The 104,072-nt window shown below is 42.3% G+C and overlaps 2 protein-coding genes across 6 annotated transcripts; both read right to left on the reverse strand.

Moving 5' to 3' along the window:
* Positions 1-5,166: 5,166 nt before the first annotated feature.
* On the reverse strand, positions 5,167-78,431 carry KDM3B (lysine demethylase 3B). Of its 5 annotated transcripts, XM_089526628.1 has the most exons (25): positions 78,134-78,426; positions 63,040-63,207; positions 62,591-62,704; positions 60,746-60,851; positions 49,649-49,773; positions 47,718-47,786; positions 47,059-47,224; positions 46,646-46,851; positions 42,400-43,645; positions 34,698-34,899; positions 30,878-31,092; positions 29,701-29,853; positions 27,464-27,571; positions 25,554-25,681; positions 24,523-24,805; positions 23,255-23,511; positions 16,449-16,715; positions 15,616-15,787; positions 14,022-14,112; positions 13,767-13,897; positions 10,929-11,048; positions 10,112-10,251; positions 9,008-9,184; positions 7,855-7,989; positions 5,167-6,420 (listed from the first exon to the last, which is right to left on the reverse strand). In XM_089526628.1, exons 1-25 carry the CDS (start codon positions 78,314-78,316, stop codon positions 6,340-6,342), a joined length of 5,043 nt encoding a protein of 1,680 aa, XP_089382754.1. In that variant the 5' UTR covers positions 78,317-78,426; the 3' UTR covers positions 5,167-6,339. The 5 variants fall into 5 exon arrangements, with proteins under 5 accessions (XP_089382754.1, XP_089382743.1, XP_089382748.1 ...); XM_089526617.1 differs by having other exon boundaries at positions 24,523-24,802; positions 46,646-47,224; positions 78,134-78,427; XM_089526622.1 differs by having other exon boundaries at positions 24,613-24,805; positions 46,646-47,224; positions 78,134-78,427.
* Positions 78,432-81,001: 2,570 nt separating this feature from the next.
* On the reverse strand, positions 81,002-101,804 carry LOC149321669 (C-terminal-binding protein 2-like). Its single transcript, XM_089526644.1, has 9 exons — positions 101,409-101,804; positions 95,136-95,290; positions 92,992-93,136; positions 90,669-90,875; positions 89,137-89,351; positions 88,335-88,465; positions 88,079-88,206; positions 87,037-87,151; positions 81,002-85,872 (listed from the first exon to the last, which is right to left on the reverse strand). The coding sequence occupies exons 1-9, from the start codon at positions 101,455-101,457 to the stop codon at positions 85,704-85,706; spliced, it is 1,314 nt and encodes a 437-aa protein (XP_089382770.1). The 5' UTR covers positions 101,458-101,804; the 3' UTR covers positions 81,002-85,703.
* Positions 101,805-104,072: the final 2,268 nt, after the last annotated feature.

A 104,072-nucleotide genomic window follows, 5' to 3' on the forward strand; every position in this document is an offset into this window, starting at 1 on the left:
AAGGAAAAGGCACTAGGGACCATACAGCAAACATATGCTGGATAATGGAACGTACTGAAGAGTTTCAAAAGAAGATCAGAGTCTGTTTTATAGACTATACCAAAGAATTTGATCGTATAAATCATGAAAAACTATGGGCTGCTCTTAAAGAAATGGATGTGCCACAAATTTGGTAGTCCTGAGGTGTAACCTGCACTCAAGACAAGAGGCTACTGTTAGGGCAGAATATGGAGAAACGAACTGCATTCCAATTGGACTGGGGCAGGGGAGGCAAGGCTGAATTCTATCACCCTTTCAAGTTATATGCCAAAAACATATGAATAGAGGAGGGAGGCATGAAAATTCAAGGCAGGAACATCAACAATCTAGGTTATGCAGAAGGTACCATAATATTAGCAGAAAATATCAAGAGATGAAGAAAATTTATTGAAGGTCAAGGCATAAAGTGCAAAGGCCGGTTTACAACTGAACATCAAGAAAACAAAAATAATGACCACAGATGATCTACATAACTTTAAAGTAGATGTGGAAGAGATTTAAATAGCTCAAGATTTTCCACACTTGGGCTCAGTCATCAATCTGACTGGAGACTGCAGTCAAGAAATCAGAAGATGACTAGGACTTGGAAGGGCAGCTATGAAGGACCTAGACAAGATCCTGAATACACATATATCAAACACCAAAGTTAGGATTGTTCATGCCATTGCATTTCCCACTTCTATGTCTGGTTGTGAAAGCAGGACAGTGAAGAAAGCTGATAGGGGAAAAAAAAAAATCACATTTGAGATGGGGTTGGTGCTGGAGAAGAGTCCTTAGATTAACCGTGGACTTGTAAAAAGACCAATGAATGAGTCCCAGAGCAGATCAGGGCCAAACTCTCCATGGAAGCAAAGATAACTAAACTGAGGTTGTCATGTTTTAGCCACATCATCAGAAGAAAGGACTCACTAGAAAAGATAATAATGTTTGGAAATGCAGAAGGCAGTAGAATGAAGGAAGCCACAGCCATGTGTCTGCAGGAGCTGAACAAGATGAGTAGGATCTCAGGGTCGCCATGGGTCAAAGTTGACTCGAAGGCAATTAACAAAGTGAAAGTGGAGTCAATACTTCAGTTCAAAGTTGCCATTTATTTACTAACTTACCAAGGTGTTATTGAAGGAGGTTAATAAAAATGTCTGATTGACTATGGCAAAGATTCATCAGAAAATATACACACCAAATTGATTTGCTGATGCCTCTGTGCCCAGTGGCCTGATGTTCCCTGTGCACTGCCCAAAGTTGCTTGCAAAACTTGTGGTAGTTCATGGTGTCATCCCCACTGACCTCCTCCCATAACCATACAGAATCCTTAGTAAAGTTTTTGTATAAATGTTACTTGTAAATCATAAGTGCCATATCCACTGAATATAATGACAATAGTTATGACATAAAACAACTAGCAAAATTAAAAGTATACCTTTAAATTACACTATCATACAAAGTGCCTAAACGTTTTTACATGTACATAGTTTCAGGTGGCTAAAGTTAAAATTTAGTAAGGGGTGATGTTTTTAAAGAAAATTTTAAAAGAATAATTTTAAAAATTAAAATATTAATATTAAAATGTTTTTTTAAAAAACTTGAGGCTTCTCCTTTCTTCTCCCACTAAGCCTTGCCCCTCTCACATTATCTCCAGCATTTGAAAGGGACACAGGTGAACACCACAGCCCATTTCTACCAAAAGACAGATGTTTGAGGAGCAGTGGTTGACCCCCCAAGGGTTCACCTAGTGTGCCCCCCCCGCACCCTGTAGTGATGCCCCTATGACCAGGCAGTAGCCACTGTGATCCACAGGGGTCTGCTCCTCTGTTGATTGGGAAGCAGCTGACCGTCTTTCCACAAGTGATCTCTAGCGCAAGAGGGAACTGAGACTAGGGTCTTGCTTGTTGCCCTAGAGATCACTCAGGGAAGGGGGTAGAAATGGCAATCAGCTGCTCCCAGAGCAGCAGAGGGTGAAGGGAATAGATCCCTGTAGATTGCAGCACCTATCCGATTAAGTCTGGATGGAGGATGGGATCAGGCCAAGATTCACTGCACAGCACAATATTTAAAAGTTATTATAATTAAGCCTACTAGCCAGCTATAATACTCAGAAACAACACAGAAATGCTTTTTGAATTTGATACCTTAAATTGGTCTCTTTAAAATACATCCCTGCTCTGGCTCAGAATTTATAGTGCAAAGAGCCTATTGTGTAATAGAAACACACAGAATGGTCAAACAAAGCTAAGAAACAAACACCCTACGAGGGATTTTTTTTTAAAAAAAGTTCCTCATCTCTCAATGTCTGATGCATTATACACCAAAGCATGTAATTTATGGAAACAACACATTAATAAAACATTCCCTGAACATACTGTTTGCATATCTGCAGCATTCAGAAGAAATGGAAACCAAATTTTGAGAGCATCCCAAACCCAATCTTTTCCGTGTTGTACCAGGGAGGAGGAAGGTGGAGAAGAAAATAATACATAGTGACACAAAAACGCTCATTTGCAAGCACACTTTTGTTTATCCCACTTTGAGAGAAGAAACGTGAAACAAATGGACAAGATTATAGGGCACAAAACTGAATGAATTATCAAAATCCACAGATCAGAGTATATGATCTTGTTCTAAGAACAGCCTCCCTTACACACAGAAGGAAAGTAAACAAACTGAAGATCACAGAATCATAGAGTTGGAAGAGACACCAGGGGCCATGCAGTCCAATCCCAAAAGCAACGTTACATCTGTACAACAAAAGGTGTAGAATTACCAAACCCTAACCCTTGTTGAGTTTCAATTACAATGTAATTTGATTATACCTTTGCTATTGAGGATGGTTGTTACAATTAAGCCATTGTTTGTGACCAGTTACTTCCACACTCTAGTTGTACACAGCTTATTGCTGTGCACACAGACATCTGGATTGGGATAATAATGGTGTTTGAATATGAAGACTGGTGTACTTGTATGGATTGGTTGGTTTGTTGTATTGCCTCAACCAACCCAGAACCTTGAAGCAATGTGCGACGTGTAAAAACATTTAAAACTTTTAATTGTGGTTTTACATCTATTTTTAAAGAGGAGTCTTCATAAATCTTTTACTTGTTTTTAGTCATGTATTTAAGAATATTCCTCTTTAAAAAATAGTTCCAAAACCACAATTAAATGGGATTAATTGGATAAACAAAATCCAATGTATGTTTAACCAGGTCCCCGTTTTCAAGAATTTACTCAGATAAGTGTGCAGAGGATTACATCTTAAGTGGTTTATTTTTTATTTGATTTATATTTCACCTTTCTCCCAAATCTAGGTTGCAAGGCAACTCACAAGACTAAATTAGAGATACAGAAAAAATCCACAGATTATAAAATAAAAAGACAAATTAAACAAATCAATATACAATTGAAGAAAAAGCAATTCAAATGCACATCAATGACAATACAGTATCCACTTATAAAAAGCTCCTTGCTCAGCAACCAATTACCAAAAGTCTGCCTGAATCAAAATGTTTGCTTGCCATACTTTTAAAAACTGAAAGTATTTCTCCTTTCCCACTTTTAAAATATAATTTAAGTGTAGTTTAAGAAGTGTGTGTGTGTGTCACCAGAATAACAGGCTAAAGCTGCAGTATCCTTTAGAAGTGTGCATTGTTGTCCTAGCACCAGACTGAAGCAGCTGCAGAAACATGCTGCTTTTAAGCACAAGCAAGCCCATGATGATTATGGCCTCTTATTTAACAATAATTGTATCAGTTATAGATTGGCTATTTAAAAAATTAACTTAAAATTTCTGGAACCAGCCTATTTTTGCGAAAAGGGTTTTCCTATAAAATTATTTTGAAATATTAAATATAAAAGCTATAATACTCAAGTACTTTACAGTTATTTGCAAGGAAATGGCATTAATAAAAGAGTCATGAATATTCAGTATAAGTGAAAAATGCTGCTAATATTTATTAGTGTTTATTTTTTTTAATTCTGAAAATGTTGCATATTGGGGAATTGCTACTGTGAAACAAAAATGTTTGTAAAATACAAAGCAACTGCTTCTGGAGAAAATTAAGCAGCAGAAAATATCATTAAGGTCAACAGAAAAAGGAATTCCACAAGACCCACCAAACTTATTACAGTAACATCTGGCAGATGAGACCTGATGAAATTACGGGAGATGTTGACCTCATACCAACCTAATTTCACCATTATGGAAGCACAAGCAAGTGGCTCTAGGTGCTCAACCTGGAAACAGTAGATGAGCCACTAGTAGGGTTGTTCTCAGTCTCAAATTCAAGCATTTAAAAACTTTATAAAAGATTAATCTGTCTACTACAATGAACATTTGAGTCAATTTTGACTAACCCTTTCCCCTATATTTAATGACTATGTTAATATTAAAGTGCTGAACTCTTAGGGGTGCTTAGTCTTTAAGAGATATATTACTATCTAAATAGTCTGAAGTAGTCTCCCAGAGTGAAAGCACTACAGTGTGTAACCAGAAAAGAGCACCACATTTGATGCACAAGACAAGGAGGCGTGTGAAAGTTACTAGTTTCCTGAGAGTGAGGGACTGCTGACTGCTTATAGTTGCTAAGTGACTGGAGGATATTTTGCTGGCTTTTGAATGTAAAGCTAAAGTAATTTTGAAGGAGCATTGCACTTCAGGTAAAGTGCGTAAATAAAACACACGTATAAATGATGAAGTGGAATAAATGGATGGGAGAAAAACTATTGTTTCATCCCAAATTCTTCCAGACCAACAACTATGGCCTTTCTCCTGTTTTACAGCAGCTCTTACAGGCTTCATATTGAGAATTTTGAGGTGAAGTTATCTCAAAGTGCTTCATGGGTCAAGATTGATTTGGTTATATCAGAAGGCATAGGAGTAAATACAAGAAGTTTGACCATATTTGCCTGATAGCTTGCCGATTTGGTCACTCTGTTATGCCTCCTTCTTACAAAGAACTTTTGACTAAAACACAGTGAAGTGCAATAGTGCACCAAAACTTGTAGTTGTGTGAAAATAGAAATGTATGGGAATATTGCTCGCAGGGTTAGTGGGAAGAGTAAAGAATTTCAGATGCATGTGTGTGTGCACTTCTCCTCCTCCTTTAGACCCACCACAGATACAGTGTAGATTAAAGAAGATTCTACAGTAAATGAATTTTATTTTTTAAAAAATGAAATAACCGTGAACATATTAACAGGCCTGCAGGTGGCACTACAGTACAGCTGGATAGAAGGTAGATATAGTCCCAATGAACAGTCAAACAATGGAAACCATCAGTTCAATGGTGACAATTTTCAATACAACTCTATCAAGCAGGAACATTTTATTGAAAAGATTTCTGGACAAAGCCGATATTGAAAATTAGGTCTGAGAAGTAGTAGTCCCAATCTAAAACTGACAAACAGTGAACTATTGCCTTATTTAGCTATTTAGGGAGAGATGTACAACATCTCCAAAACATAAAAGTTCTTTTCCCCACCTTTATTTCTATCTTTGTGAAAACTGGTGTTGAAAATCAATTTCTTTTGAGTTCTTTTCTGGCCAATTGTGCTATTCTGAATTTATTTCCAAGAATTGTTTCCTAAAATATTTTATCGAAAGGAAGACTAAACACAATGTGCCTTTCCTTGTAATCCAGGAACAGTTGTGGTATTTCAAATTCTAAAAATATCTACTTTCATGAAATACTGTTTCACTACAAACCTAGTTTCTCACTAAATACACAATTTAAAAATCCTGGAGCCATTTGGGAAAAACAGTGGTTTCTTTCTTTCTTTCTGTGTTTCTACAGTGTACAAAGAACTGTTATGGGGAGCATGAAGAACAATTTCTCTTTTTTCCTTGGCCTGCGTCAGACTTGGGAGGACTAGCATCTGTGTTTTGGTAGCTGGGCTCCTGGTGGTCACACACATTCAGAGCTAGCTATTTAAGTCTGCAATAGAATGTCCATCTTCACATCATCCTTTCTAACTTCTTGGAAAGACTAACTAGGCATGAAAAAGGTTCACACTTTCTATTTCATAATATGCAGGAAAACCACATGGTTTTCCATACAATATCGATTTGCAAAAGGCCACAGGAAAGGGACAAAGCACCTCTCATTAGTCAGGAATCCTGTGTTATAGTGACCTTTCTTTAGACATTCAGTACTGAGGCAGCACAGAAGACAGTGGCTGGAGAGTGTAATGAATGCCATGGCATCTCTTAGTGAGAGGCCTCTGGCTCCTGCAGAAGCAGGCATGTGCACTCCCTTTCTATACTGTGAGCAAAAAACATGACTCCATAGAAGGGCTTGGAACCACCAATTCCTAAGACCTAGCCAGTTTGGATTCATGAGCTTTTAGTGTGCCAACAGCATCTTTGACTGCATGGTAGATGATGTTCTTCACCTGTAAGCAAAAGAAAAACACTGAAAATTAAAATCTTGAGCAGCAGTCTCCATCTGTTCTCTGTTACATTAATATATAAGCCAGAAATTCCTTAAATATTAACTCACCCTACCTATGTCTGAAGAGAAATTACATGGGAGGGTACCCAAACCGTAAGACATCTTCAAAGTTTATATACAGATCATTACATTTTTTCCCCACTGGGTCGCCTGCATGGATGAAATGGCCCAGCTTCTTCTGACCTGGCATGATCTAGTTTAGAGGTTGCATGCCAAAACGGCCATGGCTGGATCGGGCCTAATCCCATCAAACAGAAGCAGATCTGGAGGATCCGGTCTGATCTCACAGTAAAGAGCCTTTACCTGGAGATAAAATACTCCTGGATTTGTGCTGATTTTCTAAGAAACTCAGCAACAAAACTGGCCTATTCAGATAGCACCCCCACACACACACACATACTCCTTATCTTGCCAGCATGCAAATCATCAGAGAAGCCTCCTAGTCATCCTGTGCAAACCATCTGAGAAGCCTCCCCCCATCACCCCATCTGATGAAGAAATGGGGCACCTGCAGGGGCTTCTCAGATGGTTTGTATGCTGGCAAAGTAAGGCACAGCCCTGGGTCAATGTGGAGACAGGTCTGTGAACTGACCCAGGCACTAACCCAGGTGAGCACTGAGGGCAGAATAGCAAGGGCTCAGCCCTGACTGCCCAGGCCACTAACAACATTATAGTCTAATGGAACATTTCTAGTAAAATCTGCAAACACTAGCATCTTCTCTATAAGAGGGACCCTACACAATTGGATCACTTCAATTCCTGTGTACATACTGGTTTATGATATGTTTGAACCAAAGTTAGGGATATTCAATCTCATGGCATTCCAAAGGGTCCCCTCACAATGAGGAGGAGGAGGGTGGCAGGAATGGTGCCATGTATGAGTAAGAATTCTGCTTATGCATCTCAATCCACTGTATACCAGGTGTATACAACTGCACTGGGTTGAAGGACCAAGTTTCTTCCCTTGGGGACATTTTAAAAAGTAAAAACAAAACCCTGCAATTTGCCAGAAGTCCCCCTCTGCTTTTAAAAACAGATTTTTAACGTGTTGAACAGTACAAGACGGCACTGCAACCTAAAAGGGGTCAGGTGGGAGCTTCCAGAATTTTGGGGGTGAGGAGGGGACACAGACTTCATAATCTGGAGGATTCTCAGGGTACAAAAACAGCCTGGATACCACATGAGCCCCAAAACCACACTTTGTCCATTTCTAGTGTGCACTAGTTGTAAATGCCAATTAATTCACAGAACCAGAAGCAACTTGCCTTTACTATTAGATTATCCTTTAGCTAGTTGTAGTTATAAACATCTGAAGTATTATTGTTTCTTTCTCTAAACTAGATTTGCCTCAGAGACTGTCCCACAAGAGGTTTACCTGCAGCTTATCCTCATGGTTTGTGTGAGTGTTAGATAGGTGCCTGAATTCCTGGGTTAGACGGAAGCAGTGTTTAACATGTTCAGGAGATACAAAGTCTTCTGCTACTTTGATGCAGCTATACAAGTTATGAACCTGTAAAAATAAGCAGAGAATATTCCCAAGTAAGTTTTTCAACTTGCCTTCTGCCATGCAATTAAAATAATTCACATTATGAGTCAAACACCAGTTTCGTCACCAATACGGATTATGCTGGATTGAAATGTTGCAATTATTTCCTCCAGGGTCACTGAAGTTTTCATAAGTGATGAGGTTACAGTTAATTTGTTTACAGGAAGGTCAAGATGACAGACAAAACCAAGAGTAAGAAAATCTTGACAACAAAATAAATGGATAAAAATAACTGTGTTGGACTCAAACTTAAGTTAGATAATTTGAAGATAGGAAGAACAAAATGTCAGAGTTTTAATGTACTGCACACAAAACACAAGTCATGTCTTAAACACATTTAAAAAGAAATATTTAGAAGTATCCAACTGTTCATGGCCTTCTGTAATAATGAAGTCCATATTTTCACTGGTTCAAAAATGAGGGGGGCAATGCAGAGGTATGCCTGCTTATGCAGCCCATATTCTCCCTTCTGTGTGTTCAGCAATTAAACTATGTAACCTCTCACTGACAAGTGTTTTCAAATCAGGAAACGCTGGTTACCAGGTTCAAATCAAATCAAGACCTTAAACAACATCAAACTGTGATATATAATGCTGGCTTGTTCTCAAAACTGCTAATGAAGATTACAAGGTATGGGTGAAACTGGAAACTATGGTTAATTGAAAATTTCCAGTATGTTTAAAAAGGATAAGAAAAAGAGCCATGTCTGTAGGCAAAGATCTTGTTTATTTCTGCTTATTACCTGGAGAAAAACAAGTTAATCAGAAATTTAGGCATATTAGTTGGGGATTTTGAGCCCAAGAAGTACTGTTCTATAATTTGTTTTAGCATTTTAACTTGTAAATCAAATATGGAGGAATCATTCCCCAAACATTAAAATGGGATTCAAGATGGCTTTGTACTCTTTTTGACACACTATATACAAGACATATTCCATACAATGTTCTTACTCTGCTCTTTAGGGCTCTTGCTACACACTTACCTGGTGAGGGGCCCCTGCAGGAATAAATACAGCATCTCCCAGGAACTGCACTATTGCCCAGCCTTGAACTCCATACTCTTCATATAGACGCTTACGTAGGGTCTGGTCCAAGTACCAGCTTTGATCATGAATTGGATCATGATCTGGAGGATTTTCTTGACCTTGTTCTTCACCAACCTAATGCAAAGACAGAAATTTATTCTGACTCTATTCAGTAGACAATTCCCATCCCAAATTATTGGATTATGAGAATTTTACCTTAGATTAGGGTTTTGTGGCAACAGCAGATATGGGAGAAAATCCAAATATTAGATGATAGCAGTACTAAAATATTATGATCAGAACTCCAAAAATACCCTATACTGAACAAAAATTCTGGGGATATTTATGTCACCTCTTTCAGTAAGATTCTGAGACTAGTCCAATGAAAATAATAATAATAATAATAATAATAATAATAATAATAAAATTTCTTATATCCTGCCTTTCTCCCAATACAATTTGAAAAATACAGCATTAAAATTAAAATTTAAAAAACAATTTTAAAAGTTAAAACAGTTATGAGTTAAAATAGAATATGTTCAAAATACAAACCTTAAAATTTAATTAGCACAACATTCCCAGCCCTTAGCAGTTTTCAAAGGCCTGCCACCACAAGAATGTCTTTACCTGCTGCCAGAAGAACAGCAGGGATGGAGCCATCCTGTCCTCTCTAGGAAGGGAGTTCCAAAGCTTGGGAGCAACCACTGAGAAGGTCCTTTCTCTTGTTCCCACCAAACACAACTGAGAGGGTGGTGGGACAGAGATAAGGGCCTCTCTGGATGATCTCAATACTATGGAGGCTCGTACAGGGAGATGCAGTCCTTCAAATAGCCTGGACCCAAGCCGTATAAGGTTTTATGGGTCAAAACCAGCACTCTGAATTATGCCCGGAAACAGACTGGCAGCCAATGGAGCTGTTGCAACAAGGGAGTTGTACGCTCCCTGTAGCCAGCTCCAGTTAAAAAATTACTGTGATATTTGTTTTTTAAAATTATAAGCAAATATAAGATACCTTGCAAAATCATAAAGAGCTCCCACTGCTGAAAGACCATACCACTATACCTTCCGGAGAAGCTCTCTGATCTTCTCAGCATCCTTAGCAGCATAGATGTGCCACAATGCCCCTGGCTTTTCTTTTGCTTCGTGGATCCGCTGTTTTGTAACATCATCAGCATCTCCCTCATCAATGGTTTTTAGCACTTCTGAAATACACATAAGTTGCATAGTGTTTTTGTTTGTTTTTTCGTATAATGTGCAAAAAGCAATAAAGTGTGGCCTAGGTCATCCAAGCAATTTAAATAATATTCTGGAGAAAGCAATAATGGGATGCATTCCACTTGCTGACACAGCACACTATCTACTGCACATACAGCTCATATGTACAAAGCAGTGGTTTTGTGAGTAAGTGTCAAAGAGCTTAGATTCAGTGATGTCATTCCATTTATGGAATTGCTTCTGACAGCGGAATCCCCCCTGCCTCTCTGTTCTCAAAAATCTGACTAAACAGAGGATGCTGTAAGGGGAAAGAGACAAAAATAAGCTTTACTTGCAGGATTCCTTTAGAAAGACACTAGATTTGCTCCACTGCCTGTGACATGTTTATTACAATTGTCTATCTCCAAAACATTATTTCAATTCAAGATGATACAGCTTTCCCAGTTGTAAATTTAGTTGTGACTAGATATTTCAACTTGCATCTTGGCCATTACTTTTCTGATTATTTTTACTTTGATTATTTTTGATGTTACTTCAAGTGTACAGTTATAAAGAATAAATCTAAAGAAAAATGACAAAGATCCAGGTCTAATCTAAAGTATCATTCACATTTACGGGGAGACTCAAGTTATTTTCTGAAAAGGCATCTTAGAGAAAAGCTTACCATCATCATGAGCACCTTCCCCAATGGGAATTCCAACATACACCATAACGTTAACAGCATCTGATACGTCCAAGTGCAAATTGGTGGTACCAACTCTTCTGTCTTCTGCAGTTATAAGTCCTACAAGGAAGCAGCAAAGAGACCACTACTTAGTTTGAATCAAAGAGACCACTACTTTGTTTGAATGATTATTCATGTCCCCTCCACAGGCATGTAAGGGCACTTTCTATCATGCTGTTACATTCAATAATCTATCACATCAAGCATAAACATGTCAAAATAATGCAGGCAAGATGAAGTTGTAAGATCTCCCCAATGATTTTATTAAAAAAAAAAAACAGCAAGGAAAGCAGATTCATTTTAAAAAATCAAATTAAGCAAAATGTTCCAATAAAATACTTTCCTGATGATAGTTTTCTCAAAATTCTGAAAGAGGAAATGCTTATTTTTAGAAAGCTGACTCACTTTATCCATATGTTCCTAATTTTAAAATAAGGAAGGGGACAGGTATAATGTACAACTTTCAGATCCCTTTGTAGCTACAACAAAGCAAATCATGTAGTTTCCATCTTCAAAGTAATTAAAGCAATCTAATGTGTTTGTATATTTCTTTACTATTGCACCTGAAGCAGTGTACAACCTGGCAAAAAGGAATATTACATATTATTTCTGAGGCATCACATTAAAAATTACTGAGGATTCAATCTTTAAAAAGAAACCCTGGAGTTTGATGCACTACAGTTAGTATAGTGCTGGCTTTTCATGCCTTCACTTTTTTTCTTAACACTAAAACAATGGAAAGAAAATGAATACTACTATGTTGTCATAACTTAAAATATTTACATGTATTTCAATAAAACTAATTTCTCAGAAAACCTTTGAATTATTTTTGAATAAATCATTTAAGCCTCTTTAAATGCATTTTCTGGACTTATTTTTTGATCAAAGTATTTTAGTTCAACTATTCTGACTACTGAAAAAGCCTGAAAAACATTTATGCAGATGTTAATTCAATTAATATGGCATATGTTAAAGTTTTGTGTATGAAATTAAGCCAAGCATGTTAACTATGAGCCTAACAGTTTTAGAATGTCAAGAAGTTTTCAGATTCAAAGGTTTCTGGAGAATACAGTGATGCAATTCCCATAGAGCTGAGAGTTTTATACCCAAAGTTATGCGGGCTGTATATCACAAAGCTTTAAAAAGAAATAACAAACACTGTAATTTGTCCCCTGAAGCATGCACAACTCCAACACAGCTGTACCAGAGCTTGTGTCCTATGTTCCTTAGAGATCATCCTTGCTGATAAGCAAGCTACACCATTCTACAGATGGCGTGGAACTCCATCCGTGGAGGACAGCACCAACAGCTGCTGGAAATAGGATAGCCAATTTGAATTAAACTTCAAATTGTTAGCTATCGTTCTGTCCGTAATTTTCTCCACACATTCTTGTGAGAGACTGAACCACTGCTGTTGAATCTGATGAAAATGAGAATCAGCGCTGGGCACTATGGACCTATTTGTGATACTGCTTTGCAATCTGATAAACAAACTCAATGCCTGTATACAGATTCTTTTGAGCTTTAATAACAAGACAGAATCTTGTAGCACACAAAGTCCAGGTAGCAAAGCAGAACTATCAAGAAACCGCTGTCAAGCAATGCTCCTCACTCCCTCCCATTCTACTCATGTCATCCAGAAGGATTTGATGATCATTTATATCAGAAGTCACTGAGAAAGCCAGAACAACAGGCAGTTACATTCCCACTACTCCTTCTCCCAATGGACAGCTAACTAGGGCAATCAACACAATCTCTGTATGAAGCTCTACTCAAAACCCTAATTGGTACAGGAATAGAGAAATCCTGGGGCAATTCCACGGCAGCCTGCTCAATCATGTTACACCTAAAAGGTACAACTGAAGTCAATCCACAAATTTCAGAATCATCAGGTCCAAAGAATTTCCTCAAGAATGAACAAGCAGGAAGCAGCCCTTCCTCTACAGTAGTCAGAAATATATTTAAGACAGGTCAAACTGAATTCCTGGCCAGAATGGAGAAAAGGCTAAGGCAATAAGCAAGCAGGCAAGTAATCAAACAAACAAAAACCAAACAAAATCAATGCACTTCCTTTGGAAACACAGGCTGACCATTTACCATTCACAGATCTCTATTCTACAGTGGAGTACAAGTTAGAGCAATAGTGAGTGATTTTATTCACACAAGATACAGTGAATTTCAGGAGAGCCTTTTCTGTTGGAAAGAGGAATTAAAACAGCCTTTCCTGCTACCAGAACACTAGTGGCTTACACTGATGCAATTTAATATGAAGCAAACTAATGCACAAATTCCTCTGATTTTCAATTTGAATTACATGGGATTTGACATATTTCTTTTATGTGATTTACACAATGTATGTTTTCAGTCATTAATGAATTATACATTTATTTCTACAAGGAAATTCCATTAGAAGCAGCATATACCTGAAACAGGCAGGCCAAATAAGGCGGCTTCTGGATGCTTTAGGGGTGTGACGTTTACACGAGGCATGCCCCCAAAGTGGTCAGAAGCTGCACTGAGGCAGCAAGAGCTGGCCCAAAAAAGAGCAGTGAAAATCCGCTCCTGTCAGCAGCCTGTTTGGGACCACGGCAGTGACCCGTTTCAGGAGCAGGCAGTCTGGCTGTCATGGTCCTGGCCTAACTGGGGCTGGATCGGCCTCTGGCCAATCAGCTTCACCCCCTCAGATAACAATTGACTCCAATATAGCTTCTCACTCTACATAAGTTTGTGTCCGAGGAATTAAGAGCAGGAATAAGACATGATCCCTAGCCTACATACCATATGCATTGTACATTTTGGGACCCAAATCAGGTCGCACAAAGTAGCTTGGTAACCTAGATGCCAGATTCAGTCTCCCATCTCTCTTAGTATACTCTGGGAGAGGAAGGTTCTCCATTAGATCCTCAAACCTAAAATAAATAAATGAATGAATATTATTATTTTGGGCATTAGGAGAAAAGATAAAAGCAACTGTAAGAACACTTAAAAAAAACAAAAACCCAGGCCAAGTGCCACAAAGAATTTTCTTCCTACCTTGTAGGCATCATGTCTCTAAAATCTTCTCCTGGAGGCCAGTCTTTTAATTTTAATACCATAGGCTGTCCATCATCTGCTCTAAGACGCTCTGTAGAAAAATAAATAACATCATTTAGCTTATATATTGCTCTTTCACAATTTTGCCTCTCCTCCAAAATTTAGGTGGTCCCATCTCTCCACTGGGGAAAGAAGCATAAAACCCTAAATCTGTAATAGAGAGGCAGTGAGACATAAAAACTAGAAAAATCTGGCTAAGTGTGGGCCAACAGAACTAATTTACAGGTCTGTTGAGAATACAGTATACAATCATTTGTATACTGCACAGATGAGAAAGTTGTGGTCATGAATTTGAAGAAATCTTTAAAAATGACTATCTATATTTATTTAGAGGAATAATAAAATAAAATAATAATAAATAAAATATTTATTTATATCCCGCCTTTCCGCAGATCAAGGCGGCTTACAGTATAAAATGCAACAGTACAATAAAACCAACAACCTTCTTATCGTTCAGTTTTAGTATAACAGTGTCCAACTATGGATAAATTTATGTAGGAACTTACCAATGAAAGGGTAGCCAAATTAGGACTCAACAGTTCTAAGGAATTCAACTATTACTACTGTTTTGCTCAACTAAGTATTTGCTGTCTCAGCAACTAAAATGTGAAGTAGGGAGTTAATGGAAAGCAGTGAGGAAGGCCAAGGATGGCTCCCACTAGATATATAACATCCTGAAAAATGGGGGAGGGGGGGAGAGATTCTTCAATTTTCTGCAAAGGCCTTTTTGCCTGGAAAAACTGCAAAAATTTTCTTTTAGAACAATAAAATGTTTTAGGAAAGATGTTAATATAGGTGCTCTCCCAAAATTATCTCTGAAGGCAATGTAAAAGGAAGACTTTCATTTAAGACTTGCACAGGTTCATATATTTATAATTTCTGATCTTGGTTTCCCTTTCTTAGTTTTTATGAAATTAGTGTTTTATGTCTGCTTGACATTACGGAAGACTAGAAGAGACAAAATAGTTTTCTTTGTTTTACTAATGCTGATGGTTTCTTTTTCTTGTTTCACAAAACTGTAAAACCAAAGAGTTCAGGTGTTTTGTTTCTTCTTTTGTAATAAAAAATAAAACTTTAAACAGGTAAATTCCATTTATAATTATTGTCTGAATAAACTGTGTTTTTTACATTCCAAACACTATAATTTTATTCCAAACCAAATTGGATATATTTTATTTTGTTTTAAGAGTAATAAAATGACTGTCAATCTGTAAAAATCTGTAATATAGCATTTTCCCCAAACATTTGTCTTCCTGCTGCTAGATAAAACCAGTTTTTCCCCATGGCTTCAAAACTTGGAAAATTCTACATCTCTGGATCTCATTGCAAGACTTTTAAAAAGTACTCAAGATCTATGACCAATAAGTTATTTGTAAATGCATGATATCATGATTTATTTTTTGGCATCACAATTAAATACAATTTGTTTTAAAGGCACAGCCATACCGATGAGATCAGTAACTTTTCACAAGTAATATTAACAGAATGCATAGATGTGCATTTGAAAGACATGATGCACTTAGACTCCACTTACTAGAAATGACTTCAAAACCATCCCAGAAGTCACGCACTTTAACATCTGAGATTATGGCACAGTTCCTACAGTTGACCAAATCTACATCCTGATCTCCAAATTCCTGGCTAAACGCTTCTGGTTTCCAGAGTTCAGGCTTCAGCTTCTTATGAACACCCGAAACTAGAACAGGCTGTGGAAAGATTAATGAGGAATTATTCCAATATAAATTGTCAGAAGTCATAACAGAAGAGAGCAGGATTGCAGTGTGCTTCCTTTCACTCCTTATATAATTCAATAATGCAATATAACATACGTTACACTACACAGAAAAACATTCAACTTCTGTATTAAGAGCAGCTGCTTTTCCAGCCCGTACAAATTATGCATACAAAACTGTACATACACTTTTTAAATGGAATTTACACTGTTACTTTTAGTAATGGGAAAAGTATGGAGATTTCCTGGTTTTGAGTAACGCCGCTTAACTTGACTTCTGAGAATTCACCAGCACAGCATATGGCCTTTGCCCAACTGTAAGACCTAGAAATGTACTGTTTCAAATTAATGGTATGCTTGAGATCTCAGGATACTAAATGCAACTCCCCCAACGTGAAGTTTTGTCCTTATATTAAATGCAGACTAGTACTCTATATCTTCCATTAAGTTAGTAATAAAACTTCATCTGAGACTGGAAAAATGTTTTTTGGACTCAGTTGTACACAAAAAGGAACTTTTCAGAGTTCTGGTCTTTACCAATATCATAGACCATACACAACACTTAAGTTTGCTTTAGAATCAACATGATCACTGTCACAAATAAAGAAGATTAAAAGGTGGTATTTTTGATTTACCTGGCCCTGTTTCCAACATTCCCTGAAGATCTTCCAGTTGTTTTTGTTGCTGGGGTCATGTAGACATAGAAGTCTTCCATCACAGAGCCAAGAATGGGAAGTGTGTGGATCGAGCACATTCAATCCCATTACCATTTCTTTCACTTCTCTATGTGTGTCAGCCAAATTGCTTGCTCTCTTGGCTGCATCAGATGTCTTCTTATTTTCCACAACAGAGGCAATAATATGATCAAGGAAGTTGGGCAAACTGGCTTTGCTCTTGGTCCCCTAGAAGATATCAATCCACAGAGCAATCTAAGTCTTGTGATAAATTAGGAGAATATTATTTCTTTACCAGATTCTGACCTTCCAATCAACTAGACGCTTGGAAGAAAAATTAACATATCAAGGAGTTTAAGAACACACACAAAATGGAAAGAAAGGGGAACACCAAACCCTTAAAAAAAGCTCAATGTATATTCCCCATTGCCATGTATGGATGTGAGAGCTGGACAGTTAAGAAAGCAGATAAGAAAAAAAAAATCAATTCATTTGAAATGTGGTGCTGGAAAAGAGTGCTGAGGATACTATGGACATCCAAAAAGACAAACAAATCAGCCCTAGAACAGATCAAGCCAGAAATCTCTCTGGAAGCCAAGACAATTAAGTTAAGGCTATTGTATTTTAGCCACATCATGAGAAGGCATGACTCATTGGAAAAGACAATAATGCTAGGAAAGGTGAAGGGATATAGAAAGAGAGGAAGACTGTATGATAGATGGGTGGACTCTATTAAGGAGGTTACATGTATGAATTTACAGGAACTAAGCAGAAGCAGTGGAGGATAGGGAATCTTGGAGATGTCTCATCCACTGGGTCATCATGAGTCGGGATTGACTAGAGTGTGGTTAACAACAACAACAAAAATGCTCTGCTACTACAGACAACATTCACACAGCTGTTAAATACAGTAACATACATACACACATTTTGAAAAAAATGCTCAGACCTTATTAGTCTGAGATGTAATATACAACTTAGGATGCTGTATGCCATAGTCATGAAACTATGTTACTCCCTTAAAGGTGATTATAGAACAGTTTATTCCCAGATTTATGGAACAGATCTATGTGGTGGAAGAAAGAGTTCTTTTGATTCCACTTTTCCCTCTAACCCTCAGACATCTCACATGCTATTCCAGAGGATCCCTTTCTATCAGCATTTAGGAAGGCAGAATTAGAGCAAACTGCCTTCCCTCTCCAGAAGGGGCACCTGACATGGATAGTCTGAATCCGACACAATGACAGCAAAAAGCAACAACAGAAGACATTTATTTCTCTCTTGCTGTTTTCTTTCATGGCACTCTCCCCCCTGCATTTATTTTACTGTATATCAACAAATCTCTCTATTTATTTGGCACAACTTCTATCCTCATCACCTCTTTCAATCAAATGACATGATCACCCCCCTCCATTTCCTTATTAATTACCAGGACCAATTCCAAAAGGCTACTCTAGATTAAAGGAGACTACTAGAGGTGGGAGTTTTTAATTTCATTTGTGCCAAAATGAACTTTAATAAGTACAAAAACTAGTATTGTTAGTTCCCAATACCAACTTAAATCAGAGTGTTGGTATGCAGTCAAAACAAAAATTGTATTCTAATAATATTTAAAAACCTTTCTTATCTGGGCTGGATGTCAAGAGAAGGTATTCAGGTTTGGACTCAGGCAGGTCTTCAAGGAAGAACTGGGATTATTTATGTTGGCAACAGTGGGCAGATGCTGAGCTGAAGATAGGGAGAGCTACTTTCTTTCTATTAGATGGCTGGACTTCCAAATCCCTGTCAGACACAAATGTCTACATTTTCAGCATGCTCCTTCACTTTACAGCCAGCTCCACTCTAGAAGGGATAGTGAAAACTTATTCCTCCATCTCTTTTGCAGCTGAAGTACAATGCAGAAAACCATTTTCAGGCAACTGTAGTACCCAATGTTTTTCCTCATTCAACTTTCCAGACGGAAAGATCAGTAGGAGAGTATACTTCTTTTCAAAGATATACAAAGCATTTTCCTAATAACAGCAATGAACACTCTCAGTCCTATCTGGCATTCTCTGGGTGGGGTGAAGGGGTCCTGGATGCTGAAAATCTTCTGGATTCCATACTACCCTAGGCAGCCTTCTGTAGGCTGCTGCTTTCTAGGGGAGAGCACCCACCATCCCTAGTAGTTGCCCAATAATTCTAGGGGGCATCAGGTTGGGAAAGGCTGCTCTCTCACATAGGATGGTTCTGGAACCCAAGTAAGAAATACCCTCTGCATCTGAAGGAAGAAGAGAACAACCTGGAATCCTTATAATAATGAAGCAATTGATCGCCACTTTGTTAACATGCCCATAGTAATACAGGAACTAGCTATTCTTACCTGCAGAAAAGGAATTATATTTCCCAGCAGACAATGGATCACTAATAGACACCCTGAGACCTTGCCATTCAACACAGACCAACACACAGATTAACATGTAAATCACTTTCTTCCAACCAAAGGTCACACAGTGTATATGGACAGGTTACTCAGCTATAATAGTATTTCTTCGAGTGGTCATCTGTGAATACATACAAATGGGTTGTACTGTGCCTGCACAATGCTGCTCAGAAACTTCTGGAATCACTGGGCAAAGTTAACTTTGCAATTTTTTGGTGGTAGGTCCACCCATCCCATATAAGTCCCCTGCCTTCCCGCTCTTTCCCCAGTTCCAAAATTTTATGCCACGTAAACGACATAGGAGTGAGTCAATGTTGAGCAGGACACTGAAGGGAGGATAGGAAGGATTTGTATGTATTCACAGATGACCACTCAAAGAAATACCATTACAGGTGAGTAACCTGTCCTTCTTCGTTGTCTCTACGAATCATATAAATGGGTTAGACTGACAAACTTAGGTCAGTGTGGAGGGAGTGACACCAAAGTTAGGTTCAAGTAAAGTCATGTTTATCGAAACAACACAATAAAGACCTCTGAACCAAAAGCTGTGTTTGTTGCATTTAATATCTCAATAAATAGTACTTTAAAGCCACCAACAACAATTGGATTACATTTTCAAAAACACATTCAAGTCATAAGGCACATGTGTAAACCATGTCAGTTTTGTGTAAACCATGCCAGTTCTGGCAATTAAAACATACACTGCCAACAGTTTGTAAACAAGCACAAAGGCATTGGTCAAGGTGTCATTGTCAAGGCCTGAAGTGTGGGCTCCCCAACCTTCCATGGATACGTCTGTGATCAAAGTGACCTGAGGCTGAGGAGGCGAAAAAAGCATGCTGACGCAAAAGTTCTGGGAGTTGAGCCACCGGCTGAGTGAGCAGAAACTGGCCTCTAAACCGTGATCCACTTGGATGGGGGAGGTGTCTGTCATTGTATCAAAGACTGACAGAAACCACAACTGGAGGGGTTGAAGCCTCGCCCACGGGGTCACAAACGTGGAAGCCATGTGTTCCAGGGCTACTTGAACATCACTGGCCCTCACCCATCTGTGAGCGAGGCAAGTCCAGACAGCGGCGCAGAGAGCTTGGAAGCAGTCCGGAGGCAGAGAGGTGACGTAGCCTTTGGACTACGCCTGACTGGGGTAAGATGTGACTTTTCTAAGTTCAGGACGAGCCTGAGGGATGAGAGGAGTAATAGCGTGAAGTCGACATCTCTTTGTAATTCATCCTTGGAGGGGGCAGCGAGGAGCCAGTCATCTAGGTACGGAAAGACTCTGGACCCTCGTTGATAAAGATAAGCTACCACTGGAGCCATGCACTTGGTGAAAACCCATGGAGCCGTGGAGAGGCTGAAGGGAAGGACGATGGCAAAGGACAGGAACCTCCGATGACTCTCTCGAATCGCCACATGGAAGTACGCATCCTTCAAGTCGACCGTCGCGAACCACAGGCCCTGGTACAATAAGGGCAGAATAAAGGCGAGAGTTACCATGCGAAATCGACGGTAGACCAAATAGGCATTTAAAAGCCGCAGGTCTCAGATGGGTCTAAGACTGTCATCGGTCTTGGGAACCGTAAAGTATCTAGAGAAGAAACCTCTGGGGGCTTGTGAAGGGTCCACAGGTGAAATTGCGCCCTTTGCTAAAAGAGTGCGTACTTCATTGAGAAGGGTGTCTGAGGGGGGAGTGGAAACAACAGTTCCAGTTGGAGGGAGCTCTTCGAACCCGAGGGCATAACTGCTACAGATGATGTCAAAGACCCAAGAGTCGGAAGTCACAGTGGCCCAGGTGTTAGAGAAGGCCCTTGAAATGTTGAGGGAAAAGGACCTGGTGGCGTCAACGGAGCACATACCATGCTTCTTAGTGGCCGCCTTCATGCGGTACCTGAAATTGAGGCGCCTGGTCATCGAATGGAATATCTTCAATGGTGGCCTTCGTGTTCAGTTTCAGATCTAAAGAACGAAGCCACAAGTGTCTCCTCAAAGCAATGGTAGCCACCTTAGATTTAGCTGCACAGTCAGTGGAGTGTCGGGCTGAGGTTATTAACCAGCCCCCAATAGAGTGTGCCTCGTCTGTGACCTCCGCAAGTAGAGCCTGCCTGTCATCCAGGACATTAGGAATAATAGGGGAGATCTTTTCCATCAGATGCTGCAGGTACGCCCCCATGCAGGCATTGTAGTTGGCCACTTTGAGTCCTAACACAGAAGAGGCATAGGCCTTTTTTGCAAGGCCATCGGCCTTCTTAGCCTCTTGGTCAGTAGACAACATGGATATCTTTGGTGTAAAGGACTGCTGGGACTCTTCGACAATTGCAGAGTTCTGTTTAGGGTGAGCGAACAGCCAAGAGGATTGGAGTGATCCTATACAAGGATTCAATCTTCCGGGTCGTAGGCATCACAGATGCAGGTGTGTTCCAGGAGCGTTTGGCTATTCTTTCCAACGATGGTAACAGAGGTATCGAAGTTGGCGTCGGAACCTTTCTGTGGAGTTGTCTCTCGACTGGGTCGGCGGCTTCATCATCCATGTGGGTGACCTGCAGCTCAAGAGTGCTGCCCATCTTTATGACATGTTCCACGAAGGAACAGACATCGGTGGAAGACAAGGCATCTGGTTGGAAAAGCTCCTGGGGGGAGTGCTGGACACTCTCATCCAGGAGCCTGATTCAGTGTAAGAAGCACGAGACTCCCCATGTTGGGACATTTCACGGTTCGACTCTTAAGACGCTGTTAGCAACCACTACTTGAGAAGTTGAGGGTAGTCTGGTTAGAGACAACTGCGGCAGGATGCGACATTGGTACCGAGGATGCAGAGGGTATCGAGGCTGCTGGTGCCACAGAGGATTTCTGGCCAAAGCGATGACGGATGGTCTCATGACCTACAGACATATAGTACCTGTCTGTCTTGCTATCATAAAGTAGTCGGATTCTTCCTATTGAAGAAAATGGGGGGGGGGGGGAGGGGTTGGTGAACCTCTGCCTGGTGAAGTTGAACCTGAGGAACAGGGGTGGGAAACGGCCGACTCCGAGACGAGTCTCTGTAGGGCGACAGGATAGGTAAGACAGAAGTGTCGCCATAGTCATCAGAGACCTGGTGAAAGGCCAGAGTAGCAGGGAGAGAGGAGACCGAAGCTGAGGCCAGCGTCCGACAAGCATGGAGAGAGCTGTGTTGTTTGGGTTCGGCCGGTACCGATGAGACCTGCCTGGGTACCGAAGAAGTGGCTTGGTCTTTGGAAACTGACCGGGCACCTTCAGGAGTCATGGTTCTCGACTTCTTGGAATGGGAAAAGTCATGAGGAGAGCCTTCTCCTGCATCCAGACGTCTTTTTGGAGGAGGATTTAGAGCTTGATTCCCTTTGGGAGCTCAAATCCTTGCCATGGGCCAAATCCTTCTTGGAGCTTGGGTCCTTGTGCTTAGTCTTGCCCTTTTTCGAGGACTTGGTCAGAATAAGAATGGTCAAGCAAGCTGAGGTAGAAAATTTCCAGAGAACAACAAGTGGATTCCAGTAGCGAAGTTCCTAAAGCAGCCAATGTGGCAGAAAGAAGGAACTGGGGAAAGAGCGGGAAGGCAGAGACTTTGCCAGTGATTCCAGAAGTTTCCGAGCAGCACTGCGCAGGCGCAGTACAACCCATTTGTATGATTTGCAGAGACCACGAAGAAGAAATATATTTCACTCATTTCCATGCCAGCATTCTCTGAAGATGCCAGCCACAGATGCTGGTGAAACATCAGAGAAAACTTTTCTAGAACACGGCCACATAGCCCAATAAATCCACAAAAAAACTAGGAATTATGCTTCTTTTTCTTATCCTAGAAATTATACACAGATGATGGAGAAAGTTTTTCTTATTTTAGCATTTAATCTATTGGAACTAAAGATACTAAACTGGGCTTATATTGAAAATTACATGTACTAAGCTTGTACAAGATTCCTCTACCAGATTATTCTCTCCTCTTACAGCACTCTTCTAAGAATACAGGCCACAATGATTTTAAGATCAACCTGACTTTCTGGAGAGGAATACAAGACAAGTAATGATAAATATAAGGCATGACCTCTCTATGCTGTTCCTAATGTATGTCAGTATGGAATAGATTTTATTAAACCAGACAGAAAGATGTGAAGTTTATAGGCACTAAGTTTAAATACAAAAACCAAGTCATGTAATGTGATGTGAATATTTCAAAGTGTCTAACTATGATGTCTAATTAACACAAAATCCTAGCTTTTGCTACCAAAAATACACTGATAATGCCATTTCATTTATTTCACTTGATCCAGCCGTTTTTTTTCAAAAGAGAAATATTCAAGTATCTATTCAAATAAAAGAAAAAAATATTACTTACAGTGGAAGCTCCGGAAAAGACAGGAGGAAAAGGGATTCCTGTTTCAAGTGAGGCCTGGGGCAGCTTTCCTGGGCCAGAGTTAAGCAAATCACGAAGACTGGAACCTTCTGTCTTGTTGCTTGTAGCAATTGGCCCCAACAAAAGACTATTAAAAAGCTTTGGGGTTAAAGGGGATGCCTTAGCACTGGAGTTGAATGACTCCACTCCAAACGGTGACTGGGATTCTTTATTGAGCACTGACCTTAGAGAACCTGCTTCTGTAAAACAGGACAAAAACAAAAGGATTTGGGGAAAATGCTAATGGAAATACTTTTTAAAACTGAAATTATAACAATATCCCTCATGACTATAAAATATTTAACAAAATCATTGCTGCAAAATTTAGAAGTGGTCCAATGGGCACAATACACTCTTGTAATCAGAAAAATCAATCAAATATGGGGGCGGAGCAAAGCAATCTATATGTCAAAAAGCTAGTGTTATATGTAGCTTTCAAAAACATAGTACTGTATTAGTTCAAACTAGTTAGAACATAAATTTGGTTAGGATAATTTGAAAACTGCAAAATAGAAAAGGTACAAATTTCAGCAATGAACTTTAGTTAAAGGCAAGTTGAACCATCCAGGAGTTCCTCCTAAGCTGATTTTTAGGAATGTATTTCACTTGAGTGAAAAGTTTTCTGAATCAGTCCCAGTACTCTGCACCTTTCCAACTGGGTTGAGTTTCCCACCGTTGACTTAGTGCCTGGATTCTTCCCACTAACTGAGTGGGAAAAACTCAAGTGGGGCAAAAGTTTTGGATTGGCTCTCAATCTCATCCCAAAAGTCCACCGCAAGGATAATATGTCCTTCCTGGATGGGGAGGGAAAATGGGAGGAACACAGAGAGACAGAGATGGGTAAGGGTAGACTCAAGTACTTTTGGCCATGGCCCTGTAGAGTTGGCTTCAGTCCTTTCCACTGTTGGCATTTTGTCCTTCACAGGTCACTGTCAATGAGATGAGACCCTCAACATAAAAACCCCTCTGCCTAACCTTGTATTAGTTTAGCTGCTTTTTAGCCTGCATCATCACCTATAGTGACCCTGTTAGTTCTCCTAGGTCTGCAAAGTCTCTATGTAGCTTATGAACATAAAGTACACTAAGCCAATGCACTAGCAGTCAAAAAAGCTCCTTTGGTTCAAAGTCTGCCTTCCAACAGCCTTCTTTATCCCCCTCTTGACAGAGTGATAGCCAGGCCTCTAGTTAAATATCAGCTCTCAATTGCTTACCTTTAGTTTCCTCTTTTGCCTTCTGGGTTGCTAAATCTGCAAGCCAGTGCAATGCTGATGAGGGACTTGTTTCAGGACACAGTGACTTACTCGGTTTTGTTTCCCCACTGTTGCTGGTTGCTGGAACCTCTGTCTTTATAGAGTCCTCAGCTATACCTTCTGTAACTTCAGACTTAGGAACAACATTGGTGTCCAACTCCCCACCTTCTGTTGTCCCTGTGCCACTAGAAAATGTGCTTTCATTTCCAGAAGTTGAGACACCAGGTTTCATACTGGGCAACTGCTAAAAGCAAGGGTCACAAACAAAATCGTCAGAAATTGTCATTTGAAATATGGTGTCAGGTGTCTTTGGCCACACATGTTTCTTCGTCATATTAAATAAAGATAGTGGCCTAAATCTAGTGGTCTTCCATCCTAGCTGACTTTTTTTTTAAATGAACTGACTTTAAAAAAAATGCTTACAGTATGATAATATGAATAGTGGTTGTGACCATGATTATCTTCAGCTATTTGGCAAACATAATCTTATTTCATTATATTTACAAAGATCCTAAAAATAACTTTGACGGTTTAGATTTCTTACCAACTAGTGACAGGACCCAGTGCTGCAATTCGACTGGTAGAAGAAACTGAGGGAAATTTTCAGGAGCCAGTTGACTGGCAGCTCCAAGGGATGCAGGTGAGACAGAAGGCTGCTAGATTTAGGCCACTATCGTTATTTAATACGACTAAGGACAGGGGGAAAGGCAGGAAAACAAATAAATTGCGTAGCATCTTTATTATCCAATTAGTAAAGGCAATATATTTACATCTTGCCTTTCTAGTAATATGTTGTAATTGTTAAAAGCTATTAAACCACTACAATCAATTATTCCAAAACACATAATGCTCAATCATAACTATTTTTTAGACAATAGTCAGAATGGTCAAAGTTAAGTGTTTAAGCTCTATTAATTTTAGTCAGGATGCTCAAAATGCACAAATTCTATTAGGAATACAGAACCAGGTGGTCAGATTAAAATTTCACATACCTGTGAAATTCCATTGGTAACTGCAGGTCGCAATACAGATTTGTTCTGCCGGTTAATACATGGACAGTTAGCTTTGATTCCCCATTTACCACGTGCAGCATGAACCATGTCTCCAATATTATATAGCGCTGGAAAATTAGAAATTGTGGAATGAAACCATGTAACAAAATCTAAAAAGCTTACAATGTAAGACTTCTTACAGCAGAAATGGCACAGGGTTTTGGCCAAGCTGAAACACAACTGCCAGCATTCCTGACTACTGGCTATGTTGGGGGTCTGATGCAGTCCAACATCTTCTGGAGGGGCACTGTTAATGACATGCTTGCATGTTGCTGGCTTTTAGATTAGACAGGAAGGCTTTCTCTGCTTGAATCAATATCTTTTCCTTAGCTGTAATATTACTAAAAGCCTCTCTCAGCATCTGCCTCAAGAGACCTAATAAAGATAACTGTAAGGCTGGGATGGCTGATGTAAGTTTGTGAGCTCTTTCTTTTTCCACTAGAATTTTTTTGTATTATATTTCATTTATTTATATGTTGTCTTTCTCCTGGACTAGGACCCAAGGCAGGTCAACTGTAAGATAAAAACAATATAATTTTAATGTGGAGTCAAAGGCTTTCATGGCCAGCATCCATAGTTTTTTGTGGGGTTTTCAGGCTATGTGGTCATGTTCTAGAAGAGTTTTCTTCCTGATGTTTCGCCAGCATCTGTGCCTGGTATCTTCATAGATGCTGAAGATGCCAGCCACTAGAACATGGCCACATAGCCCGAACCCCACCCCCAAACCAATATAATTTTTAAATGCAATTGAAATTATTATATTGATGTAATGTATTAAAAAAAATATAAAATTTCCAGATGTATCAATCAGAGCCAGGTGCAACACGGCAGACAAGAATAACAGACATATATTGCTAGAAAAAGATGCTACAGGGCACATGCTCAGCACAGACATTTATTTTCAGTACCAGAACTGGAGCATGCAGATAAATCCTTTCACACATAAAAAGACTCCTTATCCTCCAAGCATACTTGATTTTAGAAGTCTAAATTAGGAGGAAACATGGCATTTTGTTTTTGCTGTGAAGCTACTGGTGATTGGAAATCCACATGAAAGCATTATTCATTCATTCGCCACCATTCTCCTGGTATGAGACCCAAGATGGTTCCCTATCCCTTTGAGAAGTGGTGTGGATTCTGCAACTGCCAGTACATTTATGTGTCATAATCTATTTAGAGCAGGATAGAGAGATGACAAATTGACAGACTGGCCCTACTATTAGGCAAAGGAGACCATTTCAGGCAACAGATTTGGGGTATTCATGAAATGTTTAGGCACAAAATGTTTAGCTAACTAATTTGTCAGTACCATATTTTACTGCCAGGAAAGGAGAAAGGGGCTTGTGGGGTTTTTTACTCTGTAGCAAAATAACTAGGCCAGTGATGGCAAACCTTTTAGAGAGTGAGTGCCCAAACTCAAAGGTGTGCCCACACCCGGTGCTACCCAGTGCCAGGGAATGGGACTTCCAGGGGGGCCAGGACATCTGGAGGGAGATTTCTACCTTCCGGGGGCAGGACTGAGGAGACAGCTAGAGGCCTGGGAGGGCAGGGGGAAGAGGAGGAACAGGTGCGTGACTGTTCCTCCTCTTTCCCACTGCCCTCCTGGGCCTTCAGCTGCCTCCTCAGAGACAACTAAAGGCATGGGAGGGTCCTCTCCCCCTGCCTTCCCATCGCTCAGAAATGGTTTTGCGTGCCAGAGAGGGCACATGTGCCATAGGTTCGCCATCATGCTTGGGGTACCACGCAACAGCACTTTCTGGCAAGGAGATAGTTGCTGCTTTGCATGAGGCAGAAAAAATATCTTTGTCCAGACCTACAGAAAATGCAGACAGTAATTAGTGAATTACTACCTGTGCCAGGGATGATCTGTGTAGGCATGAGATTCTCTGGTTCATGCGACTGTCCCTTTGCACATTTCAGCCACGCAAATACTTCTTCATCACCGATATCCTCTGCTTCTGAAACAGAAAGACAATCAGAGTTTTTAGCTGTATGAGAGATTGAGAGGTTAATAAACAATTTAAGCTAGCTAGATTCATTATACTAGAATCAAAGTTCCCAGTGGTGTGGTGAGGAAATGCATGAATGAAGTATTAGTGAATTAATTAAATCTCCTAACTTGCTGCATCTCTTCTCTCAAACAATGACAGTAGCCAATAAACTCAGGATAAATATTTCAGGATTATGGGACCAATTTTGTGGTTCATCAGTCAATGTCAAATGTGAAATAATAGTTCAGGGAGTTGAACTATGGGGCTCAATAGACAGCCCCTAAGGAACGGCTCCGTGCCCACCCTTTCCTCGCTGGATCAGGATCACAGCAACCACACACCGCGGCTCTGATCTGCCCTATGCACAGTGCCAAAAAGAAGCCGCAAAGAACACCTCCTTTTTGGGCCACAGAAAGAGTGCCCTAGCTGCGGCTTTCCACCATGTTTTCAACACAGCACATGTAAGCGCTGCACTGAAAATGCTGGTCAGGTGAGTGGCGTGGGGGCAGAATTGGAGCAGCTGGCGTGCGGTTGCCACATCCCCACGCCAGCTGTATAACGCCAGTCTGTCGAGCCTATATGTTACAAATTAGTGAGCCACTATGTTCTGCCCAGGAATTTTTCTGCACAAGACATGAGTCCACAGTTCAGGGAAACACAAATCAACTCCTGGTTCCCCCACAGTTCCACCTTTCTTGAATTTCAGTAGCCTAATTCACTAGATATGGGCCAATAAACTGAAGCTGAATCTTAATAAAATGATTCCTTTGTTGACTTGTGCTTCTTAGATCTTAATTGCCCTGGGTTGCACTGCACTCCTCCCAAAACAAGTACAAAGTTTTGGTGTACTGCCAGCTCCAATTCTGTCATGGGGGCGCAGGTGGACTCCTGGTGACAGTTTTAGCCATTTCTTCACAGGAATAATCTAGCCACAGTAATGTATGTGCTAGTGAGTTCCTAATCAGATTGTTCCAATATTCTACCCTGGGCTTTCCTTGAAGATAACATGAAAGCTGCAAAATGCACAGAAACCATTGACACCAATCTTAATAGGACCTGTCAATAATTCATCCGGCGATGATGTGCAAAGCCATAAATGGCTTAGGACTTTTGTTACTTTAGAGAGCACCTCTTCCTAAATATGCCTGCTCAAGGGCTGAGGTCAAGAGAGGCCCTCTTCTGTGGCCCACCAGAAGGATAATACACTGTGAGAAGAAATGGGAGAAAGCCTTCTCTGCTGTGATATCCCAGTTGTGGAATAATTTCCTATTAGAGGTTTGATTACTGCCAATGCTGGTGTAACCCCAGCAACAAGGGGGGAAAACCACATCTGTTTACTAAAGTTTTTGGGACTTGACTGAATCTATCCAAATCTGCACATATCTGCAGTTATCTGAAAAGGTTTTGAACTGACTTAAGTACTCAGATGGGTTACATTTGTTTTGTGTATTATTTTAACTTTGTAAATTGATAAAACCAATTTTATTGTATGCTACCAGGTTGGGGGGGGGGGAGGAGAGGCGGAGAAATATAAATATTACCATTGTTATTATTACTATTACTACTCTTATTTAGAGGGAGGATGTTGTTGATACTGAGCAAATGAAAATCATAAACTCTTGCTGATTTACTATAAATAGATGAACACATATGTTCATTAGAGTGTACCTATATACCAGTATAGTTATGATCCCACGGTTATGCAGCCAATTATACAGTAGGTGACATAGCCCTAAGCTCATCCATTGCACGATCATCACATAGCAATCCAACATTCAACTTAGAAGTGAGAAATATTTCTGTTTGTTTGCTTGTAGAACAACTGGTTTAACTAGGAAGCTCAAATATGCAATTTCTGAAGAAATGCAACCCATTTGCTGAATGATATCTAAATCAATGTAATAGCTGACCAGCAATCTACGTATGTATTTCCTATCCCTGAATTCACTTTCCCATGAGATATGTCCTTAAAAGCCACATAACTATCTCAGAGTTACATTGAGGGAGAGGCGGGAAAATATAAACAAACAAACAAACAAACAAACAAACAAATGATGATGATGATTATTATTTTACAATAAATACATAATACTCACCACTGCGTGGACGGCTTTTCCTGAGACGGTAACAATCCAGACATACTCCAAAGCCACATTTGCGACAAACCCAATGAATATTGAAGAGTGTTGTTTCACATACATCACACATCTCCCTCACACCACGTACAGCTCTCTTCCAGGCCACTTTCTCTGCAACAAGGGGTATGGGAACTCAGTTCAGCAATTTTAAAAAGACCCAGGAGCATTGTCAGATATATCCAAAGTAAGTACACATTGAAACATGACATGTAACTTTTTTTCTGGGGGAAAGGATGTTGACACTAGCAGAAACATTTGAGAAATTCAAGGGGGGGGGGAACTCTTTGCATGCATGAACCTCCCTGTAAAGCTTCATGTTCAATTGAGGATATATTATACAATACTCTTAAAGAGAATGGATTGGCTTCCTATTCAGCCACACTTGGGCTCAAATCAGTGGGACTCAACATAACTTGATACTCCATGTTGAAACACTGATGGATAACTGCACTGGATCCTCAGAAGCTGCCCACCATCCACGAAACTCCAAATTTCACTGAAATGCTGGCAAGAAAGTCCCCCTGTACTCCTTCCACTGTAAACAAAGTTCATGGTGACTGTGCACCTTGATTATAGAATGGAATGTACTCAATCTTGGGAGCCTCTAGGAAGCACGGTCTGTCTAAAATTGTCTCTACATAAATGCACAGGTATTGCTTCCACCAGGTTGGAAGAAACAACCCCACATCTGCTAGGGATCACACATCTTGTTTTTAAGGAAGACTTTGCTTCCGGGAGACTTGTTTATGACAGAGAGGGGATTCTGCTGCTGTCCAACACCTAACATTTGGTAGCACAGGTGACACATAGAGCCCAGGTCACTTGTTCACTCCAGCATAAGACCTGGCAAAGATAATTAGTACTGCTCAGTGAGACAGCACAATATGATATTAATATGGCACTCAAGAAAATCTATACTCTTGTCAGTTAGTTATCTCAGATTTACTTTATTTAGCTTGTTCAAAACTGGAGAGAAAGAGTCAATCCCTCTTCTAATCTGCAGAAGAACTCCATTCAGCTATCCAGTATTTGCAAAAACAAATTCATGTAACTCGCTAATGTAATGATTTAAATAAAAAATTCCTTCAAGTTTCAGTGCATTATACACATATGTAAAAAGAAAATCACAACTCACGATGTGGCTCCACCATCATCATTGCCTCCTTCTCAGACATAACTAGCTGACAGAACTGGTCCCCAACATTGGCCAAGATATATTTAGAAGTCTCTAAGTCAATCCCTTCTGCTGGGGATGATGATGGGATCCACAAGCTCATAGCATCTGGGTCACTCTGCTGGGGATTCAAGAATCCCTCCACTCGTAGAATACCCTTCCGAGTAAATATCAGTCTGAAATAAAACAGGATGAGCTTGTTAAAGAACAGAGTAGCTATCAACTTTTTTTTTTTTTTGGGCTATCAACTATTTTCAAAAGGAACTTGGAGGGAGAGCCTTTCTCCAAGGCTTTAATTAGCCTTGTGCTTTCCAGATGTCTTGGATTTCAACTCCAATGATCCCTTGCCCTTGAGTGTGTTACCCCAGGGATGATAGGAGACAGAATCCAAAACAATAATAATAAATAATAATAATAAATAAAATTTTTATTTATATACCGCCCTTCCATCAGATCAGGGCGGTTTACAACAATTAAAATACAATAAACAATAAACATTAAAATCATACACGAATTACATAAAACATAAAAACAAAAGGCCCCAGGTTAGCCAATCCCGTTGCCGGTGCGGCGAGGGGGGGCCTATGGGACCTTATTCAGGGAATGCTATCCCAAACAGGTAGGTCTTCAAGTCCCGTCTGAATTGGGCCAGGGAGGTAGCTGAGCGGAGCTCTATGGGCAGCGTGTTCCAAAGGGCCGGGGCGGCGATGGAAAATGACCTCCTGGTAGTGGAGACAAACCTCGCCCCGGGAACCCTAAGTAATTGCTGCTTGAAAGTATTAGAAAACTAACACATTTGATCCGTTTATTCCTGAAAATAATAGGAAACTACCCTTATTAAAGAAATTTGCATAACATTTAATAAACAAAAAAGCTTCTAAAGGACAAAGACAATAAATCCAATGCAACAACTGAGCAATGTCCCTGACCATGAGGCTGGCAATGTTTGAAACTGCTGTTTTAACTGTTTCAAAAGTGGATTCCAGGATTGTTTTATATCATTCTTAAAGTTTTAAAAGAGCATTTAATGTGTTTTGAAAATGTTTTTGTCTCTGTATCGTTTTAATTGGTTTTGTGACCTTGTGGGCTGTGAAGTGATACAGAAATACTTCAAATAAATACTTAAAATAAATAAATAATCAACTAAAACACTCAACCATGCACACAAGTCGTGAGAACTATGCCAAGTGCATTAGATGAGTTTGCATTGCCAGCTTTATATAAATTAATCAGCTTTCCCACTCTAACTGGTTCGAAGCGTGTTTAACCACATTTTCTTCCACATTAGTTTCCTGCTAAGCTACCGAGCCTTTTGTATATTATTAACATCTTCAATTACCACATATTTTATGACATACACTAAAATTAACAGCATGGAGGGCAAGATTCATGCAATGAAATAAATGAATGCAGTAAAGGCTATTATGGCCTGTTACAGACTGCCAAAATAAAGCTGCTTCGGGTCTCTTTGGAGGTATGCTGTTTAAATGATGCATGCATCCTAAGAATCCAGAAGCTGCACCAAAGCTGCACTCCAGTGCTTAGGAATGGAGTGTGGCTTTGGCGCGACCTCCGGACTCTTAGGATCCATGCATCATTTAAATAGTATACCTCCAAAGAGACCCAAAGCAGCTTTATTTTGGCAGTCTGTAACAGGCCTATGTTTCCAATATTTTGCTAACACATGAACACTCTTTGGCCAAGTGTCCATTTTGCATGGTTGATTGATTTAAAATCAAGGTTATTTTTAAACTGTAATTTAAATAAACAGGAAAAACAGTGACATTAACATTACATTTAGACCTTCCCATTTTGTAATGCACACATTACAATTATTCAATGTAATAACATCTTAGTTCACAGCTAAATAAATCCTACTAACACTGCATCCGAACTGCAGAAACTATCAAGGTTTACACCACTTTAAGTGGCATGGCTCAATGCTATGGAATTATGGGAGTTGTAGTTCTGTGAATCATATAGCCTTTTCTTTCAGAGCTCTGGTGCCACAACAAACTATGATTTCCAGAATTCCACAGAATTGAGCTGTGGTAGTTAAAGTGGTGTCAACCTAGATTATATCTGCAGTTTGGATGCAGCCTAAAATGTTAATTCAAAGCTTCTAATCATGCTACTTAAAAATCGTCTGTGTCACTCAATTATATAAATTTAAACATGGAGGCTGAAGAGAAATCCTGTGAAATTTGGTTTGACTTTGTGCTCAATATCAAGCACATTAAGGAGCATCATTTATTTGAACACAACAAAAACAATCCAATAGTTAAGTGTGCTGTAATGTAGACCAGCTGCTTAGGACTTCTGAGAAACTTGGGTATCCATTACTAGGGACACAGGATTTCTTCATAATGTAGAAAATAAATGTACAAATAAGTTGACAGTAGAGATATAAAATTTCTCAAATTTTTTTTTAAATGAGGATTTTTTTTCTAAAAGAAATTGATTTTTTTTTGGGCGGGGTGTAGTATTAGCATCCTTTATAGATCAAAAGTCACCCTGTTAATTTAAGAAATAAAATGCACTATGTAAATACATGCCTTGATATAGAAATATTATGTTTGGCATATTAAAGGTATACTTTTTTCAAAAAATAATTAAAAATTGAATTTACTTTTCAAAATATTACTGTTGCAAATGGAGGTAGAAGTTCCTGGACTACACGGATTCTTTTTGCCTTAGACTATTTATGGAGAGCAGGCAACCTCCACCCGGTAAAAATAGAAGAAACCATCAGCAACATCAAAGTAAAGATAATTATTGGTCTTCTTTAGTATTCTGCACTTATTTCTCATAAAAAGAAGAAGGAACTAAAACCAGAAATTATAATGTGAGATCCATAGTAAAGATATACATATATAAAAATGTTCTTATTCAGGCAAGCTCATTAAAATCATGACAGGGTGGCTTTTATATGGGGTATGTGTTTTAGAATATTTTTTTAAACTTCTGTATGTTTTTAATCTTAATTTTATATGGGTTTAACTAGGTTATTTTAACTGGTTTTTAAAATTGTTTTAAAAGTGTTTTAGCTTGTCAGCCACCTTGGGCCTTTTTGGGAGAACGGTGGCATAAAAATATAATAAATAAATGCTTCCCTGATACATAGCTTTTAGAAATAATATTGGGGGAATAAATATATGAAGACTCTGCTGTAGTACTGTACTTATCATTCTAAATGAGAATATTCCATAATATTTTTCTCCCCATTTTTCTAGAAAAAAGTACCATGGGGGGGGCCACGCTCTTTCCCCCCTGAATTTATCCATTTTTTTACCCAAGCATTCATGCCCCCTGCTGATACTGTGAAATATTTATCATTATCACAGAAATAAATGTAAGACCATCATGTTTGCAATGCTTGCGCAAAAATCAAGTATTTCCCACATGATTCATTATCTTATATAGAAAACCAAGGTTTAATTCAGTGCTGATTAACTTGTTGAAATGTAAAATTCAACATTTTGTTTTTAAAGAAGTGAAATATTTCAACAATTCTTACTTAAACTAAAGATCTATTTTATGTTTTGCTTTGCATTTTGAAAATTCATCATTATTCTGTTGCAAGTTCACCAGCCAGTTTCCTCATACTGCATGAAGAAGCCCTCAGAAGCTGTACCATGAATTGCAGTTATCATTACAGAAATGGCACAGAACTCTTTAACATGCTGAAATTACTTACAAAGTGTTTTGTCACATTTAGAGAGAAGAAATTCTATAGCGAACAGCCAAGAAATATGAAGACTAATTCTGAGAGTTTCATTACCTGCGGAAGTGAAAGAAGCGACAGGCCACAGTGGAGTCATCCTGTTCCTGTTCCTTGAACTTTCGGTAGCGTTCCAGCCGGCACTCTCGGCATTTGTGCAGGTGAGGAGCCACATTGATACAGGAGCCATCTTGGAGGAATGGTTCCCCTGACTGCTTCAGCTTCCTCACCTTACTCATGTCTTTCAGTACAGACTGGCCAACTATGAAGTAAAGAGCACTTCAATTAAACTACAGCAGGATATATAATGTTGACTTTTATAAAATATAATTCTGCATCAGGGCTGTGGAATTCAAGATATTGCTGAATTCCAATTCCCATCATCCAGTGAGGCTTGCCAATCATGAGATACAATGATAGTAGTAGTTCACCAACACTCTTTATGGAAAGCAAGAGTGCTCTTTACCCTACCTGACATCAGGGTGTCTCATATGTATACGGGTCAAGGCATATAGGCCTGACCCAAGTGCACTGTATGCCATATGGTCAATGCAGTCGCCCCTCTTTTTTTTGTGGAGGATCCGTTCCAGACCCCCTCGCGAAAATAGAGTTTCACCTATATTCAAACCCCATTGGCTTTAATATAGGCATGGGGGCACACAGGCGTGCACCATAGTCACATGCTCCATTCACTCTCCCTCCATTCGACCCTTGTGCATAAGCGAAGGACATTAGTCCAAAGACTATGAGAAAGGAGGGAGGACTGTACTACATATGTATAATCTCTTGAACAAAACTAATACCCAGTATGCAAATACCAGGAAACAGTAGTACTGAATATGATCACTCACACATTATGGTTAGGATTCTGCCTCCCCCCACAACTTCATTGTTTATATCAAAGAATCCTTAACTTATGGCAAATGATTCCCAGACTCCAAAGTAAGAGGGGTCAAAAATATGAAAAGACAGTAGGAACATATATATGACTGTTTGAAGCAACCATTCCCAAGTTTCCATTCAGTTCACATACACACTTTCAAGAACCAATCTTATTAGCAACCATGGCTTCAAAAGAAGAGCAGCAAGTCAATTTTTTAAAGCCAGCAAAGGCTTACATCTCAGCCTTTACCAAAAATGATCTCCCTGTGGACACAGACAGACTCTTAGGTTGTTGTTATTTATTTAAATAAGCATGCTCTATTGAGCAGGAATGCTTAATGAGATGAAAAGTAGGGTAATACTGTACTTCCATATTTCTCTACTGAAATAAGAAACCAGAAATGGGCATTCAGGGGGTGGCTGGGTCCTATCACATAACATCAATCTGTCCACTGGACTATCAGGGGGACATTCTGGCACCCAAGACTAAAATAATTTCCTGTCTCTATTTAAATGAACTCTCACATACCTGAGCAACAACAACAAAAAAAGGATGTCATTATTTCTCCAGGACTATATGTAGTTGCCAGCAGTCCTAATTAACCCTGTGTCCTAAATATATACCTCTGTATAATTTCTTCACTACTATATCTCAGTGATCCAAGATTACAGTATAAGACAGCTTCCTATGTTCCTGAGTTAGGACACTGGCCTATTTGACCAAGTGTTGACACTGGTTATTGAGGGTTTCAGGAAGTTCTTCCAACAATTTGCGGATGCAAAAGATTGAACCTAAGATCTTCTGCGTGCAAAGCATGTTATCTATCATGAAAGGACAGGTTGCTTACCTGTAACAGGTAACGAGTGCTCATGTATGAATTCACACGAATGGATTATTCTGCGCCTGTGCAGTTAGCTTTGGAACCTTCCCAGAGCTATTAGAGGCGTTTTGGTGGGAGCCCTGTCCACTCTCCAACTGCCCAATTGGGCCGGTTTCCCAGCTAAACCTTCAGTTCCATGGACGCTGAGCAGCAGCTCAGAGCCAAAGGACAGGCAGGGCACAACTGTGTGGGGAGGATGGGTGGGATTTGTGTGAATTCACAGATGACCACTCAAAGAAATACCATTACAGGTAAGCAACCTGTCCTTCTTCGTGGTCTCTGCGAATCACACAAATAGATTAGACTGACAAGCTTCAGTCAGGGGAGGAGGGAGTGCCATGCCACACAAGAAAGGCACACTGATCCCAAACAAAATGACCATTTGCGAAGCCAAGCCCAAGGGCACACAACATGATAACGAACAGTCCCGCTGATATGATGGCTCTACAGAGTCAAGCAAAAAAAACAGTACTTAGACGTAGTGGAAACAGTCACCAATGCAGGTGAAACATGCCCACTGGGAGAAAAACAGGCTTGCCAGTTAACCATATGTTGTACAGACTGTAGGTAAACCTTGATGGTCCATAATCAATAGCAGGTATAAACCAAAGTCAGGGAAACCCTTGACCTAGATAGGATAGGTTTGTTGGTAATGGAGATTATGCCAAAGCTACCGAATCAGTAAGTGGCATGAAAGCGAAGGAAACTCACTACTGTAAGTGGTTATTGGAATATAGCAAGCAAGAATGTTTGGTATACAGACACTGTCTAATCTGAAAGGTATATTGAAACAAACATGAAGGCAAAAGGCTTGCACAATTGTGAGGTTGTACAGGTCAAGACACTGGTACCTAGGAAAGAGGGGCTTAGAAAGCCCTCAAACTCGAAGGTGTGTCATTCAAGGAATCTTGAAAGTAGTAAAAAGGGCAGTAACCTAATAAAGCCTCTCGAAGCCATGATTTGGAGATTATGGCATTGACAGACACAGCCTAGAATGGTAAGTAGTCTAGGGCTAAATGTCTTCTTTAACAGAGTATAAAATAGACAATCTGTGCTCAGCAATGAGATGGTTGGGAAGTCCATTCATAGAATGATGTTGCACTGGAGACGAGCTCCAGTAACAATTTTTGGAACAGTGGTGGACATTAGAGGAGGAATAATACCTCATCCAGTCACAACAAATTTCTGACAAGAAAAAAGTAAGAAGATCACAAGATCCAACTGTTGTGACACACAAGATATGCTGTATCTGAGCGTAATGTTCCAGGCTATCAGCATGAAGCATGCAGATCTTGGCTGAAATGACAAGAAAAATCACAGTGGCTGGTGTGATGCCAAAAAACTAGTCACAGCATTGTAAAAGTGAAGGAATACCACACTGTCAAGTTGTAGGGAATCCCTGTGGGGATGGTATCCTATGACGTGATGTCCTGTAGAAGATGTATCAAGGACATCATGACATGTCAGGAACAGCCAGAATGGATAAGCAAACAGTATAGCAGGACTGAGATGCTGTTAATCCATCAGGCCCTGGGAACAAGTTTTTGGAGCTGTGGAGCTGGATGAGACTTCAAGCATTATGAAGTCTAATTTCTAACCAGGTGGCGCAAAACACCAGGCAATATGACAGAAATCATCATAGTGTTATCTCTAATGCTTAGGAGGAACGACTCTAGCTATATCATTAATCCACAGCAGCATGTCAGCATGAGCAGAAGGGCTTCGAGACCATATAACAGTGTCACAAAATCCCTTATCGTGAAGGTCCAGGGCGCATAATGAAGCATAAGGTACGTGTGTAAGGGCATAACAATTAGGAGGAGCACAAGATTTCCTTTACAGGAGAGACCCCCCAGGAGATTTGCAGAATGCCCTTGTTGGGTTGTAGGTGGAGGTCTGAAGTATTGCCACCTCAGCCAATGGATGCCTTGGACAGAGGTTCAGGAGAAGTAGGATGTTACGACATCAGTCAGCCTGGAGAAATGGAACAGGTATGCACAACTCAAGATGTTAAAGTATCCACAGGGGTGGACAGATCTTCAAATGGAGGCTCGAAATGGAGAGATGTCTCCAGAGGACATTCCTGTCCAGAGCAGAAATGGAAACGAATTGAAGCAGTTGTTCGCCATCTGTTCCTGGAAAGAGGATGGCATTGACAGGGACCCCTTGGAAGGGCCATGGGCATGGAAAACAGACATGTATTCCCCAGTATATATAGTGGTCCTTGGTAAACAGGCACCAATGCCTTGACTGACATTCACATGGGGAAGTGGAAGAACATTTTCCTTGTTAATGATTGTCTCTGAACAATGCTATCAAAGCCTCCCATGGGGGTAACAAGACGATCACAGTTGCATTGGTACCAAGTGCATAATGGTAATGTCTCTAGGTATAGAGGAAGCAAACCAATTTATGAGTATTGATAGCATAATCCTGACGGCCTTTCATATGGTGAAGGATTATCTGTACCAAAAGCACCCAGGTTGCGCCCTCAAGATTATGGGGGACGACTCAAATATGAGACCTGAATGTTCGCATTAAGTGGCATTTAGCTATCCCCGGTTGAGGACAATTTAAACCATCAAGGGTATCCATATATAATACCATGCAGCCTGAGAGGAAGGAGGTCCTCATAATGTGAATGGTGATGTCGTCCCTCAGTATGGAGGGAGCAGCACGTCTTCCAAATCAGCTACCTAGGGATAGCAGTGATGTGGGGTTTTGGTATGGAAGGAATACGTACACTGTATAACCTGTCCAATGACAATGGCATCCCTTGATACCGAGAGAGCAACTTAAAAAACATCTCAGTTTCAAACGCGCAAAGGTAGACTTTGGCACAGACCATAACCATAACGCCAAATCAAAGTCAGCATGCTTGGAGCCAAACAAGTGATCATTGGTATTGGTTCGAGGGACAAACTGTAGGAGCCATAAGAGGTCTCGAAAGGGAGGGGACAAGAATGGCCCAGGATCTGGCAGAGCACTCACAAGTAGTGACACTATGGTCCCGAATCAGGGCGGCATGAGCCAGTGGTGCATCTCGATATGTAGAGGGGAAATCATGGCTCCAAATTGACAGAGTGCTCGCTGGTAGCTGACCTCAGTACAGAGGGGAGCAACTATGGCTTCGAATCCGAACCAGCATCAGCTGCATTAGACTGTTGAGAACCATCTATCACGGCCATAAAATCAACCAGGTGGTGACGAGGAGCGTGCGGCGGTACAAATAACAGCCCTCAGAAACTGAAGGGCCAGCTGCAGTTGAATCCTCTTGTGCAGCTTAAAATGGTAATGACGTTGGGCCCTTAATATTTGTTCTCCCAAAGGAATGTCAGGTCGGAATGTGGTCATACCATGATGGCAACCTGGCTACCACCTAATACTTGGGGAAGGTGCCAAATAAGATCGCCTGTAGGCCAATCTGGGACACCTCAGAGAGTCAGGGGCTGACAAGCATCAAAGCAGATATGCAAGGTAATAGGTTTAACCCCGGAGAGTCAGGGACCAATGAGGACAGAGGTAGGCTGTGAGCCAAACGGTTCCACCCTGGAAGATTGAGGAGGATAAAAGTGTGGCTTTGACCCAAATAACCCGAGTTGGGGCCGATGAGGGTTGAAGTTGGGCTGCAAGCCCATCAGTATGACTCCTGAAAGCCAGGGACTGATGACGATCAAAATGGGGAAACCAGCCAATGATGAGGATGTGGAGAAAAAATATGGTAAAATTTTGTTTTATTCAATCACATTAGTGAGAATAACTTTAGTGCAGAAGTGGAAAGATGTGAAGATGCCTGATCTAAAAGACTGGTTAATCCAACTCTATGAGGCAATAGAGATGGACAAATTAACTTTGGTGTTTAGAGGAGAAGATCTGAACAGTGTGGACCAAACGTGGAAACCTGTGATGGAATATCTTAAGAAATCTGGAACTCTAACCCATGCTTGATATATTATAACATTGTACAAACTGTGAATGACATAACAGTCTTTGTAGATAATCCAATGGATAACATGATATTACAGTCCTCGTTAAAAGAAATGTAAGATATATGTATAGGTGTGTAGATATACATATATATTTTGGGGATCAACGATACAGATCATGTTCATTTAGTCTCGTCAGTTTTCTCGTAGTTTAATCAATTTGTAGATGTTTGGGTAAAGTCACAAAAAACCATTTTGAAGAAAGTTACTCTTATCTTGAATCTGCACAAACAGAGAAAGAAAGGAGAAGGAAGTAATCTGAATGTTAGTATGAAGAATGGATGTTAGGATAAGAAATTAGATAGAATAGGATGGAAGGTGTATGCATGAGATAAGAAAATATCTATGGAAATTAGATCCATATGTACATGTTCTATTTTGTAAAGGTAAGCAAGCTTGTATGGATGTTTTTTTAAATTCAATAAACTTAAAAAAAAATGGGGAAGCCAGCCAATTGGTCTGTTCCAGAGTGTCAGGGATCGAGGAGGGTCAAAACTGGCCTACAAGCAAATCGGTATGACTCCAGAGAGTCAGGAACCAATGAGGATCAATGTCAGGTTGCCATCCAGCCAGTATGACTCTGGAGAGTCAGGGACCGATGAGGGTCGAATTTGGGCTGCCAGCCAACCGGTTTGGCCCCAGAGAGTCAGGGTCTAAGTCGGGTTGCAAGCCAATCGGTATGACTGTGGAAAGTCAGGGACCGATGAAGATCGAAGTCAGGCTGCAAGTCAATCACTTTGACCTCAGAGAGTCAGTGACCAACCGATGATGAAGTCAAGCTGCCAGGCAATCAGTTTTATCCCAGAGGATCAGGGACCGATTATGAGTGAAGCCAGGCTGCCTTCCAATTAGTCTGACTAAGGAGCGTCAGGGACCAGTGAGGATTGAAGTCAGAAGCAGCCAATAACTCCTCCTCAGAAGAATGAAGGCTCTTAGCCATGAAAGATGAGGGGCCATGAAAAATGTTTTCTTTAGCAATGGGAACGGCTCAAGCCAAGCAAAGAAGAAGGCCAGTGGCCATTTTATAACTTTTCCTCAGAGAGATGGGCGCCATTTTAAAAGTTTCTCCCCAGGAGTACAAAGGGACTTTGTCAGGCGTGCCAGTGAGGCGGGCAGCCCTGTAAGAAATTCTCCTCAGGAGAAAAAGGGGGCTTTCCCAAGGGCGCCCGCGAAGGGGCAACTGTTCTTAAAAAAATTCCCTCAGAAGAACAGAGGAACTCTACCAAGCGCACCAACCGAGGTGAGCGGCCATTGTATGAGAAGAATTTCCTCAGAGAAGGAAAGGGCCTTGCCAAATGCGAAGGCCAGGCAAGCGGACGTTAAAACAACTTTACCTCAGAATTTAAATTCACATTTAAGTAGGTGATTTTCTGTGAAGAAGAAATCACAGCGCAAGCAGTCCTGAAAACAACTTTACCTCAGAATTTAGATTCATATTTAAGTATGCGCCTCCCTAAGAAATTGCAGCGACTGGTTTAAATATGAAGAAAGATGTTAAAAAATTACCACCAAAAGGCAGACTGGTCCTGTCAAAAAGAATGTTAAAAGTCTGACAGGAAAATGAATCTCTGGCGAGTTCCTAGATGCTGCTGCTAGTGCGGCAGACAAGAGGAACTGAGGGTTTAGGTGGGAAACCGGCCAATAAGGCAGTTGGGGAGTAGTGGGCGGGGCTACTGCCAAGACGCTTCCAAAGCTAATTGCACAGGCACAGGATAACAACCCATTTGTGTGAGTGGCAGAGACCAGGAAGAACAACTATGGGCTTGTGCACTTAATGCACATCTAAGAACCTTATTTTGATCCTGATGTCTTGTTTTGACTGTATAGTTATAAAAACAATTTTCTACCCTGCTTTTCCCCTCAAAAGGTTCCCAGAGTGGCTTATGGGGGAAAGATTCACAGAGGAAAGCACATGACATGGTTGACCATATAGAAGATGTGCCAACACAGGACTGAGCAGTGCTAACTTCAGCCTTTCCCATATAACTAAAGTCTGCCTTTAAAAATGTTCACCTTTGAGGGGGGCTGTGCGAGGCCTGCCCTTCGGGGCTTGCTTCCCTTTTCCCTTGCACATTAGTAGTTCAGCATTCCGCTCGCCATTGGGACCCAGTTTCCCAATCAGATGCTCTGGGATTCCCTTCAGACAAGCTTTGGTGTGCAGCTGCTCCTCAGAGTCACTCATGTCAGAGAGGTCACTATTGGTACTGGAATCAGAATCCTGCTTAGATGGCATGCTCCGTTCATCAAGAGAGAACCTTTTCACAGTTTCAAAGGGGGCTTTGTGCTCTGGCAGTTGCTCTGCTTGTGATGAGAAAAAGCCAGACGGATGTCTGCCAAACACATTGGAAAAAGTTTTCATAAGAGGATTGTCCTGCTGCCCAGGCCCAACAGATGGCTTTTCTTCTGTAGGACTGGAGGAGAGTGTGGGCATTTCAATAGGCTGTGTCAGGCTGCTGACAGGTGAGTTGGAACGGCCATTCCCCAGTGTAGATGAGCCCTGAACACTGGCAAAGAGAGTTGAACTAGGAGCACTGGAGAGCATTTTGGAGGAATCTGTTGTTATAAACAAGCTTTTCTTTTTAGCTAAAGAGTCAGCTGAGGTGTGCAAATCTGGCCAGCTAGAAGCTGTCTTGGAACCAAGAACTGAAGGAGGAGTAGCAGATACTCCTGGTTGAGATGAGGAAGCAAAACTACTGAAAGGACTGGGTTCTGATTTTTCTGCAAATGCCAGGAAAGGGTTTGAAGGTTCCTCTCGTGACAGTTTTGGAGGCTGCAAAAAAAGATTCTCATGATTATCTGGAGGTCGAGTGCTCAAGAGGTTTCGTGGAAAAGCTGGCGTAAGGGTGGGCATAGACTCCCCTGGCAGCTTCCGCTCCACCGAAGTGCCCAACTGAGTCCCAAGTTTAGCTTCTCCTGTAAGAGATTTGCTTTTGCAGATGCCCAAACTCAAATTCTCTGTACTTTTTTTTAATGAGTCCTCATTTGCAGGTTCTTCAGCCAGATTCTCAGATAAGGCTGTGAAATAATTACTGGAGGGACGATTCTGAGACATGCACTGAAAAAACAAGTTCTTTGACAAATCAGAATCTTTCTGAACCTCATGACCAGTGCTACTACCAAATGAAAATCCAACAGGCTTCTTCTCTGAAGCAAGTACTCCATTGGACTGGCTTCGCCCACTGTCAAACACCAAAGATTGAGAAGCACTTGATTGTGCCACTCCAAATCCTGGAGAAGCCAACATTAAATTTTGGGAACTCTGAAACAAAACAAAATATCAGTTATTTCTCTCTCATGATCTATAATTCAGAACACTTTCCCCATCCCTCTTAAAAATTTCCCCAACAAACTTTTCAGTTCTTACCAGTTCATGCCACATCATAAAAAAGAAAACAAAACAAAAACAAATAACTTGTTCAACAAATGCACTTGGAAGCCTGCCTAAGCTAAATGACTAGTCTTCCAAATCTGAAGACAGGCTTTGCAAACTTGCATTTAGAAAGCTAAAAAGGATACACATGGAGAAAAAAATCATTAGGTTTTTTAAAATTAATTAATATGCCACCTTTCCCCAAGTTCAGACCCAAGGAGGCTTCCATAACTACAAATTAAAAACATTTACAGCTCAACTGAGATACTGTGATACAGTGGTTAGAATGCTAGATGGGGACCTGACAGATCCAGCTTCTAGGCAGCACTGAGTCCTGGAAATTACTAATGGAACATTTTCCACCCAAAACCTGGCTTTAGAGGGTTTGCCAAACCCACCATGCCCTAATTCACTTTTTGGGAAACACAAAAGGCTGCAGAAAGAAAAGGGAGCAATCCTTCCTAATGTTGCTGGGTTCTTTGCATTCTGCCAGCAAAAACCTTTAGATCCTGCCACAGAATTTTATCTGTTTCTGAAATTATACTCTAAAATATCCATGTTTATATTGAAATCATCATTCTGAAATTACTTTATAAAACAGACTGCTTCTTTTAAAAAAGTGTCAATTGCCATATGCCCACCTTTTCCTCCATAATTACTTTTTCACCTCAAAAAAACCCCAAACAAAAAACACCTGCTCTTTAACCTCAAAAAAAAAAAAAAAAAGTTTTACCAGGGAAATCAAGGCACACTAAACTACTGGATTTAAATTGCAGGTTATGATAAAAGCCATCATCTTTCTCATAACCTATGAAGACAGGGAAGAAAACACTGTACATTTACCAACACACCAACAAGGTATTAGCAGTTTATAAAGGTTTGTAGATTCCTATCTGCCTGACAATACTTTTATACATTAATTCAAAGACATAGCCATGCCAGTTTGGAATATCAATATGAAAAGGGATCATGTAGCACTTCTGAGACTAACTGAGGTCCAAAACACACTGCAGAAATAATCCAGTTTAGGACTGATTTAACTGCCCTGGCTCAGTGCTAGGGAATCCTGAGAATTGTAATTTATTGTGGCACCAGAGCTCTCTGGCAAAGAATGAATGAATGAATGAATGAATGAAAATTTATTTATATACCGCTATTCCTATATAGATCATAGCGGTTTACAACATAAATGATACAATTATAACAACATATATCCCCAACAGTGTAAAGAAACTTCCCATACCAATTAAAAGCTATACAAAATACTCTAAAAAACCATTATATTACAACCATAAAACCATACCATTAAAACCATACAATAAAATAGCTGGATCGAACAATATGCGAGAGGGGAGAAGAGGATAGTATTAAGGCACATGGGGGAAAGCTTGACGGAAAAGAAAGGTCTTCAGATTTTTCCTGAACAGATCTAAAGAGGTGACAGAGCGGAGCTCGTTGGGCAAGGAGTTCCAAATCTGCGAGGCCAAGATGGAAAATGCCCTCTGTGAAGATGAAGTATATCTAGACTTCGGAACTCTTAACAGATGTTTTCCACCCAATCTGAGAGTGCGGGGCGGATTGTATGGGGAGAGGCGGTCCTCCAAGTACCCTGGGCCCAAGCCATTTAGGGCTTTACAGGTAATTACCAACACCTTGTATTGTAGGGTGCTATAAGAATGCTAGCAATTAATGGGCAGCCAACGTAGATCTTGCAATATAGGTGTTATATGGCTAGTCCTGGAACATCCAGTGACCAGCCTTGCTGCCATATTCTGGACCAATTGTAGCTTCCGAGTTTGGTACAAGGGTTGCCCCATGTAGAGCGCATTACAGAAATCCAGCCAAGAGGCTACCAGAGCATGTACCACCGTTTCCAGGTCCCCCCGGCCCAGGTAGGGTCGCAGCTGGCATATCAGTCGAAGCTGATTAGCAGGTGCTCCTGACCGTCACATACACCTGAGATGGAAGGTGGAGCGAAGAGCCCAGAAGCACCCCCAGACTGCGAACTGAGTCCTTCAAGGGGAGCGTGACCCCGTTCAGGACAGGTGGACAAATATCCTTCCCCGGGCCCGGGGAACCTATCACGAATACTTCCGTTTTCTCTGGATTCAGGCTGAGTCTGTTTTCCCTCATCCAGCCCATTACCGACTCCAAGCAGGCATTTAGAGTAGAGATGCCATCCTTAGTCACTGCATCAGTCGGAGACACAGAGAAACATATTTGGGTGTCATCAGCGTACTGATAACACCGCGCCCCGTATCTCCGGATGATCTCTCCCAGCGGCTTCATGTAAATGTTAAATAGCATGGGGGACAAAATCGCTCCCTGAGAGACACCAGATGTAAGGGCCCTCTTATCGGAACAACAGCCCCCCAGCTGCACCATCTGGAATCTACCCGAGAGGTAGGAACGGAACCACTGGAGTGCAGTGCCCCCGATACCTAACTCCCTCAGGTGTTCCAGAAGGATACCATGGTCGATGGTATCGAAGGCCGCTGAGATGTCCAAGAGCACCAACAGGGACACGCTACCCCTGTCCATGCCCAGACGGTGATCATCAACTAAGGCGACCATGGCAGTCTCAGCTCCATAGCCTGCCAGAAAGCCGGTTTGAAATGGGAGGCTAAATGTCTTACAGAACTACATTTCCCAGAATTCCATAGCATTGGGCCAGGGCAGTTAAAGCAGTCCCAAAATGGATTATTTCTGGAGGATGTTTTGGACCTGAGAGAAAAAGACTGGTACCACAAACTTTCACACATTTAAGTCCAGTTCACAAGATGAAGAGTTATTTTAAGATCTGCGACCATATTAGCAGCACAAAGTGTCTGAATATACTAGGGTGCTATAAGAATGCTAGCAATTAAATACTAGCTGTAAACAACTTACCTCTCCCTGGGACTGCAAACAGCCTGTTTTCTGTTTTTCCTGCCCAGTAACTGCTGACAGGCCAGCATCTGATGTCCTCACAGTTGTTGACGTTGGTCCAGCTGTTGTAGCTACTGCAGAGGCAGCCAATGGACTGAGGCTGGCTTGCTCCAAGGGTTTTGCCATCTCTTGACTTCCAGCTCCACTCAGCAACGCTTGGGCAGCAGCTGAAGAAAAGGAAGTGAAGGGCACAGGTGTGTCACCACCTACTGGTTCATCTTGGACCACAAGAGTTCGGCCATTTTCCTTTGTGTACGTGGCAAAACGTATACTACGATTAATTTGAGGAACAGAAGTGGGTAGCTGCTTGGCTTTGGGATCCAGAGCCGTGTCACCACTGATGCTTCCTTTCCAAGCTCCCCTGGTTGCCTCACCGCCATCATTTCCATTACTATCCACTTCACCCCTCTCCTTGAGTTTCTTTGTAGCATGATCACACCCAGCCTCAGAAGCATTTTTCCGCCTTCGTCCATCTTTCCCATCCATGCCCTCTTTCTTCTTTTTCCCTTTTGAGGATTTAGCTCCCTTTAGAGAACCTCCCTGTAACAAATAAAAAGAACAGATCACTACAAGAAACAAACAAGATTTGTCATCTCTATCTGAATTAAAGAAATTTAAACATTCTACTACTAAAAAGCTGCTTTAAACTAAATAAATAAATACTAAATAATACTTAAGACCATTATTCAGCAATACAATGGGCTGTTCAAAACTTATTCACACCATTTATTTGTATCAGCATTCTATGAATTTGAAGTCCCATGGATTTCAATGACAGTGCATCCACACTGCAGAAATAATACAGTTTGACACTGCTTTAACCACTTTGGCTCAATGTTATGGAATTCTGGGAATCGTAGTTTGTTGTGGCATCTCCCATTAGGGGAAGAGGAAGTAGTAACTTTGCCCATATTTTCAGCCAACATTTCAAGTGTCAGTTGAGTCCTGACTTCTGGGATTCAGCCAGTATCTGCAAGCACCCCCTTTCCCCCTTAAATAATTGCTTACATTATCACCTGATAAAATATGGTACCTCATTCAAAGGAGAAGTGTCCATCATTACATGAATCAGTCGGGGATCCACTGACTTGATTTCACCAGTCTGATTTTTATGTAGGGAAACAACATGCCAGGTTAGAGAAAAAGAGGAAGCCAATATTAAAAAGTAAGTAAGTAAGTAAGTAAGTAAGTAAGTAATAATAATAATTGTATCCCGCCTCTCCCTGTATTGGATCAAGGCGGGTAACAACAAACATAAGAACAATAAAAATAAAACACAACAAACCACAAGTAAAAGCATAGGGAAACATATAAAATCCAATTCCTTATCTCCCTCCCACCTTAAAATACCATTAAAAATGACAATTCCCAACTGGAGAGTGAACGTTCTGAGGAGGTCAATTAGGGAATGCCTGCCGGAAGAGAACCGGTTTTATTGCCTTCTTAAAGGCCTCCAAAGATGTTATACGGCGGATCTCCTCCGGCAGGTCATTCCAGATTTTTGGAGCAGTAAGCACAAACCAATCATGAATAGAGATTAGTTTCTTCAAAACCAATATTCAAATTGCTTCTTCCAAAGCTGTGGTCATGTTTTACAATGTTTTACATATACAGTGGGCCCTTGGTATACGCGGGGGATCTGTTCCGGACCCCCCCACGTATACCAAAATACGTGTATACTCAAGTCCTTTTTGTTCCCAATGGCGGCGCACGTGTACGCGCGCCGCCATTGGGGACAAAAGTCCCTGGCCTCCCTTCCCTTCCTCCCTCTTACTTACCTTTTGGGCCTGGAAGGCCTCCGGGTGCGGCAGCTTGGCCTCCTCGCTGCCGCCGTGGGACAAGCTGGGTGGCGGCGGTGGCAGCAGAGGCCAAGCCTTAGCCTCCTCGCCGCCACTGTGGAAGGGCCCGATTGCGGTGCTGGAGGCCTCTTGGCTACAAGGAAGCAGAGCCGCCGCGCCGGAGGCCTCCCAGGCCTCCAGCGCCAGCATCCGGCCCTTCCGCAGCGGCTCCAGGAGGCCGGGTGCTGGTGCTGGAGGCCTTGAAGACCTCCAGTGTTGTGATTCGGCCTCCTTGCTGCCGCCGCAGGAAAAGCCCGGTGGCAGTGCTGTTGGGACCAAGAGGCCTCCAACACCGCCATTGCGTCTTTCTGCGGCAGCAGCGAGGAGGCTGAGGCTTGGCCTCCACCGCCGCCGCCCAGCTTTTCCCACGCTAGTAGCCCAGGCCAGAAAAGTAAGTAAGGGTGAGGGAAGGGAGGGAGGCTGGGAGGGGGGAAGCAAGGAGATGAGGGGAGGAGAAGGAAGTTGTCCCGAATGGTGGCGCGGTTTGCCATCCGCAGATGCTCAAATCCGTGGATGGCAAATCCGCCTATAAGGAGGGCCGACTGTAACAGTTTGTGCCTTTTTTCCATCCTTTACTGTATATATCATTTTCCGAGAAGCTAAGTATGAATACACCTTTCAAGTAATATCAGGTAATATACAAGGTTGATTCAGCAATCTGAAACCAATATATTTCCTTGAATTAAAGAATGGAATATTCTATACATTTCCTTTGAGGCTACCTTCTATGGTAGTTAATATACTGAGGGGGTTTGGATATAGCGTTAAACCATGGTTTAGTGTTATATGCACAAGCTGCAGTGAGTCTTGGTCCTTTGTGCCCCCTGGTGTGTGCCAGGGAATGGAAGCATCCACTCTTAGTATTAAATTAACCAGACTTATATCCAAAGTTGGTAAATGCTTGTACATTTGAATTCTAATTAGCAAACAAGTGAATATCATAATCCAGAGTTTAATCCTTGGTAATCAAAGTCTAAACAACTCAAAATGTAAAAGAGAATGCAGAAGAATCCACAAGCCACAGGCTTGTCACAGGTAAGTATATTATGCTGAACGATGGCTTAGCATTATGCCTGAACTACCCTACTGTGTGATCCAGCCAAAACTACAGAAAAAACTTTCACACCTCAGTCAAAACCACCTCCATCAGACGAGTCATAGGATCTTGACAGCTCACAACAGCAGAGACCCAACTATTTTCTTCCTCTGGCTGATATACGTTTACACGTTGCCCTTGGATGGTGTAAGGACCTAAGGAGAAAGTTCCACAAGAGAATACCATCAGTCAAATCTGTACCACTCCACCAAGAAGTCTTTGGCAAGAGTAACAGATTTAAAATGCATTAATTTTATAATGGAGCACACAAACCAGATTTACTAGGACTTTTTTTCCTGGAACACAGAATAAAGTCTTTTAACCAGTGGTACATCTATTAAATACCTTAAAGACACCAGATCCAGTCAGCTCTTGGAAACTAAACAGGGCCAGTTCTGGTTTGGACCTGGTTAGAGACTGCCAACAAATACCAGGTGATGTAGGCTCTATTTCAGAGGAAGGGATTGGCAAAACCACATCTGAGTACCCTTTCCCAAAGAAAAACCTATGAAATTAATGGGGTTGCCATAAGTTGACTTGAAGGTGCGTGTGCACATGCACACAGATATATACCAACAGTAGGATACAAAAATAGTTTTGGGGAGTATATAAGGCTTTCAAAACAATTAGTAAGAACTCTCTCACATACAAGATCTATCCTTCTGCACTTGTCACATTTTCTTTCCTATTTACAGTCCGTCCATGCCATCCACGGGTTTGCTATCTCCAGACTTATGCTCATGCAGACAGCAAGCCTGGGATGAGAAAATGGCATGTGTGCCTGCGCTACACACACAGTGCCACATGCAGGAGCGCAACTCCATTACAATCAATGGGACTTGAGGTCTGGAACAGATCCCCTGTGTATACAAAAGGACCACTGTAGATTATCTGTCCGTGACCTTGTGACATGCTAGCATTAACCACTGTAGTCAAATATATTAATATATTACTTTCACCTGGGATTCTGCCATTGACCAATACAAATGTCCTTCTCAGGCAAGGTGGCTTGTTTCTTTTCTATTATGGTGAGACCCAGATTCTTGGACAGTGAATGGTGAGACAGAGAATATGAAAAAATTAAGAAATAAACATTGGCTTACCTTGTGATATGTTTGTTTTCAGCGATGGAGGCTAAGGAATCCTCAACTGGGTTAGTTCTCTCGCTCCAGTAATAATAATAATAATAATAATAATAATAATAATAATAATAATAATAATAATTTATTTATTTATTTGTATAGGCAGGGACTAGGAAGTTGCAGGTGACATAGGAGGGAATGCCCCTGACCTTCCAGTCGTTGATATAGCTGAAGCTAAAGCCCTCCCTTCAGCCACCATCTTGGGGGGAGAGAGGCCTGGCCTGAAAGACTAAGAGCCCTCCTTCTGACCACCATCTTGAGGGGGAGAGAGGCCTGTTATGTTTTATTTTGACTTTGTATTGTACTTCCTGTTGTACACCGCTTTGATCTAATTTGGAAAAGCGGTATATAAATAAACATTATTATTATTGTTATTATTATTTAACACTAATATCTAACTAGATTAACGATAAAACAATATAAAAACAACTGAGATATGAACTCCGCCCTCTCCACAATCGAAGCATCACCTCAGTTCTGGGATTCTTTCGCCTCCATCGCTGAAAACAAACATATCGCAAGGTAAGCCAATGTTTATTTTTCCAGCGATGGAGGGGCGGAATCCTCAATTGGGATATGTCAAAGCTATTTACTATGGGAGGGAGAACTGACAATGTCAACTAGACAATTGTTTGGAGGACTTGCCTACGCAATGATGCCTCTGCGGATTGGAAAACATACAAACGGTAGTGGCGGAAAAAGTGGAGTGTGTTTCAGTTCAGTTTCCATGCGTGAAGATTGAGCCATTGTGGTTCTGGATGAAATATCTGACCCTGGGATAACAGGTCTGGATGAAGAGGAAGCTTGATCTTGTCCTGTGCCAGGGATAAGATTTCTGGAAACCAGGTCCTTCTTGGCCAATGTGGAGTGACTAGTATCAGAGTTGATCTTTCGCTTCTTAGCTTTAGTAGGCACCTGGATATCATCGGGATTGGGGGAAAGGCATAGAGCAGACCTGCTGGCCAAGGAGTGTGTAGGGCATCCGTGTCCTCTGAGCCCTGAGACGAAAATTGGGAGAAAAATCTTGGCAGCTGATTGTTTATCGGGGATGCAAACAGATCTACCATGGGTGTTCCCAGGGCCCGGGATATCAGTTGAAAGACCTCTAGATGGAGATGCCATTCAGCCTTGTCTACGTCCATCCTGCTTAGCCAGTCTGCCCTCGTGTTTAGAAATCTCTTTTATTTGTTCAGCCCTTAGAGACAGGTTGTTTTCTGACCAGCTTATAAGACTCTTAGTTTCTTGCATCAGCGATCGTGACCTCATCCTGCCATCTCTGTTGACATGTGCTTTTGCTGTGATGTTGTCTGTCCTGACCACAACATTGGCGTTGGTCAACAGACCAACAGGCATGAAGGACCAGGCGAATCGCGCTGAGCTCCAGCCAACCGATGCTGTGGGCTCTTTTGAGATCAGTCCACTTGCCCTGAGTCTTGCATCTGTGGTTAGTTGTATCTGTTGAAGATGCCATATAGGGCGTTCCAGTTGGATTTGATTGGACATTCACCACTGTAGTGACCTTTTTACGCTTTGGGGCACGTGAACCTTTTTGTTTCTTTTTTGAGCAATGATCTTTTGAAAGGGGAGAAGCAGTAGACAAGACACATTTGTCCAAAGTGGTGGTTTGCCAGATATGATGGAACTGTTGTAGCCTGCCCCCTCTTTGTCTGAATGAGTTGTTGTTGTTGTGAAAGGAAGATTGACCCTGGCGGGAAGACTTTTTGTCATCAAGTCTATGTGTGGATGGTAGTGCCTTCTTTTTGTCTTTAGTTTCAATGAGTATGGGTTCTAGTACTTCACCAAAGAGTTTGGACCCCCCAAACGGAGCCATCGTGAGGTTCTGTTTTAGATCACATATCTACTTGCCCATTTTTAAGCCAGATCTGTCTTCTAATCAGGATGGAGGCAGCCTGGGCTCTGGCACAAAATTGGATGATGTCTTGTAACACATATGAAGTGAATTTATGACCTTAACAAGCTTATTGATACCTTGTCGGAGCTTGGTATCACCTTTGGGCACTAACTGAATGAGGTCTTTTGCCCAGACATATGCAGCCCTTGAGAGGATAGAGACAGAAGATGAAGCCCTGATGACTGTGGAAGAAGCCTCGAAATTTCTTTTTAAGGCTGAGTCTGATCTCTTGTGTTTTGGAATTTTTCCTGTGTCATTGCCATCTTTATCATAAAAGGCCAAGGACATGAGTGCTGATACCAGGACATCAACCAAGGGGACCTGGAACATGGCTTTTGGCTGGTCTGTCTTCTGAACACTGGCCCTAAATGGGCTGGGCAGAGATAATGAGAAGGGAAGTTTCCATAACTTCTGGGCAGTTTCCTCACTGATCCCTGGCCCTGAACGGGCTGGGCAGAGGTGATGTGAAGAAATAGAGACATAGAGGGGATACCCCTCACCATCTGTTGTCACGGCTCCCATGTGCTGGAAAGCTGATTGTAGAAATCTCCTGTGCTCCCACCATGAAAGGAGGCAGCTTTGGAGGAGAGGGAGAGTCATAGGCAAAGCCAAGACCTTTCTCCAATCCTGGGAGCCCTTGCCATATTAAATCTTTCTTCCTGTTTCCAAGGCAGTAAGAGAAACAAAGAGAAGGAAAAGGACTGGAGTGGCTGTAGTGAAGAAGTTGCAGAGCAACACCAAACACATCCTACTGGAGTGACAGGCAGGATAATACTGGCCTTCTAGGGTTAGCTTCACTCATGTGGGGCCACCAGAAGGTCTCACTTTTTTACTTCCTGCCTATTGGAGTGAGTGGGAGGAGCATAACCCGAACTACAGGATGTGGGGGTCTTATCTACTGGGAAATGGCCGAGGACATGCGTGCTGAGACCGGGATATCAATCAAGGGGACCTGGAACTTAGACATCAATGAATTTGATAAAGTGTAAAATTGTTTTAACTCCTGAAGGGTTTGGTCTGACAACTGTGAGTTTGGACTACTCTTCCCTTACCACTCTCATAAAGTCAGCAGGAAATGGGACCTCTGTGCAAGGGGGTCAGGGACGTGGGAAGGAGTCATCTTTCCCTTGAGGCAGATCAGTGTCTAGAACCTGAGTGGGTTTTGGGTGTGTCAGACAATTCCAGAGCCTTAATGGCTTTTTTAAGGAGGATGGAAAAATCATCATCAGCAAATAAGTCTGGCAGAGGAAGGGGGGAAGGGGATGTCCACCTCCTCTTCCTCAGAAAGGTCATTTTGACTCCCCTCAGAAACCAACCGTGACTGGGAGTTATCCGTAAGTTCCTCTGAGGAATGATTGGAAAGTAGAAGTTTAGCTTTCTTGTAGTTTGAATGGTGGCCACTAGATGTCGCCCTTCTCTTATGAGAAGCCTTGGAGTGAGTGGATTTGGCGGGTTTTTCCCCACCGCTTTTAACAGCTCTGTGCCCCTCTCATTATCTGGTATGGCCTCTGAGGATGACCTGGTTGGCACTGAAGAAGAGGGGGAATGAGCCCAGTGGAGTGAATCCTCGCGCCCCATCTCTGGGGAGATTTAGGGAGGAGGCAGACTGAGCCGCAGGCAAGCCGAAGGTCATGGCCTGAGGTAGGGGTGGGGACAAGGCACCCGCCTAGCCCACAATGGCAGACGCCTGCATGGTGATTAGTGAAGCCAGGAGGGAGGAAATCTCCAGTGGAAGGGTGAATGGAGAGGCCGCCGGGAGAGGCAAAGTGGGGCTACTTACATGCCTGACGGGCTCCGCTGGCTGTGCCATCCCTTCCCGATCTTGGGAAGGTCAAGAGTGGCCTGGAGCATCTGGACTCGGAGATGAGGGTTCTCCTTCCTCCAGCTGCACCACTCTGGGGGTCCCCGCTTAAGCCGCTGTCTGGGCTCGCCGCAAGTTGCCCTCAAACTGCAAGGATTCCCCGGACATGCCGGGGCTCTCCTCTGAATCATCCATATTAAGGCTCCTGACTCGCTATCTAGTCCTGCACTCAGGGAAGGAAGGGAGTGAAGGATAAGGAAAAAGGGTTTTCTTTTTTGTGGTAAAAGGTGAAGGAAAAGAGAGAAAAACAAGAACAACCTATCCGGAGCGAGGCAGGAACAAGACTGGCAGGACAGGGGTGTTCCCTCCTATGACATCAACTGCAACTTCCTAGCCCCTGCCTATTGGAGCAAGAGGAGGGAACTAACCCAACTGAGGATTCCTTCCCCCCATCACTGGAAAACTGCTGCTTTAAACCCGAGGCAGAGAATTTGTAGCTTTTTGAGAACAGCCAGAGCTTAGCAGTGGTAGCAACTGTTAGAGTAATTCATCTGAATGACTACAGGTCTTCCACACAATATAAACCATATTCTAATTACAGAAGGAGATACCATAGTCCTATGAGATTTTGTGTATGCATTTATGTGTGCATTTCTATCACTTCCCATAAAACACTGAAATTTTATTTTATATTTAATAATCATATAGAAAAATAAGGAAGTTTAACTTTCTAAGTAATTACTGCTCATTTTCACATATATAGCTTAGTGACTGGGGAAATGCGATTGGCTTAATGTGCATAAATATCGCATAAGGTGGGCGTGCAACTCAACAACAGAATATGGACAACACATACAACAGTTATGTTTAATGTACATCCTGCCTTTCTGTGGTAAGTGTCCAAGACAAGTGGCTAACATTTTAAAAAAACAAAACAAAACATGTTAAATGCAAACAAAAACAAGTAAACAAAACATTACCAACATTATCAGCAGCACACACTCAGCTCAACAGTCCTCTCTGAATTACGTCACCAGCAAAATGCCAAAGGCTGCATCCACACTGCAGAAATAATCTGGTTTTACACCACTTTAACTGTCAAGGCTCAATACTATGGTATTCTGGGAATTGCAGTTTATGGTGGCACCAAAGCTCTCTGACCGACAAGGTGCAACGTCTCACAAAAGTCCGACTCCCAGAACTGCACTGCACTGAACATGGCCGTTAAAGTGGGGTCAAACCGGATTATTTCTGCAGTGTGGCTATAGCCCAAAACAGGGCTAGGCATCATCTGAAGTGGAGGCCAAGGCGGGACTCCATTGCCGCCTTCTTCACCATCGGCTCTCCAGCAACGGTGGTGGCGCAGAAGCACTCAGGCCTGGGCGAGGCTCTCTTCCGCCCCTCCTTCCACCTGCCTGGTTGCCAGAGCGACGCAACTGAAGCGGAGGCCAAGGCGGGACTCCATTGCCGCCTTCTTCACCATCGGCTCTCCAGCAACAGTGGTGGCGCAGAAGCAGTCAGGCCTGGGCGAGGCTCTTATCTGCTCTTCCTTCCACTTGCCTAGTCTCAAGACCATTGAACTCTGTCCCCAGTTTTTGTCATTACTTAAAAAGTCACAATAGATCGATTGCAGACTATTTAGGGGACTACGAGACACTGGTTAGATGGAGGGTCTTGAGGTCAATCAAGATATATATCCATCATTGTATGTTTCAGGGGAGGGATTAGATGTCTTCAACGGAGCAGCAATTCAAGTTGTGCAGGGCAATGGAAGATATGGCATTAGCAGGGCAAAAGGTCATTACAGAAGAAGACGTGATAGATGTCTGATATCTATTCCGCCTTCCATTCGCCCTGCTACCCCAAAAGATCTGGAAAGCATGCCTAACCATTCGCCAAACCTTTCCCTGCTCTTATGTAATGCCAGGTCAGTGAAGAATAAGTCCCGTATCATCTATGACTTACTGATAGATCACAATGCTGACCTGGCATGTATCACAGAGACCTGGCTAGGAGCAGATAGCTCTGTAACCTGGGCTCAGGCCCTTCCGGCCGGGTACTCTGTCAATGAGCAGATAAGGGGAAGCGGGAAGGGGGGAGGCGTAGCCATAATCCATAAAAACAATCTCACTTTAACCAGGATACCTATCCGTGCATTAAACCACATTGAATGCATTTACCTTCGCTTGAAGACCAGGGAGAGTTTGGGGATTCTGTTGGTCTATCGCCCACCCCGTAACGTAACAGACTCCCTAGCTGAGCTGACACAACTAGTCTCAGAGCTGATGTTGGAATCGCCTAGGCTGTTAGTCCTGGGCGACCTCAACATCCCTCTCAAGGGTGATTTGACTAATCTTACTGGTGCGGCTTGGGAATTCATGGGTTTCATGACAAACATGGGCCTCTCCCAGATAGTCTCTGAGCCCACGCATTCTGCAGGTCATACTCTTGATGTGGTCTTCTGTACTGAACAGGCATATCCATGGGCAGAAATAACTAGTATCTCCGCATTATCATGGACAGATCATTTCCTGGTTAAGGTTGGTCTGGAGACTACTATTCCTCCCTCTAGGGGTGGAGGACCAATTAAAATGGTCCGCCCTCGAAGGCTGATGGAACCCATTAGGTTCCAAGAAGCCCTAGGGGGTTCTATGGTTGGCAGTGCCAGTGACTCTGTTGAAGTTCTGGTTAATTTATGGAATAACAACATCACCAGAGCTATAGACATGATCGCTCCCAAGCGTCCCTTCCAACCCAGTAAAAACCGTAACCCTTGGTACACTGAAGAGCTTAAACAAATGAAGCGGGTTGGACAACGACTAGAGAAGCGTTGGCTGAAATCTCAACTCATATCTGATAAGATACTTCATAGGACTTTTCTTAGGTCCTATCAAATGGCGATAGATGCAGCCAAAAAATCTTTCTACTCTGCATCTATCGCATCTGTGAAATCTCGTCCAGCTGAGCTGTTCAGGGTGGTAAGGAGTTTAACACAACTGCCTCCCACCCAGAACCCTCTATTAGAGTCAACCATAGCTTACTGTAATGCTTTTAATGATTATTTCACAGATAAAATCTCTCGGATAAGAGCTGATTTAGATGCCAACTTTAAGTCAGAAGCAATGAGAGAGGCATCCAACGCCTTCGCCATTACTGTTAGACTGGATCAATTTGAGTCGGTAAGTACTGAGGACGTGGACAAGCTCCTTAGTAGTCTGAAAAAAACGACTTGCCCTCTTGACCCTTGCCCATCCTGGCTGGCCGTCCAGGGGGGTGATATAGTCAAGCTGATGCTGAAAAATATAATCAATGCATCCTTCAGGGAGGGTACCCTGCCTTCTTGTCTTAAGGAGGCAGTGGTCAGACCACTCTTAAAAAAGCCCTCCCTGGACCCTCTGGATAGAAATAACTATAGGCCAGTCTCATTGTTATTATTATTATTAACCTTTATTTATGAAGCGCTGTAAATTTACACAGCGCTGTACATGCAATCTTTTTAGTTAGACGGTTCCCTGCCCTCAGGCTTACAATCTAAAAAGACATGACACAGAAGGAGAAGGGAGTGGTGACGGGAAAGGGTAAGAGGTCCAGCAGTTCCTCTCAACCTCCGAGGCCTGGACCAAGGCAGATGGACAGGAGGGAGGGCTTGGCTTCAAAATGGAAGGTTAATCATTATCCAGGGAAAATACATACTCACAAGTAGGATAATACATATACAGTACATAGCAATACAGGAAATGGATCAATAAACAGTCAACAACAGAACATCAGATAGTAAGCGACAATTATGCGATGTCTGGGAAGGCTTCTCTGAACAGGATGGTTTTCAACTCCGTTGCCATTCTTGAGCAAGGTGATCGAGAGGGCAGTCGCCAATCAACTACAGGCAGTCTTGGATGAAGCTGATTATCTGGACCCATTTCAAACCGGATTCAGGGCAGGATACGGAGTTGAGATGGCCTTGGTCGCCTTAGTTGATGATCTCCGTCTAGGCATTGACAGGGGAAGTGTGACCCTGCTGGTGCTCTTAGACCTCTCAGCGGCCTTCGATACCATCGACCATGGTATCCTTCTAGAACGCCTGAGAGAGTTAGGTATCGGAGGCACTGTTCTACAGTGGTTCCGGTCCTACCTCTCAGGCAGATTCCAGATGGTGGCGCTAGGAGACAGTTGCTCTTCTAAAAGAGAGATAAAATTTGGTGTACCCCAGGGCACAATATTGTCTCCTATGCTGTTTAACATTTACATGAAGCCGCTGGGAAAAATCATCCGGAGACATGGGGCAGGATGTTATCAGTACGCTGATGACACCCAAATATATTTCTCTATGTCTCAAACTGATGCAGTGTCTATGGATGGCATCTCTCCTCTGAATGCCTGTCTTGGGGCGGTAATGGACTGGATGAGGGAAAACCGACTCAAGCTGAATCCAGGTAAGACGGAGGTACTTGTTATAGGAAACCCAAGCCCAGGTATGGAATTATGTCAGCCAGTTTTGGATGGGGTCACACTTCCCCTGAAAGACTCTGTCCGCAGCTTAGGGGTGCTCCTTGACTCATCGCTTCACCTGACAGCTCAGGTAGATGCGACAGTCAGGAGCACTTGTTATCAGCTTCGGCTGATACGCCAGCTGCGCCCCTTCCTGGAGCAGGGAGACCTTGAAACAGTTGTACATGCGCTGGTCACCTCTCGATTGGACTTCTGTAATGCGCTGTATATGGGGCTACCCTTGTGCCAAGTTCAGAAACTTCAACTTGTACAAAATATGGCAGCCAGGTTAATTACAGGTACTCGTCGTACCGATCACATAACACCGGTTTTGAAATCCCTTCACTGGCTGCCAATTAGTTTCCGGGCAAGGTACAAGGTGTTGGTGATTACCTTCAAAGCCCTACATGGCTTGGGTCCAGAATACTTAAGAGATCGCCTACTTCCATACTGTCCGTCCCGCACTCTAAGGTCCTCGGGGAAGAATCTACTTCAGCCAATAAAATCTAGGCTAACTTCAGTCACCCAGAGGGCCTTTTCCATCGCAGCTCCGAAGCTATGGAATGACCTGCCGAAGGAGATCCGTGACATTTCTACTCTTACAGCCTTTAAGAAGGCTCTTAAAACGGAACTCTTCCGGCAAGCCTTCCCTACCTAGTTCTACTCCCCATTTACTGTGACTTATGTCACTCTGTCCACCAATTCTTCTCTTAAATTTAATGAGAAGAATTAAATTAAAATTAATTAAAATAAAATCCTTGCCTCAAGAAGAAGAGCCCTCCCTCCATGACATCATCATCAGACCTGGGAGGGAGTGAAAAAGAGAGGCCCAACTTCCATCAGGCCTAACTGTGAATGTACTCACTACACTCTCTTTAATTTTATTGTATTTTATTTATTTATTTATTGTATTTTATTTTATTATCTTTATTTTTACTGTTGTAACCCGTCTGGATTCCTTGTGATTGGGCGGGCTATAAATAAATTATTATTATTATTATTATTATTATCTTTAGCCCGGTGTGAAGACTGGGGCAAAGTCACTGAGAAGATCTGTTCTTCCAGCCCTCAATATGTTGTAGTATGGCCAGAACATAAAGAAAGTTTCATAGGAGAAAAACCTTGCTCCAAACCATTTAGGGTTTTAAAAGTCACGAGCAGAATATTAAACTGTACGTATAAACATACATACTAGAATAGAATGGAGCTAATGTTACAAGAGAGTTACACAAGTAACCAATACCATGAAGTGTGGTCCCAGGAAAGAAACTTTCACACTTTTCAAAGGCAGCCCCAAATACCTACACTATAATAATCCAAATGTGATGGAACTCCCCTGTGGTGAGAGCTGATGATTCGAGAATAGATGAAGCTGGGAAATCAATCTCACTGTGTGGAGCACTCCATTCCACAGGGCAGCATGCTGAAATCCAGGATTAAAATGCAGATCAAGAAGGTCACTCTAGTCACAAATTAAGAGTTCACGAGGGGGCTGCTATCTCAAATCCAAGAAAAATCCATCAACTCCTATTATCCATTCTCTGCCCAGATGCATCACTGACCTGTCTGGATTAATTTTCATCTTTCCATTCATCCAATTTATTGCTGACATCACAGCATTACAACTAAAGGTGCAAATATGGCTATCGCAACACTCTTGAAACATAAAAGAAAGCACCCAACTGCCAATGTAGGAATACAATCAGTAGTTAGAAGCAGAATCTAAGTATCAGAGAATCTTGTGTCTGTGTGTGTATTTTTAAATGAAAGGCAGTTCGTCTTACCTCTGCTAAATATCTCCTGGAGCTTCTGGTCACTGATCAATGCATTGACAGCTTCCCTCAATACAGGCTGCTGCTGAAGAAGGTGGTTCTGACTTTCTGTTGCCATCTGCCAAGAAATGTTTTCAACATGAAACAAGCTGTGCTAGAAATGGATGAAAGCATAATGATACTGCTTGTAAGTCATGATTCCTTTGTTTCCTGATGTTCACTCTCCACAATAACAGGAGTAATTACCAGCAGTGAGTTTCACCACTGCTTCTAAAGTCATTCTGACACTACTTACTTGGCTTTACTCATTCACTGCTGCATATCCATGCATGTATATTTTGGCAAAGGCAAAAGAGCAACAAATACCCTGCTGCATTTGTTGTATAATGTGTATACAATACATCTTCACTCGGGGATTACTTAGTCAGGCAACCAAGTGGACCAGGACTCTTTTCACACAGCACACCTTTGCAATGTAATGTGAAAATCCTGCGATCAAGAGCCAAAACAACTCTGTTGCATAACACAGAATTTTAAAGCCATCAGGTCTTACTTCTGCTAAAAATCTGATGTATCTTGATTTTCACAATGAAAATCAACTTGTTCAAATTTTTGTAACATGGCATAAGCTTTTCCTGCACAGTTGGTTCGAAGTGCACTGGTAAGGGACATGTATTTTCATGTGTCTCTTACCTAATCTCCATGAAGCTCCACAGATTTGGCTCAATGAATTCTTTTTAGATTACTAAAACAGCAATGAAGTACTTTAATTTGGACTTAATGGCCCAAGGTCACAAAGTAATATTTTAGGAATACCCAAGTGGGAATTATTATCTCTATAGAACCCCATGTTGTTGTTGTGTACCTTCAAGTTGTTTCCGAATTATGGCGACTATAAGGCAAACCTATCATGGGGTTTTCTTGGCACGAGTTCTTTAGAGGAGTGTTGCCATTGTCTTCCCCTTAGGATGAGAGCATATTACTTGCCCAAGGTCACCCGGTGGGTTTCATGGATGAGCAGGGGAAAACCCAGGTCTCCAAAGTCATAGTCCAACACTCTAACCACAACACCATGTTGGCTCTCCTGTTAGATGATTCTTACTTTAGTGTTTAGTGTTATATCTATGCTTTTTAAGATCCTGTCTAGTTCTTTCATAGCTACCCTTCCAGTCCTAGTTTTCTTCCACTTTCTTCACTGCAATCTCTGTTCTAGATTGATGATTGATTCAAAGTATGGGAAATCTTTGAATATTTCAATTTCATAGTCTTCTAGATTGAATTTATATAAATGTGGTCATTATTTTTGTTTTATTGATGTTTATCATTAAGTCTGCCTTCGCACTTTCTTTTTTTTCTTCAGTAATTGTTCCTGGTCATCATTTTATGCTACTAGTATGGTGTCACCTCAGTATATTAGATTGTTGATGCTTCTTCCTCTGATCTTCACTCCTCTTTCTTCTGAGTCTAAGCCTGCTCTGCATATGATATTTTCGGCATATACGTGCAACCCTATCAGACCCTTTTTCTAAATGGAACCATTCTGTTTCTCTGTATTTTGTTCTAACAGTAGCCTCTTGCCCTGTGTAGAGGTTACGCAGCAAGGCAATCAAATGTAATGCTACATCCATTGCTTTAGGGTTCCCCCCCCAAAATTTATTTTAATAATAATAATAATAATAATAATAATAATAATAACTTTATTACGGCCATTTGGCCAGCAAATTTTTATTTTAAAGTTTTTAAGTAATCTCTAGTCATTATATTTTCTATCAAGTACCTGGATCATATTCTACATAATGTTTAGCGAAATCATGACAAATAACAACTGTACCATCAATTTGTGCACTGCTAATTTACCTGGAAGTGACTTAATTCACTGGCATCAGACAGGAATCTCAAGTCACGGTCTACAAGAGATTCTACTGGAACCACAGTACCTAAACCCAGCTTATCAACTAAAGGAGTGAAGGTCTGTGAATGACAAGAAACAAATACAACATGAAAACAGATAGCAGCACCCTTATTTGAAATTAGAAATTCTCACAAATTTCAAAATAGATCTACTGCACAAGTCTCTGTTCCACACAACCTGCCTATTTTGCTGGAATAGCACTCCATTATTTAAGCTAAAAAGTTTCTAACACCACTTTATAAAAGAACATTAAAAACCCCTGCAGTGTTTTAATTTCGCAGGTTTGAATTTTTCAACTTTTCAATGATAGTTGAAATTCAGATTATCTTTTTAAAAAACAGACACTGTTTATTAACTTCTGATTAATGGCAAAAAGAAAGGTGGAGATACTCACCAATGCAGGCCAATGCTCAACTGATACTCTAGTTCCTTGAAGCAGAATTGGCTCACTTCGAGGGACCCATACCAGAGATGCTTCCAGCATCAGAACTATCACTTCTTCTGCATGAACCTTTACCCAAGCATGTTGCTTCCAAGTGCACCGGTCAAATTCCACAAATATCTGCAAGAGATTCCAGAATTTCTTTCTATCACAAAAGTGTGCAAAGTTAGAACAACCAGGCAATCAAATGTGTATCTTGAACAGAGGTTTATAAATATCAGCTTGTCTTATCAACTGAGGGGCTGTACACACAGCCCTTAAGAGTGGTGTCATGCTGATCCTTTCCTAGCCGGATCGGGGCTGCAGCAACCGAATGCCGCGGCCCCGATCTGGCCTTTTCAGGATGCAAAAAGAGCTGCAAAAAGCGGCTCCTTTTTGTGTCCTGGAAAGGGCGCAATAGCCATGGCTATATGGCGCTCCTTCGGCACTGTGTTGTGCGGATGCAGTGCCAAAGGACCGCTGTATCGCCGTACGCTGTGTGGAGCAGTACGCAGTGTCCGGGGGGGGGAGTTGGGGCATGTGTCATGTGGACATGATGCCCTGAATCTGCCAACAGGCCAGCCTTAATGGCCAGTCTGAAGAGCCCCTAAGCCTGTATCTCTGCTGGTTTTATGCCTTTGATTTTGACTTATGGCAATCCTAAGAGAGGAATGGCATGTGATTACAAACATTGTGAACATATCATAGGGTTTTCTTGGATAGACTTCTTCAAAGGGGATTTGCCATCCTCTTCCTCTGAGGCTGAGAGCATGACCCAGTGTGTTTCCATGCTTGAGTGGGGATTAGTCCAAGAGTCAAGCACTACAGTACAGTGTGTCTCTCCCTCTGTATGTGCCTTCACGATGCCTGTCAACCCTATGAATTTCACAGACTTTTACCAGGCAAGTAATACTCATAGGTGGTTTGTCATTGTCTTCCTCTTATCGTTGTGTGCCTTCAAGTGATTTCCTACTTATGGTGACCCAATGCAAACCTATCAAGAGTCTTCTTGGTAAAATTTGTTCAAAAGAGTTGCCACTGCCTTCCCCAGAGACCAAGAGCATGTGATCTGCCCAAGGTCAGCCAGTGGGTTTCATGGCCAAGCTGGAAATTGAGCCCTGATCTCCAGACTCATAGTCCAAGACTCAAACTACTACAACACCCTACCTCTTTAAAAATTCAATATCTTTCCCTTTAGCATTATAGATAGCTTCAGAAAAAGGCTATGTTTTCTTTAGCTTTTACTGTGATATGCGTGATGGTAAGAAAAAGAAGTCTCTTGTTTTTTCTTTTTCTTTTTAGCCTGCCTAAACGACCCATCCTTTCTGTGTTCTGGTTACATTCACAAGGCTTGGGAGAGGGGAAGGGTTTTTTTCCCTAGAGTCTTGTTTATACAGAGGTGTTGATAAGATAAGACACAGCTGGAGAAATGCCTGTTTCTTTTCTCATACAAAGGGATCCCAGTGAGAGAAAAATCCCCTCCCCACCCTTCCCCAAGCCCCTGGAGTTGCTAGAGGGTTGGAGGGAAAAGCAAAGACTTTGCAATTCTGTAGAAAACTCTGAAGAAGAGCAAGGCATTGGGGGGGGGGGGGGGGAAGCAGAGGAAATGCCTATGTACCGTTTTTTTTTTAAACCTAAGCTTCTTGCAAGTCTGAAAATACTCTGCCTTTTCCTCAAGCCCTCTAGTAAGCATGGAGGGCTAGAAGGGCATTGATATTCTTTCTCAGAACACTGATAGGCCATTTCACCTCTTCCTGGAGGACCACATCAAGGGGAGAACTTTTTCAGGAAGTTTTGGAAAACAGAAAAAGGAAAAGGAACCCCTGCTTCCTGTCCCACTTTAATGGTGGCACAAGTCAATCAAGGGCTACAAGCACCCTACAAACAGATGAATAATGTTAATGTCCAATTCTGGAACAATACTTTGTACAGATTTATTGACCGAACAACCCCTCGATCCCTGCCCATCATGGCTGGCTGTCCAGGGGGGTTATGCCTTGATGGCACTTCTTAGATGTGTCATCAGTGCATCCCTTAGGGAAGGTCATGTACCATCTGCTTTAAAAGAAGCAGACCATTTCTGAAAAAGCCTTCCTAGGACCCTGACATGAAAAACTATAGGCCTGTATCCCATCTGCCATGTTTGAGCAAGGTGATCAAGAGGGCTGTTGCTCTTCAGCTCCAAGTGGTTTTGGATGAAGCCGATTATCTAGATCCATTTCAAACTGGCTTCAGGACAGGCAATGCGCTCTACATGGGGCTACCCTTGTGCCTAGTCCGAAAACTTCAATGGGTACAGAATATGGCGACCAGGTTGATCACTGGAACGTCTAAGAGTGACCATATAACACCAGTATTAAAGTCACTCCACTGGCTGCCTATTAGTTTTCGAGCACAGTACAAGGCGTTGGTTATTACCTTTAAAGCCCTACATGGCTTGGGCCCAACCTATCTAAGGGATCGCCTACTCCCATATAATCTGCCTCGTACTCTCAGGTCCTCTGGGAAGAATTTATTGCAACCTATAAAAACTAGACTGACTGCAACTTCCCAGAGGGCATTTTCTGCAACCACTCCCAGCCTGTGGAACAGCCTGCCGGACGAGATGTGTCAAATCACCAACTTAGACAGCTTCAAGAAAGTTGTCAAGACAGATCTCTTCCGGCAGGCCTTTCCAGAATAAACTACTCAGCCATGTGGTGATTGCCCCCCCCCCCCACATATATATTATGACTCTGCCACTATTATTCGTTTTAACTGTTATGTAATTTTAAATTCTATACTGTTTAATTGTCTTTGTCCTTTGAGACTGAAAGAAGGTTGCAGCATAAGCTTTCATCGCATAAGCTACTAGATTCAGTCTACAAAAGCTTATGCTACAACCTTCTTGCTCTCATTCTCAAAACAGCTACAATATCTTTTTGCATACTGATCCAGACTAACATGGATATGTCTTTGAATCTGGCAGGAGAGTGATCAAAATATGTCAGGAAACAATGCATCGGAAGAGAAGATCACAATACTTTAGGGAAGAGATGACCAAGGTACAGACCAGAGGTTCTGAAAAGAGAAAGGCCCCTCTTTTTGAAATATAAAGACAGAAGGAACAGAACTCAACAGCAGACTGAGTAGAGCAAACAAAGGAAAGACAGGTGTCCAGGATAGAGTTTTAGCTGTGTTCCTGTTCAACAAGTGGGTGGCAATGGGATATTTTTTTAAATCAAGGAGAGCTTGAGTGGGAAGATGGTCTTGGACATAGTGAGGCTGACATGACGGTAAAGCACCTAAACCAGTGGTTCCCAACCTTTGTTGGGCCGCAACCCCCTTTGGGGAGGAAAGTCCCACCCGTGGCCCCCCTGATAGGTTGGGAGGCCAGGAAGGGGCAGGACTTCCAGCTGCCTACAAGCCCCAGCAGGCTTTGCGGCCGGAGGTCCCGCCCCTTCCCAACCTCCCAACCAATTAGGGAGGCCACTAGGGGAGAAGGGGTGGGACTTCCGGCCGCAAAGGTCTCTGGGGCTTGTAGTCCCGTCCCTTTCTCCCCGTGGTTGCCTGGCAGCCGCAGGGAGAAAAGGAGGAGGCAGCCCCGATCGTCCCTTCCTCCCCGCGGCTGTCTGGCAGCCATGGGAAGGGAGGGAGGAGGAGGACCCCCGCCCCCTTCCCTGCCTCCCCGCGGCAGTCTGGCAGCTGCGGGAAGGGAGGGAGAGGAGGAGGCGGCCCCACCCCTATCCCCTTCTCCTTGCGAGGGCCAGCGCTTGCAGGGAGAAGAGAAAGAGTCGGGAGCTAGCGCCAGCACCCGCGGAGAAAAGGGGGGAGGCAGGGGGATTTCCAACCTGGCGACCCCCACGAAAGGGTTGCGTGACCCCCAGGTTGGGAACCCCTGACCTAAACAAAAATATCAGAGAGCCAGCAGGAGATGTGGGACTGAAAAAAAGAAAACAGGTCTACATGTACATGGCACTGATAAAATAGGTGGTACCAAAGAGAGCTCTGATGTTATGTTGCGTATCTAATTAATACAGTAAGGTCTGAATTTCTGAAATATATACAGTCTGCCCTTTCTTTACGCAGGGGATCCATTCTGGACTCCCCCGCGTAAATCGAATTCCACCTATGCTCAAGCCCCATTTAAATGAATGGGGCTTGTGCACGTGGCGGCACAGGCCCCATTATTCCCTATCGGACGTGCCGCCCCCTTCTGCCAGCGTGGCTTTCAGCATATGCTGAAAACCGTGTAAAGTGTGCCCGCGTATGAAGCGGGCCCTCTGGACATTCATTAACACTGCATGGGTTTCACCCTGAATATCAGAACTTGCCCCATATCTGCCATTTTGAAAGACACATTGCTTCATTAGTCACTACTTTACAGTTTCCTTTAACCCAATAAAGACTTGTCTGAGGGCTGAATTGGTATTCCGTCTTGTAATATAGGGTTATGCCTTATTTGTATGTATGAAATTTTCTTTCTAGTGAAAAAATAGAAACTTTGGGGAACAAAGAAGAAAAAACCAACAACTCTTAATATTTTCTCTTTTGGAATTATGAAACACTTCAGAAGATATATGGAGGGGGCAATCTTCACAACTAGTGAAGATGATATACTATTGACAATTTCAGTATTGTCAACATTGAGTTAATTTTTCAATCCAAATATATTTCTTACCTAAATACTATAAATACTAAATAATACACTTTATTTTGCTGACTATAACATTAGTGATTTTTTTAATTTTTTCCTACTCCTCAGATGACAGTAACCAAGATATATGTGCACGGATAGCAAAGAGCACAGCCTCTCTTTAGTACAGGTTCACCTTAGGGTCGCCATAAGTCGGAAATGACTTCAACACAAGACAACAACTAATATTCACAATAATGCAAGCAGCGGGGAAAGGCTTTTATATTTTTACATTCTATATTTCAAATAGTATAATTGTATATGTGAACTGACTTATGAATTAAGCAGTTTATTTATTAAAGCATTTCAATAAGTGTGGGTTTAATATGAAAATATTAATTTCCTTTAAAAAATCTTCCATGGCTCCCGTTTTTTCTCTTAACCACCAACTACAATTCTGCATTACAAAAAACAAACCAACAAAAAAATTCCTACTAAAAAGTGCCTATTTAGTTAAACCTATGTCTCACTTTACCTGACTAGTATATCAAGTAATTGTGGTAAAGCACTTTGGTTTTACATATCAGTAGTCTTGATGATGGATATACAAGAGCAGTGTTTCATGTAGTGTAATTAAACCTCATCATGCCATATTTTTCAACAGAACTATTATTATGCCTCCTTTTATAAAAACCTGTATAGGTCATTTCTGATGCCCCCTTCTCCCTCCAACTCCATCTTCCTGCAGTCAGTAACAAGCCTGGCAATTTTAAAATGATGTCAGCTGGTACTATTATACTGCAACATCTTGCTAAAATATTTATATAGAGTCACTTCCATACTTTTAAAATTTTTATTTACTATGACAACAAACAGCATAAAGATTCATGATGCAGATTAGATACCTCCCAAGTAATTTTAGAAGCAGAATTATAAAGGAATGTGGAAAGAGAAATACCAATACTCTCTAAAATAAAAATAATTTTCAGTTCTGGAAGAAGTTACATTCTCTCCAGACAACAAAATAATGCATGCTTAACAGTAGCACCTACTGTGCAAAGTAAAAATGATCACAATTTGATAATATGGACCATTATCAACATTATCACATGTACCATGTATCAACATTTGTCAGTCTTAAAAAAATTGTCTTAAGAACCAAACATCAAGCATTCGGTGCAAAGTACCATTCATATGGATAATACAAAACCACAATCAAACAGCGGTAAAGATCTTTAAGGAGGTAATTGGTTCACTGATCATTGCAGAAATATTTTTATTGCAGTAAGGACAAAACAGAGCTATTTATTTTTCAGACAATGCTATTTCCTACTTTTAAAAGTTTGCCTGGCACTTTTCTTTGAAAAGCGTTTGTCACACTTACTGATCTGCCCCCACTACTGTCTGAGGAGATGTTAACAGAGGTCAGCTTTCCGTGAAATTCAACACTACAGAAAGAAGTTTGCACTTGCATAATGGGACCTTCCGCTCCTCAGCACTCTCCCTCTGGTCTGCTTTAGAGCAGGCTGGGCTGAGCTGGGCTGGGCTGAGAACTACCACCCCTCCCTGTTTTTCTGTCAGAAGCTGTTTAGGATGTGGGACTAACCGGACAACATCCTCTCTCTTTAATAAGTGGGATGAAAAATAGACTTGAATGTTGAAGTATTTTTTAAAAGTAAGGATGAGCATCCAAGAAGAATCCAAGGAGTCCTGGTGGCGCAGTGGTTAGATGCCTTACTGCAGCCACAAGGTTGGAAATTCAATCCTAGAGGAGGGGCCCAAGGTCCATTCAGCCTTCCATCCTTTCATACGTCAGTAAAATAGGTACCCAGCTTGTTGGGGGCTACTGGCTTACACACTGTAAACCACTTAGGGAGTGCTGGTTCACTGATAAGCGGTATAACAATAGACTTGCTATTGCTATCATCTGAAGAGCAGTATATTGGCGTTCATGGTTTTAATAAAATCTTTCAGTTACAACTTTGGGAACTGTTAGAATTTGTAAAGTCTTTAGGACAGTCTGACCATGCACATGGATAGACCACTCAAACATGAGTCATATAATACACAAATTTATATTTGTATTCATATTCAGCTAATGAGAAGTTGGGATTAGATGAAGGTAGGGTAAATTAAAAAGATGTGTCAGAAATTCTAAGTGTCAGATACTAACAGACTTAAAATATTAAACAAGTAAGTAATTGTTTAATTACTAAAAACAAGCCCTGCACCTAAAGTTTGAAATCACCAATTCTTTTAGGAGCCTTTCAGAAATAAAAGTAATGCTACAATGATTTTGTTACTAGTCATGATAGGAGAAACACTATTATATTAAAATTATAAACTTACATGAACACATATGTGGAAAAGACTAAGATCTAAAAATACTTTTCCAAAGGCTCTTGCACACACACAAAAAGAAACAGACAAGGCACTGTGTAATCAGCTTCTATAACAACCACACAACTAAAGTAAAATTTAACAAAGGTAGACTTAAGTCTACTTCCTCAGATGCATTTGGTAGAGATGCATTTGGTGGAGATGCATCTGAGGAAACAGACAAGTCTACGAAAGCGCATACTGTCAACTTCTTTCTTTCAGTTAGATTCAAAGGTGCTACAAGATCTCCCTATATCCTAAATGAAGTGTACTTTGAAAAGGCATATCAATTCATCTGGAATGCAAACATCAAAAAGAACCTAATGTATGCTTAACATAAACAAAATATGACTGATGTGAAGTTGAAGATGCCAGCCACTGATGCTGGCAAAACGTCAGGAAGAAACTCTTCTAGAGCATGGCCACAAAGCCCAAAAAACTCACAAAAAACTAAAAATATGACTGGTCTATTGCTTCCATACATTAGTGCTAATGCGATTATGCAAACCATAGATCAGGCCTGCGCAACATGCATGCGACTCACTAAACGATTTGCAGTGGCCTGTGAGGAGGTGGGACAACTTCCTGTAGAATGCATGGTAGCTGGTTAGTAAGAACCAGCCAGCTACTTGGGTAAGGCTCCTCCTCAGCTTGACCTTACTCCCGAGGAGGAGGAATGGGGAACGCTCCCCCAAAATCTCCTCCGCCACAGCCCGGTCTTAGTCCCAAGCTCTCCTTCACCACCCTCCCAATGCCAATGCTGCTGAAGAAAACTTCCACCTAAATGGAGGATGAGGAGGGAGGAAAAGAACTAGTCAGGCACTAAAAACCCTTATAAAAGTAACTTTATTGTCATTTGTAGTAGTCTACTTTAATTTACTACTATCTGAACTTTAAAGGAAAGTACCACATGTGACCATGTGATGGAGAAGTGAACACATTTTAATTCATTGTTCCTTTTATTGTGGTATCTGTGACATTTTAATCACTCTTATTCTCCCAAAATCCCTGGTAAATCATATGAATACTATCTTTTTCTCATCAAAATTCCCAGATTAAAGATAAAGTGTCCACATTTCTGCTGTAGACACTTGATAACTTGGGTGTGATACAGACCACGCCTTTGGGGCGGCCTGCAGGCGCCGCAATCCCCACAAGATTGGGGCCTGAGCAGCCACAGTGCCAGCCCCGGAGGCCTCGATCTGCTGCTTTTCCAGGCCTTGGGGAAGCGGCAAAACGCTGCTCCCCCCCCCCCCCGGCCGGGAAAGGGGTGTCCTTGGGGCTTTATGACCCAGGACACCCCAGGAAGCCACTGCCAGGCTCCTTCCGGCACCACTAAAAGGGCACCACAAGCATCCTGCAGCAGCGCGAGCATGTCACGCCCGCACCGTTTGGCTGCGGTGCGGACATGGCGTCATAATGGCGGCATCCTTGTATACAGGGCGTCGCCATTATGGAGCGGCAGGTACATACTAGGGTTACAGGGTTTCTGTAAAGGACGCCTTGATGCAACCCTAGCACGTCACGATGGCACCCCATAGGGCCCGTCTGTAAAGCGCCTAGGTAATCTGAGAATCGTAGTGTTGGAAGAGACCACTGGCATGCAGGAAATCTCAATCAAAGCATATCCAACAGATGGCCATCCAGCCTCTGTTTAAAGACCTCCAAAGAAGGAGACTCCACCAAACTCCAAGGGAGTTTGTTCCACTATCAAACAGCCCTTACTGTCAGGAAGTTCCTCCTAATGTTGAAATGGAATCTCTTTTCCTGGAGCTTGCATCCATTGTTCCAAGTCCTGTTTTCTGGAACAGCAAAAAACAAGCTTGCTCCCTCCTCAATATGACATCCCTGCAAATATTTAAACAAGGATATCATATAACCTCTTAACCGTCTCTTCTCCTCGCTAAACATCCTCAGCTCCCTAAATCGTTCCACATAGGGCATGGTTTCTAGGCCCTTCATCATTTTTGTCGCCCTCCTTTGGACATGCTCCAGTTTCTCAATGTCCTTTTTAAATTGTGGTGTCCAGAACTTGACACAATATTTCAGGTGGGGCCTGACCAGAGCATAATAGAGTGGTACTATTACTTCCCTTGATCTACACATTATACTTCTATTGATGAAACCTAGAATCACATTGGCCTTTTTAGCTACCACATCACACTATTGACTCATGTTCAACTTTTGTTCTACTTGGACTCATAGATCCCTTTCACACATAGTTTCATTCAGACAGGTGTCCCCCATCCTATATCTGTGCATTTCATTTTTCCGCCCTAAGTGCAGTACCTTACATTTCTCCCTGCTGAAGTTCATTTTGTTAGCTTTGGCCCAGCTTTCTAGTCTATTCAGGTTGTTTTGAATTTTGATCCTGTCCTCTGAGGTATTTGCTACTCCTCCTAATTTGGTGTCATCTGCAAATTTGATAAGTATGTCCCCAATTCTGTCATCAAAGTCATTGATAAAGATGTTGAATAGCACTGGGCCCAGGACAGAGCCCTGTGGGACCCCACTGGTCACTTCTCTCCAGGATGAAAAGAAGCCATTGTTGAGCACCCTTTGGGTTCGGCCGGTCAACCAGTTACAAATCCATGTAACAGTTACCTTGTCTAACCCACATTTTACAAGCTTCTTTGCAAGAATGTCATGGGGAACCATGTCAAAGGTCTTACTGAAATCAAGATATACTATATCCACAGCATTCCCTTCATCTACCGAGCTGGTAATTTTATCCAAAAAAAAAAAAAAAATTAGATTTGTCTGGCATGACTTGTTTCTCTGAAACCCATGTTGAATTTTTGTGATTATGGAATTGCCTTCCAGATATTCACAGATTCTCTAATGATCTGCTCTAGAACCTTTCCTGGTATTGATGTCAGACTAACTGGTAATGATCAACCCAATCCAATAATACTTGGAACATATTTTGAAAACAACCATTTCAAACATGATTCTAGAGTACAATAAACTAATTGGGGACAAGAGGTGTAATACTTCCCATTAACTAAATGTTGTAAGCAGTAAGAAAACCTTAAAAGTGTATTAAAACTTGTTCCGCTTAGCAAAGTAATTTTTTAAACATTAATGTAATTTTATGATAAGCAAAAATCTTAATTAATAAATGTAATTAACGGATACTAATTGAAATTTCCTTTTTTATAACATGGTTTATTTGGAAAAAGTTTAATCATTAATTATCCCTTTACTTGAAAAGTGAGCTACTAAAAACCTATCTCTGGTCCAAAGAACTTTAGTCTATTTTAATTTTGGCCCTTACCTACTTCCAAATTGTGCAACAAAATTAGGGCATTTATTGTAATGGTCATGATTTATCTACATCTGACTTGTTTGTTGTTGTGTGCCCTCAAGTCCTTTTGATTTATGGCAACCCTAAGGCAACCATTATCATGGGATTTTATTGGTAAGATTTGTTCAGAGGAGGTTTGCCATTGCCTTCCCCTGAGGCTGAGAGTTTGTGACTTGCCCAAGGTCACCCAGTGGGTTTCATGGCTGAGCTGGAAACTCTCATCTTCAGAGTCATAGTCTAACACTCAAACCACTACAACACAGTGGCTCTAAAAACTAATTTCTTAATTATTATGAAGCACTCCAGTAAAACTCAAGAAGGAGACCACAAAATCATCCCAGCATTCTCAGTGAAAAAACAGTTCTCAAAAGGGTCTTCTTTCAGCTGTCATCACCAGCAATAAATCTAGAATGCCAAAACAATGGGAGATGAGGTAGGAAGCAGGGCCACTCCACCAGCCTTGTTGAAAGAATACAGTGCTTGCATTCCTGGCAATTTCCTCCCCATCCTTTCCCCCTTGCAATGGCTTTCTCCATTGTAAGCCTGCTGACATAGGTTGCCTTTTATTGATTGTATGCAAGATGTTCCAAAAACCATTTTGGTGAAAAGCAGGATAAACATGATTAAAATAAATAAAAACAAATCACTAGTCCTCCCCCCCCCGCCAAATATAACAATTATACTTTCCAATACTGAAATGCCCACTGCTTCATGTACCGTCTCTTAAAAATACACTTACTAAATATTAAAATACGAATACAAAACCCCTAAATATTAAAAATACTATTTTACTATACATATTAAATTCTAAAGATACTAAAATACTAAATAAAAAAACTTAAAATTATTTTAAAACTGCACCGTAATTATTTTAGCCAATATTTATGATCATCTGACAGAAAGCTTGTTACCATTACTAACACCTAAATATATGCTATATTTTCTCCAGAAAAGATCTATCGTTTCATTCATAACAGGACAAGCAAAAGGAGTAGAAAAGCTAGTCATAAGCATCCAAATGTTAGGTCCAAAACACACTGTAGAAATAATCTAGTTTGAGACCGCTTCAACTGCCCTGGCTCGTGTGCTAGGGAATCCTGGGAATTGTAGTTTATTGTGTTAGCAGAACGCTCTGATAGAGAAGGCTCAGTGTCTCACAAACACTACTGCTACCCAGGACTACCTAGCATTGAGCCAGGGCAGCTAAAGCAGTCTCTGACTGGATTGTTTCTGCAGTGTGTTTTGGACCTTAGGCTTCTATTTACTAATTAGGACAAGTACAAAGTGGCATCAACATGAGACACATTGAGACAAATTCAGTGGTTGTTCTAGCCTCACTCTGTCTTCTGAAAGCAGCAGGCCAAAGTCTAAAAGCTAGTTTATGAACAGGGTGAGAAAAGTAAACTCTGTCCTAAATCTACTGCCTATCAGTAGCAACGAACCGCATCAGAGCTCAAGAATAAGAGGAGCTTATAAATCACAAACACTAACGAAGTATCCAGAAGATGGTTATCTCTCAGACAGTTCAGCATTATGCAGATAAATCAGAAAGTTTTATAGTAAGTACTTTTAATGGGAAGCACCAGTTCTTACCAGAGATAGTATTTTGGACTAGTAATGGTCAACATAGATATGAGCCCAAACCCAGTGAGCTTTACCCAATTCAGACTTGCCTAATCTATAAACAGAAAGTTCAAACACCTTCATCTGATACTTTTCAGAACTGTTTTCACTGCAGATAACAAAGTAGATGTTTCCTGGTCTTTATTCCTTTAACAGAAATATTGGTATCAGAAGTAGAAATACTATGGAAAGAAAAGGGATAGGTTCCGAGACCACAGAAAGGAACAGCAATTGAACATGTTTCAGTAAACTTCTTATTCAATACTAACATTATGTACATGTGACATGAAGCAACCAGGTCAAGAAAGCCTTGCATAAGTAAACAAAAATATTTTGAATCTTGTAGAGATCACTTGAAAGCTTCTTTCAAAATGCAACTTGGGTGATATTTTTTTCTTTCAATAGTCTCCACTTTTCTTAAGATTTCCATTTTGGTGGCTAAACGTTAAAAACTAGAGAGAGCTGGCAAGACAGGCTTACCTATTCCCCACCGTTTGCACTTCAAGCATGCTTAGTAAGGGATTGGCTAGAGGAAGCTGCCGTTAACCTTGCCTATTGTAGACTGACACACACCAGAAACGCCGCCCCTCTTTTCTGCACAGCTGTGCAGCAGCATCTACATATGGCTACACAGATGTGCACTCAAAAATGAACTGCTCTAGGCAGCTCCTTTTTTGTGCCATCATAAGGGCTGCTATGCAGCCCTGTGACACTTCTGCTGATAGGTGTCTGTATGCGGCGCCACAGCTGTGCAGCTGTGGTGCCCATTGTGTGGATGGGCATGTGCACCTGTGATGTCACTAGGGCTAGGCATGTCTGGACACCCAGCCTTATCGAGCCTAATATTGCTGCAACGTGCCCGTCTGTACCGGACCTTTGTTGCCTCTGGTAACAAAGTTTCTGTTAAAGAACTAATGTCTAGTAACACATCTACTTGTTAACTGGGGTATACCTGTACAATTTCTAAACCAACTTGAACTGTATGTCAGGTGCATATTTAAGCTACCAAAAATTATTCTCTCAGAATCACTTATGCATGGGAAAGCATCAGCCCACGTAAGCTGTAAGATTCCACTTCCTCCTCCTCAGCTTTCCTATACTCCATAATGAAAATGATCAGTTGCATTTGCAGTATTTGTTTCCTGTACATTTCCAATCCATTCTTTAGTGTGTCTCCAATGAAAGACTTAAATACAGTGGCTGCAGACCACACATCCCTCCAAGATCTATCTCTATCTTGAAGGCCTCTTGCTTCTCTTGTTTAATTTCCACACACACAATGATTATTATTATTATTATTATTATTAACCTTTATTTATAAAGCGCTGTAAATTTACACAGCTTTTGTGGGCAAGTCTCAGCTTCCAGCTAACCAGGCATCATGACGTTCTTCCTTTCCCCTGAGACCTCTCCATAAGAAAGGTAAAGAGAAAAGCAGCTGAAGCTTATGTTTTGCTGGAAATGTCTATTTCAAAAAGGAGGAGACTGGTGGAAGTGAGAGCAGTAGAGAACATCTTGTTAATTTGGAGGATTGGGTTTTGCCTTATTCCTTTTGGAGAGAATTGTGTGGATTTGAGCATGTGGAGGTTTGGAAGGGTGTGCAGTGTTTTCTAAGCATTACTGGTTCTCTTAGTAATATAAAAAGGGGGATTTAGCTTTCAGGGCTGGTATGCAATCTCTACTTACAGTCAGTTTCTTGGACAAGTTACTTATTCAGCCCCTGTCCTTTGTGTTCTCAGTTTCCTTTTGGGAAATAAGCATCATTTGCAGTTAATTACGAAAAAAAATGTAGGTCAGCATTAGGAACTGAAAACCAGCTACTGCCTTATACTGAATTTATTGGCAACATCAAGAACATTTTTGTGACTAGTGAGACCCCCATTCTGTGGTGCCCTATCCTTTACATGCCCTTTCGAAACATGCCCTTAGCATACATCTACTTCCCACTGCAGAAAACTGAACAAGAAGTCATGGGGAAAGCAGGAAGTAGTGTTGCATGTGCCTGTGTTATACATGCAATGACTGCTCTGCTGGACTGACCATGGAGGCAACACTGAAAGGACACCAGATATTCACCCTTGCTTCCAACTGATAATACATACTCCATTTAACACATGGGAAAACACAACCCAGAATGAATACCGACACCCACCTTCCCCACCATTATTATGCTTACAAAGCTGCCCTTCCCATTCACGGCACACCAAGAAAAGAGTCAGCTAGCAGCATTTCCCCTTCCCCATTTTGCACAGCAGAGCAGACCAGTAAGTTGAGATGGTCTCTTCTACACAACCCAAGAATGAAGGCTTATAAAACCGTGCTTCCATAACTCTGATAGAAGCCACACCTATTAAGAGAAACCTCTCTCACCAAAGAACCACCATTTAAGGCCACCTTAAGCCTAAGAAACAGAACCAGTGCTCCAAAACAGGAAATCTTATAGGAGGAGCGTGGGGCTTCCTATAAGACCCCAAATGCATCTGAGGAAGTAAAGCGTGAGTCTGGGAAGGCTGATGCTGGCAACTGCTTTCTCTCAGGGAGTCTCAAAGGGGCTGCAAGGCCTCTCTACCTATAAGACCCAGCGAGGGTGCCACCCCTTCCATACCCAGGAACTAAACAGCCCTGAACCACGGCGGGGAGCTAATGCTTCTCCTTCTTCTTCGTTTCCCTTCCCTTCCTCAGCTTTCCGAGGCGAACGGACAAAAGGGAGGGTCCTGCGACGGAAGGGACGAAGGTCGCCCAAACGCGGCAGCTGAAACCCGAGATCTCCGCCCGGCAACAAGAGACCCTGCAGCAGCCAGATAAGGAGGAGGAGGAGGAGGGGAAGGGGAAGGGAGGGAAGCGGAGAAAGCCCTCCTCCTCCTCCTCCGATGGAGTCCCAGCCCTGGAGGGTAATACAAAGGCTGCAGCCGCACTGGAGAGATAGCCCGGTTTGGCACCGCTTTAGCCATTTTCTGGCTCAAGGCTATGGGATTCTGGGAGTTGGAGTTTGCTGTGGGGCCCAGAGCGGGCAACATACTCCACCTCCCAGAATTCCATAGCCTTGAGCCAGACCAGTTAAAAGCGGTGCCAAACCGGGCTATCCCTCCAGTGTGGGTGCAGCCTTTGTACTATCACCCTCCGGGCCTCCCTGCCAGACTCACCGCTAAGTCCTGGGGCACAGCGCCGCTCATGGCCCTGACGGTGCCGCTCCTCCAGGCCCGGGAGGGGAGCGCAGGCCCAGGCCCAGGCCCAGGCCCAGGCTCCGTGCCCTCGCTCTCTCCCTGCCCAGCCACCAGCAAGAGCAGGAGTCGCTTCCCCACCGGGGAGGCCGCCGCGTCCGCCATCCCCGCCCAACGGCCGCCTTCGCCTTCGCCGCGAAGGAAGCTGGAGCCCTGAGAGCAGGGTCCCCCGAACCACAGCCGCCCTGCTCCTCCCGGCGTGCCCCGCGCCAGCAGCCAGCCTCCCCCTCCGACTCCCGGCGTGCCCCGCGCCGCCCCCGAACCTTCCCCTTGTTTTGCGTCCCGGCATACACCGCGCGGGCCTCCTCTATTTATTTACTTCTCCGCTCCCGGCATGCACCGCTGCCCTGCGACGCTTTTGCCCTGAGAGGCCATTCTACCTGGCTTTGTCGGTAGGGGGCGCTGTGACTGCGCCAGCCCTCAAGCAGAGAGTCCTGCAGCTGGACCAGGCCCAAGGCCTAGCTCTGTTGCTCATAGTACTGTCAGCCCACACACACAGAGGACATAAACCCTCCTGTTTAAATGTGCCCCCAGCAACTGATATCCAGCCCCTGGAGCGGGAGGAAGGGAGTTACACTAATAAAATAATAACACTGGATTAATACATGTATAAATTAATAATACTGAAAGGAGTTGTCATTGCGTGCCTTCAAGTCTGAAGGCAAAGGATTTCATGGCAGGCACCCACAGCAGCCACGAAAACCCACTGGTTTGCCTTGGGCAAGAGTCACACTCTCAGCTTCAAAGCAAAACTCTGAACAAACATTGACAAGAAAACCTCATGATCAGAAACAACTTGAAGGCATAGGGGTTTTTTTTTGGGGGGGGTGGTTTGGGGCTATGTGGCCATGTTCTGAAAGAGTTTATTCCTGAGCATTCTCTGAAGACGCCAGCCACAGATGCCAGCAAAACACCAGGAATAAACTCTTCTAGAATATGTCCACATAGCCCAACACCCCCCCCCCCCCCATCCAACAACAACTATGCCTTCAAGTCATTTCTGATTTATGGAGACTCTTAAGGCCAAGCTATCATGAAGTTTTCTTGTCAAGGTTTGTTCAGAGAAGGTTTGCCCTTAGGCTGAGAGAGCATGACTTGCCCATGGCCATCCAGCAGGTTTTCATGACTGAGCTGGGATTAAACCCTGGGTGTCCAGAGTCTTAGCTCCAAAACACACAGCAGAAATAAATAAATAAATATAATAATAATAATGTTTTATTTATATCCTGCCTCTCCAAAGGATCTAGGCGGGTTGCAATTAAAATACATAAGTACAATACATACATACTAAAATCACATAATCCCCTTATCCCCCTTCTTTAAAACTAAAATAACAACACTATAAAATCCAGTTTGAGACTGCTTTAACTGCCCTGGCTCAGTGCTAAGGAATCCTGGAGATTGGGACACCGGAGCTCTCTGGCAGTGGAGGCTAAATGTCTCACAAAAACTACAGTTCCCAGCATTCCCTAGCATTAAGCCAAAGCAATTAAACCACTCTCAAATTGGATTATTTCTGCAGTGTGTTTTGGACGTTAGTTATGCCATGCTGGAAGTAAAATGTAGCTATAAAGGCTTGTAGCTGTCCATGGTTTTTGTCCTCCATTAAACAGTATCTCCAACATAGTACCTCAGTCTCTTCTGAAAAGGCCCACTTCACACAGATAAGGGATTCTTTTAAGTTTTAACACTTTGATGAAGATGGCACAGAGTTTTGAGGAAGGCTGGACACAATTTACCATCCTTTAGCTGAGCTAAAGTACAAAAGGCCTGCCCTGTTTTCTGGTCTGTCTTCACAGTAACACAATAATACCTGTCAAAGTAAGAAAGGTTAACGTTGCTTTCACAGGTAGCATTTTTAACAAGTCCGGACAATCATAATGAAAGCAAGACATTATGTCGGCTGGCACTGAAAATTGTGAAGTCTTCTCAAAGCATTGCACCTGTTCTGAAGAAATGCTTTTTTCAGAGAATATACAAATGTACAGATGAATGGCCATCTGTTGGGGTGATTTCAGGGACGTAGCCAAGGGGGGGGGGTTCTTGGGGTCCAGACCCCCCCTTCCATTAGAAAAATGAATGGTGTGTGTTGCTGCGCCGCCACACCCAAGCCCTATTATAATGGTGGCACTTAGTCTGGACCCCCCCTTCCTAAAATCCTAGCTACATCCCTGGTGCTTTGATTGTGTATTCCTGCATGGCAAGGGGATGGACTTGAGGGCCCTTGAGGTCTCTTCCACCTGTATGGTTCTATGACACTGTCATATGCTTTTCTTATTTAAAATGACAATTTCTGTACCTTTTTTTTGCATGGCATACAAAAATGGCTAATTGCTTCTGTCTTTCTTTTCATAGAGAATTACAAACACTGAAGTTACTATTACAATGAGTACACTTAAATCTTATAAAGAAATTTATGTAGCTGTGCTCAAAATTTACTATTTGACCAACTTAACTGGATCAAAAACTAACCACTTTTGTTATCACCAAATATAGAAATGGCTACATTTAAAGTACTGCAGTTAGTACTGAATTCCCTTGTAGGCACCGATAACAACAGAGGTCTTGGGGATACCTTAAATATGAGGACTTTTGTATTTACACAATGGCTTTCATTATGACTTCAATCTATCTTAATATCCCTCCCAAATTTATCAGATTTTTATTTTATTTTAGGGGATGAAAAACATCAGATGTCGCAACTGAAGGGACAGGTAGAGGTTTAAGAAAATTACAGATTCCATCAGCGCTAGCCAAATGAAGCAACATTTTGAAATGCGAAGACCCATGTGACCATAAAGGAAATATTTATTAAAATATATTCAAGAAATTGTCAAACTTCTAACAAAAGGCGGGAGAGAGTTGGAAGGGAAAAACATCTGTACAGGTAATGTTGTTGGAAATGCTTTTACATGCTTTGTTGTTTAAGTTTCACAGTTTAGTTATTGTCTACAAAAATATATTTCTGAAACTCTGAGTCCTCTATAAAAAAAGCTGGTCAGCAACAGCAAACCTGACAAGCGGAATATACCTTAGAACAGAGTGAGCTCCTCCTGCAGATAAGCTTGGCATGACCCAGGACACTCCTGCCTCAATATTGGGAAAGTCGTTCTTTGGGATTAAGCTCCACATTAATTCTGAAGAAAGGCAACTGAAACATGAGTTTTTATTTCTCTTACTTCTTTCTTCTCCCAACATGCATAGAATTTGGAACAAGGAGTTGCACATTTATATAATGTGAGAAAAGGGTTACTGAACCAATATCTGGTGTCAGGAGAGAAATACTATGTTTGCATTTGTACCCAAGGTTTGCTGCTTCCTGTGGCAACAGCTAATTCTAACTAGCAATATACCATTGAAGAGCAGCTGGAGCACTTTAATCAGCACCTGACCAGTCCTGCTTTCTGGAACAGAAGCTTAACCAGCTAGAGACTCAAATCTGATCTAGACCCTCAAGTAAAGCCACCCTGGTAATTTCAAAGTCACTTTAATCTCAAATATAGGTCAGTAATACTGGTTATTTTTGAGGTCTTAAGGCTTAAAAATCATGCTCCTCCAGCATCCAGAGACTTGACACAACCCTACCACTGTTAAATATACTTTTACATATGTTTTTATATGCCAACCTGTATGGTTTCTAAAGAGGCTCAGTGCTAGCCAGCTGGGACCATCCCAATCTCTCTCCATGTGGAGGCTATACCTGATAAGTTTTTAGAGGTATTCATGTGTAAAAAATAACTTGCTTACTAATACACAGCTGACACTTATAATTAAGTGTATCTTACACTACTCCCTGAACAGACAACGTAACAGAGTTTGGGCATTCTGACAGCTGGGGACCTGGATCAGAAATCTTATAAACAAAAGATAAACTGCCACAAGCAAGTTCAGGAAAATAAATTGCTGATGTACTCTGTTTATAATACAGTATGACACTGGGACAATAATCTTTTTACTTCTCTTCAGAAGGAATACTCAACCCATAGTTGACACAACTGAGGAGGCAGTTTTAACACACTGAACAAACTATCTAGGTTGCAAGATGCCAAAGAAACACATCAGTATCTTCTACTAGGGCAGGGGACCATGGTTAGTAGAGGCATACTCTACTAAAGTCAGTATGTATTCAGTATCACAATATAAAATCCATATTTAGCCATGTTTAAGGAACTAAAAGGGAGACATCTACAGTCATCTGTTCTTCCTCCATAGCTTTTTTTCCTACCCTTTGTCTCATTAACCCAATTTTCATATCCTCTCATTGTGGATTTTTTTTTACCGTCTCAGTCACAGCAAAACGATCCAAACATGATGAGAAAAGTATTAGAAGCAGAAATGAATACATGCACATTTATATTATGCATTATGAATAAAGAATGTTGTGGCACCTTAAAGACTAACATGTATATACTGGTATACAGTTCTGCATAGCAGCAGCATCTTTATCAGGTGTATAAATCCTAAAGTGTATATACACACTTATTGTAGGATTATGCTACATGCATCTGATGAAGTGGAACCTGTTGTACAAAAGCTAGGGGCATAATAAATGCATTAAATATGCCACAGTAATCTTTGTCATATTTCCTGAAACAGACTAATACAGTTATCCATTTAGCAGCTAAAGGCTTCTGTGTCAGTGGGATGGTGAATCTGTCCTGGGATTTAGACTATACTTTAAATGAGCGACCCAGGGTGTTGAAACTATTTTTGGAATCAAGCTCAGCACCTGGTTAAAGCTCAGACTGAAACCTGAAGTGGATTCACTGCCCCACTGGCATGGAAATTATCAGATGCCACGGCTTTGGATAGTATACATTATGTATCAGAACTTGGGTGCAGTGAGATGGGAACTAGCAGAGAAATATGCAAAGACTTGAACTGCTTTCTGAAGTAGCCCTTGGTGTTAGGGCCATCTGGAGTGCATGAAAAATGTGTTAAATGTTCCACAGATTAATAAAAGCAGCCCACATACAGAGAACATCACTTTTTGAGGGTTGGTGCAGACATAATACAATGTGGAACCTTTAGTAGGGCTAATAGAGTAGCAAGATCATATGCTGTGTTTCCTCTCACTGACTCATTCTGTTTGCCTCTTTACTCTGATTTAGATTTACATCTGTCCAATATTAATCCTTGCTAAATCAGATATGAACCAAATTTTAGAACCAGACGATGGGGAAATTTACACACCCAAAGACTGCCGAGAGCTAGGGGCTTGTCTTGCCCCACAGACCATTCCCAATCCTTTAACTTTTAAAGGATCTATCATTATTATATGCCCGCACCAGTGGAAATATAATCTGAGATTATATTTGAGATTAGTTAGATTGTAGTAGTCCACAGACTAAATTTAAAAACAAACAAAATGGAACTTGCTGCTTTTTCTCCTAATTCAAGCTCTTCAGAGCTGGAGGCTTCACTCAAAGGCTCCCCACACATTTACTGCCACACTTGGCACTAATGTCTATTAGTGTGCCCCTCATACACATATTACTAAAAACCCTGAGCAACCCCAAGAGGTATGTGAATTTAAATATGTAGTCATAATGATCCAAGAGATTATAAAGCTGTTGTGCCTCCCACACTATCAGAGCCTACACTACACCAAACACTTCCAATTCACATTCTAACAAAAGCACACACTATCAGGTAACCATGTATCATCTTAAGGAAAGAATCAAACCTATACAATACAAAAGTTAGATTTCCTTCTTTCTCAACACCTCCTTCACTTTAAAATAGGGGTGAGAATCCTGCACTCTCCAGATAATGCTGGATTTCAAGTCCCAGCAGCCCTAGGCAGTACAGTCAATGCAAGAAAAGTCTAGAAGTTGCAGTCCAACAACATTTGGACAGCTGCATGATTCCCACCCCTGGTTTAAAGGGCATACACACCTGTTAGTTAGTGCTTGGCATTGTACCAAACCCTGTAACTTTTGTAAGACTGTTTGGAGAATAACAGTGAAGTCTGGGAACATGTTAGCCTATTATTAACTTTAGCAGCAAGCATATAACATAAGCGCTTACCACCCAATTCCCAGGTTACCTGGCTGGTAATTATATTTGGAAAAATAAAAAAGTAGATTCTACTCAGAAAAAAAATCCCATTCTTCATTTCAAAATTTCTCTGTTGCCTGTATTAGGCATATTGGTTAAAACTCATATTGGTTTCATGGTCAAAGATTACTGTGAAGTCCAAGCAACATGACAAGGCTATCTTCCAACAGGAATAAATATTTCGTTTCATGATGAAATATGCTGCTGAGATAATGTTCCTGGGAATAATAAATTTACCCCTTCATGAAAAACAATTTACCCTAGTTCTTTGTCTAAAAAAGATTAAATGCCTTCTTTAAAATACATCCAAATTAGAAAATCTTTAGAACTACCACAGAACAGGCAATTAAATTTTTGAAGAAGAACCTACACAACTTTCTGCAGGATCTAATAGGGAGTTTTGGTGATTTTGTTGTTGTTGCAAGACAAGGCTCAATTTACAGAAAAGGGCTGAGGTAAGGAAAATGAAGATTCAGCACACACAACTGGGACATTTCACACTAAATAATATCAAAGGGAACAATCCTAACCTTGGCATTTGATGCATGTTAAGAGATAGGTCAAAGAGACTAACTCCTAGGATTTCAGCATAATCATCTTCTTGTAGCAAATTTGCACTATTTGTGTGCAAAGGACAGACATTTATATAACTTGAAGTGCTGAATTCTGAAGTTCTTTCTATCTCTCTATGTGGATCTGAGTTCTCAATCCCTGAGCTGGGCCCAAATCTCAGTCGAACCTTTCTATAATTCTGTAAGCATTTTGTCTGTCAAGACAACTGAACTGATTCTTGGTACATGCTCTGAACACAAATCACAATTCTAGGTAGAATTTCTAATTCACACTGGCTTTTATCATTATTTATGCTTACCTTCCTTGCAAAAAATAATCCACTAGCCACATCAATTAAAGAATGTGGGCAGGATTAGAGCAGTACGTGCCCAAAACTGAGCAAGGGCTCTCTTTTTTGCTTCCAAATAACCCACATGCATGGCTCCCCATACCCAGCATAATTACAGTGTTCTTTGTCACCTATACCTGAGACTTAGCTGATCTTCAACCTTAGAAGTCACTTTAAAACAAACCACACCATCCCTGGATTTACTGGAGTTCTCAGTGTTCAGCCATGTACTGTTCTACAGTATACCACCACTGGAAGCAGGTGCATGGGAACTTTTAACAAACTAAATATTACCAAGAAGATGAAAATTCATTGCTTCATTGCCCCAGACAGGAAAAGAGATTCATCAAGAAAGTTAAACTAAATCTGTTATAAAATACCTGCTTAAAGGCAAGAGCTAGAATTTGCCAACAATGAAATGCATTCTCCTGTCCAGAGTGAACAGGAAACAGTCCAGGGGGTCATAATATGTCCTAAAAACAGAAGGCCTCTCCTGTTTTCTTATGAGGGATGAAAAATACAACAGAGATGCTACTGGTCAGTGGAGACTTCTCTGTCTGGCTCCAATTTGCTTGACTCTCCTGGAGAAGGAGTATGTGGTGCAGAATGAGACACGGAGGGAATGCCATGAGGTACAATACCCTCTACTGATGGCTCTGGCAGCCCAGGATTTGCTACTCCAACTACTCCTGGAGCAAACCTGTGACAAAAATAAAACACACAGTGACTATATATACCTTTGGTAGGTATTGCCATTAATGTTTCATTGTAAATACTTCCTGACATGGTATAAAACGTACTCAGAAATCAAGCAATGATGGCTGTTGCAAAATGACATGAACTCCTAGACCAGCGGTTCCCAACCTTTGTTGGGCCGCGACCCCCTTTGGGGAGGAAAGTCCTGCCCATGGCCCCCCTGATAGGTTGGGAGGCCAGGAAGGGGCGGGACTACCAGCAGCCTACAAGCCCCAGCAAGCTTTGCGGCCGGAAGTCCCGCCCCTTTCCAGCCTCCCAACCAATTAGGGAGGCCACCAGGGGAGAAGGGGTGGGACTTCCGGCCACAAAGGCCTCTGGGGCTTGCAGTCCCTTCCCCTTCTCCCTGTGGTTGCCTGGCAGCCGCGGGGAGAAGAGGAGGAGGCAGCCCCGATCGTCCCTTCCTCCCCGCGGTTGTCTGGCAACCGCGGGAAGGGAGGGAGAGGAGGAGGCGACCCCCACCCCCTTCCCTGCCTCCCCGCAGCTGTCTGGCAGCCGTGGAAAGGGAGGGGGAGGAGGAGGATGCCCGCCCCCTTCCCTGCCTCCCTGTGGCTGTCTGGCAGCTGCAGGAAGGGAGGGAGGAGGACCCCCGCCCCCATCCCCTTCTCCTTGCCAGGGCCTGTGCCAGGGCCAGCCTTTGCAGGGAGAAGGGAAAGAGGAGGGAGCCCCTCCCCCTCCCCTTTTTCCCACATGGTGCCTACGCTAGCGCCAGCACCCGCGGAGAAAAGGGGAGGGAGAGGTGGGGGGATTCCCAACCTGGCGACCCCCGTGAAGGGGTCGCGACCCCCAGGTTGGTAACCCCTGTCCTAGACAAATCTCATCTTCCCACCAGCAAGGTTAATATGCACCAAGAAACTAGATTTGCTCTCATTCTTGCAGAGACAAAGCTCCATCTTAAAATCACTACAAATACAACCAGCTAGGAACTAATCTGGAAAAAAGTAGTTCTGAAGTTCTGATTCACTTAAGTAAGACCTCTTTGCTCAAGAGTGACCATCACAGGCAGTCTAGAGTGTTATAAAGCCAAATAAAAGGATTATGGTCAGAAAAGTAAGGTATGGATACATAACCCATACAAGAAGTTGTTGGCAAGAATGCATGCACATTTTACCTGTAAGCTCCATTAAGTTCGGGATGCACAGCTGCAGGATCAATGCTGGACCACTGAGCTGCCAAAAGCAAGTACTCCTTATTAACACAGTTCCTCAAAGAGTCAGGTATGTGACCTACAACAAAGAAAGGAAACGCAGAAATAGATGATGGCAGTGGCAAGCCATGAAGGGAAATGTTCTCCAACTCACAGGACTAAAGGATGCAAGAAAAAGCAAGCAGCAAAAATACAAATGAACAATGTGCAGTAACAAGAAATGACTGTTTGTTTCCACCTTAATGCAAGGTTAATGTGAAAGGACCCCTTCAACAGAAGATACTAAGTACCCAGTCTTGGTATACACAAATCTGCTTCAGAAAAATTCTCCAAGGCATCAGTCCATACAGAGGTATCTCCAAATATACTCCAAACAATGGAGGATAAGCATAGAGTGTGAACAGCCTAAATCAGGTTTGGGTAACCTCCAGCCAATGGACTGGATGTTGAATGCTGGGCCTTTCTCACTAGGCCCACAACCTTCCTACCCACCAATATCATCTAACATTAAAAAAAAGATCAAATGGCACCAAAGAAAACTTTGACTAAAAGTTTAAATGATACAATCAGGGAGGGGAGGGGAGGGGGAACTGTCCTGTAACCTCCCTCTGAAAATCTCCTCCTCATGTGGCAATCAAACATGAAAAAAGCCTCCCGGAGTTTCTCATGGCATGCGCAGGGCAGGATGAGGGACCGCAACTGAATAATTGTGTGTGAATAAATTACTTTCATATATGACAGAGATCTGGGTGTTCTGACATATTTGTTTTGATTTACCCAGTTCTGGTTACACAAAAGTGTAACCATGAAGAAGCACAGTTCTTGAGACAAAATAGGGGATTCCCACTTCCTTTCTTTAATTCACAAGTAAAAGAAATCCAATGATTTAAGAAAGAATTCCACTGCAAAAATTCTAAGTTAAGAAACTATGGGGAATATTCCTCTGTATAAACCTGTCCCAGGGAAGCAATCTCAGAAGTGACCGTAGATCTGTCTTCTCAGTTACCTGTGATGGCTCTTCGGATCTCCTTAGCCGCTTCCTCTCTAGACTCAATGGAAGCCTGTTCACTATACCAGGCTGTATGAGGTGTACAGATCACATTGGGAGCATCTTTTAGGGGCCCATTTGCAAAGCTGTGATGTAGAGAAACAGGTATGTTTTTGTTATAATTCCCAGCAGACTTAAGACCCAGAGGAAGAAGTATCCTATTTGAAAAGTGAGACATGACAGTAGCACAACAGGATGACAATGTAGTTGTTACCTGAAGGGCTCTGATTCATGCACATCCAATGCTGCCCCTCTGATCCTCCCCTCTTTGAGAGCCTGAGCAAGAGCTTTCTCTTCCACCAGTCCTCCACGAGCTGTATTCACCAGAAGGCAGCCTTGACGCATCTGAAGAAAATAAAATACAAAAACATAAATAGTGAATTTTAACTATTTTCTTGAATCCAAATCGCAGTGTTGGAATATTAGGAAAATTAAAACAGTGCACAGTTTAACATATGTATGGGGTTGTCAGAGTGGCGTCAGTGATGGTACTGATTTGTTGTAGTGTCTTCATGTGTAATAGTAGGAAGAGTATACCCTTTCCTAATTATAAGGCACAATTGAGACTCAACATCACTCAAAAGATTAAGATTAAAGATGTAAAATTTCCAGAAGTTCTGAAGCCATGCAGAATTTTTTTCTATGATGTGTGTTTGTGAAATTTTCAAAATTAAAAATTAAAAAAACCTGAATAGATCTAAAAAGGCAGAGAGAACTTTGAAAGAGCAGTGAGTGGGAAAACCAGCAAAAGCATGAAAACAAAAAAAATTAGAGTTGTTTAGTTAAACAGAATCTTGCTTTCACTGCCACTGATTTAATCTACACAATCAGTTGCTTACATCTACGCTACAACCTAAAATTAAAATTCACATTTTTTAATAGCAGAATCCATCTGTTCCTATATCCCATAAGACATCAGGCTCAGCAAAAATGCAAGCACCAGATCCACATAGTCCCAGCTGTCATGAAACTTTCATAGCAGCAACTTCTATTCCCAGCAAAATGCAAAGCTGCACCTGTTTAATGGTGAAGTCATTGATGAGGTGGTGATTGTGTTCATTTAGACTGCAGTGCAATGTGATACAATCACTGTGCATTAGCAGATCTTGTAGAGTGGCCATCCGCTGCAGGCCCAGGGAACGCTCCACTCCATCAGGCAGATATGGATCATAGAAAACCACATTGAAGCCAAAGGGTTTTGCTCGCAGGGAAACTGCCTGCCCAACTCGACCTTAAAGAAAGGAAATTGTTTTTTCTTAAGTGTAACACAGCATGATTTCAATCAACAGATAATTTCTGAGAGGAGACATGGAATTCCAAGAGACACAGTTCAGGAAAAACTTCTAAAACCTTTTTTAAAGAACAGAGCAGCAGTGGGAAGACATATAGTGCATTCTGGGATCTTCTGCTTCACATGTATACTACAGGAAGAGTCAGTAATGAATGGACTGGAAGTGATTATGCATAATACCAGAAGATTTAGAAAAGGGCCTGCAGAAAACAATTTGAAGTTTCAATTTAATGTAATTATTTATGGGACTCCCTGGAAGGCTAGATTTTACATTACATGAAGTACACAGATATGATATAGAGCCATTCAGGGATCCTCTAGCACCCTAAAGGGCTATGTTGTGCCAGTGTAACTCCATTTTAGACACCCAGTGATGTTTCAGCACTCCCAGATATGTTAGGATGCATTTGGGGCCTTTTTTCCCCCTCTTTTGGGGTGTGAGGTCCCTCAAAATGGAATTAAAAGGCGTAATCGGAATTCAAGCAGTTTGCGTTTGGTTGAAAATATTTGGGTATGTCAGGCAGTTTGGGGGATCCAGAGGCTACATTGAACACCCCCAAAAGGCTGCATGCAGCTGCGGACTATATAATCCCCATGCCTAAAATAAATAAAAAAATCTCAACTAGCAAGACCTCTCCTTGAGGTGTTAAACACCACCAGTCAGAATACAAAATACTCAACTAGATGAATTACTGATCTGGTCCAATAAGAGTATTTTCTGTTCCTAGGCGTCAGAATATTCAACTATATTTTGACATGTGGAAATAGAAATTAATTTTCCCAATTTAAGAAGGCTAATGGGGACATTAAAAATTGTAAAAATAGGATATTAGGTGCTAAATGACAGTCCTGGTAGTTTCATCTTGCTTCTTCTTCCTGCTTGTTGAACCACAATAGTTCAAATAGCTTGCCTCAGACCAAGAAATGAGGGAGAAAATTTGTACACAAGATGGGGGCAAGGAGACTACAAAGCTCCTTAACTGTTTGTTCAATATAGGGCCAGATCATTAAATCTAAAACAGTGGTTCCCAACCTGTGGGTTGGGACCCCTTTGGGGGTCGAATGACCCTTTCAAGGGGGCCGCCTAAGACCATTGGAAAACACCTATTTAATTACAGTTATGAAGTAGCAACGAAAATAATTTCATGGGTTTGGGTCACCACAACATGAGGAACTGTATTAAAGGGTCGCAGGATTAGGAAGGTTGGGAACCACTGATCTAAAGGACCCAGTATCTCTAAAGCAGCAATTTCTTACCAAGTCCAATGATGCCCAAGGTCTCACCACGGATACGCACAGCACCTCCAGCGACTTCTCTTATTTGCTCCATACTTGAGGCTCTGCTTCCTTCTCGCATAGCCTGGTGGAGCCAGGTAACACGGCGATAAAGGTTCAGAATGTGGCAGAAGGTAGAATCAGCTGTCTCTTCCACAGAAGAAGAAGGGATGTTACACACCGCAATGCCTAAGGAGAAGAGGCAAAGAAGTATAATCCTTCAATGCCTCACCCAGACCAAGAAAAGATCTCAACACTTTAGGGCAACAAACACAAATCATTCTACCTTATTCAACATTCCATACTACCCCATTCCCAAACTGACTATCATGTAGAGTACATGTGGAAAATCTAGGGCCAGATTCCTAAACATAATCAAATGAAGGCCACATGCCAGTGGTGGGTAGGGTCCCACTGTTCTGACATCCCCTTATCTGTCTCTTCCTCCAAGATTAGCAGGCTGTCAAGAGATTGATAATGCCAGAGTTCCAAGCTGATCATTTGCATAGGGCTTTCAAACCTGTATTAAACAGATGCAAACAGTCAACCTATATAGCTCAATCCTTTTTTTCCACTGACTGGCAGAAGCTGCTTAGAAACAGTGACAGAGGTCTTTCCCAACTTCATCACCTAAGCCCATTTTAACTGGATAGTGAAGGGAATGAACTTGGGAGGAACTATGCAAGACAAGTTAATAATAATAACAAGTACTCTACAATCCATCCCCATATCCCAAAGGGTAGAATGCCAACTCTACACAATTTTGTTTTGAAAATTGTTCTTAAAAGTTATCATAGCCTGCAAGTAACAGTGCAAGGACATTCACTGGGGCATTAAATTGGCTTAATTTCAAAACTTAAAGAAGACCACAAAGTTAGAGTGCATTTTTTCTCTCTCTCTAAAGGTAATTCAGCATGATAACAGTGTACTGACTAGAACCTTAACATTGAAATAAATCAGTAAAATCTCTCTCTGTTATTTACAAAGATAGATTAAATTCTTGCTATTTTAAAATCATAGCAACACAAATAGTTTACACTTGTTTTCACCATTAACTGCATACCCCTTTGTTTAATAAGCTACACTGAGGTCTGCTTATTTAAGTAATCAACACCTTAAGCCAAAACACACCTGATTAAGAATTATTGTTGTTGTCACTGTGTGCCTTCAAGCGGTGGCATCCCTAGGGTTGGTGTCACTCGATGTGGTCAGTAATGACTGGGGGGGGGCAGCACTTCTGGGGGCGGGATTTTTGAGGCAGAAATTCTGGTAGTACACGCATGTGTGTGACTGGACATGCCCATGTGCCCACAGGGAGCAGCCATGAATCCCTGGGAAGGGCTGGGTAAAAGCCACCGGGCCTCGGGGAGGGCAGAGGATGCCCATGCACCCCCCAGGAAAAGCCGAGGAGAAGCCATAGGGCCCCACGGAAGGCTGGGGATGCCCCGCGTGCCCCCGGGACAGGCCAGGGAGAAGCCACCGGGCCTTGGGGATGCCCTGTGCGCCCCAGGACAGGCCAGGGAGAAGCCTCCAGGCCCTAGGGAGGGCCAGGGATAAACCGGCTGTCACCCCCCTCACCCCTGCAGTGACGCTACTGCTTTCAAGTCATTTCCAACTTACAGCAACCCTAAGGCAAACCTATCACAGGATTTTCTTGGCAAGATTTGTTTAACTGCTCAACTTCAGTTCCTTTCTTTCTAAAACATTTAATTTATATTGTATTTGTAACATATAAACAGGGGTTCTTCTGAGAGCAATCTAACAATTTATTACAAATATACAGTATATATTGAAATGTTATCACAATAACAAGGTGCATTAAAATATGCAACTTTAAAAAACTAACACATCATATAAAAGTATTTATTTATTATTTAATGTATACATCACCTTTCTCTTCTGGGATGGAACTGATAACTGCATATAATCATATCTCTGTCTATTATTATTATTATTACTAAAGTTATTTGCTAAAGAGAGTGACAGTTCAAAGATGGGCAACATTAAGAATCAAAATGCACATGTTGATTTATCACTTCACTGCAGTGCATCATCCCAAAGATGTCCATGTGCTCTTCTCTGCCCCCTTTATTAATAAAGTTGTAATTATATTTACAGGAATGCTTTGCAAATATACTAATAGTAAGCATTCTGATTGCTTCTCAGAAATGTAGGTGTTTCACTGACCTCCAATTTAGACCCAGCAAACATAGAGATAGTGGATGTTTCCCCCCAACTCTATGTATTCACATTTTAAACACACACACACACACACACACACACACACACAGAGGGATCACCATACCTAATTCTGCAGCTGACTTGATATCCACATTGTCATAGCCACTGCCAATTCGCACAATAACCCGGAGAGCTTTGAACTTCTCCAGGTCCTGGCGGGACAAGGTAATGGTGTGGTACATCAGAGCCCCAACAGCTTCATTTAGCACCTAGAGGAAGACAGAACAATAGGATAATGCTTGCTCCACAGGATAAGAACTAGTCAGATCAGGATTTGCAAACCCACTTGTTTGCTTCCCAACAGGAAATACCCCATCCCACTCTGCAGAGTGGTCCTGTCTCATCCCATAAGCCCAACACAAAGACTCCCCTCCCCCAGTTCTTTGAATTCCAGACAGCCCAGGGAAGGGAATGTCTGACTTCTTCAAACTTTCTGCAATGTTTCTGAAAATGGCACAAATATTAACTCATTTCTTCCAAAGAAAGAACCCACCCCTTTTCTTCCAAATTCTTGAGTTCATAGTAAAAGCAAGAGAGGGGAGCTGTTTTCTTTCTTCTGACTGGCCTTTTCCAGCACACAGAAACAATCAAGCAAAGCTTATACAAACAAACAAACAAGCTTCATTTATATACCGCTTCATACCGCCTAAGCAGTGTCTAAGCGGTTTACAACTGTAAGCTAATTTGCCCCCAACAATCTGGGTACTCATTTTAGCGACCTCGGAAGGATGCAAGCCTGAGTCAAGCTTGAGCCCTTTTTGCTGGTCTTGAACTCACAACCTTGTGGTTTTGAGTAAGTGGCTGCAGTACAGGCATTTAACCACTGCGCCACCAGGGCTCCTCTGCAAGATCTCAATATACCTTCTGCAAGATCTCAATATAGTCAGAGAAAAGTTGTAGCACCTTTGAGACTAACTGAAAGAAATAAATTGACAGCATGAGCTTTCGTAACCTTCAGTCTACTTCCTCAGATCTATTTGGTGGAGTGGAAGCCAGGCACAGACATATATGTGCTATTAGTATGTGACGATGTCAATACAAATTACAAATCCTTTGTGCATGGAAATGAATTTGCGGGTCCAATTCCAACTATGGTTGTTAGTGCACAAAGACATAGGAAACTGGTCCTTGTGCATGGAGATGAAATGGCAGATCCAGTTTTGCAATGGAAGTAGCCTGTTGTGAGGGGAATAGATGAATATAGGGCACCCCCATGAGGATGGGGTCAGATAGTGTTGAAGTGCATGTTGTGTGTCAGGAAACCATTGTCTTTGTTCAATCCATTGCTGAGGGACTGTAGTTTGTGGTCACAAACTATGGGTTGAACAAAGACAATGGTTTCCTGACACACTACACACACTTCAACACTATCTGACCTAATCCTTATAGGGGTGCCCTACATTCATCTGTTCCCCTCACCACAGGCTAGTCCCATTGCAAAACTGGATCTGGCACTTCATCTCCACACATAAAGACAGTTTTCTATGTCTTTGTGCACTAACAACAATCGTCAAAATTGGATCTGCAACTTCATTTCCATACACAAAGGACTTATACAGTCGGCCCCCGGGTTACGAAATTAATTGGTTCCGCTGCCGCTTTCGTAACCCGGAAACTTTCGCTAGCCGAATAGCCCATAGGCGCTAATAGCGAAAGCCGCGATTTCGTGTGAAATCGCGCCGAAAAGCACCAAATTTTTTTTTCGTAACCCGAAAAAAAAACCGTAACCCGGAACAGTTTTTTTCTTTGGAATTTTTTCGTATCCCGGGAATTTCGTAAGGCGGTGCTTTCGTATCCCGGGGTACCACTGTACTGTAATTTGTATTGACATCCTCACATACAAATGACATATATATGTCTATACCTGACTACCACTCCACCAAATGCATCTGAGGAAGTAGACTGAAGTCTACGAAAGCTCATGCTGCCAATTTCTTTCTGTCAGTCTCAAAGGTGCGACAAGATCTCTCTACGTACTGATTCTACAGACAAACACGGCTATATCTTTAAATTCTACTGCCAGGGAAACATTCATCTTTCCCCCAATTCTCTCCAGTACACTGGCTTTCTCCAGGATTGGAGGGGGGCTGGAATGGAGTACTATCAATGGCTAGCTATGAAAATGAAAAGCAAAATCGGCAAACTCCTGGTTCAGATTGCCAGTTCCTAACTGGAACAAGAAATCTCCATTTGTTCCAGCACATTTACCTTTTCATGAATTTCCTGAGTTGACTGTGCATCACAGAAAGCAACTGTGGCTACATCTTTCAGGATAGGCATCTCTACAGTGCAATCCCTGCCATCAAGAAGGGCAACCAACGGACGAGCTGGCATGGGACCATTACCAATTGGTGGCCTTATACCTATAGAAGAAAAATATAAAAATGTGAAAACAGATTTCTATAGAAGTGCTAGCCCAAGAGCATTAAGAACTAATAGTGAGAACAAATGACATTTGAATTACAAGGGTTGGGAGGAATTCAGGGAAGTGGTAGATCATGTGTCTGCATGATGGTCTCACATTCAATCCCTGATAGTGCCACATAAAGTTGGAGAATAATAATAATAATAATAATAATAATAATAAAATTTTATTTCTATACCGCTATTCCAGCGATCACAGCGGTGTACATCAAAGAGTAAGACAATTGAAACATTAGCATGAAATAATACAAAGTTAAATAATAATAATAATAATAATAAAATTTTTATTTATATGCCGCCCTTCCTTCGATCAGGGCGGCTTACAACACAAAATACAACATATTAAAATACATACAAGAATAAAATACAAATTAAAAACAAAACCAACAATAAAAGCCCCATAGCCCAACCTCTTGGCCACGAAAGAGGAGGGAGGCCCACAGGGTAACTATTCGGGGAATGCCTGTTGGAATAGGAAGGTTTTAAGATCCTTCCTAAATTGGGCCAGGGTGGTAGACGAGCGGAGCTCTGTGGGCAGCGCGTTCCAAAGGGCTGGGGCAGCTGTGGAAAACGTCCTCCGAGAGGTGGAGGCTAATCCAGCCCCAGGCACCTTCAGTAGCTGCTGCCCAGACGTTCTGAGGGTGCGAGGCGGAATGTATGGGGAGAGGCGGTCCTTTAGGTTAATAATTAAGAACAGTAAAAACAAAAACAAAAAACAACTAACAACACCCTATACAAGTGGCTGTGTAGAATGGAATACACAAAAACATTGCCACGGGGAAAAGAATGACCACAAGGCTCACGGGGGGGGAAAGCCTGGCGAAACAAAAAAGTCTTCAAGTTCTTCTTGAAAGCATCGAGGGAGGTGGAAGTACGGAGCTCATTGGGGAGGGAGTTCCAGAGCTGAGGGGCCGAAATAGAGAAAGCCCTCTGAGCTGATACATATCGAGCGTCTGGAACTCTTAAAAGATGTCTTTCACCAGACCTGAGAGTGCGGGGCGGATTGTATGGGGAGAGGCGGTCCTCCAAGTACCCTGGGCCCAAGCCATTTAGGGCTTTATAGGTGATAACCAACACCTTGTATTCGGCCCGGAAGCGAATAGGCAGCCAATGGAGATCTTTTAGGACTGGTGTTATATGGCTGGCCCTGGAACATCCAGTAACCAGCCGAGCAGCCATATTCTGCACTAATTGAAGCTTCCGGGTATGGTACAAGGGTTGCCCCATGTAAAGCGCATTACAGAAATCTAATCGAGAGGTTACCAGAGCATGTATAACGGTTTCAAAACTCTTCCTGTTTTCTTTATAAAGCAGCATTAACATGACACAGTGGACTTACAGATTTTATATACAACAAGTACTACTCTATTTAGAAATCCTCATCTACAACATCTTGACAGGTTGTCTTAAGTCAGAATATGGAATAAAGGCTGTTCATCAAAACCTTTGGTCCTCATTCATTCAACCCAGATATACATGTGCGTAGATTTAAAAGCTTTTAAATCTGTTCTTATTATTGCTGTTTGATATGTTTTTAGCTAATTTAATTATTGTATTGTATTGTTTTATAACCTTGTTTTAATACTTTTTGTAAGCTGCCCTGATATCTTTAATATAAGGCAGGTTATAAATATTTAATAATAATAATAATAATAATAATAATAATAATAATAATATACTAGTAATGACAACCATTCACACAATGATGCAACCCAAAAGATATATGGAAAAAGAAATACATCTGAAGGATTCAGTTTTCATACGTTTCCTTAAACTGAAGGAAACACATTTAAGAGCAATTTGCGAAGAGAGCTAAAAATCAACAGAAACAGTATCAGAATTCTAGGAAATTTTGAGGTGGGTGGTGAGAAGGGGATTATCATTACAGTCCATATCAATTTCTTCTATATCAGTCTCATATAGTATTTTTTGCAGCTCTAAAGTAACTATTAGGAAACAGTCTAATTCTAGACTAAAAATGGCAGCTACAGTTCATCTCTGGAAGACAACAAAACAATGGATTATCTGAATTAAGGAACAATGATGAAACATAGTAATACACAACTTTTTCAAGATATTATAATTAGATGTCTTTACAGTATTGACTGAAAAGAAAAGATACACACAGATGAAGCTGGTATCTCAGTATCACTGTAAATTTATGCACAGCAAGAATTACTAAACCTTTTCATTATGAGCACTCCAAAATGAAAGACAAAGAAGAAAGGAAGCTGCACATCAAGGGCCATTTACATAGCTACAAGGGCCAACAGATCAGTTACTCATCTCTCCTATTCTAGGTCTGGAGCTGCATACATGGGGCAGGAAACAACACATCTCGCCACAGCTCAAAGCTAGCCGAGACAAAAGGTAAGTTCATATTCCTGTATGCGCCATCCACCTAGTGATAGGAAGCAGAGGCACTTTATCTCTGTACCAGACAGGGGCTTTGAGCATCTGCCCACCACAGAGGCAAGAGTACATACCTACATACCTACTCTAGTTCTATCTGAAGAAACATGATGGAAACACATCAGTTTGTTCTAACAGGTGGCAGAAGATGTGATGGGCTCACCTTGCCTGTGATAGGCTAGGTCATCTTTTACTCTTGTGGGGGAATTGAGCAAAGATATAAATCCCTTACATGGGTATAAATTTCACTGAACTGATCAGAGCTTACTATCCAATAAACATACACAGGGGAATGCTGCAATACAAGACAAAGACAGCTTGCATGACAGCGATCAATCTTTTCCTGGTATGTGCTTTTGAGAAAAAGGTTCTACAGAAGCAAAAAGGCTTCTGAAAAATCTCCCTTCCCACAACTGGATCAATGAGTGCACATGAGGATGTGTGCTTATATATGAGGTGATCTTGTTGGCAAAAACCTGGGCTGACTGTCAACGAGTTAGAAGCTCAGTTAGAAGATCAGTCACTACAAAAGGGAAAAGAGAGACACATTTGAACTGCATCACCAACTTCTTGTATCTCCTTCACATAGGAAGGACGTCTGGGAATGATTTCTAAAGTGGCATGTCAGGCTATAGCTCACTATACCCAGAACAGTTTCTTCAAGGGCCGTTCCATGTGTTTTAATATCCTAATGAGAAGTCATTGTTGGGCACTAAAAAGAACTAATTACATGATAAGACAACCACTTACTGTGAATTAAGAAAACATAATAGCAAACAGCAGCTGAGTTATCTATGAAACCCTTCTCCTTACTACTCTTTCTGTTTGAAGGTAACCATACATTTGCACTACGACATTTAAGGCATTCTTCTTTTTTCCATACTTTCTTTAAACATGTCTAAAATAACCTTGCAGGCAGCCAGTTAGCCCAAGAAAATAAACAACTGCTTTGAAATATATAATGAGCCAGTTCCACCACTCAGTTTCCGCTGTGTCACCTCACAAGCAGGCAGGCGAGTGGTAATTGACATGAGAAACTGGGGAATGGAGATGTGAGGGGGAAATTACCCCAAAAACTATATCAATATTGTCAAAGAGTACAGTCCAAGTGAGAAAAAAAGGACACCAACAAGATCTGGAAACCACACCCTATAAGAAACGACTTAGGGAGCTGGGTATGTTTAGCCTGGAGAAGAGAAGGTTAAAAACTGATATGATCGCCCTATTTAAATATTTGAAGGGGTGTCATATTGAGGATGGAACAAGCTTATTTTCTGCTGCTCCAGAGAACAGCACCTGGAGCAATGAATGCAAACATTAGGAAGAACTTCCTGATGGTAAGAGCTGTTTGCCAGTGGAACATGCTGTCTCAGAGAGTGGGGAAGTCTTCTTCTTTGGAGGTTTTTAATCAGAGGCTAGACAGTCATCAGTCCGGGGGTGGGGGTTGATTGTGAGTTCCTGCATAGCAGAATGGGGATGGAGGACTGGGTGGCCCTTGTGTTCTCTTTCAACTCTATGACACACTGCACAGTCAGAAAGGGAGTTCAACTGTCAGCTAGCATGTTTGTTTAAGTTTTAAGAAAGGCTGTGTCTAGCTTTCTCTACTTTTCAGCAACACCTGTTGTTTCCACTATGAGATTGGAAGCACCTATCCAAAGCTGCAACAACACTTTCCGGCTAAGATGCTCCCTGATGGAAACACAAACCAGCTACTAGGCTTCTAGTGACCCCTTTTCACACACACCCTCCATCGCATATTTTTGTACACCTGCTGATTTATACCAATAATAAAATTAACAGCTTCTCCTCCTTTCCATACTGGACAGATCCCTTAGTTTGGGGAACTATTTCCTGGAACTGATGACCCTGGTGGGAATCGCGTTGAAAATTCAACATGCATCCCCACCTCCAATTCTTTTAAAGTTACTTTATTCCCAGCCCCCACTACAGGTGATGAGAGGAAAAGATCAGGTCTCTGCAGCCTGGACCCACCAGCAGGTTTTAACCAAGCTGCTGCAACCTCCACAGGGACAGCGACATTGCCCAACCTTCACTGGGTGGCACTGCAGGGAGGACTGAAAGGGGGCACACAGAAAGAGCCCAGATCATAGAATTGGAAGAGACCCCAAAGCCATCCAGCCCAACCCCAATCTGCCATGCAGGAACTCACAACCAAAGCAGCCCCTGGGACAGATGGCCATCCAGCCTCTGTTTAAAGACCTCTAAATAAGGAGACTCCACCACATTCTGATGGAATGTCTGTTCCACTGTCGAACAGCCCTGACTGTCAGTAAGTTCCTCCTAATGTTGAGATGGAATTTCTTTTAGTGTAGCTTGTATCCATTGCTCTGGGTCCTATTATCTGGAGCAGTAGAAAACAAGCTTGCTCCCTCCTCAATATGACATCCCTTCAAATACTTAAACAGGGCTATCATATCACCTCCTAACATTCTCTTCTCCAGTCTAAACATCCCCAGCTCTCTAAGTGACTCTCATAGGGCATGGTTTCCAGACCTTTCACCATTTTAGTTGCCCTCCTTTGGACATGCTCTGGTTTGTCCACATCCTTCTTGCAGTGTGGTTCCCAGAAGTGGATGCAATATTATTCCAGATGATGCTTGACCAAGGCAGAACAGAGTGGTGCCATTACTTCCCAAGGTATATATTCAAAGAGGGTTATCTTGGCACCTCTTAACCCTGATAGCCCCCTTTAAATATAGATCAAGTGAAGGGATAATGCTGCTCTATTCTGCTTTGGTCAAGTGTCACCTGGGATAACAATGTGTCCAGTTCTGAACACACCCAGCTGCCTAAATCCTCCATTTAAAAACCTCCAAAGGAGGATTTACTTCTGGAGGATGGGGTGTATGTGTAAGGAAATTGGTCCTGCATCTGTCCAGCCTCTCCCCTTTCCAGTCTTGGAAGGAAGGAAGGATCCCTCCCAGGCCCTCCTCTCACAGACCCAAACCCCCCTCCTCCTCCTCCTCCTCCTCCTCCTCCTCCTCCTCCTCCATGCTGCTGCAGGAGATCTGGGACTTGGACTGTGTGTGCTCTACCTACCTAAAACGGCCAATGTGATTCTAGGCTGCATCCATAGAAGTATAGTGTCTAGATCAAGGGAAGTAATAGTGCCACTCTATTCTGCTTTGGTCAGGCCCCACCTGGAATATTGTGTCCAGTTCTGGGTGCCACAATTCAAAAAGGACATTGAGAAACTGGAGCCATGTGTCCAAAGGAGGGTGACAAAAATGGTGAAGGGTCTGGAAACCATGTCCTATGAGGAACAACTTAGGGAGCTGGGGATGTTTAGCCTGGAGAAAAGAAGGTTAAGAGGTGATATGATAGCCCTGTTTAAATATGTGAAAGGATGTCATATTGAGGAGGGAGCAAGCTTGCTTTCTGCTGCTCCTGAGACTAGGACCCAAAGCAATGGATGTGAGCTCCAGGAAAAGAGATTCCAGTTGAACATTCGGAGGAACTCCCTTAGAAGAAAAGCTGTTGGACAGTGGAAGCGTGGTGCAGTCTCCCTCCCCGGAGGCCTCTAAGCAGAGGCTGGATGGCCCTCGGTCCCAGGGGTGCTCTGGTTGAGGTTCCCTGCATGGCAGAAGGGGGCTGGAGGGGCTGGCCCTTGGGGGGGGTCTGTACCTTCGCAGATGCGGTCCAGCCTCTGGCGCTTGACTTTGTGCCTGTCCATGGGGCACGGCGGGGCCTCTCCTCAAGAGGGACCTTGGCTCCTGGGGGAGGGAGGGAGGGAGGGAGGGAGGGAGCGGAAGGCAGGCGCGCGCAGCCCCCTCCTCCTCCTCCTCCTGCTGCTGCTGCTGCTGCGCGCTCTCTCTCTCTCTGCCTCGCGGACACTGGCGCTTGAGTGACAGGGCCCCCTCAGGACTGAGGGCAGGGCGGGCCCTCCACTGAACCGGTCTCTCTCTCTCGCCGCCTCCGCTACCGGCCTCCAGGAAGGAAGCGGAAGGGCTGGACTGGGCCGCCGCAGAACCCGACCCCCGTCAAAGCCGGAGCGCAACAGGCCGCGCCGCAGCCATAGAGTGCCGGCGCCCAGAGCGGCGGCGACGAGGAAGACGCCGCCCCCTTCCGATCCCGCCCGGGCACTTCCTTCCGGCGCGCTGGCCCCGCCCCCGGCCCCGCCCCCTCCTCGCCTTTTGTTTGCTTGTTTGTTCCGCTGTATCTCTGGGCCTGGCTTCCACTCCATTCCCCCAAATGGCTCCGAGGAAGTCGGCTGGAGTCTGCCGAGGCTCACGCTTCCCTTCAGTCAGTCAGCCTCAAAGGTGCTACATTTACAGTGGTCCTCAGCCTTTGGGCCTCTCCCAGAATGCCTGAACAAGGAACACTCTGACTGGGGCTTCTGGGAACTGAAGTCCAAAACATCTGGAGGCCCAAAGGTTGAGTCTGGAGCCACTGTGCCACAAGACCCCTCTCTATGGACTCTAAGAAAGAAGCGAGTAGCAGGAGCTTCCCTGGACACAAGGCCATATGCCCCCGAGGAAGTCGGCTGAAGCAGCCTAGGAAGGCTCCTGCTGCCAGCCTCTTCCTTTCACTCTGTGTCCTGGTCCTCCCTGGGGCACCTGGCGGCTCTTTCCCTCGCCATGGAGGAGGAGGAGGAGGCGGAGGGGCGCATGGAGGGCCCTGTATGGAGAGAGTCTGCAGCAGAGGCACGTGCGGAAGGCCACTCAGTGGTCCCCAAACTCTGCTCTTTAAGGGACTTTGGACTTCGGCCCCCACAATCCCAGACTGTTGGTCCAACTTGGCCGAGGCTTCTGGGAGATGAAGTCCAACATCTCTCAAGGGCCACAGTTTGGGGACCACTGGGCCAGAGCTACATAAGAAGTTGGCAACATGAGCTTTTGCAGACTAATGCGTCTGAGGAAGTAGACTTGTCTAGGGAAGCTCATGCTCCTGGTTTTTCTTTCAGTCTAAGATCTCACTACATACTGATTTTACAGACTAACAAGAGCAAGTACATTTCCATATACCACTTATCAGCACACTTAAGCGCTCCCTATGCGGTTTACATAAGCGTAAGCTACTTGTCCCCAACAAGCTGGGTACTCATTTTAACCGCCTAAGGAAGGATGCCAGGCTGAGTGGACCCTGAGCCCCTGGCTGGGATGGCTTGTGGTTTGAGAGTGAGTGGCTGCAGGACGGGCATTTAACCCCTGCGCCACCAGGGTTCTTTCTGTTGGGATATAGAGTCACAAGGAAAATGTACAATGTGGGTTTTAATAGTAACCAGGCATAAGAGGGTTACTGTGAGCCATAATGATTAGGCATTTAAACAGGAAGTGGCATCAAAAAGATATTCCACAAGTGCTGTAAAGTCCTGTAGGATGCTGCCAGTCTGAGAAGTCCCTCAGGCACAGTGGCCAAAAGTTTCACTGGAGGATCTAGAGAGTACACTCCACTAGGCATTAGTAGCTCCTCCAGCGCAATTCTATGGTCAATGACTGGCAGATATTAGCCACAGAGTTGCACTGGAGGACTTAGAGATTCCTGTTATTTGCAGTTTTTCCACATTAGTGGGTGTTCTGTGCCCCTAACCCCAGCATATGCGGAGGGACAAGTATACTATTCAAAAGTATGAACAGGAGAGTTCTGGCTCCTTGAAATCTATAATGGAAGGCAAATAGTTCCACCATAAATTGTCTGTGATTGTTGAGAGGGTGCACCTGTAGGATTTCTCCCTCTTGCACAGCCTTTTAAAGGAACATGGTTTCTTTTTTTTAAAAGAACAATATTGTGTCTAGTGTCTTTTAATGAATGTGTACTTGCCCACCAAAACTTTTAAATCTTTTTTGTCTCTAGCAAAATATACGGGCAGCACTCCTGACCACTGTAACTACACCAGCATAGGCAGCACAATTGGCTCTACAGAAACAGTAGGAAGTAATCTGTAAAGAAAGATGCCCTCCCTCCACGGCCAACTGTCATCATCCAGCCTGGGGGGAGTGAGGGAGTGGGTAGGGGCTAATTTTGTATTGCAACTTTTACTGTACACCGCTATGATCATTGCGGAATAGCGGTCTATAAATAAAACATCATCATCATTATTATTATTATTATTATTATATAATTCTTGTGTGAGGAGTTCGGACAGCTTTCTCTGGCTATGAAAATAGCTTTCGTGGTAGTGCCACTGGTTCATACTGTTCCAAAAAGTTCCTTACACCAGCACATGGTGTTTATGCACCTTCAAGTTGCTATCATCTTATGGAGTCCCCATTAATTTTATGTTTGAGTATACCAGCTTAAGTTGTCAAGAATTTGAGTCATTAAATGGGTGGGAATCAGGTGGCCCGC

This window comes from Sceloporus occidentalis, unplaced genomic scaffold (genome assembly GCF_023333645.1).
Source record: "Sceloporus occidentalis isolate IW3139 unplaced genomic scaffold, rSceOcc1.0.p SCAF_1, whole genome shotgun sequence".
Classification (NCBI taxonomy): Eukaryota; Metazoa; Chordata; class Lepidosauria; order Squamata; family Phrynosomatidae; genus Sceloporus; species Sceloporus occidentalis.

Coding starts and splice junctions, on each gene's coding strand:
- LOC149321669 (XM_089526644.1), bottom strand. CDS start 101,457: ATGGACAGGCACAAAGTCAAGCGCCAGAGGCTGGACCGCATCTGCGAA. Junction 93,137..95,135: donor CTCAGGAAATTCATGAAAAG/GTAAATGTGCTG, acceptor GTCTTCCTCTAG/GTGCTAAATGAAGCTGTTGG. Junction 88,207..88,334: donor CATGAATCAGAGCCCTTCAG/GTAACAACTACA, acceptor TCTACATCACAG/CTTTGCAAATGGGCCCCTAA.
- KDM3B (XM_089526610.1), bottom strand. CDS start 78,316: ATGGCGGACGCGGCGGCCTCCCCGGTGGGGAAGCGACTCCTGCTCTTG. Junction 13,898..14,021: donor AGAGACATGATGCCTACAAG/GTAGGAAGAAAA, acceptor TATTTATTTTAG/GTTTGAGGATCTAATGGAGA. Junction 9,185..10,111: donor TCAGAGAGCTTCTCCGGAAG/GTATAGTGGTAT, acceptor TCTTTGCATTAG/GTTGGTGAAGAACAAGGTCA.